Source organism: Erythrolamprus reginae, chromosome 1, assembly GCF_031021105.1.
Source record: "Erythrolamprus reginae isolate rEryReg1 chromosome 1, rEryReg1.hap1, whole genome shotgun sequence".
In the NCBI taxonomy this organism is placed as follows: domain Eukaryota; kingdom Metazoa; phylum Chordata; class Lepidosauria; order Squamata; family Dipsadidae; genus Erythrolamprus; species Erythrolamprus reginae.
The window spans coordinates 405052057-405157119 of NC_091950.1; the positions used below are offsets into that span (position 1 = coordinate 405052057).

The 105063-nt window shown below is 41.1% G+C and overlaps 2 protein-coding genes across 5 annotated transcripts; one reads left to right on the forward strand and one right to left on the reverse strand.

Annotated features, from left to right (window-relative positions):
* The first annotated feature begins 3863 nt into the window (after positions 1–3863).
* Positions 3864–13875, forward strand: CYB5D2 (cytochrome b5 domain containing 2). Of its 2 annotated transcripts, none has more exons than XM_070735213.1 (4): positions 3864–4137; positions 7018–7158; positions 8483–8669; positions 11519–13875. In XM_070735213.1, the coding sequence occupies exons 1-4, from the start codon at positions 3885–3887 to the stop codon at positions 11730–11732; spliced, it is 795 nt and encodes a 264-aa protein (XP_070591314.1). In that variant the 5' UTR covers positions 3864–3884; the 3' UTR covers positions 11733–13875. The 2 variants fall into 2 exon arrangements, with proteins under 2 accessions (XP_070591314.1, XP_070591316.1); XM_070735215.1 differs by having other exon boundaries at positions 7018–7137; positions 11519–12880.
* A 3726-nt stretch (positions 13876–17601) lies between these two features.
* Positions 17602–97517, reverse strand: ANKFY1 (ankyrin repeat and FYVE domain containing 1). Of its 3 annotated transcripts, none has more exons than XM_070735210.1 (25): positions 97414–97517; positions 84676–84868; positions 79400–79518; positions 70980–71115; positions 67102–67225; positions 65198–65347; positions 64049–64214; positions 57103–57307; positions 54651–54719; positions 53011–53210; positions 52801–52898; positions 49778–50003; positions 46801–46899; positions 45688–45841; positions 44137–44305; positions 42866–42984; positions 38241–38397; positions 36865–37065; positions 34200–34376; positions 31688–31835; positions 28581–28671; positions 27431–27555; positions 24698–24844; positions 22995–23085; positions 17602–20165 (listed from the first exon to the last, which is right to left on the reverse strand). In XM_070735210.1, exons 1-25 carry the CDS (start codon positions 97421–97423, stop codon positions 20033–20035), a joined length of 3507 nt encoding a protein of 1168 aa, XP_070591311.1. In that variant the 5' UTR covers positions 97424–97517; the 3' UTR covers positions 17602–20032. The 3 variants fall into 3 exon arrangements, with proteins under 3 accessions (XP_070591311.1, XP_070591309.1, XP_070591310.1); XM_070735208.1 differs by having other exon boundaries at positions 97134–97421; XM_070735209.1 differs by lacking the exon at positions 97414–97517 and adding an exon at positions 87172–87192.
* Between the last annotated feature and the right edge of the window lie 7546 nt (positions 97518–105063).

Sequence of the window (105063 nt, forward strand, 5' to 3'; positions counted from 1 at the left end):
TGAACAGTCATGTTTGGCCCAACTGCAGTTGCTGAGTCACAGTCCTATGCAATGTATTAAACATTGACAATGTTTAACATTGTTAAACAATGTTTAGCAAACCATCCAGTGTTTCTCAATCTTTAATAAACTGCCAAACGGGGCTGATATTTGCAAAATCTTCTGAAGGGCATTTGAGCACTGATAACATTTTTTTCTTTCATCGTTGTTATGTTTTTAAATTATGGATTTTAGGGGTGTTGAAGGAATATTTTATTGTTTGCAATGGTTGCACTTTGTAATAATCTCCTTAAGGGTTTTGTAATTGAGCAATGTACGCATTCTTGTAATAAATCACTAATAAAAAGCCACCTATTAAAGACCTAAGAACAGAATCTGATTGCTATTAATAATGAAACTGTAAGATTACTTATACCATTCATTATTCCATGGATCAACATTGATTTTTCCATCATGCCGTCTTTTATAATCAGGATTAATTATTTTGGTCCCTTTCCTTTTAGAGTCTGCTGTTTATCTTCATTCTGCATATTTTCTACATAGATTTGTTTTGGACTAATCAAAACATTCCGAGGATTTTTTCAGTTAAAAAGAACTTTAGGGATTTTTAAAAAAAAATTCAGGGTTTCATAAATATACTTCCCTAATTGGACTTGATGAAGTAACAGGCTCTTTTCCTTTTCTCAAACAGAAAATAATGAAAGATATATTTTGCAGTGTGTCTAAATTTAACAGGCTGCATATTTTTGGTTTGTTTGTTTGTTTATTAGATTTCTATGTCGCCCTTCTCTGCAGACTCGGGAAAATACAAAACACATAAGAAATCTAATACTGTATTAAAAATATACTCTAAAACCCCAATGCATTAAAACCAACCACCCACATTTCATTTCACCTTATCTTGTCATACATTATTATTATTATTATTATTATTATTATTATTATTATTATTATTATTATTATTATTATTAAGATTTGTATGCCGCCTCTCTCCGCAGACTTGGGGCGGCTCCCAACAGCAGTAAAGACAGTACACAGTAAACAAATATAATATTTACAAAATATCTAAAACCCCATTATTTTAAAACACACACAACACAAACATACCATGCATAAAACTATATAGCCTGGGAGAGATATCTGCAATTATGCATTCAATTGTCGGCCAGGACTGGATGTTAAAATTCAGTGGCCCCAGGCCTGTTGTCAAAAGTAAGTTTTTAAAACCTTGCAGAAGGCCAAGAGCGTGGGGTCAGTACGACAATCTCTGGGGGGAGTTGATTCCAGAGGGCCGGGGCCACCACAGAGAAGGCTCTTTCCCTGGGCCCCCGCACCAGATGACATTGCTTGGTTGACAAGACCTAGAGATTATCTTGCTTTCCAGACAATGGGCTGGATTTAAAGTTTGTCAAAGTTGTGCTGCTAAAATCAGTCAGATCTGTTAGATTCAGTCCTGTTGATTTCAAGGGGGCAAATCTACATTGCTCAAAAAAATAAAGGGAACACTCAAAGAACACATCCTAGATCTGAATGAATGAAATATTCCCATTGAATACTTTGTTCTGTACAAAGTTGAATGTGCACAACAGCATATGAAATTGATTGTCAATCAGTGTTGCTGTTGCTTCCTAAGTGGACAGTTTGATTTCACAGAAGTTTGATTTACTTGGAGTTGTATTCTGTTGTATATTCTGTTATTTTTTTTTAGCAGTATATTTTAAGGCCTATTCTAAACACAGTTGGGTTACTTCCAATGTCTGACTTCAGAAAGCAAAACACACACTATTAAACTGCTCAGAAGTGCTGAAGTCCTTAGTGGATAGGTAAATCACATTCAAAGAGCTACGGCTTCTAGGCACAAAATGACATAGCAGCTTTAGTGATTGGTTTGGTAGCTTCCTAGAGACATTGTGTGGCATGGATTTAGGTCACAAAGGTGGGTGAGCAGGTGATCTTTGATAGGAGGACAAGGGAAGCTGGTCATCACCTTGAGGATTCTGGTGGCTTTATGACATCATCCTTGCTGGATAAGGTGTCACTTACTGTCAGTTATCAGAGCAAAGATGCCTTCCCAGAGGTAGGTTATTCTTTAGTGGGGCTCCTGGACTGGGGAAGCTTCTCTCTTTTAGTAGTTTAGTTTAGTTTTATTGGATTTATATGCTACCCCTTTCCTAGGACTAGGGGCAGCTTACAACATATAAAAAGACAATGTACATCGAAATCCAATTGATTAAAATTAAAAATTAAATCTAAAAACTAAAGAACCAATTAAAATACACATACATGCATTCAATCAACAAACCCACTATACATTCATAGGCCAGGTTGGCCAAGATCTAATGAACCCAAGAATGGATATTTTATAGTATCTTTCCCCTGCCACATCCACCAAGTCACATCCACAGAACCAGTAGTAAAAAAAAATTGAATTCCACCAGTGGTTTAGGGTGCAGGTGAAGGTGAGGCAAAGGCTGAGAAGGAAAGTGAAGTTGAGAATCACAATCAAGACGGGCTGCCAAAAATTTTACTGCCACGCTATGGGTGTGGCTTGATGGTCATATGACCAGGTAGGGGTGGCTTGACAATCATGTGACCAGGAGTGGCTTAAAGGTCATGTGACTGGGTGGGGTTGGCTTACCAGTCAAGGTAAGTTTTCAAATAGGAGTTTGGACTCTTTTTCAGTTGATTGTCACATTATTTGAATAGCCACAAAAAGGACAAATGCTAGACAACCTTATTTGTTGAGGAGCACAGTAACCTTTTAAAGTTTTGTACTGAACCCACAAGGTTCGGTATGATAACAGATTAGGCAAGTAGCTCAATTTTCTTTCATTGCTATAAAAGTTCAGTTATAGATAATGATTAGAATGATTAAAGCGGTTATGGGTAAAAACATGCTATTTAATTATTTCCTATTTTAAAAGTAATTAGGGATCATACTAACATACTGGAGAAGGAAGGACAATAAAAAAACTATTAAGTATTCAATAAATAGGGGTTTTATATTTTTTCCCCTTTTAATATTAGATTTGTTCCACTGTAACATTGTTTTTATTATTGTTGTGAGCCGCCCCGAGTCTTTGGAGAGGGGCGGCATACAAATCTAATAAATTATTATTATTATTATTATTATTATTATTATTATTATTATTATTATTAAATGCATAAACTTACTACCCCACTGCATCCACCCCCATGGGGGCAGCAGCCCATTACTGGAGAGAAGGGAGAGCAGGCAGAAAGTAGGGGTTGGTGGAATTCTAATGCTTTTATGACTTCATCCAGGCAGTTTATGGTAGGTGAGGGAGAGGATGGGATGCTGGCAAGCAGTGGAACTGGAGGAAAGTGTTTTATGCCACAGAAACCATTTCCCTTTAGGACCAAAAAGAGATCACCATTTCCAAGCTCCAGGATTTTCCTTTTCAACTTTCCAGTTTATCCAATACAGTGGTTCCGTGATTTCCTGTTGGTCTCCCATCCAAATGCTAACCGGTCCTTCTGCTCCTGCAGAGTTTCCGCATTGGCTCAAGCACTTTCAGCTGCCGACGCGCGGGCGCCAGCAAATATGTTCAGGACAAAATCCTTACTGGTGTCAGTCAGCCTCTTCGCTTGCTTTCCACGGCTTACGTTTTTTCTTTCCCGAATCGGAAACTCAATTAGAAACCCTGAAGCTCGGAATTGGTGCTTCTCTGTTCTTTTTTGGTCTATATAGAAACACAAAGGAGCCTTTAACATAGCGGCGCAGCATAGCCAATCGGAGTCCTCCGAAACCAACAACCAATGAACGTGGCGGAAAATCGTGACGCGTGCCCCAGCGCGTTAACTCACCGGGGGCCATTTTGAGTGCTGGCTCCTGCCCTTCCTAGCCGTTCAGGGCCCGCCTCATGCTGCGGCCGGCGTTGGCGGCTCTGGCTCTGGGCTGGGCGGTGGCCTGGCTGGCGGCTCGCGGCTTCCCTCCTTGGTGGTGGCCGGGGCGGGACTGCAGCGGAGAGGCGGTCCTAAGCGCCGCCGAGCTGAGCCGCTACACGGGCACCGAGGGAAGCCCGGGACTTTACCTGGCCGTCTTGGGCCAGGTGTTCGACGTGCAACAGGGGCACAGGCATTACGGCCCCGGAGGCGCTTACGGCTTCTTCTCAGGTAACCCGCCTCGCCGCCCCGCTCGCCCACCCAGGCTCGGCTGAATGGGCGAGCCGTTCTCCCCGCTCGCGTGGGCGGTGCAGGGGGTGCAAATGGGTGTGATTTACACACCTATACAATGAGAAGACTTCGAAGAAGGCTTTATTGCCACTTCGAATGTACACTGATCAGCGTACACTAAAATGAAATTCCGTTGCATGCAGATCTCAGGGTCTCCACCTCCAATATGCACTCCATAAACATGACTAAATAAATCAATACAAATTAGAATAGAATAGAAGAATAGGGAAGGATAGAGTAGGACAGGAAGTATAGGATATAGGTAGAATAGAATAAATAGAATAGAAGGATAGGAATAGGGTAGAGTGGAGTAGAATAGGGTAGGATAGGGTACAGTAGAATAGAATTGAAGAACAGGGTAGAGTGGAGTAGAATAGGGTAGGATAGGGTACAGTAGAATAGAATTGAAGAACAGGGTAGAGTAGAATAGAATAATAGGGTAGGGCAGAGTAGAATAGGATAAAGGTAGGGTAGAATAGAATAGAATAATAGGTAGGATACAGTAGAATAGAATAATAGGATAGACTAGAATAATAGGTAGGATAGAGTAGAATAGAATAGAATAATAGGTAGGATAGAATAGAATAGAATAATAGGTAGGATAGAGTAGAATAGAATAATAGGTAGGATAGAATAGAATAGAATAATAGGTAGGATAGTGTAGACTAGAATAATAGGGTAGGGTAGAATAGAATAAAATAGAAGAATAGGTAGGATAGGGTAGAGTAGAATAGAATAGCAGCGTTGGAAGGGACCTTGAAGGTCTTCTAGTTCAATCACCTGCTCAGGCAGGAAACCCTATAGTATACCATTTGAGACAAATGGTTGTCCCCCTCGTATCCTGAACATAAATTGTTTCAACTCCTACCACATAAGACTAGACACGGGAACAGTTTTTTCCTAAATGCCAGCACTGCTAAACAAATATTTCCCTCACCACTGTCAAAGTATTCACTAAGGCTGCATTATTCTTACTATTGGTCTTCTCATCGTTCCTATCACCCATCTCCTCCCACTTATGACTGTATGACTGTTGCTTGTATCCTTACGATTTATATTATTGTTCCCTGATTGCTTATTTGTATCATATGACAATCATTAAGTGTTGTACCTCATGATTCTTAATAAATGTATCTTTATGTACACTGAGAGTGTATGCACCAAAGACAAATTCCTTGTTTGTCCAATCACACTTGGCCAATAAAGAATACTATTCTATTCTATTCCACTCCACCAAAGACAAATTCCTTGTTTGCCCAATCACACTTGGCCAATAAAGAATACTATTCTATTCTATTCTTCTATTCTACTCTACTCTACTTGAGAGAACCACCAGGTAAATGGTTATTTGGAGGACTGCCTTGATTACATCTGCCCCTCCCATTACATCTGCCATTAGATCTGTGCTGGTGAGATCAACTCTTAACCTTTTGATCCTGTGGTTGCTAAGTAGCTGGATTCACACAAAATGGTTCATCTGATTGCATTTAAAAAAAAAAGAAATGGGTTGTCAAACTTCAAGGTCCGCAAGCCAAATTCAACCCAAGGGGTGCTTAGATTTGGCCGCGGGACCCCCTGGAAACAGTGGCCCTCCCCAGATTTCTCCTGGCAGAGGGTTACAGGAGGCCATCCTAGCTGAAAATGGAGCTCAGAGTGCTCAGTCCACAGGTGACATAAAGCTGGCCATGCCCCCCCTGCCCCCAAGGTCAAACAAAACCCTGGTGTGGATCTCAAGGAAATCGAGTTTGACACCCTGACCTAGAGAGTCAAATTTTAATTTTGTATAGTTCTTGTTCTGCCAGCGTGTTTCAACCGCCCATAATTACAGAGTAATTATTCCAGGAAGACACACACCACACGATAAAAGGAAAACCCAAAAGTTTTTATAAACAGAAAAACAGAAACAGCTCCCTTTTTAAACGTCAAAGGGATTTTCTGGTACACACAAGGCACAGGTTAAATGCAATTCAATTACTCACCCAATAACTGGTAAATTGAGTCCAATTCTAAAGTCCAGAGAGTCCACACACAATCTTGAACAGCACAAAACCCACGATCTTGACGAAACAATGAATCAGATAAACTGCCATGAGGCTAAAACACCAGGTTGCACTTTTATCTGTAACACTAATTACAGCAGCCCCATCCAACCGTAGGTGGCCTCATTTTCTCTTGTAATAATCCTTCAGTTGTTGTCTCCTATGCATCACTCTACGCATGCGTGGATGTGTCATTAATTCTTGTTCAGAATTCAAGGATGATACAGATGATTGATCTCCTCTTGGGCTGTCTGCCAAACTCCCCTCTTCCCTGTCACTCACGCTTCCTTGGTTAGAGGAGGCTTCTTCGGCAGATTCCACTGGGAGCAAAACAGGCCTGCGGCATGTGGATGTTTCCCCCACATCCACCTGCATATTCCTTGGGGCAGGAGCTGGGCCAGAACTAACCACAACAGTTCTTATGGCTTAGATGTGTGCAAATCTAATCTATTTTATTAGATGATGTACAAGTATTCTATAATGTAACTGCAAGTTGTTGCTTTTATTCTTAAGATTTTTATTAATAATGATTGTTTCCTCTTTGCTTATTTGACCCCTATGACAATCATTAAGTGTTGTACCTCATGATTCTTGACAGATGTATCTTTTTCTTTTATGTACACTGAGAGCATAGGCACCAAGACAAATTCCTTGTGTGTTCAATCACACTTGGCCAATAAAGAATTCTATTCTATTCTTACCAGGGAAAAAAAGTATTGTACAAGGCCAAAAGTTGGGTTAATTGGGTGACAAAGCAGGCGTTTTCTGTTTCTTTGTCCAGGGAAAGATGCCTCCAGAGCTTTTGCCACAGGTGACTTCACCCCAGCTGGCCTGGTGGATGATGTTTCAGGATTGTTACCATCACAAATGCTGGCCATCCAGAACTGGCTTTCCTTCTACTGTAAGAATTATGTGCATATCGGTATGTAAAGATGCCTTGAAACTAGACACCAATCAATCTTGTTTGCACCAACGTTTCAGCCACATCTTAAGTGTAGTGTGCTGCTAACTCTATTGATGTGGATAGTTGCTGAGTTACGTTGAGATAAGGTGGATGGCCTATAAATTTTATAAATTTATAGTCTGCATTGGTTGCCGATCAGTCTCCAGTCACAATTCAAAGTGTTGGTTATGACCTTTAAAGCCCTACATGGCATTGGACCAGAATATCTCCGAGACCGCCTTCTGCCGCACGAATCCCAGCGACCCATTAGGTCCCACAGAGTGGGCCTTCTCCGGGTCCCGTCAACTAAACAATGTCAGTTGGCGGGCCCCAGGGGAAGAGCCTTCTCTGTGGCGGCCCCGACTCTCTGAAACCAGCTCCCCCCAGAGTTTAGGACTGCCCCTACTCTCCTTGCCTTTCGTAAGCTCCTTAAAATCCACCTTTGTCGTCAGGCATGGGGGAACTAAGACATCTCCCCCGGTTATACGTATACAATTTATGCATGGTATGTTTGTAGGTATGTTTGTTTAGTAAATGGTTTTTTAAAAATATTTTAAATTATAATTTAGATTTGTCATGAATTGTTTTGGTTTGCTGTGAGCTGCCCCGAGTCTGCGGAGAGGGGCGGCATACAAATCTAAATAATAAATAAATAAATATTTATCTTTTACTTGCCTATCTTGCTATGAACAATCAAAATGCAGAATTCCTATTGGAGTATGTAAGAATATCAGGTTTATTAAGAGAATGTAGTGTGTTTAAATACCTTAGAACAGTGTTTCCCAACCTTGGCAACTTGAAGATATCTAGACTTCAACTCCCAGAATTCCCCAGCCAGCATTTGCTGTCTGGGGAATTCTGGGATTTGAAGTCCAAATATCTTCAAGTTGCCAAGGTTGGGAAACACTGCCTTAGAACACTTAATGGACTTTGCCTTAACTGATCAATTATTATTTTATCAATCCGAAGAAGCTTATAGTTTTACAGTATTTTTGCTTCCATCTCAAGTTGTTTTCACAATTCAGCAAAGCAAACGGATTTGATGTAAAATAGTAGTTAAGTAAACTTGCCAAATGCACCCAAGTTATATACTTTTAAAAAGAAATCAAACAGTGAAGAGCAAAAAACTATTAACCTAATCATTTTCCCATTAAAACTTGGTTTATTGTTCAGTGTATAACAAAAAATTAGAGTTAGCAAAACCATGATTAAGCCAAACATGGAATTGTTAAGTGTGGGCTGTGTGAGTCTCAGGGATGAGTGTACAGTGACATATGTTATCTATTACTTCATTTTACAAAAGGCAAAGTAGCTGGACGATTTTACCAAGAAAATGGGCAACCTACTAAGGTTTTGGAGGAGGCCCAAGCTCTCATAGAAGAAGGGGAGAAGCTGCAGGCCAAGGAGGCTGAGCGAAAGAACCAGTTTCCGCCTTGTAACTCTGAATGGAGCTCAGCTGGAGGAAGCAGGGTCTGGTGCTCCAAGCAGAGGTAGGATTTGCGGTTACAACGTTGAAGGAGGACAGGATGACAGTAAACCCACCAAGTTTAATTGTATGATGCAGACATGGGATCTATGCCTCATAGTCATACGCCTGAGATTCATCGGTAACTCTTTGTTGTGTCATTCTGAAGGTGGGTAGTGTGTTGGTGGTAGGGAGAAAGGAGTTCTTTTTGTCTTACCGCTTGTGGTAGTAAAGTTATTTTTAAAAATAAATATAAACTGGGCAGTGCTCTTTTAATGCTGCAGTAAGAGTGTGATGGCTCAGTGGTTAAAGATGCTGAGCTTTGTCGGCTGGAAAGGGGGACCACACAACAGGGTGAGCTCCCACTCCTGCTCCAGCCCATCTAGCAGTTCAAAAAATATGCAAGTAAATGAACAGGTGGCATTTTGGTGGGAGGCAACAGTGGTCCATGCCTTTGGCATATAGCCAAATAAAATGTCTTAGGACAGTGATGGCGAACCTTTTTCCCCCTGGGTGCCAAAAATGCATGGACATGCGCTATCACGTCTGCATGTGCCCACACCAATAATTCAGTGCTTCCCTGCGCCCTGATGTACTTGTGCATGTTCACACGAACCTTTCCCCCTTTTCCAAACTTCTGGTGGGCCCAGTAGGTCTGTTTTTCGCCCTCCCGAGGCTCCAGAGGCCTCCCTGGAGCTTGGAGAGGCTGAAAATGCCCTCCCCCTGCCAGAGGTCCTCCGGAGGCCGAAAACACCCTTCCGGAGGCTCTGCACAAGCCAAAAATCAGCTGGCTGGCATGCACATGTGCGCTGGAGCTGAGCTAGGGCAACAGCTTGCATGCCGGCAGATAGGGCTCTCCATGCCACAGTTTTGTTATCAAGGTCTTAGGACAGTGATGCTGAACCTTTTTCCCCTCGGGTGCTGAAAGTGCATGCGCGCATGCTATCGCACTTGTGTGAGTGCCCACACCATAATTCAATGTCTGGGGAGGGCGGAAATTGCATCCCCTGCTGCCCCCTGGATGCTCTCTGGAGGCCAGCAACAGCCTGTTTCCCAACTTCTGGTGGGCCTGGCAGGCCCGTTTTTCACCCACCCCAGGGTCCAGAGCCTTCCCTGGAGCCTGAGGAGGGCAAAAACGCTCTCTCCATCTCCCCAGAGGCTCTCCAGAAACTGAAAATGCCCTCCCAGAAAGTCCTTGCGAGCCAAAAATCAGCTGTCCAGGGCACCCATGCGTGCTGGAGCTGAGCTAGGGTTCATGGGCTGGCAGATATGATTCCATGTGCCATCTATTCGCCATCAGTCTCGGGACAACTTAACCCAACTCCCTTGGCCAAGAAATGGAATTCTGTGTTCTAGAATCAGACACAACTGGATGGAGAAAACTACCTTTTATTACATGTAAGTCCTTGTTTAACAGCAGTAATAGGAATTGCAGCACTAAACAACTTGGTCATAAAGTGCAACATTGTGCTTCAGATGAGCCCATGTTTTGCTTGATTAGCAACAGCAGTTCTGGCAGTCCCGTTACTATTACGCAAGGACCTCATGTGATCACAACTGCCTGTTTTCCCATTGGCTTTGCTTGTTGGAAGCCAGCAGGGAAGATTGGAAATTTCAGTCATGTGATTGCAGAATGCAACAGTGGTCATAAATAAGGGCTATATTACAGTGACAAGACTGAGAGGATGCTGTGATGGCTGGAACTTTGAAGGCCAGCCATAAGCATCATTCTTTCAGTGCTTAGAAACATAGAAGACTGATGACAGAAAAAGACCTCATGGTCCATCTAGTCTGCCCTTATACTATTTCCTGTATTTTATCTTACAATGGATATATGTTTATCCCAGGCATGTTTAAATTCAGTTACTGTGGATTTACCAACCACGTCTGCTGGAAGTTTGTTCCAAGGATCTACTACTCTTTCAGTAAAGTAATATTTTCTCATGTTGCCTTTGATCTTTCCCCCAACTAACTTCAGATTGTGTCCCCTTGTTCTTGTGTTCCCTTTCCTATTAAAAACACTTCCCCCCGAACCTTATTTAACCCTTTAAATATTTAAATGTTTAGATCATGTCCCCCCTTTTCCTTCTGTCCTCCAGACTATAAAGTTTTTTACAAAGCTTTTTTTACAAAGTTCGAGCAGTCACTGAACAAGTGGTCAATTAGCGTGCAATCTTAGGCGCAGTGCTTCTCAAATAGTGGGGTGGGCCACTCTGGTGGGGTGCAGAGTGATGCCGGGGGGGGGGGCACGTGACCCTGGGGAACATGGATTTTTTACTGCAGGGAGTAGGGTTTTTTTTTCACCAAACAATAGCACACAACACAGAGTAGGAAATATGAAGTATAGATAACAAACCCTTAAGGGACACCATGGAAAAATATTTAATAGGGATGAAAAGAAAGGAGACGGAGATGAGACAAACGTAAATCTACGTCTACAGAGAGGGGCGGCATACAAATCTAATAAATAAATAAATCTCCCAAAAGCTAAGATGAGGAAATATGACAACGCATATATAGCGCTTGGCTTCACTGTGACTATGGTGGGAGACAAGGAAAGACCGCTATGTTGACTATGTCTAAAAATGCTGGCAATGGACAGCATGAAGCGAAATAAATTAAGGCGTCACTTGTGTTTGTGGAAAAAAAACCATGCCAAATATTGCAGCGGAGAGTTAGAGGCCATGAAATGTTTACTTCTTCCTGGGGGGAGAGGGGCGTAACAGGAAATAATTGAGAGGCACTGTCTTAGGGTAACACACAGCTTCTTTTAAAAAATGCAGAAGTCTGTTGTATGCACCCACTACAACATTGCTGTTAAACAGGCCCATTCTTCCTGGTTCATTCATTTTTTTTTCTTTTTGTGGTTTTCAGCGGGGGCATCAGCCGAGAATGGTCCGGTGTACCTAGGAAACTCTATGAACCTGGGTCGAGTCGTAGCCATTGCGTTTGCATAAAGACCGAAGAGCTGTTTCCTGGGCAAGAGAAATCCACCTGGCTAAGCGACCAAGGAAAGTTGAGCAGTCCTAACCTTCAGGAATACAAAGGGTGTCACCCACTTTCTGAATGGTGTGCTGTGAAAGAATGAGTCAGCCGTACCTCACTGAAGATTAAAAGCTTCTACACAATCCAGGTTTTCAAGGAAGCCACTTTGAAGGAAACTTGTACTATGTATTTAGACACACAGCCCTAACCTAAAATTATAGCTTGCAAAATTTGAATTTGTAATTTAAAAAATCATTCTTTAAAAATACGGGTTTGTTAAACATAAGGTAAAAAACAGAAATGGAGAGAGCGCTTTAAACATTGTGTGTTTAAAACCAGGGAAGTTGATGACATGATTCTCTAAGCAGAGGAATCTAGCATTGGAGGAAGAGAGAGAGAGAGAGATTCATTGGCCCCGAAGAATGGAGGTGTAAAATGGGCTCCCTTTACCTGCTTCGTAGATCATTGGTATCAGCATTTGAACCAGTAGCGTATGGGTAGATTACGATTTGTGACTTGTTGCTTAGTTACAATGGACCTACCCTGGGGCTATGACAACTGAAATGCGGGCAATATGCAGTTGGGCAATATTTATGGCCATTAGCAGTATCCTGTGGTCATGTTTTTGCCAAAAACTGGCACTTCTGTTTTTCAGCAAAATGTACCCATAACAAACCATGGGCTTATTTGATGACTGCAGCAAAAATGTTATTTTATTTTATTTTAATTTATTAAATTTATAGGCCACCCAACCAGTGTTCCCTCTAATTTTTGGGGGGTGGGGGGTGGGCGGAAAAGTATAGTGTCTGAGCGGCAGTCCCTTTGGGACTGGGCGGCACAGAAATAATAAATAAATAAACAAACAAACAAATAAACAAATAAAAAACCCACCCTGTTTTGCCTCAGAGAATTTCAAAATAAAATACTGTACTGTGTGTCTATAACAGTGAGCTCATAATAGGGCAACTCTATCAATATCAAAATGCCACTTAAATAGTTGAGCTAGTTTCAAACTAGATTTGGATTTTCTTTCTCTCTTCCTTACTCCCATTCTTTTTCTTTCTCTTTTCCTTCCTCTCTTTTTTCTATCTGTTTCTCTCTCTTCCTCTCTCTCTCCTTCCCTCTCAGCTTCTGGGCAGGTTTGGAAAACCCTGAGTTGATGATGATTTTTAAGTGAGCGATTGCTCACTGCTCAGCTTAGAGGGAACTATGCACCCAACTCTTGGCGGGATATAAAAAATATAAAAAAAATTAAAGTAAAAAGGGATATAAAATCAGATCAGTCATGACACCAACCCATTTTATGACTGTCACAACTTATACCTTAATGGGCAGGCTCTATTACAGTTGTAAGTTGAGGACTATCTGTAACTGATTTTCTAACTCATATAAAATGGCAAAAATAAAGGTTTTCCCATCCAGTCGCACCCAATTTTAGGGGTTCTTAGCCAAAGGGAGCCAGCTTCTGTGGCCAGTGTGACTATATGTTGAGGCCATGAAACTCTGCGACCTTCCCATCAAAGTGATTCTTACCTATCTACCTGTAATTGCATTTGCATCCTTTCAAACTGCTAGATTGACAGGAGCTGATGAAGTAACAAGAGCTCATCCCTTTGGTGGAGCTTAACACATGAGTTCTAAACTGATTGTTTTATAAACCATATTTAAGTAATAACTGCATTCACTCGAAGGAGCCCGCAATGGCTCAGTGGTTAAAGGCGCTGAGCTTATTATTAGCTGGAAGGCTGACAGCCTGAGTTGAAGAACTGTGCACTGCATTAACAGGGCGAGCTCCCATTATTGTCCCAGCTCCTGCTCACCTAAGTTTGAAGCATGCAAACATTGAGTAGATAAACAGCATTCCGTGCCCCATAGCATGTAGGTTAGTCATGCTGGCCATATGACCACAGAAATTTCTTTGTACAAACCTGGCTCCCTTGGCTAAGTAACAGGCATGATGATTACTGCCCCTAGAGTAGGACACAATGGGACAGAGAAAACATTTACCTTTAAATTAACCCTGCTAAATTATGGTTTATTAGATAACTTAAAGAGTTTAATGCTCTTGCTGCTCTTTTGTTGTATTGTTACCCATCTGGCTTAATTTATTACTTCAGGTTATGATTTGTATTAACCATCAAATGAACCCATACTTATGATCTTGAGCAAATTGTAATAACAACACATCTGGAAAATAATACCAGCTTTGTGAAGTGAAAATTAAAAAAAAATTTTTTTGGATAAAATTGGGCATCCCTAGTGTCAATACAGTACTCAGTTTGCAGCAATATACAGTTCTTCTGCTAGACTTCTGAAACCATGAACTTACTGGTGTCCAATTCAGTTAAACTGCTTTATTAGAAGAAATTACAAGTTGGCATATAAATATTAGAAAAATACATTGCTTTACAGGGCTTTGGAAGGAAAGATTATAGAGTAATAGTTTAATAAACGATTAAGACTTTGTTCCTCAAACTAAGAACAAGTGAAAAACAGTCCATTTTACTTGCAGATGTTTAGTTTCCTACTATGAAAATGGTATTAGTGATCTGTTGGCTGCAGTAACCCCAGTCTGGTAGGGGTAAGACTAGAGTTTTGTACTGTCAATCCATAAGGAAAGCTATGCCTTTTTTTACAAAAAAGTACAGGCAAAACGTATTTAATGCAATACACACACACCAACTTTAAAACAAAGTTGCATGTTTGCAAATAGCTACTGTATATTGGACATCATAGGCTTAATTCTGTTACCTGATGTTATGATATCTAGGTTTAGTACCCGAGTTGCCGGGGAGGAGAATCAAAGGAGACATCCACCAATGTCCCCCTGACTTGAATACAAGATTTCATAAGCACTCTTTCATAAGCCAAGCAGTTATCCGTTCCCAAACACAGTTTAGTCCTTTTAGTAATCTGCACTGCAAACAGCTTAATGCTACTATAAAATTCATAGCTAGGCAGCTTCAGCGAAGACTGAGCTTAAGTCATGCTGAAATGAAATTTGGTTTTAAATTACAAACAAGCATAAACACCTAGAGCAGCAATGGTGAACCTTTTTTGGTTTCCGTGCAAAAAGGAAGTGTATATGTGGGCTAGCACATGGGCATGTGCCCACACCCATTCCCTTCCCCCAACACATGAACTCCACACTGCGCATGTGCACAACCCCCCTTCCCCCCCCCCCATGCATGCGCGCAGGCCTCACTGAAGCCTGGGACAGCGGAAAAACGGGCAAACAGGCAAACTGGAAGTGCGGAAAAACAGACTTTCAGTTTGCCCATTGTGCTGTTTTTTGTACTCTGGAGGCTTCAGGGAAGCTTCCTAAAGCCTTGGAGTGCAAAAAACAGCACAATGGGCAAACTGGAAGTTTGTTTTTCTGCATCTCTGTTTTGCCTGTTGGATGGATTTTTGCACTCTTGACGCCTCTACAGGGCGATTTGTCCTTCCCCGCAGCCAAAAATCAGCTGGCCAGCAGGCACATTCATGCTGGAGCTGACCTAGGGTAATGCAGCTGCGAGAGCAATCATGGGCTTTCCTAAATATGCCCATGTCACACCAACACGCCGCAGTCTGCATTGGTTGCCGATCAGTTTCCAGTCACAATTCAAAGTGTTGGTTATGACCTATAAAGCCCTTCTTGGCACCAGGCCAGATTATCTCAGGGACCGCCTTCTGCCGCACAAATCCCAGCGACCAGTTAGGTCCCACAGAGTGGGCCTCCTCCGGGTCCCGTCAACTAAACAATGTCGTTTGGCAGGGCCCAGGGGAAGAACCTTCTCTGTGGTGGCCCCGGCCCTCTGGAACCAACTCCCCCCAGAGATTAGAATAGCCCCCACCCTCCTTGCCTTTCGTAAGCTCCTCAAAACCCACCTCTGCCGTCAGGCATGGGGGAACTAAGATAATCTTTCCCCCTAGGCTTCTACAATTTATGCATGGTATCTTTGTATGTATGATTGGTTTTATAACAAGGGTTTTTAGCTGTCTTAGTATTGGATTTTTACACTCTGTTTTTATCACTGTTGTTAGCCGCCCCGAGTCCACGGAGAGGGGCGGCATACAAATTCAATAAATAAATAAACGCCTCACATGCCCCCTGATATTGCTCCGCATGCCATAGGTTCGCCAACACTGTCCTAGAGTGATCATGAGTTCCCTCTATAGATTGGTTCACACAACTGGTTTATTTTTAATATGCTAGGAAATGAACAAAGAAAAATTAATTTTTAGGATCTTAGGCTCAGAGCTATTCAAGAAATAGGTCAGTGCTCTCAGAACCCTGAAAAAGCAAACTCATTTGACAAAAATATAAGTTCCAGACTATACCCATATTCCACAGATTTAAATTATATCAAGTTGGGCTTACGTGTTTTCTAGCTAGAACAACCTTTTTGTGGCACTTAGTGACCATTTAGAAAAGGCCAGTGGAGGGGATGGCAAGCGGGTTGTAGTTTACAGAAGTCTGAGATAGGGTGAATTGGCTGCAGATAATGCTGAACAATGTCTACAAAACAACAGTAGATTTAGTGTCCAAAACTATTCACAGATGAAATGTCCTAAATTCTTTCCATGCTCACATACTGAATTATACAGTAAGTACTGTCACAAATTATAAGACTGGAGCACAACACTTTTGTTACCATCAGTTTCACAACCTAATGATGAAAAGGGAAGGGATTAATTGGATTCACAAGCTGAAGTCCTATTCCATGCCTGTGTTTGAAGGACCAAAGAAGCAGTATGGGGAAACTGACCAATGATTGAATTTGTACAGAAGCAAGGGATGGGAGAAAGGGAATCTAAATTTGGGCACTTCTCTTTTTATAACTGGAAAAGTTGATTTGCCACTGAGATTTAAGAATCTTAAACCTAAATCCGTGAAGAATCAGGTCACCTTTGAAGATGAGAAACCAAGGGCACATGACAACATGAAAATTAGCAATAGTCATGGTTGCTTCCAGACTTCTAAAAGGTTGCACTTTTGTAGACAAAGAAAGATCCCTGGCGAGTTTGATGCCATGGCCAAAATCAACATAGATAAAAGTATCTCTGTCAGTTGATTTACAGCTCCGTAACCATCTTTATAAATAGTGTTACAGCAGTTCAAGTTCTCATATTCTTGCAAAACATTTAGCCACTTTTCATCATGTAATTTGCGGATAAAAAATGTACCAAGAAGGAAATACAGTGTTCCCTCGATTTTTGCGGGGGATGCGTTCTGAGACCACCCGCAAAAGTCAAATTTCCGTGAAGTAGAGATGCGGAAGTAAATACACTATTTTTGGCTATGAACAGTATCACAAGCCTTCTCTTAACACTTTAAACCCCTAAATTACAATTTCCCATTCTCTTAGCAACCATTTAGATTATTACTCACCATGTTTATATATTAAAGTTTATTTTAAAAATATTTATTAAAGGCGGACGAAGGTTTGGTCATCAAGCGGGAAAAATTGTGGTATAGGGGGAAAAGCCGCTAAGTATTTTTTCATTAATATTTTTGAAAATCCGTGGTATAGGCTTTTCGCGAAGTTCGAACCCACGAAAATCGAGGGAACATTGTACTTCAGCACTGGTAACAAGTGGGCAAGCCACCACTCACAACACCACACTGAAGATGTCACTTAATAAATTAAGAAAATTCCAGGCAGTGTTCTCCCCATCTCCCCTGGTGTTTCATTCAACAGCAATTGCCATTGTTTAGGCCTGTAAATACAAGCCAGAAACGGATGAAATTTGCTGGCTCTCAAGACAATCAACTGAACTATCATTTTTTCTCTCTTAAGAAAATAAGTTTCAGATAGCAAATTCAGATCATTAGAACAAATTAACATTTCAGCCAATTTATAAACTACCATAGTACAGTATTGCACATGTCAGATCCTCAAGTGCTACACTTAAACATTGACTAGCAAGAAGCATTTTTCTTTAAAATAAAACAACACACTAATTTTGGGCCAGTCAGTCGAATAGGCTCAGATACAAGTGTTTTTATTAAAAGTGCTTTACAATTATTTCTTTTGTGCAATCCACCAAGTCCATTTCAAATTCAAGCACGCTCGCCCCCAGGAGAATCTCTTTATACTGGGAAATCTCATAGCTCAATTGATACTGAGAGAGGCCTGCTTAATTTTGGCATGTTAATTGATCTGTCGTATATACAATTTACAACCCGGAAGTGGTTACATCATGTTCGTAATGCCAGTGCAGAAATATGGTAATGTGTCTATGAAAAAATAACTCTTAAAAAAATACCAGAATCACTAAGGTAAACTGAAAAAGTAGCAATTTGTTCACCTTTCCACCTACATTTGCCCAGATGAAGTGTGATGAGTTACCAGGTGAACTATTGCATTTCCCATCTAGTTATCCAAAACAAGCTGCCTGCCTACAGCCTCACAAAGTAGCTTATTTCTTTGAGCAGGTAGAGCAGGGGTCCCCAAAGTTGGCAACTTTTAAGATTTGTGGATTTCAATTTTGTGGAGTTAAAGTCTACAAGTCTTAAAGTTGCCAACTTTGAAAACCTCTGGGGTAAAGATTGCACTGATTATAGGTTAAATGACTTCTGAAGCAAATAGATAAAAGCAAGAACTTTAGAAAAGGGCAAATAATTACTAAGGATCCCCTGATCATCCCTGAATGTCATTGAAGGCAGAATTCCAGTTTTTCACCCAACTGATCAGAAGGGCCGAGCAGCAAACTGGGATCCAATTTGAAATGTATTACTGACGTCTTCCCCTTAAGTCTCTTTCTACTCAATCCCCCCCCCCCCGAGATTTTGCTTAACATGTAAAGCTGTTTATGTCCCTCAAATCACAGAAATATATTTCAAAAAGTAACACTCTGTTTTGCGTATGTGTATACACTGACCCACGTGGTATTAGTATTCTAGAAAGGAGAGAATGCAATTTTTAGTTAGTTAATATTTTTTTTCTCTTCCCTTACATACATATAGACACTGAAAAGTAGCGGTTACTGAAGGGAAGAGTGACACATGTTTGAATTAACCCATTCATGATCCAGTGGAAGACTTGATTATCTTCCAGGGTTTGGTTCTGTTAATAAGATTGCACCAACCCACCCTAATCCTCTACATTTAAGTACATGGTGGTTTGAACCCAAGAAACCCATTTTTTCCCTGTGTTAAACATATGACCAAAAACATCCCTTGTATATATTCCCAAGATTTTAGAAGAGACCTGCTGTGACATCTGCTGACAACAATAAAATGTCTTTATCCAAGGAAAGATGCCCACAGGAGACAAAACCGCAAGCCAATTCTAGTTTATCTTGCTCAAGATAGGCTGCTTATTACACACGGACTTGATGTGAGCTGCAACAATCATCTTAATGCATAAGGGTTTTGTCACCTTGGGCTGTCTCAAGATTTACGGAAAAAGATGACCATCTCCAAGGGTCACTGTCTTGCTGTTGATTGCTCTACTGGCACTATTCTCCCTCTCCTGGTTATCCCTGTCTCACCATCCCAGCCTCTAGGCATCTTGTCCCATAGTAGCATCATCATTGCATGTGGAGTTAGCCCCATAGCATTAGACCTTCCTTCAACATCACTGTAAACATAGGACTATTTGCAATGTTTTTGATACGTTACTGAAAGACAGCTTGGATTATTCATTATTTCTTAAGAAAACCTGATTGGATTTGATAGCAAAGCTGGCCTCGTCGCTCCCCGGTTTAGACAACAGGAGAGCAAACAAGGGTTCTGAAAATCTAGGAGCTTTAGTCAGCCTCCTTTTCAACAGGAGAAGTGGTAAAGCTTTCATTATAAGGCCACACAAAATTTTCAGCAATGCATTAAACAAAAACTTAAACTTGCGGTCAATCTCTTTTTGGGGTAAAAGCAGTCACCATGCCTGGCACAGCTGCCCTTTGTAAAAATAATAATAATAATAATAATAATTAAAGGACACCAGAATGTTCTCTCGAGGAAGGTAACAAAAGGGGCAGATCAGCTCATACTTACCCAGAAATGTAAGTGCTAACAATATTTTTTCTCTTTAAAAAAGTGTGATAAGACTTTGCTAAGTCACAGTTTTATCACCAAGGAAGGCCTTTTTTGTTGCATGATCAGCAAGTACAAAAAACTTGGTTTGCCATGCTCTGAACGGGAAGAAGAGCAGCTCAACCAAATCGTATTGGTTTTCCCACAAAATCTCTGTAAGCATTCCCAGTTTGTTCCCAATTTAGTTTCTATCATTATTCATTAACATTAATATACCCCCCACAAAAAATTCATATATACTGGAATATAGCATTTGCATGGTCCCTTAAGTTGGTCAGAGTCCACTGTAACAGGAAGACATACTATGAGCTTCTCCATGAGACGAGTCTTGGGATAGGCCTGTTACAAGGTGGGAGGGGAGGCGTTCCCCTCCGCACAGCCAACTAGGAAACACCCCCAACAGTCAAGACGTCAAAGCAGGTGTTGCAAACGCGGACAGGCTTGTTCAATTCAAATTTGATGATAGGGATCTCCTTGGTTGAACACTTATGACAGAGCAGACGCCCACAGTGCCGGCTGCAAGTAACAAGGAAGGAAAGAGATGTGTTTACTTCATGCCCATGATCTGTTTTACTATAAAAAAATATCAAGGGACCTCTTTAGGAAGAGAAGGTTCAGGAAAGAAAAATATTAGAGGTTTCCACAATACTAAAAGTGGCTGGAATTTTTATGGCCAATCGTTAGGGCTAGGTGTCCATTTAAATTTAATAAATACAGTGGTACATCTACCTAAGAACACCTCTACTTAAGAACTTTTCTAGATAAGAACTGGGTGGGTTTTTTGCCTCTTCTTAAGAACCATTTTCTCCTTAAGAACCCGAGCCTGGAAAAATTTCCCAGGAAATTTGAGAGCAGCACGAAGGCCCAGACAGTTTCCTGCCATTCCCCCTTTAATCCCGGCCATCTCGGGCTTTTCTGGGCTGCCAGAGGAGCCTTTTGATGGCGTTTAAGGAGCTTTTGGCAGTCCAGAGCGAATAAAGCATTTTCCTTTCTCTGGGTGCTTGGAGAGGGAATAAACCTCTGCCAGCACCCAGAGAAAAGAAACGCTCCCTTCGCTCTGGGCAGCCCAGAGCGAATGGAGTGTTTTCCTTTCTCTTGGCACTTGGAGAGGGAATAAATCAGTTCGCTGTGGTGACTCCCTCGCGCTGCCTCCCATACACCCGGCGCAAGGTTGCTTCCCAGAGCATCTGGGCGGGGAAAGACAAAAGGGGGCGCTTCGCCTCGGCTGGATCAACTCAGTTTCAGCCAAACCGATGATTCGCCAGTGAAGGAAAGGCGCCGGCTACAAAGTGAGCGAGTGAGAGAAGAGGGGAGCCCTTCAGCATGGGAAGGAAGAGGAAGCAGGTAGCAGCAGCCGCCTTTCGGTCAAAGGAGCGGGAGGTTCCCCCCTCGCCCGCCTGGGTTTCTCTCTCTGGCACAGTGTATGGGAGGCAGCCTCGTGCTGGGTGTATGGGAGGCGCATGCTCCTCCTCGCCGCCTCAGAGTCCCTATTTTTTTTTTTTTGCCTTAAAGTTTTGGATTTTTTTGATTCCTCTCACCTCACCTTCTTCCTTCAGCAGCGACTGCCCTCCTCCTCATCTTCCTGCTCCCACCCAAATTCTGAGCTTTTCTTTCTTTCCTAATGGGTCTGCACACATTGATTCCTATGGGGAAAAATTGCTTCTACTTACAACCTTTTATACTTAAGAACCTGGTCACAGAACGAATTAAGTTCTTACGTAGAGGTACCACTGTAATAACTAATCAGGATGTCCAGGGGAAAAGCATTTTGAAATTTTCTGGTATTTCCTTGACATTTCCCTGCGATCTAGTTAAGGTGTGATCGTAGATGGTGTCATACCAAAATGGCTAAGCCGTGGAGAAATATTGGTAGCTGAGGAAGCAAGTTGTTGCCACAATTACGCTCATTTTTTGCTTGACTCTGCCAGGCAACGCAATCAATTTTTTAAACATGATTTCCTCAACTTTTAAACATTTAATACAGTTTGTTTCCCCCCTGATTTATTCAGGTTTTTTTCACGAATTCCACGATAGAAACATAGAAACATAGAAGACTGACGGCAGAAGAAGACCTCATGGTCCATCTAGTCTGCCCTTATACTATTTCCTGTATTTTATCTTACAATGGATATATGTTTATCCCAGGCATGTTTAAATTCAGTTACTGTGGATTTACCAACCACGTCTGCTGGAAGTTTGTTCCAAGGATCTACTACTCTTTCAGTAAAATAATATTTTCTCATGTTGCCTTTGATCTTCCCCCCAACTAACTTCAGATTGTGTCCCCTTGTTCTTGTGTTCACTTTCCTATTGAAAACACTTCCCTCCTGAACCTTATTTAACCCTTTAACATATTTAAATGTTTCAATCATGTCCCCCCTTTTCCTTCTGTCCTCCAGACTATACAGATTGAGTTCATTAAGTCTTTCCTGATACATTTTATACTTAAGACCTTCCACCATTCTTGGAGCCCGATAACTCCCTGATATTTCCCAACCGCCAATTTCCCCGATAATTTCCTGATTTTCCTGTTTTCCAGATTTGCTGGACACCCTGCATATGGTTTCTATTCAAAGCAGGATGGTTGACTCTGTAAAAACAGAGGCTGGAAGAAAACGAAGGATTAAAAAAACAAAAAAACAAAGTGTGGGTCAAAGTGAAGAAAATCTATATAGTTGCTACATAGTCAACATTGATTTCATGGAAGACTATCGGTCTGTCTAGCTATCTGCCTGTTTGCCTGCCTGCCTTCCTACCGAATTTCTATAGCGCTCATCATACAGACGGAATTTCATCTGGGTCTTTCTGTTTCTTTTCAACTGAAAGCAGTGTTTGCTTTCAGAAGCCAAGGTGAATTTGAAAAGAAACTGGAATCATTACTTGCAGCTGTCCTTTCTGGGATATTATATTTGATGCTGATCTCCATTTTGCCTGGATGACATTGTTATTTTTGTTTTGTATTTATTTTCCATTTTTAACCTGAATTTCCAAACTGAGATTTGTAAACCATCAGCATGGGGCTTCTGTAGAAAAGCCCCCCTTTCTTTCTTAAGAGCTAGCATCTCTGAAAGATGGGCAAGAGGAAAGGCCTCATTCTTGATCATAGGATTTGGACTAAATGAACAAGCAAAGTGAAAGGGCCAAATTTCAATAAATAGCACAATGAACTCTATTGGCAGCTTGCACTGTCCATCTCAAAAAAACAAGGTGGGACAGAAAGATGAAGAATGGCAGGTTACAAGTCCCTCACTGTATTTCTTTTCAAATAAATTTAAAAACCACTTTCATTTATGCAACAATCCATCATTTGATATTCTTAAAATATCAGCACTCGGGATAGATTACCAGTGATGCTTTCTCAAAGTGACACCAAACTTGGCACTGCATTCGTAACAATTGGAGCCGTCGCACCAGGGAGGTTCCTTGGACAACATGTCTGCAAAAGAAAGGGCAACAGTGGGCACCCACAATCACTGTCCATGCCGTCTAACCCATCCTGTTTAGGTAAGCTGAGCGGGGGCAAAGAAGATTTAAGTGAAGCTCTTGAGGGCTGTCTTAGTTGGCGAGATCCATACCAACTTCTTTAGCGTCTTGTCTCACCATACAGAGCAGACCTTGTAGAAGTGCCTACCTAAAGATCTTTCTCACTTTACTCTCTCTTTTTAAAAAAAATATACTTTATTAGTTTATAAAAAAAAGAAAACAGGGAAAAGGGGGATGGGAATACAAAAAAGAGAAGGGGAGAGGGAGGGGGTAAACAGTATTTTTATACAACGGCTTATATATATTATTGTATACACATTCCGAATATTTGTCTATATGTAAATATTTTGTATTCAATATTCTTATTTCGATAATCTTATAGCTGTAATATTTAATAGTCCAAGAATAACGTGGAAAGAGAAGGTGATTGGAGGTGGGATAGAAAAGGAAAGAGGGAAGAAAGAAAAGAAGAGAGAAGAGAGAGAAAAAGAGAGGAGGAGTAGTACCTGCAAACTAGCAGGCATTTGGATTGTGACGGCTTAGTTTGATTATGTTTGTTATTTTTGTTAGTGAGAAGTAATTGTAGGTTGTGATATTAGTAAGTAACTAGTAATTATCAAGTGGATTGAACTCAGACAGGGATTGTATTGATTTTGGTCCGAATTTCTATTGTGCATATCTTTATTTTGATTCATATTAAGAGATTTTAATTATTTTTTTCTTTATTGTCTTTAGAGTTAGATAACCATCTGAACCATTTCTCCCAGGCCTTGTAGAACCCTGAATCATTTTTGTTTTGAATTTCCATTGTTATTTTTGATAGTCCGGCACATTCCATAATTTTGCTAATGATGGTTAAATTTGTCGGAATGTCTCACTTTACTCTCTTAAAGGTCTGTCATAAAGGAGAGTTGTCATCACCATCCCATTAACAGATGACCAATAGGTAAAGAGAACTATGGAAAAAGTGATTATCTGCATGATAGAAGCCAACCTCTATCATACAGGCATAGAAGTCTAATTAATAAATAATAATAAATAAACTATAGTCTCCCAGACAGTTCTAAGCCCACTTTTTTCAGCTATACTGATTCTGAGAAGATACTGTAGGAGAGCCATGTTAGGCTACACAAAAACCAGGAAGAAGTCGGGTGGTACTTTTCCTGGTTAACAAGTTTTTATTGAAAGGGGTATATTTTTGTGAGCTGTGCCTTTTTATAACATCTGTCAGTCTGCCATGCTTCAATCTGCTTAACAATCTTCTTTACCTGTATTTTCTTTCAAGAAATATAAAATTCGAAACACATGATATGGAGGAAAGACTCGAGATCTATACCTCCCCCCCTTTACCTCACTTAGAATAATGAAAACAATTCAGAGAAATTTGATGGGCAAGCAGTGGCTATTTCTACCTTTTCCAGAGAGATGATTTTGGGTTAAAACAGCCTACAGTCTGCTTCTCTTTGTGGCAGAGAAATCTGGGGAAAAGTCCTGATCATGCGAAGTTGGTCATTTATAGCTGTTTACTCAGGACAGAGGACATGCAATTTTCCAAGATCCCTTACCTAGAAGCCGGAAGAGCAGCTGTTTAGTTGCTACTTGGTAGTTGAAGATATTGATCCCTTGGTTGTTGTTGATGCCCAAGCGCGCACCAGCTCTCACTATAGCCCGACACAGGTTGGCATTTCCCTTCGTGTAGGCCAAAAGGAGCACTTGGAAAGAAAAGGAAAAGGAAATATTTGGATCCTATCCCACCCAATTCAATTAAATCACCATCATCAGTACTTCACTAACTCTAGGAAGTTTCCCCAAAAAGTAATACGAAAACATAGAAACATAGAAGTCTGATGGCAGAAAAAGACCTCATGGTCCATCTAGTCTGCCCTTATACTATTTTCTGTATTTTATCTTAGGATGGATATATGTTTATCCCAGGCATGTTTAAATTCAGTTACTGTGGATTTATCTACCACGTCTGCTGGAAGTTTGTTCCAAGGATCTACTACTCTTTCAGTAAAATAATATTTTCTCATGTTGCTTTTGATCTTTCCCCCAACTAACTTCAGATTGTGTCTCCTTGTTCTTGTGTTCACTTTCCTATTAAAAACACTTTCCTCCTGGACCTTATTTAACCCTTTAACATATTTAAATGTTTCAATCATGTCCTTCTGTCCTCCAGACTATACAGATTGAGTTCATTAAGTCTTTCCTGATACGTTTTATGCTTAAGACCTTCCACCATTCTTGTAGCCCGTCTTTCGACCCGTTCAATTTTGTCAATATCTTTTTGTAGGTGAGGTCTCCAGAACTGAACACAGTATTCCAAATGTGGTCTCACCAGCATTCTATATAGCGGGATCATAATCTCCCTCTTCCTGCTTGTTATACTTCTAGCTATGCAGCCAAGCATCCTACTTGCTTTCCCTATCCTACAACAAATATATTTTTTTTCTTAATTGGAGAAAGAAAAGAAAGAAAGAAAGAAAGAAAGAAAGAAAGAAAGAAAGAAAGAAAGAAACCCACTAATCCAGCCCCACATGAAAGACAACTCTTAGTGTGTATTACTGGAAGTGATTGGGGCATTTACAATAGTTGATATCAGTGCCTATTTTTTCTATTCTGCCAAAAGATCTTTGACATGAGCCACTGGAGAGCTTAGCATACCTGCAAGTTGCACACTGTACTATATTATTATTATTATTATTTTATTATTTATTAGATTTGTATGCCGCCCCTCTCCGAAGACTTGGGGCGGCTCACAACAGTAATAAAAAACAGTATAACAATGGGACAAATCTAATAATAAAATACATAAAAACCCCAACAATTAAAAACCATACAGCACATACACACCAAACGTGAAATATAATAAGCCTGGGGGAGATGTCTTAGTTCCCCCATGCCTGGTGATATAGGTGGGTCTTAAGTAACTTGCGAAAGACAAGGAGGGTGGGGGCCGTTCTAATCTCCGGGGGTAGTTGATTCCAGAGGGCCGGGGCCGCCACAGAGAAGGCTCTTCCCCTGTGGCCCACCAAACGACATTGGTCGATGGGACTCGGAGAAGGCCAACTCTGTGGGACCTTATTGGCCGCTGGGATTCGTGCGGTAGAAGGCGGTTCCGGAGGTATTCTGGTCAAATGCCATGTAGGACTTTAAAGGTCGTTACCAATACTTTGAATTGTGACATATAGACTATACTATACTTCTGTCCCAAATAAAACTATCACAAACACTAAACACAAGAGGGAATCTGTTAAGTTCAGAGACATCGTTTCACCTCAAGAAATCTAATAAATTCCTTTGATTATGTTAAGCAAAGAAGATGGCTACTGTTTCTCCCCAACTGAAGGATACAGATACCATAAGCTACCATGTCTGTCTTTTGTCCTCCCTGTCTAAAGAATGCATCTTCCATAGCCACAGGAATCCTGTGAGATGCTAAGCTACACTTACCAAGTTTTATTTATGTAGAGTAGGGTAGAATTGAATAAAACAGAACAGAACAGCAGAGTTACAAAGGACCTTGGAGGTCTTCTAGTCCAACCCACATCTTAGGCAGGAAACCCTATGCCACTTCATGTTTATAGTGGCCTATGGTACATACAATTAGAGAGACGGAAGGGGACCTGAAGTCTGACACCTGTTTAGTCAAGAATCTGAATAAAAGGGTAGCTAATATTAAGGCTCGTCAATCTTTACAAGAAAAGATAGAAGCAGAACCAAATTGGAGCACTGAGCTAAACACTGCAGGTGTGTATATAGCAGAGATAAAATGTTTAAGGGGAAAACGTTTAGTAGCTCCCTGATCTTGCATGAGAAAGTGAGAAGCAAAAAATATTTTTAATAGAGTGAGAATTTTTATCATCTCATTGACATCTCATCCCTTTTGCCAAGTTGGCAGTTGCTCTGTTGGGCTGGGAAGAAGCTAAAACATGTTCTCCATCCTAGAGAATTCTGAGAGCTACAATCTGAACGTGTGGGGGGGAGAAGGGCAAATTTTGCTTTCAACAAATCTTATGAAAGGGCCAGAACAAACTCAATGCCTGTTGTGTCCTAAAGCGCCAACTTGCCCTCTTTTGTGAATGGGGATCCTTCGGCAACAATTAAATAGAAGAGGCTGAATCAAGGAAATGATTGGGCAACAGCAAAAAACAATGTTTTTAAAACGTGGCCTTTTAAGATGTATGAACTTTCTGAATTCCCCTAGCCAGCATGCTCACTGAGGAATTCTGGGAGTTGAAGTCCACACATTTCCAAGTTGTCGAGTTTCAAAAAACAACTGGAATAAAAGTTCTTACCCGTGTTTCCATCAGTATCTGTCTTGTCAAGTGGATATTCTGGCATACATTCCCGGAAAAAATCAAAGATAGTTGCTGCGTTCTCTTTCCCGTATTGCCCCAGGATGTGCATTGGGGACTGGCCTCTAGTAATGAGATGTAGATTGTGTTACATTCAGAGCAAATTCCGATGGCAATACAAGCAGCTTTCTCCTTTCCAAGTCAGAGTTCACTTTTTTAATACACATATATATATACACACATACGTCTTTAAAGGTAGTTGTTTAGATGTTATACACAAATCGCTTTTCAATGATGATTGCACACTAAGTGCCCATACTCAAAAAATTCTAAAGACCCAAGAAAAGAAGTAGACTTTTCATATCCCTGAATCAATTCTTTCTACCTTTCCTCCAGAGAAGCCTTACTAAGAAAGCTACTTTACCCAGTGGAATTGCATAACCCCGCTCTCTGAAACAGTCTGAAAATCCAAGGTCAGATAAATTGACAGATTTTGAGTGTAAACACATACAAACAGACTTATTAAGAGCATGAGTTCGGAAACCCTCCTCAATTTGAAACAACCCTACTGGATAAGGAAAAAAATACCATTTATTTATTTATTTATTTATTAGATTTGTATGCCGCCCCTCTCCGAAGACTCGGGATGGCTAACAACTATAAAAAGACAATGTAAACAAATCTAATATTAAAAATAATCTAAAAAACCCCAATTTAAAGAACCACTCATACATACAAGCATACCATGTATAAATTCTATAAGCCTAGGGGGAAGTGAAATTTCAATTCCCCCATGCCTGACAACAGAGGTGGGTTTTAAGGAGCTTGCGAAAGGCAAGGAGGGTGGGGGCAACTCTGATATCTGGGGGGAGCTGGTTCCAGAGGGTCGGGGCCGCCACAGAGAAGGCTCTTCTCCTGGGTCCCGCCAAACGACATTGCTTAGTCGACGGGACCCGGAGAAGGCCAACTCTGTGGGACCTAACTGGTCGCTGGGATTCGTGCGGCAGAAGGCGATCTTACCATCCATGAAGAGACATTTGTTTAGCGTTGCTTTCGAAGCAAGGAGAAAATCAACCCACTCTAGGATAGTTTTCAGGACTGGAAAAAAATCCCCAGCTAATACAAAGATTAAAAAAGGTGTTCTTCTTACCTGGCATTAATGGCTTCTGCATCTATATTACATTCTGTCAGAAGGACCCGAATGTTTGACAGGCGTCCATGCATGACTGCCAAATGGAGAGCTAAATTTTGACAAGAAAAAGAAGGCAGGATTCAAACAGAACCTAAAAAAAGATCTGTGCAAGTTTACATTCCATATTATTATTGCTATTTATTTAATATACAAACTTATATGGCCATCTTTCTTATATCTGTTGTGAGTGGTCCACCACCAGCTCTGTCACAGATTCTGAGGAGGATGAACTGGGTCCATCTTGGTACCCTAGGCCAATGTTCTTGACAGATGAGTCAGAGTGAGAGTGAGGGAGAATTGAAATCTAGGAAACCACCAGAGACTGTAGAAACCCCAATTATGGTAATGTCTGACTCAGAGGAGGAGGGAGACATTGGGGACCAGGAGCCCCTATTAGATGCCAGGGTTAGAAGGTCACGAAGCAGACAGGAATATCTTTATGGGAAAAGTTCTAGGTGGTGACTCTATGGAAGAATGTCTAGACAGTGATTATCTCTAGGAAACAGTTGACCACACCTAGACAGTATATAAGTGAGGATTTGTGGGTAAAGAGGCATGGAGTTTCAGTGTTTGTAATAATGGAGGTTCCAAGATGCTAGATCCGGGGTTCCAGAAATGCTTTGCTGGCAAACTGCTGTTATCCCTTTAAGTTCATCATGCAAAGATGCAGCTGTCTGAGGAACATCTGAAGATTTGCGAGTGTGTTAGACATTAGAGCAGCTGAAGAATGTCTAAATTGGATTTGGCTCCCATCCACAGCCACTATTAGCCAATCTGACTGGGAACGCTGCAAACATGGACAAAAATACTGACCTTGTTTTATCTATCTATCTATCTATCTATCTATCTATCTATCTATCTATCTATCTATAATCTACCTATCTACCTATCTACCTACCTACCTACCTACCTACCTACCTACCTACCTACCTACCTACCTACCTACCTATCTATCTATCTATCTATCTATCTATCTATCTATCTATCTATCAGATTTGTATGCCGCCCCTCTCCGTAGACTCGGGGTGGCTAACAATAATAACAAGACAATGTAAACAAATCTAATATTTAAGTTAATTTAAAAAGCCCAAATCATTTGTGCAAATCATTCTTACATATAGTTTTGTTTTTGGTTTGAATTTTACGCGAGTGGGTGCTTCTTTGTTCTGAACCAAGTAGGCCCAAACAGAACAATATCAAACCCTAGGAAACTTTTTTCCCTTGGGAAGCTGCTTTTTCCCCAACTTACAAGGACTACAGACGCACAGTGGCAATTCTGGGGTGCTTCTCCTCTGCTTGGCATCAAAATCTTTATTGTTGTTTGAGGGGGGAATATATAAAACAATGCTGGTAAAATTAGTTTTAGTTATTAGATTAAAGAGGAGCTCTATGGATTCAAAAAAATTGCTCAGGAGCTGCAAAGCTATACACTACAAATAATTCCCTTCATTGCTGCAAGAAGCAATGCCAGACGTAAAATGTTTAAATGACAGGTTTTATTGCAGTTGCCATACTGGCTTGGATCCCACAAGGTATACAGGTAGTCCTTGTTTTACAACCGTTCACTTAGCAACGGTTCAAAGTTATAATGACTTGTAACTGGTCCTCGCACTTACAACCATTGCAGCATCCTCATGGTCATGTGGTCAATATTTGGGCATTTGGTAACCAGCATTTTTTTTTACAAAGGTTGCAGCACGTGATACCATCAGAGACCTTCCCAGCAGGCTTCCAACAAGCGAAGTCAATGGGGAAAGCAGGATTCATTTAGCAAATGCCTGATTCACTTAACAATTGTGCCAAAAAAAAAAAGAGTTCTAAAATCAACCACAACTCATTTAACCGCCTTGCTTAGCAATAGAAATCGTGGTCTCAATTGTAGTCATAACTCAAGGACTATCTATAGTCAAAATGTGTTTGCAGAGTACCACTTTCGGGAAGCCTAATTGGAAAAAAGGCAAACAATTCAAACAATTGTGTTTTTAGTACTTTGGACTATTAAGAATCATTTGTATTAAGACTCAACCACTCCAACTGAGAAAGGTGGCAAACAATACTCCCTCTTCCTCCGGAGATTCGTACCACCCCACCCTCCTGGCCTTCTGGAAGGTTTTGAAAACCTACCTTTGCCAGCAGGCCTGGGGCCACTGAACTTTAACATCTAGCCCCAGCCTTTAGTAAGACTGTGGTGTGAGTGAATAGGGCTGTATGATTTAAAATTTGGGGTTTTTAGATAGAAACATAGAAGATTGGTGGCAGAAAAAGACCTCATGGTCCAGCTAGTCTGTCCTTATACTATTTCCTGTATTTTATCTTAGGGTAGATATGGATGGATATCCCAGGCATGTTTAAATTCAGTTACTGTAGCTTTACTATGTCTGCTGGAAGTTTGTTCCAAGCATCTACTACTCTTTCAGTGAAATAATATTTTCTCACGTTGCTTCTGATCTTTCCCCCAACTAACTTCAGATTGTGTCCCCTTGTTCTTGTGTTCACTTTCCCATTAAAAAACACTTCCCTCCTGAACCTTATTTAACCCTTTGACATATTTAAATGTTTCAATCATGTCCCCACTTTCCCTTCTGTCCTCCAGACTATACAGATTGAGTTCATCAAGTCTTTCCTGATAAATTAGATAAGATTGTTTTAAATATTGGGCTTCTGAACTGGTTTTTGTATTTTTATATGTTTATATGTATTTTTATATGTTGTGAGCCTCCCTGAGTCCTCGGAGAATGGTGGCATATAAGTCCAATCAATCAACCAATCAATATTCCACAACAGCTCTGTAAGGTGGACTGGGCTGAGAGTGAGTGACCCTTTTATATCTAAGGTGGGATTACAACTCAAGTTTAATGGTTTCTAGCCTGATGCCTTAACCACCAAACCAAACTAGTTCCAAGACTGCTAAAAGTGGCAGAAATATAACCATGAGCCCAAAAGGAGAACTGGGCCACAAGAGAAGAAAAATGGCTTCTCAATCCAAGGAAATGCTCTGCTTAAGAAAAGCAGAGAGAAGTGAGCTCGCATAATGCGGATTGAAGCTTGGAGTTCACAAGACGTACCGTTGTTTTTGTTTTCATCCACAGCAGCGAAGTCAATGCCATTCTCCAGAAGGACTGAGCATATTGTGGGCAAGTCTTGTTGGGCTGCAAGATGGAGGGCGGTCTGGCGATGCTTGTTCAACTCATTGACTCTGGCACCTGCCAGCAGCTATAAGGAAAGGAACACATGAGAAAAGGGGGGGGGGGGACTGTTCCAGGAGCAATAAAATGTAGGTAGCAGATCGTCTAGAAGAAAATCCATCTACTCCATTATTAATAATTCAATTTGATGTTTACTATTAATAGGATACCAAGGCTGGCTATAGTGCATTAAAGAAATAAAAAGCTCACATGGCTACAGGAAAGATCAATTGGTAGGTACTGCAACCTGCTGAGATGGTTTTAAAAATTAAAGGCTGCACAGTTAACTTTGAAGGAATACACTATTTCCATTTCACAGTGGCTACAGCTTAAGTAGATTTTTCTGCATGGCAGGGGGAGAGAAGGCTGGAGGGGGTCCTTTTCTAGCATTTATTATTTACAAGCTAGATGAGGACTTCGTGAAAATGTTGATTGAACATGGGTGTCAAACTCACGGCACGTGGGCCAGATGTGTCAAGTCCTGGCCCTGCCCCCAACAGATTTAGCAAAGGAGGGGAAAGTCTCAAAACATCACATGACACCGCCATGATTATGCGAGTTTGACACACACCCTATGATGATGATGATGATGATGATGATGATGATGATAATAATAATAATTATTATTATTATTATTTATTGGATTTGTATGCCGCCCCTCTCCGCAGACTCGGGGCAGCTAACAACAATAATAAACACAACATGTACAATCCAATAATAAAAAACAACTAAAAACCCCTATTATAAAACCAAATATACACACAAACATACCATGCATAACTTGTAATGGCCTAGGGGGAAGAGCTATCTCAACTCCCCCATGCCTGGCGGTACAAATGAGTCTTGAGTAGTTTACGAAAGACAGGGAGGGTGGGGGCAGTTCTAATCTCCGTGGGGAGTTGGTTCCAGAGGGCCAGGGCCACCACAGAGAAGGCTCTTCCCCTGGGGCCCGCCAAACAACATTGTTTAGTCGACGGGACCTGGAGAAGGCCAACTCTGTGGGACCTTATCGGTTGCTGGGATTCATGCGGTAGCAGGTGGTTCCGGAGGTAATCTGGTCCAATGCCATGTAGTGCTTTAAAGGTCATGACCAACACTTTGAATTGTGACTGGAAACTGATCGGCAGTCAATAGAGCTTCCTTATCAACAACACAGAAATGGTTTCTCTTTTCTTGCCTCTAGGCGGTGGTATGGTTCAATGCTTTCTTGGTGCTTTCTAAACCAAACACTAACCAGATTTTGAAGTCAACTAATGTTGGTTAGTTGCTCAGTAATAGATTTCTGAAGTGCATCTGGCAAATCTTATGGAGTACATAAGATCACTGTGGAATCTTGTCTTCCTTGAAGTGAAGTAGCCTGATCATTTCTGAGCTTCAAATGATCCTTTAAGACAGTGGTTCTCAACCTTGCTAATGCCATGAGCGAAATCGCAGCATTGCAAAAACACGGAAGTCCGAAGGTGGTGTTTCAAGGACTTCCGTGTTTTTGCGATGCTGTGATTTCGCTGAGGCTCCCCTCGCTGGGAAACCCCACTTCCGGACTTCCGTTGCCAGCGAAGCGCCCGTTTTTGCAATGCAGGGATTCCCCTGCAGCATTGCAAAAACACGGAAGTCCGGAGGTCGGGTTTCCCATGGAGGGGAGCCTCAGGGGAATCCCAACAGCGCAAAAACGGGCGCTTCGTTGGCAATGGAAGTCCGGAGGCGGGGCATCCCAGTGGCGGCAGCTGGGTTCGTAAGGTGAAAATAGTTCGGAAGAAGAGGCAAAAAAATCTTAAACCCCGGGTTCGTATCTCAAAAAGTTCGTATGACAAGGTATCACTGTGTTTACTATTTTACTATATTTTTGGAATATAAGACGCACCTTTCTCCTCCCTAAAAGAGGCTGATAATTTGGGTGCGGCTTATACTCTGAATGTAACCCCCCCCCCAGTCCTAACTAGCTGCTAACGATCTTCCCAGCTCTTACCTTGCAGGCTCTTTCACTGTTACTGTCTGCGAATAATGTTTTTCAAGCCCTAAGTCTTTGCAGGGTTTTTTTTCCCATTGCTCTACTTGCTTCGAATGTTTTTTTCCAGGTGTTAATGATGTTCTCAGCTCTACTGGCTTGCAAGCTCTCTCATTGTTACTCTTTCCAAATAAGGGTTTTTTTAAACCCTAACCAGGGGATAAAATAATGTGCTGAAGCTGACCAGACTAAGGATGCTAGCCAGATGATTACCTGGTAAGCAGATTCTTTTCCCTATTTTCCTCCCCAAAAACTAAGATGCACCTTATACTCTGAAAAATATGGTATCTTCTTCCTTCAAAAATGTCTCTATGACCAAAAAAAAAAAGAAAAGAAAGAGGCTCTTCCCCCCCACCAAAATTTGAAAATGAGGTTTGCACAACATACCAGATTGCGCACAATAATTTCGGAGCCAGCTTGAACAGCAAGGTGCAGAGGTGTCAGCTTGGAAGTGTCCTGGACTCTGGAATTCACATCTGCTTGGACACTGATCAGGAAGAGGACACTTTCAATGTCTGAATTCTGAACAGCCAGATGGAGGAAATTCCGACCTTTATTGTCCACCTAAGCAAACAAAATACCATTTTAAGTCAACTGAAATACTTTAATCCTTCTTCAGACACGATTATCCAAGCTGTGAAGGCTAGAGCTTTATTAATTTTATTTATTTATTTATTTATTTATTTATTTGATTTGATTTGATTTGTATGCTGCCCCTCTCCGTAGACTCGGGGCAGCTAACAACAATAATGAAACAACATACAGTGGAACCTCGACATACGAGCAGCTCTACTTACGAGCTACTCGAGATAAGAGCTGGGAGGGGAGCGACATTTTTGTTCGCCTCCCGAGCTCACATTCGGGATATGAGCGCCAAGGAGCTGTCTCCTGAAGCCGAACGCTAACTTCCGCGTTCGGCTTCAGGAGACAGCTCCTTGGCGCTCGTATCCCGCGTGTTTTAAAAGGTTGCAGCCGGCCTGGGGGGCTCGGGGGGGTGCTGGCAAGCCCCCCAGGCCGGCTGCCACGTTTTAAAACACGCGCGCCGCTTCGCAGCTGTCTCCTGAAGCCGAACGCTAACTTCCGCGTTCGGCGGCAGCGGTTTTTGTTGTTGTTGCACGGATTAATTGACTTTACATTGTTTCATATGGGAAACAATGTTTCGTCATACGAGCGTTCCGACTTACGAGCCTCCTTCCGGAACCAATTAGTCTCGTAAGTCGGGGTTCTACTGTATAACAAATCTAATATTTAAAATAATTTTAAAAACCCTTATTTAAAAAACCAAACATACACACAAGCATATCATGCATAAATTGTATAGGCCTAGGGGGAAGGGAATATCTCAGTTCCCCCATGCCTATGTTCATTCCCTATGTTTTCAATGCAAAACTCAACTTAACCTGCAAGCAGTTTTCATAGTCCATAAATATTCAAACTGGTGAAAAAATCTGGTACTACAAAGCAAAATGACTGCTTTCTTAGATGCAAAAGAATTAAAAAGGGATGGAGAGAAAAGAACCAGAAAGAACTGGGATCCAAAAACAGGAATTTACTGTCTGCTATGATTCTTTTGCTTTTGGCTCCTGGTGGTTTTTTAAATACAGTGATCCCCCGAGTTTCGCGATCCCGATCATTGCGAATCGCTATATCGCGATTTTTCCACCCGATGACGTCACTCACTTCCTTTCTCATCTTTCTTTCTCTCTCTCTTTCTCTATCTTGCTTCTTCCTCTCTCACACTCTCTTCCTCCCTCTCTCATCTCTTTCTTTCCTTCTCTCTCTTTCTCTATCTCTCCCCCTCTTGCTCTCGAGCGGCAAGCGAGCAGCCGGGCGAGCGGGTGACGGGCAAGCGGCAAGCGATCTTGGGGTTTCCCCTTTGCCTGGGCGGCGGGAAGACCCAGGGAAGGTTCCTTCGGCCGCCCACCAGCTGATCTGCTCGGCAGCGCAGCAGCAGCGAGGAGCCGAAGATGGGGTTTCCCCGTTGCCTGGGCAACGGGGAAACCCCATCTTCGGCTCCTCGCCTCAGCCGCGCTGCAAGCGAGCAGCCGGGTGGGCGGGCGAACGGGCAAGCGGCAAGCGATTGGGGTTTCCCCTTTGCCTGGGCGGCGGGAAGACCCAGGGAAGGTTCCTTCGGCCGCCCAACAGCTGATCTGCTCCGCAGCGCAGCGGCAGCGAGGAGCCGAAGATGGGGCCACCATCTGCGCATGTGCGGCCATGGAAAAAGGGGTGCGCATGCGCAGATGGTGTTTTTACTTCTGCACCACATCCCGAAATATCGATTATTGCGAGGGGTCTTGGAACGGAACCCTTGCGATAATCGGGGGATCACTGTATACCATTTTACTCACAACATCTCAGAAACCAATTAGGTTTTTTTTAACATAGCCCTTTTGCTGAGCAACAATTAATTAAGCACTTCTAGAGAAAAAAGCTGAGATTTCTGAAATATCTGATGTGTATCCTGTATTTCAGCCTGCTTTAGGCACCCCCACAGATAAACTAAATCTCTTAGCAAACCTAGAAAATTGCTACTTGAGTAAAGGATGGGATTTTTGTTTCTTGCAACAGCTAATTTCACAATCAAAGTGACAATTGGGGTTTTTATGGTAAAAGAAAACAAAATTGTTTTACTCAGTGTCTATTGAGATTCCCAATCATCCAAGTTATGGTTTTATTTATTTAATCTAATTTAATTTAAAGGCTTCCAGATTCTGGGCAGAAAGTGCTTTTTCAAAAATCAACTGGACTTTGTTTTTTTTCCTTGAAGACATTTCGCTTCTCACCCGAAAAGCTTTGGTCAGAAGCTTAGGTCAGGGCTGAAGAATCTTCTAAGTTGAAAAGCAAAACAACTTCAAGGAAAAAGTCCAATTGACTTTTGAAAAAAGCAGTTTTGGGATAGTTTCACTCAGTTTTTTTTATTTCCTAAATGAGTCACTTACGTACATACTAAATACTATCAAACTGTGGAATTAACACTGGCATATTGATGCATCTCTGCAATGGGTAGACTGCATAAAAGTGCTTAAACAGGGAATATTTGGGTCTCCTCTACCTGCTCAGCAGCTCCGGGCTCCCGCTTGAGAATTGCTTCTGCTGCCTTGTTGTTCTTATACGTCATAGCACAGGCAAAAGGGGTCAACCCTTGTCGGTCCCTTAAGTTGAGTTGGATGGCAGAGTGTGAGATCATCATTTGGATAATGGTGTTGTGCTGATTGATGATAGCAACGTGGATTGGAGTTTTTCCTTCTGCATCCTGCAAATATAGTTTAGTCAGTGGTGCAAAATAAATAACCAGTGCCCACAGGGTCTGCCTTATGGACAGATTGGCTAGATTTGTTATGAATACTGACAATGTATAGAGTAATAATAGTACAGAGCAGGAGTCTCTAACCTTGGCAACTTTCAGCCTGGCGGACTTCAACTCCCAGAATTCCCCAGCCAGCAAAGCAAAGCTGGCTGGGGAATTCTGGGAATTGAAGTCCACCAGGCTTAAAGTTGCTAAGGTTGGAGACCCCTGGTACAGAGGCTCTGAATATGAAAGGACAGATGGGCAACTTGAGGAACTAAATCCATTTGGACTCCAGTCCCCAAAGCCCACAGACCAACTTAATCCTTCACAAGGTTGCTCCCATTTTGAGGTGGGAAGCACCTCTAAAAGAGACTTAACATCATTTTCAAAGTGCTAAACAAACAAACAAACAAACAAACAGCATTCTCTTCTAAAATCCAAAGAAAAGAACTAGAAAAACTTAGCTTCCCACTACCATGCTCATTGTTTCCATCCAATCCAGAATCAAACCCAACTTTGTATTTCTTATGTAACTTGAAACAAACAAACATGCATCAATGAAGTAACAGAAACTGTAGTCTGTAAATATGGTTATTTATTCTACAATTATACATCGGTGTGTGTGTGTGTGTGTCACATATCCAAAAATGTACCCAGGAGAGTGAGACAAATGATTCAAACTAACCTGTAGCATCACCTACTTTAAAGAATAGAAAGGATTTAGCTACTTTCCAACCAAAGGACAGATCTGATAAGCAAACAAGGATGGATTTATAGAAATTATATATTTAAAATATAAATTGACAGAAATTATAAACCTGAGCACAATGTAGAACCAGAATGTTTCTGTAGCAATTGTCCATAAGGAAAGATTCAGAGATGAGGGTGGGTTGTGTTACATACGGAGCAAAACACCCTCATTTTGATGGAGGGGTCTGAATGAATGTTGTTGGGTTGTGGGAGCAGGCATCACTATGCACTGTGTTTTATGTAGTGTGTACCTGTTACTATTAAAAAATTAATTAAAAATATTTTTTTTAAAGGAAAGATTCAAAGAGTAGATGCACAGAAATTAGCACACCACCAGTGAAGAAAGGGCTGCTAGCAGAAGCTGAACTATTATAACTTTTCTTACATACCTGTGCATTAACATTGGCACCAAACTCCAGAAGGCATTGTACTGTTTCTTCCAGTCCCCAGCAAGCTGCCAAGTGCAATGGTGTCTGTCTATCATGGGCCTCCTCATCACCCTCTCCATTGGCACCTGGCTGCCTTGGGCTATTCACATCACAGCCACTGGGAAGAAAGCAGCATTAAACGATCAGCCTGAAGCATTCAAAATTCCAGAATGTAAGAAAAATTGAACTTATTCCATATGGAGGAAAATTAAAATGATACCCACCAGTCCTCAAATGGGAAGAGAATTAAATCTGCATAAAATGTCATGCCCTTATTAGTGATCTCTATCCTATTTTTGTATCACGCCAACAAATTAGAAAGTACAGGGATCTTTTAAGGATAGAGAGATTGGCTTCTCATCCTTCCAACCAAGGTTCACCAGCTATGAGGAGGCCCTCCAGCAATAACTCTCCTTAACTAGGGCAGTGCCATAGCTGGGGGGAAGGACATACATTCTGACACTCAGCTAGAGCATTTTCTTCATCATGAGTGCTTTTTGAAGATGTCTTCAAAGGGAATCAGGTGATATTGCTTTGTTTGGTTTGTGTTTAACATTATTCTGGAATAGTCTTAAACTTCCTTCCAAAACACAACTGGTCAACAGATCATTATTGCATTTTTCAGAGTATAAGACACACCGGAGTATAATATGCACCTTAGTTTTGGGGGAGGAAAACAGGGGGGGGGGGAATCTGCCTACCAGGTATTCATCTGGATAGTGTCCTTAGTCTGGTCAGCTTCAGTACATTATTTTATCCCCTGGTTAAGGCTTTTAAAAACCTTCTTTGGAGAGAGTAACAATGAAAAAGCCTGCAAGCCGGTAAGATCTGGTACAATCATTACCACTTCCTTAGGGCTGGGGAAGAAAAGCTTCAAAAAGCCACATTCAGAGTATAAGACACACCCAAATTTTCAGCCTCTTTTAGGGAGGAAAGAGGTGCGTCTTATACTCCAAAAATATGGTATGTTCTTTTTGAATGTGAGTTTAATGCTATTTCAGAAAAGGACAAAATCTGTACAGTGGTACCTCATCTAACGAACTTTTCAAGATACGAACCCGGTGTTTAAGATTTTTTTGCCTCTTCTTCCGGACTATTTTCACCTTACAAACCCAAGCTGCTGCTGCTGGGATGAAGGGGTTTCTTTTTTTCCCCTTTTTTGAAGAAAGAAAAGGGAGGGGCGGCTTGGAGGGGGAAAGACTTTGCATTAACAAAAGTAGGAGAACAACGTGCTTGCAGGCACTGAAAGGGTGTCTTTTGAAGAAAGAAAAGGGAGGGGTGGCTTGGAGGGGAAAAGACTTTGCAGAGAACAGCGTGCTTGCAGAGGCGCTGAAAGAGTGTCTTTTGAAGAAAGAAAAGGGAGGGGCGGTTTGGAGGGGGAAAGACTTTGCAGAGAACAGCGTGCTTGCAGAGGCGCTGAAAGGGTGTCTTTTGAAGAAAGAAAAGGGAGGGGCGGCTTGGAGGGGGAAAGACTTTGCATTAACAAAAGTGGGAGAAAACCGTGCTTGCAGGCACTGAAAGGGTGTCTTTTGAAGAAAGAAAAGGGAGGGGTGGCTTGGAGGGGAAAAGACTTTGCAGAGAACAGCGTGCTTGCAGAGGCGCTGAAAGAGTGTCTTTTGAAGAAAGAAAAGGGAGGGGCGGCTTGGAGGGGGAAAGACTTTGCAGAGAACAGCGTGCTTGCAGAGGCACTGAAAGAGTGTCTTTTGAAGAAAGAAAAGGGAGGGGCGGCTTGGAGGGGGAAAGACTTTGCAGAGAACAGCGTGCTTGCAGAGGCGCTGAAAGGGTGTCTTTTGAAGAAAGAAAAGGGAGGGGTGGCTTGGAGGGGAAAAGACTGCAGAGAACAGCGTGCTTGCAGAGGCGCTGAAAGAGTGTCTTTTGAAGAAAGAAAAGGGAGGGGCGGCTTGGAGGGGGAAAGACTTTGCAGAGAACAGCGTGCTTGCAGAGGCACTGAAAGAGTGTCTTTTGAAGAAAGAAAAGGGAGGGGCGGCTTGGAGGGGGAAAGACTTTGCATTAACAAAAGTGGGAGAAAACCGTGCTTGCAGGCACTGAAAGGGTGTCTTTTGAAGAAAGAAAAGGGAGGGGTGGCTTGGAGGGGAAAAGACTTTGCAGAGAACAGCGTGCTTGCAGAGGCGCTGAAAGAGTGTCTTTTGAAGAAAGAAAAGGGAGGGGCGGCTTGGAGGGGGAAAGACTTTGCAGAGAACAGCGTGCTTGCAGAGGCACTGAAAGAGTGTCTTTTGAAGAAAGAAAAGGGAGGGGCGGCTTGGAGGGGGAAAGACTTTGCATTAACAAAAGTAGGAGAAAACCGTGCTTGCAGGCACTGAAAGAGTGTCTTTTGAAGAAAGAAAAGGGAGGGGCGGCTTGGAGGGGGAAAGACTTTGCAGAGAACAGCGTGCTTGCAGAGGCACTGAAAGAGTGTCTTTTGAAGAAAGAAAAGGGAGGGGCGGCTTGGAGGGGGAAAGACTTTGCATTAACAAAAGTGGGAGAAAACCGTGCTTGCAGGCACTGAAAGGGTGTCTTTTGAAGAAAGAAAAGGGAGGGGTGGCTTGGAGGGGAAAAGACTGCAGAGAACAGCGTACTTGCAGAGGCGCTGAAAGAGTGTCTTTTGAAGAAAGAAAAGGGAGGGGCGGCTTGGAGGGGGAAAGACTTTGCAGAGAACAGCGTGCTTGCAGAGGCACTGAAAGAGTGTCTTTTGAAGAAAGAAAAGGGAGGGGCGGCTTGGAGGGGGAAAGACTTTGCATTAACAAAAGTAGGAGAAAACCGTGCTTGCAGGCACTGAAAGAGTGTCTTTTGAAGAAAGAAAAGGGAGGGGCGGCTTGGAGGGGGAAAGACTTTGCAGAGAACAGCGTGCTTGCAGAGGCACTGAAAGAGTGTCTTTTGAAGAAAGAAAAGGGAGGGGCGGCTTGGAGGGGGAAAGAGTTTGAAGAGAACAGCGTGCTTGCAGAGGCACTGAAAGGGTGTCTTTTGAAGAAAGAAAAGGGAGGGGCGCCCCCTTGCCTTTCTTCCTTCCCACTCACCCTTTAGCCTAGCCTTGCTTCTTCCACCCGCCTCCTTTAGCTGCTCCTCCCTGCCCTCTGTTCACCTCCCTTCTAAAGTTTGGGATTTTCCTGAAGAATTTGCACGCATTATTTGCTTTTACATTGATTCCTATAGGAAACATTGTTTCGTCTTACGAACTTTTCACCTTACGAACCTCCTCCTGGAACCAATTAAGTTCGTATCATGAGGTACCACTGTATTTAAAAAACTGGCCTGATGGGCATTAAGAGCTGTGTTGTGAAACAGGAGAGAGGTGGCTTTCTCTCTCTTAATACACTGAGTAACCTACTCTCTTGCAGCGCTATAATCAGCTGCTGTTCAGGCCGAGCCAAGTTTCCAAGCTGGGGATCTACTCAAAAGCCATGGAGTGAGCTGTTTGAAAGCCTTGGATTCTACTACTGCCAAAGCAGAATGGCCCTGCAAAATTGTGTCCATATTAGTCTAACGTGGCTAACAGAGGTAATCCACATCTTGTGACTGTTCAATGTTGTCTAGCAATACTTATGACCAAGCTCTAAAGTTCCAACAGTCACCCCGCCACTTGACTGCATGGAAAGTGCTTGGCAACTGGCCACCATTTACAGCAGTTCGCAAGTACCTTAGGGTCACACAATCGTGGGTTTTTTTTAATATTTTTTTTTAATTGGTTTATTTACTAAATTAACAACAAACCAAAAATACTTTAAAAAAACGTGCCCAACACCAATAAAAAACCCCACCACCATTTAGGGGGTTATATTATTTACAATAAGTTTCAATTTCTTCCTTAGCTCCGGTTTACATTTCTTTACATACAAAAAGTGATTGGAATTTATTTTTCACATTGTCGTCATAAATTCTACTTAAGATATAATTTTTCACCTTATTCCATCGTGCCATCAGCTTCTCCAATTTATTTTTATCAAAGTTATTTAATCTTATTTCCATAATTTCGAAGTGGATGTGGTCCACCATCTACCAGTACCAATTCTGGATTGTCCATTTATTGCTATCTTTCCACCCTAATACCACTACTGCTTGAGCGCTTTCCAAAGCTGCTGTTTTGATTTCTTTAAATTCTCGCAATTCCCCATATTTACCTAGTATTGCTAATTCTTTTGTAATTATCCAATTAATGTTTAGCATATTATTTATTTCATTCTGTACTTCCTTCCAAAATTTTTGAACTTCAACACATTCCCAGAAAAATTCCTTTAATTTGGCAACCATGCCAGCAATTTCCTTTCCCTTTCCTCTGGAAGTGTGCTAGTTTTACTGGCGTGAAATACCATTTATGTAAAATTTTCCTTCTCATCTCTCTAATTCTTGTATTCTTTATCTTATGTATGTTTTCTACTACTTCTTCCATCTCGCTTTCATTAATCCGTAATTCATTTTGCCGGTCACACAATCGTGTTTACGACAGTTTTGCTGAAAACCAGCATTTGCTTTGGTTTTCAGCAAAACCAGCTCATAGCGAACCAAGAATGGCTGGATTTATACAATAATTATATAAATCACAGCCAGAAAATGCTGCAAACGTTTGTACTATAGCTTTTTCTCCCCCTGACCTGCGGATCAAGAAGCAGGCAATCGGTTCACTGTTCTCATCAATGGCTCGGTGCAGCAATGTCTGTAAACAACCACTTGGTCCTGGGCCCCAGCACGTTGCATCACAGCCGTGCCTTACCTGCAAGCAAGAGATAAAGAGACTCACTTCATGCATGGAAATGTACGAGTAAAAAAAAAAGTGTTAAACATGGAGATGTGACTCTTGGAATAAAAAACAGACATCTTTATACCATAATCTGCCTTTCTTATGTGTATATACAGACAAAGAGTATGCATGCTGTTCAATCTGAAAAACTGCATTTATTTATTTGGTGTGTAATAAAATGTACTTTCCTGAACTTAGGCAGGAAAAAAAAAATCAAATGCACAAGTATAAAATAGATGGTACCTGGCTCAACAGTAGTAACTGTGAGATGGATCTAGGTGTCCTAATGGATCACCACTTAAGTACTGTGTTTTCCCGAAAATAAGACCCTGCCTTATTTTTTTTTTTGAGCCCTGAAATAAGCTCTTGGCCTTATTGCCATGCACTCAAAAGCCCAATTGGGCTTATTATCAGGGGGTGTCTTATTTTGGGGAAAACAGGGTAAGTGGAACCAACTTCAGCTGCCAAAAAAGCCAATACAATCAGGCTGCATCAACAGAGGGATAGTATCAAGATCACGAGAAATGATCATTATTACTTTATACCTCACTAGTGAGGCTACATTTAGAATACTGTGTACAGTTCTAGTCATGATGCAATAAAGATGCTGAGAGCCTAGATCGCATACAAAGAAAAGCAACCAAGATAACAGTCTGGTATGGTGAACAGGTGAGAGAGCTAGGTATGTCTAGACTATCGGAAGGGTTAGAGGGAACATGATAATGGTCTTCTAGTACAGTGTTTCCCAACCGTGGCAACTTGAAGATATCTGGACTTCAACTCCCAGAATTCCCCAGCCAGCATTCGCTGGCTGGGGAATTCTGGGAGTTGAAGTCCAAATATCTTCAAGTTGCCAAGGTTGGGAAACACTGTTCTAGTACATGAGAGGCTATCACAGAGAAGAGGGTATTGACTTATTCTCCGAAGGACAAGAGAAAAAGGGCTGGAAGCTTGTTAAAAAGAGATCCAACCTAGAAGTAAGGAGAAATTATCTGAAATGAGAAAAATTAAACAGTGGGATAGCCTGCCTCCCAGAGTTGTGCATGCTCCATTGTTGGAGGTTTTTCAAAATACTTAAGACTGTGACACTTACTCTTAACTTTTATCAATTCTATTCCCTCTTACCAGTGTTGAAGCAATATCTTCCAGGTTATTTTCAAGGGCCAGCCAGAGGGGAGGGTTCCCCTTCTCATCCGGCACAGACATGTCTGCTCCTCTCGTGCAGATTGCATCAACTACCAAGGGCAGTTGGTTTTTGATGGCTAGTTGAAGAGCTGTCTCTCCGTCTTGAGTCCTGCAATAAAGACAATGCCCAGTCTATTTCTTAGATTGTTACATCTGGCAGGGAATCTATCTATCTATCTATCTATCTATCTATCTATCTATCTATCTATCTATCTATCTATCTATCTATCTATCTATTAGATTTTTATGCTGCCCTTCTCCTTAGACTCAGGGCGGCTTACAACATGTTAGCAATAGCACTTTTTAACAGAGCTAGGCTATTGCCCCCACAATCCGGGTCCTCATTTTACCCACCTCGGAAGGATGGAGGGCTGAGTCAACCTTGAGCCGGTGATGAGATTTGAACCGCTGACCTTCAGATCTATAGTCAGCTTCAGTGGCCTGCAGTACAGTACTTTACCTACTGCGCCACCCCGAATCCTTACTACCTGATACCTGGTTAATGTAATCACCATTCCACCCCTTAATTGGCTTTCCTACTGGGATCACAAACAAGAGTTTATCAAAACATGAAGAACAACTGCAGTCTGTAGTGACACAGAAGTGGGAAATTGCTCCTAAGACAGGTTAGGAGCAAGGAGAAATCATATTAAATAACCCCTTAAATTAGATCTTATCCTTTTATTGGGAGGTAGCTCTCAAAACCTTTCAAATACCCTGTAAATATTTTGCTCTTCTGCCAAAGTTAATTACAGGAGGGAAGAAAGGGTGTGGTCCTATTACGCATGCAATGACTAAATTGAGCGGCATTACATAAAAGCAAACATCTCTTCAATGGGGATTTTACACTCTGATGAAGTCAGTAGAGGACTGACAAAAGCTTAGTAGATTTTTAGTAGTTTTAAATAAATTTTAAACGTTCAGGAGATTGTGATGGCTACTATCTCTTCATTTATAACTATACCTGGAACTCGCATTTTTAGGACAATTCTTAATATGTATGTATGTATGTAAATAAGTTGGAGAACTATTGTACATTTCCTGTTCCTGAAAATGAAAGGTCCATCTGCCCACACTAGCTGCTCTATAAAAAATGAGTTGTGCTCCAAGATTTCATACATGTTCCTGGGCCATCCACCTCCTGTTACTCCAGGCCTTTTCCACAGACAATGCCAGAGGTTAAAAATAGAGCTTTCTTCATGTAAAACAAGTGCTAACCCTAACCTTTAGTAATTCTTTATTTTATACTGAAATTCTAATTACATTTTTCGGTATCTCTTGCCAGAGCAGGAGACCTGGATCCCTGGTCCTGGCCTCTGGCTGTTTGTCTCTTAGCATGTAAGAACAAATTCTCAATAATGCAAACATTCCTACAATTTTCAATGGGAGACAAAAGAAACAGCAAATCCATTCCACTACCATAATATACCTAATTACATTTTTTAAAAAAACAATTCTGTCAAAAAGCTGCCTCTACCTGCTTCTTATTACCTGACACTGATATCAGCTTGATGCTCTAGGAGGAACAAGGCACCCTTGCTATCCTGTCTCTGTATCGCCATGTGTAGCAGAGTCTGTCCATCTGACATCGTGTCATTGATGGAGGCTCCAGAGCCCAGGAGTTGAGCTGCGATTGTATGCATACCTGATGAGAAAAAAAGACAAGGAATTCATTTATGGTATTTTTAATCTTGTTCCTTTCTTCTAAGGATCTCAGGACAGGCACAGGATTTAGGTTGCACATGCCAAAAAATCCCATCCGCTGCCACCACTGTCAGTCTGCAAAACCAAAAAGGTTGGGGCCCCCTACTTTAGCTGCTCCTAAAAGCTGCCACTAAATTTTAATTTTTAAGGTGGGGAGTATGTATAAAATCACGAACTATATTTAATTGAAATTTTAATAGAAACATAGAAGACTGACAGCAGAAAAAGACCTCATGGTCCATCTAGTCTGCCCTTATACTATTTCCTGTATTTTATCTTACAATGGATATATGTTTATCCCAGGCATGTTCAAATTCAGTTACTGTGGATTTACCAACCACGTCTGCTGGAAGTTTGTTCCAAGGATCCACTACTCTTTCAGTGAAACAGTATTTTCTCACGTTGCTTTTGATCTTTCCCCCAACTAACTTCAGATTGTGTCCCCTTGTTCTTGTGTTCACTTTCCTATTAAAAACACTTCCCTCCTGAACCTTATTTAACCCTTTAACATATTTAAATGACATTTAAATGAAACCAAAAAATTTTCTGTCCTGGCAAGCCTCCTTTTTTTGGCCCTGACCACATCGGCTTTTTAGGATGTACACTCTGCCCACAAGTGCCTTGGCTTGCAAAAACTAACAGTTTCAGGGAACACACTAGTAAACATGTGCTGCTGAGCCACCACTTGTAAAGAATAAAGGGAGGGTATGAAATAACTAAACCTCCACTGCATTTAAAAACAGGATTCAAAAGTATCAGGCTGGATAGTGCTTTAAACTCCCATTAACTTCAACTGAGAAAGAAAAGGTTATATCCTTAATTTCTAAAATAAATGCTTTCTTTTATTTTCCAAAATAAAACCTCCTCAATCTATTGTACCATGCTTATTTTGATCCTTACCTGTCCACAACGCTAATCCCAGCACAGTTTGATCTCTAGAGTCCTTGAGACTGAAGTCTGGAATGATTTGCAAGTTGTTGGTCGCATGGAGAGCGTTAGCTAAAAAAACCCAAAAAATAAAAATCAGATCTCTTTAAACATGCTAATTAAACATTCTAAAGTGTGTTGTGGGTAGAATTTCCAAAACCCTTAGCCATAACCTATAGCCCTTGCTCAACCTGGAATCCTCCGGATATACTAGTCTTTAATTTTCACAATCTATTATTCAAGCATCATAAAAGTCATCATGATTGAGAATTCGGAGTTTTGCAGTCCCAATCTGTTCTGCCTGACTGGCTCAGGCAATGCGTAATAGTCCAAGGAAAAGAAATCAAACACACATGTGCTCTGCTAATTAACAAACTTATATTAAATAAACCAAAAGGGTTACTCAAAACAGTTCTTAGTGTCCAAAAACAATGATAGTGCAAGGCTTACTTCAGTCGCATACAAAAACCCAGGAAAAAACAAACAAAGACAACCTGGAATGAGCAAAGACGTTTCAGGAGTCCTTTTGAATCTTTGAAGCAAACAGCAAGTCCCAGAGTTTCCACTTCCCACTTGTCTGAAAAAGCTGGGTTGAAAACTCCAACGGCACGGAACAGAAACTTCAGAGCAGGAACCACAAAATAACATAAACAGCCACAGTTTGCCTTGGGCCGTTGTTCCCTTTTATACCTTTAGCCCTCATTAAGGGAACCACACCCAGCCCTCAGTATAAGAACCACACCCAGCCCAGGTGCTCCTATAATGACTTGTAATACTCCTTAAAGCGATCCCTTCTTTGCATAGCTCTTCGGCTATGCAGATCAATATTGATCTGCAGAAGAATCCAGAGAAGAAAGACTATCTGAGGGACTGTATGTCAAATCCCCTGATCTGTCTGCTGACTCCTGCGTACCAGTGGCCTCGTCCTCCTGGCTGTCTGCCACATCTTCCTGGCTGTCTGCCACATCTTCCTGGCTGTCAGCCAGGCTTTCGCATTCAGTGTGTGCCGCGTCTCCCATCTGTGGGAGCAACGGCTGGCCCAGGCCCAAACACAACACAATCTATCTGTTTGGAGCCAGGCTGAGAAAAGCTAAAGAAGTTCCTTTTGCTTTAAATGATCAGCTTGAGGCATCCTTCCTTTTGAAGGGTAGCTTCCGTTTTATATTCACAGCTTGGAATTCTAGAACTTATAGGTGGTCCTTGACTTGCAAATACAATTGGAACCAGAATTTCCATTTCTAAACAAGGGGTGGTGAGATCAACCATATGGTTCATTTAAGAACTGCTTAGCTGTGGCATAAAACTGGGCATGTCTCACTTAACAGCCATCTTCCTTAGCAACAGAGATCCTCATCCCAATTACAGTCATAAGTAGAGTACTACCTCTGTGATCTTTTCTCTTCACAAAAAGGTATTGAAAATACTCTCTCTGCCATAAAGGTTGTTCACCTCTGCTATAAATTCTTCGAGATCTTGAAGGGCCCCCAAAGTCTCTAAAAGAGAATCTTTGGGGGCCCTCCAGAGAGAAGTATAAATTCCCAGTCTCCAGTCTTAGAAACATAGAAACATAGAAGTCTGACGGCAGAAAAAGACCTCATGGTCCATCTAGTCTGCCCTTATACTATTTTCTGTATTTTATCTTAGGATGGATATATGTTTATCCCAGGCATGTTTAAATTCAGTTACTGTGGATTTATCTACCACGTCTGCTGGAAGTTTGTTCCAAGGATCTACTACTTTTTCAGTAAAATAATATTTTCTCATGTTGCTTTTGATCTTTCCCCCAACTAACCTCCGATTGTGTCCCCTTGTTCTTGTGTTCACTTTCCTATTAAAAATACTTCCCTCCTGGACCTTATTTAACCCTTTAATATATTTAAATGTTTCGATCATGTCCCCCCTTTTCCTTCTGTCCTCCAGACTATACAGATTGAGTTCATTAAGTCTTTCCTGATACGATTTATGCTTAAGACCTTCCACCATTCTTGTAGCCCGTCTTTGGACCCGTTCAATTTTGTCAATATCTTTTTGTAGGTGAGATCTCCAGAACTGAACACAGTATTCCAAATGTGGTCTCACCAGCATTCTATATAGCGGGATCATAATCTCCCTCTTCCTGCTTGTTATACCTCTAGCTATGCAGCCAAGCATCCTACTTGCTTTCCCTACCGCCTGACTGCACTGTTCACCCATTTTGAGACTGTCAGAAATCACTACCCCTAAATCCTTTTCTTCTGAAGTATTTGCTAACACAGAACCACCAATACAATACTCAGATTGAGGATTCCTTTTCCCCAAGTGCATTATTTTACATTTGGAAACATTAAACTGCAGTTTCCATTGCTTTGACCATTTATCTAGTAAAGCTAAATCATTTACCATATTACAGACGCCTCCAGGAATATCAACCCTATTGCACACTAGAGTCATCAGCAAATAGGCAAACCTTCCCTACCAAACCTTCCCCTATGTCACTCACAAACATATTAAAAAGAATAGGACCCAGAACAGACCCTTGTGGCACACCGCTTGTAACCTGACTTTGCTCAGAATACTCGCCATTAACAATAACTCTCTGATGTCTACGCTTCAGCCAGCTGCAAATCCATTGAACTATCCAGGGATTAAGTCCAATCTTCACTAATTTATCTATCAGCTCTTTATGTGGAACCGTATCAAAGGCTTTGCTGAACTCTAGGTAGGCAATATCCACGGCACCACCTTCAAGAAGACTTGGGATAGAAGACTTCCAAGGCCACAGGTTCGCCATCACTGGTATAGGGTTTCCTGCTTCAGCAGGGGTTTGGGCTAGAAGACCTCCAAGGTCCCTTCAAAGAAGTGGGTTAACCTCTTCCAGGTGATCCTTTTGTCCTACTCCTTGGTCTTACTCATTCTATTCTGATGCGTTCTAGTGAGCAACTCCTTATCTAAAGTTCACTGAACATCTTACCTTTCTGCTCCAGTATGACCGATACCACATCTGGATGGTTATAGGCTATTGCCATATGAAGAGGAGTTTGCAAACTAACACTATCCGCAGTGCCAGGCATGACAGTCCCCTTTGGGGCAGGTGCTGCTTTGTCCGTCTGGATATTTGGGTTAGCTCCTTGTTGCAGCAACTCAGCTGTGAGATTGGCTAGGCCGTGCTGGCAGGCTGTGTGCAGCGATGTTTCACCCTTGAAAAGAAGTAGTGGTAGAGAAATGAAAGGCATCTGCTGGGAGAATTTGGGGGGGGGGGGGGGGAGGCTCATGAAAAAGACATTCCAGAGCTAAGCAGCCCAGACGTTAAGTGCCACGTGCTGACATGAACTTAGCTATCATCAATCCATGAATTGCTTCTGAAGGCAGATATGAGTTCAACTGATTGTATGGTCTTCTATATCACTCTCCCCAATCTCCTCCAAAAAATCTCCAAAACCTGCCATACTGGGCTTCATACCAGAGAAAGAGAATAACCGTTATAATCGTATGTATGTATGTATGTATGTATGTATGTATGTATGTATGTATTGAGATTTATAGGCCGTCCAACTCCTTATGGACTCTGGGCGGCAAGCAACAATATAAAACAAAATAAAAACAATTCTAAAACCCTTAATATTAAAACATTCACATCCATTCAGCCAGGACAAGATGGGATTGTTCACCGGCTCCAGGCCTGCTGTCAAAGCCAAGTTTTCACAGCCTTTCGGAAGGCCAGGAGGGTGGGGATTGTGAGAGCAATCATGGGCTTCCCTCCTCGCCTTTCGTAAGCTCCTTAAAACCCACCTCTGTCGTCAGGCATGGGAGAATTGAGATATTCCTTTCCCCCTAGGCCTATACAATTTATGCATGGTATGTTTGTGTGTATGTTTGGTTTTTAATAAGGGAGGGTTTTTTAATTATTTTAAATATTAGATTTGTCATATGCTGTTTTATTATTGTTGTTAGCCGCCCTGAATCTACGGAGAGGGGCGGCATACAAATCTAATAAATAAATAAAAAATAAATAAATAAATAAATAATAAATAAATATGGTTTTATAATACATGTGATTTTAGTAATGTTTTTATTGGTTTTTTATTTATATTGTATCTATACTTGTTGGCTGCTCAGAGTCCGTCTGGTGTGAGCGGCATATAAATGTAATAAATAAATAAATAAATTTCCCCGGGATCAAGGATTATTATTATTATTATTATTATTATTATTATTATTATTATTATTATTATTATTAATTAGATTTGTATGCCATCCCTCTCCGAAGAGTCGGGGCGGCTTACAACAACAAAACAGTACAAATCCAATAATTAAAACAATTTAAAACCCTTAATATAAAAAACAATCATACATCTCATACAAACCATACATAAAATGAAAACGGCCCAGGGGAATCTATTTCCCCATGCCTGACGACAGAGATGGGTTTTAAGGAGTTTATAAAAGGCAAGGAGGGTGGGGGCAATCCTAATCTCCGGGGGGAGTTGATTCCAGAGGGTTGGGGCTGCTACAGAGAAGGCTCTTCCCCTGGGTCCCGCCAGAAGACATTGTTTTGTCGACAGGACCCAGAGAAGGCCAACTCTGTGGGACCTAACCGGTCGCTGGGATTCGTGCAGCAGAAGGCGGTCCCGAAGATATTCTGGTCCGATGCCATGAAGGGCTTTATAGATCATAACCAACACTTTGAATTGTGACCGGAAACTGATCAGCAACCAATGCAGACTGCGGAGTGTTGGTGTAACATGGGCAAACCTGGGGAAGCCCATGATTGCTCTCACAGCTGCATTCTGCACGATCTGAAGTTTCCAAACACTCATGGATGGAATCTCACAGAGAGCGCCTCGGATTTCCTGAGGTCCTTGGTACAGCCTAGTTAGGTCTTAAGAGCTCTTCGTACATACATCCAGCGTATAGATTAGATTTATTGGATTTATATGCCACCCCTCTCCGCAAACTCGGGGCGGCTCACAACAATAATAAAAACAGTACATAGTAACAAATCCAATGCCCAGCAATCTAATTACAATTTTAAGTTAAAAAATTCATAAAACAATCCCAATATATATAAAAACAGGCACACAGTCAATCAATCAATCAAACGGCAAAACAACATGGGCAAGGGGGAGATGTTTTAGTTCCCCCATGCCTGACGACAGAGGTGGGTTTTAAGGAGTTTACGAAAGGCAAGGAGGGTGGGGGCAATCCTAATCTCAGGGGGGAGCTGGCTCCAGAGGGTCGGAGCCCCCACAGAGAAGGCTCTTCCCCTGGGTCCCACCAGACGACATTGTTTAGTCGATGGGACCCGAAGAAGGCCGACTCTGTGGGACCTAACCGGTCGCTGGGATTCGTGCGGCAGGAGGCGGTCCTGAAGATATTCTGGTCCGGTGCCATGAAGGGTTTTATAGGTAATAACCAACACTTTGAATTGTGACCGGAAACTGATCGGCAGCCAATGCAGACTGCGGAGTGTTGGAGTAATATGGGCATACTTAGAGAAGCCCATGACTGCTCTTGAAGCTGCATTCTGCACGACCTTAAGTTTCTGAACACTTTTCAAAGGTAGCCCCATGTAGAGAGCATTACAGTAGTCGAGCCTCGAGGTGATGAGGGCATGAGTGACTGTGAGTAATGACTCCCGGTCCAAATAGGGCCGCAACTGGCGCACCAGGCGACCCTGGGCAAACGCCCCCCTCGCCACAGCTGAAAGGTGTTTCTCTAATGTGAGCTGTGGATCGAGGAGGACACCCAAGTTGCGGACCCTCTCTGAGGGGGTCAATAATCCCCCCCCGGGTAATGGACGGACAGATAGAATTGTCCTTGGGAGGCAAAACCCACAGCCACTCCGTCTTGTCTGGGTTGAGTTTGAGTTTGTATGCCAATGTTGTTTGGAAGGGTGGGTTGGATGGGCACAGAAGGAAGGAAGGATGAGTTCCTGTGATCGATGGAACCACAATCACAATCATTTGCATTCAATATTCCTTTCTCCAGACCTACCCATTTATTCCTGTGATTGACTGTGGCCCCATGTGTGGCTAGGAAGAGTGCTGCAGCTTCGTTTTCGGCCCCCGCAGCTCTCTGTAACAAGCAGCTTCCTAAAAGCAACCGCCAACAGAGAAAATTAGAGAGAGCAGTAAGTACAAATTCAACCAGCCCTCCCACCTAAGCCTCACTCTTTAATTTCTTGCCAGCCTCACCCTCTCTCACCTGTCACTGTATCTGGAGCATCAGTATTGCTCCCTCGTTGGATGAGTCTAGCGGCAAAGCTGTTCTCATCAAAGGAATTGCCGTTCAGCACAGGGGCATCCTCAAAGGGGTTGACAGATGGGTCAGAAGACATGGTAATATATTGAGCTGCAAGCCATAGGGCGGTACTTCCTTCGTGGTCCTTCAGTTCCAGATCAAGTCTAAGAAGAAGCACAAAGTCTTATTTTCCATTTCCAACAATCGAGTTATCGAAGCGTGGAACTCATTGCCGGACTCAATTGTGGCAACCCCTAACCCCCAACATTTCTCCCTTAGACTCTCCACGATTGATCTCTCCAGGTTCCTAAGAGGTCAGTAAGGGGCGTACATAAGCGCACTGGTGTGCCTAACGTCCCCTGTCCAATTGTCTTTCCTTTCTCTCACTTATCATATATATTCTCTTTCTTTCATATATCCTCTCCTCTAAGTTCACTTTACCCTTATATATATTACTACATGTCTATTTTTCTTCCTATGTATTTGTGTATTGGACAAATGAATAAATAAATAAATAAATAAATTGTGCTGGAGAGATGGCCTTTGTTCCAACATAGTGAGAATCAGGACTGTCCAGAACTATTGGGGGAATGTTTGTCCCCGAATCTCACTTACCACTCCCTACTTACTAGGCTACTTGCTTTTCAATGGCTACATTTTGAATTTTTTGCCTTCCTCAAAAATTACAATAAATGTTTAATTTTTTTAAAAAATATCTTTATTACTTATTTACATTTAAAACAACAAAAAGAAAACATAAACACACAGAGAGGAAAAAAAGCTGAAGATATACAAACAAACAACATAACATAATAAAGCATACTGCTTTATAGTATAATTTACAGTGGTATCAGAAATGTTTACATTTTTTAACGCAAAATTACTGACTTATAAGATTAACTGTTACAGTGGTACCTCTACTTACGAACTTAATTCGTTCCGTGACCAGGTTCTTAAGTAGAAAAGTTTGTAAGAAGAAATTTTTCCCATAGGAATCAATGTAAAAGCAAATAATAGAATATAATTCTATTGGCCAAGTGTGATTGGACACGTAAGGAATTTGTCTTGGTGCTCTCAGCGTACATAAAAGAAAAAGATACATTTGTCAATGTACAACACTTAATGTGTGTGATTGGGGAAACCACAGGGAGTGGGAGGCCCTGTTTCCTTCCAGGAGATTCCTAGAGAGGCCCCATGGAGGCTTCTCCCTGCCCTTTCCGGCCCTGTTTCCTCCCAGGAGATCTCTAGAGAGGTCCCACATTTTCCAGCCCTGTTTCCTCCCAGGAGATTCCTAGAGGCCCCACAGAGGCTTCTTCCTGCCTTTTCCAGTTACAATTTTGGAGGCTCAGGTTTGTAAGTGGAAAATGGTTCTTGAGAAGAGGCAAACAAATCTCGAACACCCGGTTCTTATCTAGAAAAGTTCGTAAGTAGAGGTGTTTGTAGGTAGAGGTATCATTGTATTACGATTTCTGATAAATGCAAGTAATTCTTCCAGGCTGTAACCTAATGTGACAACTGGTTCCTAACGACATTATTTAAAATAGCAGTCTAAGAGATGAACCTTCCTCAACTTATCCATATTTTGTTGGCTTCCACAAACTTACTGTTTGCACTGCAGCAGCTGACTGAATACTTGATCGTTTCTCACAAGAATAGATGAGTGCAATGGAGTTCTAAGGACGGAAGGAAGGAAAAGTTATTTCAAATGCAAGGTCATTGGTTGCCGATCAGTTTCCGGTCACAATTCAAAGTGTTGGTTATGACCTACAAAGCCCTTCATGGCACCGGACCAGAATATCTCCGGGACCGCCTTCTGCCGCACGAATCCCAGCGACCAGTTAGGTCTCACAGAGTTGGCCTTCTCCGGGTCCCGTCAACTAAACAATGTTGTTTGGCGGGACCCAGGAGAAGAGCCTTCTCTGTGGCGGCCCCGACCCTTTGGAACCAACTCCCCCCAGATATCAGAGTTGCCCCCACCCTCCTTTTATTATTATTATTATTATTATTTGGATTTGTATGCCGCCCCTCTCCGAAGACTCGGGGCGGCTCACAACAAATAGTACAAATCATAAATAATCCAATCAATTAAAATATTAAAGCTTTAAAAACCCCATGTACTAACAGACACACACACAATCATACCATATATAAATTAAACATGCCCAGGGGGAGATATTTCAATTCCCCCATGCCTGACGGCAAAGGTGGGTTTTAAGGAGTTTACGGAAGGCAGGAAGAGTAGGGGCAGTTCTAATCTCCGGGGGGAGTTGGTTCCAGAGGGCCGGTGCCACCACAGAGAAGGCTCTTCCCCTGGGGCCCGCCAACCGACATTGTTTAGTTGACGGGACCCGGAGAAGGCCCACTCTGTGGGACCTAATCGGTCGCTGGGATTCGTGCGGCAGGAGGCGGTCTCGGAGATATTCTGGTCCAATGCCATGAAGGGCTTTAAAGGTCATAACCAACACTTTGAATTGTGACCGGAAACTGATCGGCAGCCAATGCAGACTGCGGAGTGATGGTGAAACATGGGCATACCTAGGTAAGCCCATGACTGCTCTCGCAGCTGCATTCTGCACGATCTGAAGTTTCCGAACACTTTTCAGAGGTAGCCCCATGTAGAGAGCATTACAGTAATCGAACCTCGAGGTGATGAGGGCATGAGTGACTGTGAGCAATGAGTCCCGGTCCAGATAGGGCCGCAACTGGTGCACCAGGCGAACGCCCCCCTCGCCACAGCTGAGAGATGTTGTTCTAATGTGAGCTGTGGATCGAGGAGGACGCCCAAGTTGCGGACCCTCTCTGAGGGGGTCAATAATTCCCCCCCCAGGGTAATGGACTGACAGATGGAATTGTCCTTGGGAGGCAAAACCCACAGCCACTCCGTCTTATCCGGGTTGAGTTTGAGTCTGTTGACACCCATCCAGGCCCCAACAGCCTCCAGGCACCGGCACATCACTTCCACCGCTTCGTTGACTGGGCATGGGGTGGAGATGTAAAGCTGGGTATCATCTGCATATTGATGATACCTCACCCCATGTCCTTGGATGATCTCGCCCAGCGGTTTCATGTAGATGTTAAATAGCAGGGGGGAGAGGACCGACCCCTGAGGCACCCCACAAGGGAGAGACCTAGGAGTCGACCTCTGACCCCCCACTAACACCAACTGCGACCGGCCAGAGAGGTAGGAGGAGAACCACTGGAGAACAGTGCCTCCCACCCCCAACCCCTCCAGCCGGTGCAGAAGGATACCATGGTCGATGGTATCGAAAGCCGCTGAGAGGTCAAGGAGCACCAGGACAGAAGATAAACCCCTGTCCCGGGCCCGCCAGAGATCATCCATCAACGCAACCAAAGCGGTTTCCGTGCTGTAACCGGGCCTGAAACCCGACTGTTGGGGACCTAGATAATCGGCTTCTTCCAAGGACCGCTGGAGCTGGAGTGCCACCACCTTCTCAACAACCTTCCCCATAAAGGGAAGGTTGGAGACTGGACGATAGTTATTAAGGACAGCTGGGTCCAGGGAGGGCTTCTTGAGGAGGGGGCGCACGAGCGCTTCTTTATAGAGTGATGGAAAAACTCCCCTCCCCAAAGAAGCGTTGGTAATCTCCTGGGCCCAGCTCCGTGTCACCTCCCTGCTGGCCGAAACCAACCAGGAGGGACACGGATCCAGTAAACAGGTGGCGGAACTCACAGCTCCAATGGCCTTGTCCACTTCATCAGGTGTCCTTGCCTTTCGTAAGCTCCTTAAAACCCACCTCTGTCGTCAGGCATGGGGGAATTGAGACTTTCCCTTTCCCCTAGGCTTATAAAATTTATGCATGGTATGTCTGTATGTATGATTGGTTTCTTAAATTGGGGTTTTTAAATTAACTTAAATATTAGATTTGTTTATATTGTCTTATTATTGTTGTTAGCCGCCCCGAGTCTACGGAGAGGGGCGGCATACAAATCTGATAAATAAATAAAAAAAACCCAACTGTTTGCAGAGAATCTTAACACATCAACCTCATGAGTAACGGTCGCGCATACAAAAACAACAGGCTACCCAATAGTCACCTTCCTTGGCTGTCTTGCATGTTGGGATTGGCTCCTGCCTTTAGGAGGGACTCCGCAATCTGCGCCATCTCCGACATTACTTCTGGTTTGTGCTTCTTGGAGTTGTAGGATGCCACAAGATGCAGGGGCGTCTCTTGATCTCCCACTGTTGCGGCATTCACCCGGGCACCATTTTTAATCAGGAAATTAGCAGCAAATTTATCTCCTGTTGAGTAGGAGGAAAATAACAACGAATATCTCAACATGTGAAGTAAAACTCACTGTCTCTGCCCATCTTTCCCTCACGTTCAGAACCAAGCCCTGAAAGTAATTAATTGCCTCAAAATCTAGTAATTCAGCAGTTTCTCTTTCTGATCGCTCAGATCAAGAATTCCATGGTTCAGAAGAACTTTCTGCAAACTAAGAAATTAGCAAGGCACAGATAGTTTAATTTGCTAATAAAGGAAAGCTCTTCCATATGACTCATAGTAAATATATATACTGTATATTCCCATATATTGTTGTGAGCCGCCCCGAGTCTGCGGAGAGGGGCGGCATACAAATCAAATAAATAAATAAATGAATGAATGAATGAATAAACAAACAAACAAACATAACCTAGTGAGAGATAAAAGAAGTTACAAAAAAAGAGTAAATTATCTTGACTACTGGAATTCCTTTGAAGCAGATCTTTTAGATAGAAAGGGAGATTATACTTTAGGTTACTTAAATTATACTGTACTTTAGGCTTCTTAGAACTATGTCCTGGGTGCCACATTACATCACGGTAGACTATCCAACATTTCAGTGACCAGGATCTGCCTTCAATAGCATTGTTTGTATGTGTTATATATCTATACTAAGCTTATATTAAGGATTTTACTTCATATTTTTGAAAATATTGCCAATTTTCAACAATCAATATTATTAAAATATGAGAGTGGTTGAAGAGATTTGAAAATTTACCCCTACAGTAAGCCATAGTTTTTCAACCATGATTTATTGACTATTATACAAGTGACTGGGTTCTTACATTGAACCAAGGACAATGAGCTACCTTATAGTTTATCCATAACCCAGTCTATATGTTAACTTTCCAGTAAAGGCAGATTAACTCAGCAAGAGTCTGATTATCGTTTTTTTAAAAAAAAGTTTGTTTGTTTGTTTATATTTCTATGCCGCCCAACTCCCCAGGGACTCAGTTTTATGATCATGATGCCAGCTCTACCTACTATAAACGCTGAAAGAGACAGAAATCACACACAGAGAGAAAGAGGAACTGCTGAATGTATCAATGAATCCATTATTAACTTGCTTCCCTTTTGGCAACTACTTTTTTCTAGACTTAGGCAGTGGGACAGCATGGATAAAATAGCAGCATTATGCAAGGTAAGACTGACAGTAGAGGGCACAAACGAACCAACAAAAGACAATTCCCCTGTGTTTGTGTATATACTGTTTCTTCTGTCCCTTATAGCTTTCTCAGCCTGCCAAAGGGAGAATCTTTCACACTGGCAGAACACCAGAGCGATGCGTAAAGCATGGGCAAACTCTCAAAAACAGGCTTTCCTAAAGATTTTAATGAAGTCAGGCTAGGAAAATCTGGACCAGAGATGTCTTAGATGGAGACAGCTGGGAGCCAGGAACAGCAGCAGAATAATATTTTAAAGGGGGGGAGAGAGAGAGAAAAGGATCTCTGCAAGTTTTCAATTTTCACTCATCCACAGCTTAACGAACAAGTAGTATGTAAAGCAACCACTAGAAATGGCTATCCAGAATAAGACATTTGGGGAGGGCGGAGGGCATATTTCTGCCATGAATCAGGTACAGTTTGTGCAAGTTCTCCAAACAGCAAAAGTCCTTGGCTTGGCCAAGACAACACTGGAGAAAATAGAGCAAGAGAACAGCACGTAGACAATCAGGACGTGAGATGTACCGAGTTCCCAAGCAAACCCTCACCTTCTTTCTCTTGGGGTCCTGCCCATAACTGGAAACGGAGATTCCCTTTCATTTAAGCAGGAAGGACAAAACGGTTGAACTAATAGGTTTATCACTGTGAAAAATAAAGTGGGAACAAGATTCCTTTGCTCTTCCCTCCACTGACTGCATTCAAGAACTGAAAAACAAATTATGCCCCGAGTCTTCGGAGAAGGGCAGCATACAAGTCTAATTAATAATAATAATAATAATAATAATAATAATAATAATAATAATAATAATAATAATAATAAAAATCCAGTCTGTATCCTAGTCTTTCATTTCAGCGTGGCCAAAATGGCTGCCACCCATTGATATTTTAGAGCCACAAAGGGATCCAATGGACTTCAACCGGACAGCGGAAGCTGCTTCGGGAACCTCAGTGTAGTAAGAAAAAAATCTCGTCCCAGCAGTCAGTGGAGGGAAGAACAAAGGGATCTTATACCCAGTTCCACAATTTCAAACTCCAGCACTGATACCACAGCCAAAATATTGACAAAATTGAACGTGTCCAAAGACGGGCTACAAGAATGGTGGAAGGTCTTAAGCATAAAACGTATCAGGAAAGACTTAATGAACTCAATCTGTATAGTCTAGAGGACAGAAGGAAAAGGGGGGACATGATCGAAACATTTAAATATGTTAAAGGGTTAAATAAGGTTCAGGAGGGAAGTGTTTTTAACAGGAAAGTGAACACAAGAACAAGGGGACACAATCTGAAGTTAGTTGGGGGAAAGATCAAAAGCAACGTGAGAAAATATTATTTCACTGAAAGAGTAGTAGATCCTTGGAACAAACTTCCAGCAGACGTGGTTGGTAAATCCAGAGTAACTGAATTTAAACATGCCTGGGATAAACATATATCCATTGTAAGATAAAATACAGGAAATAGTATAAGGGCAGACTAAATGGACCATGAGGTCTTTTTCTGCCGTCAGTCTTCTATGTTTCTACTACTACTACTACTACTACTACTACTACTACTAATAATAATAATAATAATAATAATGAAAATTCAGTCTAGCCTCTGTATCCCAGTCCTTCATTTCAGCATGGCCAAAATGGCTGCTGCCCATTGTTATTTAGAGCCACAAAGGGATCCAATGGACTTCCACCGGACAGCGGAAGCTGCTTCAGGAACCTCAGTGTAGTAAGAAAAAAGGCCCGTCCCTGCAGTCAGTGGAGGGAAGAGCAAAGGGATCTTATACCCAGTTCCACAATTTCAAACTCCAGCACTGATACCGCAGCCAAAATCTTAACCCTCTGATGAGGAGCACAAACTCCAGTGAACTACTAAGCCAAAATGAAACAACACTCAATGCGGGCTACATTTGATACGTATGCATGCTCCTAACGGGCAAGCATTTTGTACTATACATTAAATAGAGAAGGGCAATTTTCTTACCAAAGAAGGTAAATGTATGTGTTCCAGGATAATGTTTGCAGGATCCAATCTGAGCCAGTCAACGAGACTAAAGGTTTATTCTTCCAAAGTTTTGGTGTGGAGGGCTGGTTATAACCGCATTTTTCGGTGTATAAGACGCACCTTTTTCCTTTCTAAAAGGAGCTGATAATTTGGGTGCGTCTTACACTCTGAATGTAGTCCCCCCCCCCCCACCAACTAGCTGCTAATGATCTTCCCAGCTCTTACCTTGCAGGCTCTTTCATTGCTTCTCTCTGCAAAGAATGTTTTCCAAGCCCTAAGTCTTTGCAGGGTTTTTTAATTGCTCTAACCTGCTCTGAGTAAGTTTCTTTCCAGCCCTAACCAGGTGCTAACAATGTTCCTAGCTCTTACTGGTTTGCAAGCTCTTTCATTGTTACATTCTGTGAAGAATGTTTTCCAAACCCTGTCTTTGACTTTTTTTTTTCATTCTCTATTTGCTCCAAATGTTTCTTTCCTAACCAGGTGCTAACAATGTTCCCAGCTTTTACCAGCTTGCAAGCTCTTTCATTGGTACTCTCTGCCAAGAATGTATTCCAAACCCTGTCTTTTTAGGGGTTTTTTCCATTGCTTTACTTGCTTCAGATATTTCTTTCCAGCCCTAACCAGGTGCTATGAATGTACCCATTGTTACTCTTTGTGAAGAATGTTTTCCAAGCCCTAAATCTTTGCAGGATTTGTTTCATTACTCTAACTTGCTCTGAGTAAGTTTCTTTCCTAACCCTTCCCAGCTTTTACCGGCTTGCAAATTCTTTCATTGTTACTCTCTCAGAATAAAAAAATAAATTAAGCCCTTAACCAGAAGATAAAACAATGTGCTGATGCTGATCTGACTAAGGAGGCTAGCTAGATGAATACCTGGTAAGCAGATTCTTTTCCCTATTTTCCTCCCCCAAAACTAACCTGCATCTTATATTCCAGTGTGTCTTATACTCTGAAAAATACGCAAGTCACTGATTATTGTTTCTTTGTTTTGTTGTGCCATAAGCACCTGATAGGCTGGTAGTAAATTAGCCCTCCTATTGATTGACATGAGGCCCATTTCCCAGGCTTCAATCATTTTTCTGACTGTTTTTATCTCTTACTTGGCCAACAATCATACCCTGTTTCCCCGATAGTAAGACACCCACGATTGTAAGACGTATCGGGGGTTTCAGGGGGGTCGGCTAATATAAGCCGTACCCCGAAAGTAAGACATATGTCTTACTTTCGGGGAAACACGGGGGGTATTGCCGCCTCCCTCTCATCTAGCTGCGCGCCGCCTCCTGCCCACGTCCGCACCGTCCCCCTCTCCATACGTCGCCGCGCCGTCCCCTGCACTTGTCAGGGCACGTCCCTACTCCAAAGAACCCCCCCCCGCCCGTCACAGAAGGTAAAATGCATATACAGTACACTAAAAAAACACATTTTACACAGTTTTTTTAGCTGTCAGTGCCCCTTTAACAATATAAGACATACCCTGAAAGTAAGACATAGTGGGGCTTTTGGGGATAAAAAGAAAGTAAGACACTGTCTTACTTTCGGGGAAACACGGTAGTAGCTGAGAAATTGAATGTGCATCCTTATTCAATGCAATGTCAGGCTACCAATGAGTTCTGGTCTCAAAACAACAACTACTACCACTACTACTAAAAGCTACATACCATCAGCAACCATATAAATACAATGTGTAGAACAAACCGGTACACATATTTTGGGCTCCAGCATGAGCTTGGAAGAATAAATCTTTGATCTCAGTGACAGACTCAGATTGCATTCAGCAATTTCCCCTTTTTACATCTAAACAAGCATGTTTTATTTTTTTCGCTTGTAAAGGCAGGGGTGGTATTTTTCAGCCCTTGAGGTTGGGGATATGAACCAAATTCATTCCATTGGCAGTCTGACATACTTCTTTAGAGTTTCTTGAACAACAACAAAAAGAATAAAAATAATAGAAACAAGGACTGCCAACAATAAGACACTTTGCTGCTGATGCTTGACAGTCTGTTCACAGTGTACACACAGAACTACTGTATGATTCAGATGCTTTTCATTTTCCATAGGCATTTAGCTCAGGGGCAGAACAGAAGATGCTTCCCCACTGTCAGAAAACGATGTAACTCAAGATGTTCCTGCTCTGTTCTCTTGCTCTCAGTGTCATGGCAACCAATTCCTATCTGACCATACTGGTTCTCAAGACAGTTTTCCTCTTGCACGCTAAAAACTTAGAATATACAAACACCATACCTTGTGCAAAACTCCGGGGAGATGTTTGTTTTTCGGTTTATAAAACACCCTCTTAAAATAAAGTGCAATATAACATCTGGCATTAGCCCAGGGATGTATCATGGTCACAACAAGAGATCTTAAATTACAGCAGCTTTCCAAGCTCTACAATGGGCACAGCTATGGAGACCCTCCCTGGGTTGAAGTTCACTGTCAGCAATATATACACTTCTGTATGCAAAACAATGGAGGACGAAGGTCCACTGGAGAACAGGCACAGCAAGAATAAGAAGGAAAGCAGCAAAAAGAGAGGACTACTATGTTGGCCATTTTCCCTACAAATGAACCTCAGGTTTGGGGAGGTTAGAAGTGTTGGTGACTTCAACAAAATGTGTGCAGTCATGAAAACTCCCTCATTCTTCACTGTACCCCACCAGAAGGACATTGCCCCCAATTCTAAAACATCCTAGGTTATCCAGAGCCTTCTCTGTGGTGGCCCCGGCCCTCTGGAACCAACTCCCCCCAGAGATTAGAATAGCCCCCACCCTTCTTGCCTTTCGTAAGCTTCTTAAAACCCACCTCTGTCCTCAGGCATGGGGGAACTAAGATATTCTTTCCCCCTAGGCTTCTACAATTGATGTATGGTATGTTTGTATGTATGATTGGTTTTAAAATAAAGGTTTTTAGCTGTCTTAGTATTGGATTGTCGCATGTTGTTTTTACCACTGTTGTTAGCCGCCCCGAGTCTACGGAGAGGGGTGGCATACAAATCAAATCAAATCAATAAATAAATAAATACTTCACATATTTGTAAATTGCATTGATTCAAGTTCAAACTTCAGTCAAGTCCAAGTCAGATGCCACTGTGTTGTGTTTATAAAAGTTCCAAAGCATCTCCAAAACTCCTGGCTCAAAATCATGATTGGCTATTTTATATTCAAGGTATTCAATCTGAGGACCTAGACACACAAGCACATGTCCCCCCAGGCCATACAAAAGTTACCCAAAACTCCCTTAACAGCTGTCTCATTCAACAACATAAATTTTGGGCTCACTTGTGGTTCTAAGTCAAGGACTATCTGTACTAAAACCAAATTCTGTCCTAATGACTTGAAGTTATATTAAGCCAAAATGCAATCATATGAACGTAACATGGCTTTTGGCCTTGCATGATATATGAAAACAGCCAATGGTTGCTTCTGCAACAAATCATAGTTAAGCAAAATATCACCTTATTGAACGCAGCAATAGTTACTCTGCACTCCTAGTGATTTGTCTGTTGAGAAATTTGAAAGCCCGTGACTATTAAATGCAGCCCATCCTGATCTGTATAAACATCTTTACCCCTTTGAATTGCTTTGTGCAGCAAACTCCAGCCTTTCTTGTCCATCATATCCACATCTGCTTTGTGATTCACCAAAGTAGTTGCAATGCTTTCCAGCTTTCGACAAAGTGCTAAGTCTAAAGCAAGGTCTCCATTGTGATCCAGTTCATTTAGCTTTCCAGGCAGCTGCAGGAACAGAAACAGTGGACAGATGTCAGCCAGTGTAATAATACAACAGAAGCAGTTACCAGTATGTTAATCCAGGATATAAATATGCTAGATATATGCCAATTTTAGGAGATGGGGGAAGCCACAGCTTAATGAAGAAACATATTCCATTTGGCAGAAGATCTACAATTCAGCTACAGTTCAGAATCACTGATGATTAAAAGGAAAGAGAAACTGTCTACATAGATCATTGCCCTCAATTTACAGCACAGCTTCATACAGAGCCATGGTGGTGCAGGGGTTACAATACAGTATTGCAGCCTATTTCTGCTAACTGCTGATTGCCAGCAGTTCAACAGTTGGAGTCTTATCTGCTCAAGGTTGACTCAGCCTTCCATCCTTCTGAGGTTGGTAAAATGGGCACCCAGATTGCTGGGTGCAATATGTTGACTCTATAAACTGCTTAGAAGCACTATGGAATGGTATATAAGTCTAAGTGCTATTGCTAATGATAAAAGTTCAACTAGATCAGTGTTTGCTAACCTTAGAGATTTTAAGATGTGTGGACTTCAACTTTCAGAATACCCCCGTTAGCGCTGAAATCCACACATCTTAAAATGGTCAAGTAAACACTGAATTTGATGCATTACAAATAAATATAGCAAAAGCTATTTGTTTTATCCTTTAATTTCTTCACTTTTTATTTGCATCAGTTGCTAGCAATTGTTCCTTTAAAAAAAAAAAAGTCCATGTGTCTTAGAAATATTCCAAAATGTCATGTCCTATAGATTGCAGAGCATTTCATCCTCATCCAGGCTAGAGAAACCGTCTCATCCCAGTGGGATTGGCCCAGCCACCCATCACAAAAGGCATATTATGCTGCAGATCCCATCAATCAAGGAATCCTGGCTGATGAGGTCCAGAAGACCTCATGGCTGCTGCCCTTTGTGCTAGAGTTCCCTCTAGGTAAGATGGGCAGCATATTAATTAATTAATCCTACCTGTGAATCCATTTCAATAAGATATAGAAAAACAACATCTTCTCTCTCCACTTTAATAGCTTTGTGCAAGGGGAAATCCGTTTTAGATTTGATCATTTTATACAAGAGCTGAGCACTCATACTATTGAAGTCTTCCTTCCTCAAATCATCCTGCAAAGCATTAAGAGAGAAAAAAAAAGATATAATTCTATATATAAAACAAGCATTAGCTTAGTCTTCCAAATCATGCTATAAATGAGAATGGCCACTGAGCAATTTTGACTGTGAATTCAGAGGGGTCTTATTATTATTTATTTATTTTATTTATTTATTACTTAGATTTGTATGCCGCCCCTCTCCGAAGACTCGGGGCGGCTCACAACACGTGGAAACAAATCATAAATAATCTGACAATTTAAAATATTTAAAGATTTAAGAAAGACCCCATATACTAAGAGACATACACACAAGCATACCATATATAAATTAAACATGCCCAGGGGGAGATGTTTCAGTTCCCCCATGCCTGACGGCAAAGGTGGGTTTTAAGGAGTTTACGGAAGGCAGGAAGAGTAGGGGCAGTTCTAATCTCCGGGGGGAGTTGATTCCAGAGGGCCGGTGCCGCCACAGAGAAGGCTCTTCCCCTGGGGCCCGCCAACCGGCATTGTTTAGTTGACGGGACCCGGAGAAGGCCCACTCTGTGGGACCTAATCGGTCGCTGGGATTCGTGCGGCAGGAAAGTTTAAAAGTTTAGCGAGATTCACTAAAATGTCAAGAAACAATTCTAAGCTTCTGTTTATCTGAGAAAACAGAAATATCTATTCTTTTAAGAAACATGTCTCAACCTGGAAGAAGACGGATGAGGATATCTAGATTTCTCAGTTTTACAAATGACATTTAGTTAGATCAGCCTATGAACTCAAAAAGAATGTGATCCAGGGGATTATATTATGCTTTCAATAAATATACAACATGACAAAGTAATGGCATTAATTAAGAACTTCCGTGTTATGTGATGTGGTGTAAGAAAATATTAAGACTAAGTACATACTAGCCAGTTTCAATTAGATACCTTGAAGATTACCTATGCATCCTATTTATAAAAAGTACTGTACTTTAGCTTCTGCCTATTAGAACCAGACCTTGCAGGAGGGGAAAAATGCCTAAAATGTCTTGCTTTAAAGAGAGGAAAAAAACAAACCCCTCCTTTGATTCACTAAAATTTCCCTCCTGAAGAATAAGTGTTGTCATTCCGTACACAACTGTTTCCCTAGGGCTTGGATCACAGTTCTAAGAACATCTGTCTATATTTCATCATCCCAAACTACTAGCATATTTATCTGAAGACAGCGTGCAGGCTGATGTTCTTCAATGAGGCATTTTCTCCATGCCACAAAATGTTTTCAGAGGAGAAAAGTTTTGAACTAAGCTGCAATTCAGTAATACAGGCCAGAACGTCATGTTTTTGATGCAAACAGCACTTCTGCTGCTAATGCTAAGACATCGTATTTTAAGTAGCCAATCACCACTGATGTAAGGAAAAGACTGCTTTGTTTCTTTGTGTAAAAATAAAACTTCTCAGGACATGAAAATTTAGAACATCATGGAAGAGGTTAAGCCAAACAATCCCTCGCTAACATGTTGGCTTCTTCAATACAAGGAGGTTCTCTCTTTTTGTTTTTATCCACAAGAGCATTCGTGTAGTAAGATCTTTGTTCTGAATAGAACTATTGGCACAAAGCAAGGTTCACAAAAATATGTTGTGTAACAACAAATAAAGCATAACAATATCTTAGCATAACCTCAAAGTTTACACAGAACTTGCATAGATAACATAGATAACAGCTACATTTTCAGTGATTAGAAGCAAAAAATAAGGATGGAAACCCTCAAATATCTTTTTGAAGAGATCTCTTAATGCTTACCCAATGATTAGCAATTATCTCAGCACAGTAGTTCATTAAAGTGCTGGCATTCAGCTCTTCTGCTGTTTGATAGAAGCGGATACAATTTCTTACATTTACAAGTGACATGACTCCTTTTTCACACCTATCAAGCAGTAAACACAAGAGGATCAGCAAGGACTAGTCACAGAGGGGGAAAAGCAAACAGAGAGGACTTCATGGTATGAAACCAGCAGGAAGAACAATTTAATATTGTATTATTACAGTTGAATCCAAATTCTTTTTTGGCTTAGATCAGTTATTATTTTTCCAGGGCATTATGGAAGCCAGATTTAAAAATAAAACAGAGTCCAAAACCAATTCCAAATGATGTTTTCAAAATTGTTTTGAACACAAGAAAATAACAGCAGTTAATTAATTCAGAAACATTTACATTGTGGCATGCAAAGAAGGAAAAAGGATAAAAGAATCTGGGAGCAACTTTTTTGACTAACAGACTTTATTAAAAGATACAAGATTTTGCGAATGGCAGCTTATTTCATCAGATGCAAAAAAAAAAAATGCCTAGACTAGGGGTCTCCAACCTTGGCTACTTTAAGACTTGTGGATTTCAACTCCTAGAATTCCTCATCCAGCAAAGCTTAAAGTGGCCAAGATAGGGGACCCCTGGCCTAGATCAATATAGGATTTAAATTGGAGTAAGATAAAAGGAAGGGGACATCAGATGTGGGTTATATCTGAGCAAGATTTAAAACACCTTAACAGATGTAATGTGTTAAAAAACCTACCCCAGCTCAGCCAATGGGGAAAGTGTTGCGAAATGTGATGCGGCGAGTTTGTCACCTGTGATGTACAGGCTGTTTCGTTGCAAAATAATTCTTACAGTCATGAAATTACTCCTTAGTTCAGAACATCCAACTCACAACAATTCTGGGCACTTTACACCACGAGTCTCAAACTCACCACGTCACATTTCGCAACTTTTTTCCCATTCGCTGAACTGGGGTAGGCGTAACGCATCCGGTCTATAGGCCACTAGTTTGACACCCTTTCTAACAAGGCTAGAACAACGGCAAAAAACCTCTCAAGGAATGTGTGTCCAGAAAAAGTAAAAACTTACAAATAGAACAAAAATAATAAAAGAGCTCGCCAGTAACCATTCTGCAAAGCTTGGGAAAATATATACTGCTCAAAAAAATAAAGGGAACACTCAAAGAACACATCCTAGATCTGAATGAATGAAATATTCTCATTGAATACTTTGTTCTGTACAAAGTTGAATGTGCACAACAGCATGTGAAATTGATTGTCAATCAGTGTTGCTTCCTAAGTGGACAGTTTGATTTCACATAATTGATTTACTTGGAGTTATATTGTGTTGTTTAAGTGTTCCCTTTATTTTTTTGAGCAGTGTATTTTTAATGTCTTTCTGAAGTTTCCGAAAGATGCTCTAATTAATTCATGAGGCACGACCCAAAGTTCAAAGGAAATCCAGTCATTTATTAGGAGCGACATTCCGGCAATTACTCCGATGGAGTCAGGTATGGGAACGAATCTCATGCACTTTACATGCCCCCATGACCATGTCTTCCCACTCCTCCCTGGGCATGTCATAAATCACATTTTCCAATGGACCACATTGGAGGGCTATAAAAGCCCCACCTCTCCTGCTGACTCAGGCAATCTAGGATAATACCTGGAGAAAGACATGTGAGGAATGTCTTTTCAGTTGGGACAGCCCAGCAGCTCCATCAGATCTCCTCCCCCCCTCCCCCGGTTATGGCAACTTGAAATATTTGTAAGTTGATAGTCTTCAAGAATGTCATCTTGTTACAGCAATGTATCAAGCACATTTCCTAGATCCTACTAGATGGCATTTTTTAATTGAAAGGAGTGCACCTATTCTGCCAGATTCTATTAGACAGGAAGAAACTATAGGAGATACCTGGTCCTGCAAATAACCAGGTGATTTTATAGATTGTAATCAGCATCTTAAAATGCATTCAGAAGCCATCAGGCCACCAGTTCCTCTCCCAGAACAGAGGTGTTATAGCATTTAGTTATATATAGCATTTAGACTTCACAATGCTTTACAGCCCACTCTAAGTTGTTTACAGAGAGTAAGCATATTGCCCCCAACAATATGGGTCCTTATTTTACCGACCTTGGAAGAATGGAAGGCTGAGTCAACCTTGAGCCTACTGAGATTCGATCTGCCAAACTGCTGGCAGCCAGTGATCAGCAGAAGTATCTTGCAGTATTGCACTCTAACCACTGCACCACTGAGGCTCTTTTTACATGGACATATAGTGGCATGTCTTATTATTGCTTGTGCTGCCATATTCAGGAGGAACTGTAATTATTTTTTTTGGGGGGGGGCTTTCAAATGCAGCCCACATAAGAGCACATTGACATTCTTCATTCCTGAACTAAGGAGTAATTTCCTGACTGTAAGAATTATTTTGCAGTGGAACAGCCTGCTTTTTCCATCCCTGGAAGTTTTCAAACCAAGGTTGGATAACTATTTGTCTGGGATGATCTGAGGATTTCTGCTCTGAACAGGGGATTGGACCAGATGATCTTTAAGATTCCTTCCTTTATGATTCTATAATACATGAAATATAGACTAAAAATGGTCAGCGGATCAAACAATCTAGATTATAAACCATAGTAAGCTAAGAACTTATTTGGTTATTGTGAGAGGCCTTTGGGTCTAATTGGTGAAATGTTATTGGCACCAGGTGTAGAATATGTGTAGATGTGCAATTAATTTTTAATGGAATAATAGTTTTCTTTATAATTTATTGGGTTATTGCTGCTGTTCTCTGTGCACTGTCTAGAACAGTGATGGCAAATCTTTTTTCCCTCGGGTGCCGAAAGAGCATGCGTGTCCACTATCGTGCATACGCGAGTGCCCACGCCCATAATTCAATGCCTGGGGAGGGTGAAAACAGCTTCCCCCGCCCAACGGAGGCCCTCTGGAGGTCAGAAACAACCTGTTTCCCAAATTCTGATGGGCCCAGTAGGCTCGGGTTTTGTCCTCTCCAGGCTCCAAAGGCTTCCCTGGAGGTGGGGGAGGGTAAAAACGCCCTCACCCATCCCCCAAGAGGCTCTCTGGAAGCCAAAAAGTGCCCTTCCAGGGCCTCTGTTTGAGCAAAAATCACACACATGCAGATTGGAGCTGAGCTAGGGCAACGGCTTGCGTGCCAGCTCGCCATCACTGGTCTAGAGATTCTTTTAAAGATTGAGCAAGATTTAACCCCCCACCCCCCAATTATCCTTTAAGATAATTTCACAAACCAAACCAAACCACATCTGAGGAAAATCATAAAAATACTATTCCAAATCCAAGAATTGTAGGAAGGCAATTGTAGCAAGATGGGGGGTTGAGCTTCAAGGATTGTTGACATGTAACCAATCAGCTCTTTTTTAATAATCTCCAGCAAGGAGGACTCCACCACTGTTAAGATAGAAATCAGAAAATTCCTTCTAATATCCATCTTGAATATCCTTTCTTTTCCTTCTATTGCATCAGTTCTCATCCTGCTAACAGCTTCAAGAGAGACCTAAACTACCCTGTTAACGTAGATATATTCCTAACCTCATCCACAAAATCTGGACTCATATAATCAGCCAAATGATCAGTACATCAGCTCCACAACTCAATAGCTTGTTGGAAAACTCCCGCTTGCTTGCCCTGACACCCTGGCGCCTGTTAGTAAAAATAGGTCAGTATGCTATGACGATATTGAACTAGTGATGGGGAGACCCATGTTCTAGTCTGCTGTCAGTTACCAGAGGAGCTGGCAAAATAATACAGTAATAATAATTGACATTGGGTAAAATAGCCATGCCATGCTAATTAAAACAGAGGCACCGCCACTCATTTAAAAGCTTGCCTTTCCCTGAGGAGTTGCAGCTGAAACCTGTTTGCTACTTTCATCAGCTCTGTCAGGAATACATCGTCTTCTCGCAGCTCCAGCTCATCTGTGTAAATCCAATGCAGCATTGCCATGGCCACCTCGGGATCAGCGTCTGGTGGAAGAGCATCAATTGTTATATTCCTATGGGGAGAAACACTGTGTTGCTTGGCAAGAGAGTTGCTTTAATACCCATCAATAAGGAAACAATAAGTAAAATTCAGACCTCTGGTCAGTGCCAATCAGCACACAACCAACTCGAGGAGGAAACACTGGCATAGACACAGATCAGACTGTAGCCAAGTGTGGTATTTTTTGGCTTTGGCAACTCTATGATTTCAAGCAATTCCAAGCTTACTGAGAAAAACGATAAGTTAAAAAAAGTTTTTGGCTTAGCACAGCAGGTAAACCCAACCAATGTCAACACAAATGGACTTATCAACAGGTGATTAGGAAAGATAAGAGATTGATTAATTAATTAATTTATTAATTGGGACTTTTATGCTGCCCCTCTCCAAGGACTCGGGGCAAATAAAACAATGTACTGTATAACATTTTAGATCCAATTAATTAAATATAGAATCTAAAAAACCCAAGCCATAAATCAACTTTCTCTCAGCACATTCATCAGCCAGGCAAGAATCTAATAGCCTCAAGGCTAGCGGCACAAGTGAGTCTTAAGACTCTTGCGAAAGGCAAGGAGGGTGGGGGCAATACGAATCTCCAGGGGGGGAACTGATTCCAGAGGGCTGGGGCCCCCACAGAGAAGGCTCTTCCCCTAGGGCCCGCCAACTGACATTGACTAGTTGATGGGACCTGGAGAAGGCCAACTTCTCTGTAAGAGAAGATCTACTACAGCTAGGTCTCTATTATTGAAGATAATGAATCTCAAGAACTGATCGAATTGCAGGTAGTCCTCAACTTACAACAGTTCATTTAGTGACCGTTCAAATTTACAGCGTTGAAAAAAGTGACATGACCATTTTTCACACCTACAACTGTTGCAGCATCCTCATCGTCCTAATTCAGATGCCTGACATCTGGTTCATATTTATGATGGCTGCAGTGTCCCGGGGTCATGTCTGTCCCTTTTGCGACCTTCTGACAAGCAAGGTCATTGGGGAAGCCAGATTCAATTAACAACCATGTTACTAACTTAACAAATGTAATCAATCATTTAACAACGTGGCAAAAAAAGTTGTAAAACGAAGGGCAAAACTCACTTAGTAAACGTTTCACTTTGCAACATAAATTTTGGGCTCAATTGTGGTCGTACCTCGAGGACCCCTTGTATTCAATGTTTTATGTAAAATGTGGTAATCAGTTCCAATCCGGAAGCACCTAATGGTCCGACTCCCTGACCCTCAGCATTTCCCTGGGCTGAAGTTTTCCCTGAAACTGGCATTTTAATTATTTTATTTTATTATTTTATTATTTTATTTTATTTATAGGCCGCCCTTCATCAAGTGGACTCGTGGTGGCTTACAGGAATAAAAGTCTATGGAGAGGGGCAGCATACAAATCTAATAAATAATAAATCTAATTAATAATAATAATAATAATAATAATAATAATAATAATAATAATAAAGACACAAATAAATACAGTTATAAAAATACAATATAAAACCCCCAATAATAAATATTCATACTTCATGCATTCATAGCTACTGGCCACAGCAGAATGTAACACTCAATAGCCCCAACCCTGCCAGCAGAACCATATTTTTAAGGCCTTTCAAAAGGCCATGAGTGTGGGGGCTATACGAATCTCTGGGGGAAGTTCAGTCCATAGGACTGGAGCCACCACAGAGAAGGCCCTTCCCCCCAGCCCCACCAGGCAACATTGCTTGGCTGATGGAACCTGGAGAAGGTCGTCTCTGTGGGCTCTTATCAACCGCTGGGAAGAATCAGGCAGAAGATGGTCCCACAGGTTTAACTATGCAAGGGAGTCTACGGAGAGGGACGGCATACAAATCTAATAAATAATAATAATAATAATAATAATAATAATAATAATAATAATAAAGAAAAGACCAGCAGGCAGGGGGAAGCCTTGGGAGGCCACCAGGGGGCTGGATGGAAAGTAGGCCTTAGCCTACAAGTCAGTAACTGCACTTCATGTCCCAGTAGATTCTTTAATGAGTGGCCAGCTTCAGAACAGGCTGAGGCTTATGGGAGTCAGTGGAATAGGAGGGGGAGATAGATCAGGGGCATTGTAGCATCCCAGTGGTCCATCCTAAGAGTGAACAATGGCATGGGTACTGCAGTGGCCATAAGCTTGAAACCGGGTCGTAAATATCATGTTTCCCTGAATATACGATCTACCCCAAAAGTAAGTCCTAGATTTTTTAGATAAGCCCTTCCCCCAAAATAAGACCTAATTAAGACCCTGTCTATTCCAGGGTGCATTGGTAAAAATTAAGCTAGGGTGGGGATGGGTGGTGGTGGAGCTGCCCTACTTCTTACCTTTGGACAGTTGCAGCCAGACCTCGCACACTTCGACATCTGCCTTGCCGGTCCATTTCTTCTGCAGCTGGCAAGGCTTTCCTGAAGGACTCTGTACCCATTAACAGAGCTCAGGATCGATTCGGAGCTCTGTTATCGACTGCAGAGGCCTTCAGGAAAGCCTTGCCAGCCGCAGAAGTTCCTGGATGCTTCTAAAAGCGAAAAGGAGGCTGGGGATGACACACGCAAGTGAGGTGAGTCAGTGGAAGACACACACACCCCAAAATAAAACCTGGTGCCTTCTTTGTGGGGGGGGAAATATAAGACAGGGTCTTATTTTGGGGAAAATACTATACCTTTAGAGGGGAGCGGTTTGTTGTAACTTTGAACAATTGCTAAGCGACCAGTCACAAGTCAAGGATTATCTGTAGCCTATTTTGTTGTGGGAATTCAGCCGCAGAAAAAGATTATAAAAATATAATAAAAATAAGGATGTTCTATTCTTATCAAGATGCAGCTAAGAAAAACCTAAACAATAATCTAATTCTATAGCCTGTTCAGTTATGGAATCTCTTCTCAGTGTCTCTTACCAATGACATTATTATTTGATTAATCTTTTTATAGCTAAGGAAAAAAATATAACCTTTGGCTACAATAACATTACACATATTTGCTATCAAAATTTAAAACACACGCCTTTCTCTTTTTTACTTCCCATCCCTTTTTTCCATGTTATATCATTTTTTTTCAAATTGTCAAGTTGAAATGAAGTTTGCCCTTTTTTGATGGATCTATAAATAATCTTGGACCATCTCAGTCTGAAAAGTGGGGGGCATTAATAAATAAAAATAATGCTGTCAGGAAAGTTCTATTTTTAAAATATTGATTTGTTATTTCAAGGTATTCCCTTTGGCCAATGTTGTACAAATTCCCAGAGCCTATGGATCCTATTATAAACATTAACAGAATGTGTGACAAAATGTTGATTTAATATTGCTTTAACTTAACATCTGTTAAAATGAGTTCATCTGCAAAGCAGTAAGGCATCAGTAGCATAGTACTATTTTATGAATTGATAAGTGCCCTTTATTCCTTACCATTATTGCTTTTTGTCAGATTTTTAAGCTGCAAGATTTATTAACTATAAGGTAAACATACCTGATCTACTACCATGTCTACTAAATATACATTTAGAAATGCCCAAAAGGAATATGTAGATTCTCATCGCTTATGTCCCCACAGCTATTCTTTTAAGGCCAAGATATTAATGATGTAATGATTTAAATTAACAGAGCTGTTGGCATTTACTTTGCAGGGGTGAAAAGCAGTGTATGATAACACTGCTTGCTGTGAACTTTCAGAAATTAACACGAGGTGGGGCCAACCCATGAACCTGAGAAATTAGTAATAGCAATACTATTAGTGATATTTATAACTGTTGCAAGATGAACACTGGCTGTGTGCCCACCTTCTAAAAAGCAGAGCAGGCTGGCTGAAGTACTAATATTAGAAGGGGTCTTACAGCCAGGGGCATGTGGGACAAGACAGCCATAAAAATGTGCTACCTTTTTATGAGGTTTAATAAGCAGTCCTTGTTCTAATACCTCAAAGGCATTACAATCCCTGAAATTATTTGACTAGTTCCCTTCAACTCTCTCTCCATTTATTTCAACATCAGAAACAGGCTATAAGCAAGTGATATTGATATGAAAATACTTCAAAATCCTCTTTTTATGGGGATTAGACTAGCAAATAGATGGGTGAGATCATCCAAGGGCATGGGGTGAGGTATCATCAATACGCCGATGATACCCAGCTATACATCTCCACCCCATGTCCAGTCAACGAAGCAGTGGAAGTGATGTGCCAGTGCCTGGAGGCTGTTGGGGCCTGGATGAGTGTCAACAAACTCAAAACTCAACCCAGACAAGATGGAGTGGCTGTGGGTCTTGCCTCCCAAGGACAATTCCATCTGTCCGTCCATTACCCTGGGGGGAGAACTATTGACCCCCTCAGCGAGGGTCCGCAACTTGGGTGTCCTCCTCGATCCACAGCTGACATTGGAACATCATCTTTCGGCTGTGGTGAGGAAGGCATTTGCCCAGGTTCGCCTGGTGCACCAGTTGCGGCCCTATTTGGACAGGGAGTCATTGCTCAGTCACTCATGCCCTCATCACCTCGAGGTTCGATTACTGCAACGCTCTCTGCATGGGGCTACCTTTGAAAAGTGTTCGGAAACTTCAGATCGTGCAGAATGCGGCCGCGAGAGCCATCGTGGGGCTTCCTAGATTCGCCCACGTTTCTGCAACATTCCGCGGCCTGCACTGGCTGCCGATCGGTTTCCGGTCACAATTCAAAGTGTTGGTAATGACCTTTAAAGCCCTACATGGCATTGGGCCAGAATACATCTGGAACCGCCTTCTACCGCACGAATCCCAGCAGCCAATAAGGTCCCACAGAGTTGGCCTTCTCCGGGTCCCGTCGACCAAACAATGTCGTTTGGTGGGGCCCAGGGGAAGAGCCTTCTCTGTGGCGGCCCCAGCCCTCTGGAATCAACTCCCCCCAGAGATTAGAACGGCCCCCACCCTCCTTGTCTTTCGCAAATTACTCAAGACCCACCTTTGTCGCCAGGCATGGGGGAGTTAGGATATTCCTTCCCCATGGCCATTACAAGTTATGTATGGTATGTTTGTGTGTATGTTTGGTTTTTATAATAAGGGTTTTTAGTTGTTTTATTAAATTGGATTGTTACGTCATGTTGTTGTTTTTATCATTGTTGTTAGCCGCCCCGAGTCTGCGGAGAGGGGCGGCATACAAATCCAATAAATAATTTAATTTAATTTAATTTAAATAGGGGCAGCAGATCCTATCAGAAAATAAGACAGGACCTAATTAAAATCCACAATTGTCTATATAAGTGGGGGCCCCTTTTGGACATCATTTGCTCTCGGCCCAATATATATTGTGAAGTTGTTTAAAAACATTGGTTGAGGAAAAAATTATTAATTCTACCAGTAAATCGTTTCAAGGAAGGAAAACAGGTATTGCGTAATCAGCTCGCAATAGGTATTTATAACAATGTTTACTCTAATTAAAAAGGATTAAAGGGATACAGTTAACCCACAAAACCACATAAAATTATGAAAGAGCCATAAACAAGAGGGGCCACTCAGGAGCAATTACATGCAATGCCCTTATCATCGCTGACTTCCAGAGCTTGGTTAGGTATGTGGCAGAACTGCTTTTCAAACTATTAGGAAGACACCAAAATGCCTGCTGCATATCAGTCAGATCCTAACTGCTGCCTCCATTTCAGAAGTCATGCGGTAGATACCAACAAGTTGGATGGTAATGAGGAAGACACAACTTTGAAAAAAGACATACCGTATTACAGCGTCCTCTACCTTCATTATCCATTTGATCTAACATAAAGACCAGATCTATCAAATTTATTTATTTAATTGGATTTGTATGCCGCCCCTCTCCGAGGACTCGGGGCAGCTCACAGCATATACAAAAACACAATAGTTAATCCAATTAATATACATAAAAATAATCTTTAAAAATTCTAACTTTAAAAACTTTCATCAACATTCATTCAATAAATCATACTAAAAGCATTTGTTGGTCAGGGGGAAGATCTAATAACCCCAGACCTGGCGACAAAGATGAGTTTTTAAACTCTTTCGGAAGACAAGGAGGGTGGGGGCAGTGCGAATCTCCGGGGGGAGCTGATTCCAGAGGGCCAGGGCCCCCACAGAGAAGGCTCTTCTAGCCGACATTGTTTGGTCGAGGGGACCCTAAGGAGAACAACTCTGTGGGACCTCACTGGTCTCTGGGATTCGTGCAGCAGAAGGCGGTCTCGGAGATAAGTCTGGTCCCATGCCATGCAGGGCTTTGTAGGTCATAACCAAGAGTTAAATGTGGATTTGGGTTATGATCCCAGCCACTGCGATCTGTAGATTGCAGCTTAGTGTTGTGTGAACAAATGTGGGTGGGTGGGTGGGTGGGTGGGTTATTTATTTATTCCAACAAACAGTACAATCTACAAATCCAATATTAAAAAAAACCAGAACACATTAAGAAACCCTTATTAAAAACAATCACACAGTTCAACAAACCATACATAGCATGGGACAGCTGGGGGAATCAATTTCCCCATGCCTGGCGACATAGATGGGTTTGCAATAGAACTGTAACTCAATCAGTATAAATAATAATAATAATAATAATAATAATAATAATAATAATAATAATAATAATAATTTATTAGATTTGTATGCCGCCCCTCTCCGAAGACTTTCAGAATATCAGGGTTATATTAAAACAGCCCTCACTGCACCTCAACAGTGGCTTTTCCTGAAATAAATTACAAAATGCTGTGGTCAGTGAATCCAGTAAAATCCCATATCTACTTATTCAGAAGTACATACTAGGGAAATCAACAAGACTAACTTTTGGATGAATCTATATACAGCCTTTTTGTGCTTTAGAAGGCGCACTCAAATTGAGAATCTGATTTGGCAATTATATCTGTGAACATTTCACAACCCAATAATTTTAATATTATACCCTTTCTTTCCATGGTGGGTTCCTACCGGTGCGGTCTGGTGCGCCGCTCCAGTAGCGGCCCGCCAATTGGGCAATTCTGGCGCAACAACTCTGGTCTGTCTTTGCCGGTTCGTGCAGACACCATCTTATTAAAATAATTTTTCACAATTTACGGTTCTCTGAGCATGTGCAGAAGAAAAATTGTCCCTCTGCGCATGCATAGAAGCAAAATCGCACTGGGGACCTGCATATCCTAAGGCAGTGATGGTAAACCTATGGCATAGGTGCCATGGGTAGCACGCGGAGCCATATCTGCTGGCATGCGAGACATTCTCCTAGCTCAGCTCCAAAGTGCATGTGTGTGCAAACCAGCTGATTTTTGGCTCGCCCGGAGGCTCTGGGAGGGCATTTTTGGCTTCTGGAAAGTCTCCGGGGGGATGGCGTTTCTGCCTCTGCAGCCTGGGGAGGGCGAAAAACAGGCCTACAGGGCCCACCAGGCTTTGGGAAACAGGCTGTTTGAGGCCCCCAGAGGGCCTCCGGGGGAGGGGGGCATGGGAGGTAATTTCCGCCGTCCCCAGGCATTGAATTATGGGTGTGGGCACTTGCACATGCGCAATAGCACACAGACATGCACTTTCGGCACCCAAGGGAAAAAAGGTTCGCCATCACTTCTCCTAAGGTGTTTTAAGATGACTTATTCCATAGCATAAATCCCAGGAGGTCTATTTATCTCATTTAAATGTCAGTTAAGAACATGTCTCTTGGACAGAAGCCTCATCCCAGAATCTAGCTTTTAGGAAAGAGTCATGAATTTTTGACAAGGTTCTCAATCAGGGAGGGAAAAAAATCAAACGAAACAGAAAAGTGGCCAAGTACCTAACTACCGTTTCCTAAAATAAAAATGCTGGAATTGTAATGGCTGCCTTACAGCAGTGTTTCCCAACCTTGGCAACTGGAAGATATTTGGACTTCAACTCCCAGAATTCCCCAGCCAGCGAATGAAGTCCAAATATCTTCCAGTTGCCAAGGTTGGGAAACACTGCCTTACAGAATAGGCATTGGGGCTTTCTGAAAGCAATTGTGAAAACCAAAGGAATCATCAGTTACCTTCAACAGCTTGATTTTCTTGATGTCTCGGAGACTATTTAATGAGATGAAAAAGACCACCATAACTAACACCCGTGTCATTAAAATTAAAGAGGTATAAGCTTCCAATTTAGCATGATTGAAAGACAAATGCTTCATAATTAGAAGATTGAGTACAGGTTTTGCAAGCTGAGCACCTCCTCTTGAAGGATAAAAATGTAACCTCTTCTCCCCAAAGGCATTTTATGTTTTTATTAATCTTCCCAAGGCAAGTGAATCTCTCTCCAATCTCTCTCACTCACACACTGCACTAACCTGACAGATCTAGCTCAGCTGTCGACACTAAGTTGGCCAGACTCCAAGCCTCACTCCGGGCTGCCAATACAAATTTGTGAGCGTTGATGTACCTGTCTCCCACCTTGATCTTCAGGTCACTGAAGGAATAGAAGAAACATAACTTTGCATTAGATGACTTGGTATTCTGTTAACCACATCAAATTGGAAGAAATCAGATGAGCCGCAGTGGAGATACAGTAAAATATGAGTGCTTTCCATGTACAGTGGTACCTCGGTTAACAACCACAATCCATTCCGGAAGGTTGGTTGTTAACCGAAATGGTTGTTATCCGAAACAATTTTCCCCATAGGAAATAATGGAAATGGATTTAATTGGTTCCCAGCCTTTATTTCTTATGGGGAAAATTGAAAATTGAGGATTTTTTTCTGCCCCTCCCCCCCAAACCCATTGTCCCTCACTCTCGCCCCTCTCCTTACCTCTTTACCTCTTGCCTCTCTGCCTTCGTCCCCTGGCCAGGGGATCAGCAAAGCATCGCTTCGGGTATGACGAGGCAGGCACTGAGTTTGCTGGTCCTGGTAGTGGCTTCTCTTTGGGGACACCGGCGGCGGCTTTTTTTCGGGGACAGCGGTGGCAGCGGCAGCGGGGGCCTAGGCATGGACGTGAGGTTCCCAGCGCTGCTGTCCCTGAAAAGAAGCCACCACCACCGCCGGTGTCCTCAAAGAGAAGCCGCCGCTGGGACCAGCAAACTCAGTGCCTGTCTTGTCATAGCCGAAGCGACGCTTTGCTGATCCCCTGACGAGGGCAGAGAGGCAAGAGGTAACGAGAGGGGTGGCATACAAATCCAATAAACAAACAAACAAACAAATAAAAATAAGGGAGGGGTGAGGGACAATGGGTGTAACATTTTGAATAATAACCAAAAAATTCTGTTTGGGATCCGAATTTTTGTTCGGTATCCAAAGCAAATTTTTGCCGAAATTTTTGGTTGTTATCCGAAAAGTACGCTAACCAAGGCGTTCGTTAACCGAGGTGCCACTGTACTTTCACCCAGTTTTCAGGTCTTTATAATGCCTGAGAACCCTAAAACAATTTCTTCTTGCAGCATTTCTGGAAAACATCTGCTCAGAGATTGACAAGAAAATGTAGACAAGCAAAAGAAAAAGGGATGAAAACTGAGATAATATTTCTCATTGCTTATTATTTGCAAGCACAAAACTAAGGGCTAAGCCAGCCATATAGAAGAAAAAGATTGGGAAGATGGGTAAAACCCTCTTCTTTATTCAGGAAAAAAATATTTTAGAGAGCTGCATCTTCAGCTAATTCGGGCTATTTTTATTTGTTTGTAAATCTTAAAATAACAATGTGATAACAATGAGAGTAATTGTAAGTCATCACATATTTTAAAGTAAAAATACTCTGAATTCACACACACACACACACAGAAAAAGAGAGAGAGTTCTCTAAGCACCTATTACATATGCCATCCAATTTCAGCAGCAAGCCTTAAGCTTTTCATTTTTAAATTTTTTTTATAAAGTTTATTTGACATACCAACATACAAACAACATATAAACAACGTTAAACATTTACCATTCCCTATATACATGAAAATTAATCTTTTACAATTCTATTTACAATACATTATATTCCTTTACTGCTAGTTTCCCTTTTTTTTCTCAATCCAATTGTACAATTTGTCCCACACTCTGTATTTTGTTGATTTTGTATTTCATACATTAATTTACTTAATTTGGCGCAGTCTAACATTTTTTTAATCACCATCTCTTCATTTGGAGACTCCAAATGAAGAGCAAGCCTTAAGCTTTTCAGTGGCACAATATTTCCACCTTTCTGGCCAAACGTGACAGTTCCAAAACTATTAAGCATTTTCAATAACTTTATTATCATAGCAATTGCACTTAGACTTATAAACTGCTTCATAGTGATTTACAACCCTCTCTAGCCAATTTACAGTTTAAGCATATTTCCCCCAACAATGTGGGCCCTTATTTTACTTGAAAAGGATGGAAGGCTCAGCTCTTCGGGATTGAACTCCTGGCAAAGGGCAGAGTTAGCCTGCAATACTATATATTAACCACTGAGCCACTATGGCTACTTACCATGCACTGTTAAAATTAAAATTAATTAAAAATAGATCTCCCATTAATTTGGACAGATATTTTATATGACATAAAAATGCTGAAAACTTACACAATAAAAACTCACCATTGTGAATTTGAACAGCAAAAAGGATTTGCACACCAAAAGGATAAGTCACTCACAATAAATATTTAATTCAAAATATTTTAATCAGCAAAACAAAATACATCTACTTGGTTCAGCATTAAGGCAATACACACATATCCTACATTCCTCTATTAAGATTGTAATTGTAATTTAAAAACAGCATTTACTGCCTCAGAGCTATGGCCTTCAGACTAATTTAATAATATTCAATTTGCTTCAAAATGTATATGTCTTATGCAAGAGGTGGATTCAGAGCTTTCATTACTCTGCAGTTTCTTTGGGGGGGGGGGAAGAGACCCGTTATTACAGGAAAAATAGAATTACACCCACCATTTTGCTTAATTTAACCCAGGAAATGTTTCTAACAGTATTTCCTGTCCAGCCATTGTTTTTACATGACCCACTAGTTATGAACCAATTACAGCAAGATGGCCTTGCCATTAATCCCTGACTCTGCTCATTCTCATGTTTATTGTAAGTCGTCCAGAGTCCTTGTGGAGTTGGGTGGTGTAGAAATCAAATCAAATCAAATCAAATAATCAATCAATAAATGTGTGGAGTTCATTTTCGAGAATGCATCCCTCAAGAAAATACACCAAAATAATGCTTATAACAGCTTGCTAAAAGGATAGGCCTAAATCTTTTGAAAATATAGTTTGGATTTAATTCCACATCTTGAAACTCTAATGCAGAAAAGCAATGTAGTTCTTATGTATTTAGATCTAATTTATAAATTATATTCAAATAATACATTTAAATGTACATCCTCCTTCACAGTTATATTTTATTAGTTGTTCTCCCTGTGCTTAATCTGGTTCCTTTGTGGTGTTCTAAGAAAGAGTACACTATTAAATAGGGAGGAAAAATGATTATTCATTATTTTCCCAAAAAAAGGCAGCTAGAAGCCCATAGTTGGCAATGTATACTTCATTAAAAGCTAAAACGGAGAAACTCTGCAAATGTAAATGTCAATGAGGACTAGAAATGGTAAAGTTTAAAATTTATATCATGGAGCCAAGTCATATTAATTTGAGCGTTGATTAACATTCAGAATCAATCAATGAAACTTCTATTTAATAAATTGGTAAATCATAATGTACAATGGCTGTGTTTGTAGATAGTTAAAATACCTAGCAAATAAATTCACAAAAAATTCTAAGCTTAGTTAGTGATATCCTAATTAATAGCAATAGCACTTAGTCTTATATATGGCTTTACAGTGCTTTACACCCCTCTCTAAGCGGTTTACAGAGTCAGCCTATTGCCCCCAATAATGGAAGGCTGAATCAACCTTGAGCCGGTGGTGAGATCTGAACTGCTGAACTATAGCTAGTACAAATTAAGAAGCAATGCAGTTGTTAAATGAGCCATGCCCGATTTTATAACCCTTTTTGGCATGGTTATAGTTTAATGAGTAAACATGGAAATTGGGCAATTTCATTAAAAAATATTAAGCATGTTGAATGCAGCCAATGTGCTTATGAGATTCAGAGGGAAGCAAAGAGCCTCAAACTAGATTACAGAATCTCCTTAACAACAATTGGGACCAGAATTTTTGATACTAAGCAAGGCAATTGTTAAACGAGTCATGCCTAATTTTATGGCATGGCAGTTAAGTGACTCATTGAAGTCATTATATGAAACATGAGATACTTAAGCAAATACAGCTTTCTCCATTGACTTTGATTGGCTGGGAAGGTCACAAATGGGGATCGCATGGATTCTGGGATGCTTCAACCATTGTAAATTCATAAAAGTTGCCAAATACCTGACTTGAACACAGAAACATAGAAGATGGACGGCAGAAAAAGACCTCATGGTCCATCTAGGCTGCCCTTATACTATTGCCTGTATTTTATCTTAGGATGGATACATGTTTATCCCTGGCATGTTTAAATTCAGTTACTGTGGATTTACCAACTATGTCTGCTGGAAGGAAGTTTGTTCCAAGGATCTACTACTCTTTCAGTCAAATAATATTTTCTCATGTTGCTTCTGATCTTTCCCCCAACTAACCTCAGATTGTGCCCCCTTGTTCTTGTGTTCACTTTCCTATTAAAAACACTCCCCTCCTGAACATTATTTAACCTTTAACATATTTAAATGTTTCGATCATGTCCCCCCTTTTCCTTCTGTCCTCCAGACTTTACAGATTGAGTTCATTATTTCTTTCCTGATAAGTTTTATGCTTAAGACCTTCCACCATTTTTTGTAGCCCGTCTTTGGACTCATTCAATTTCATCAATATGTTTTTGTAGGTGAGGTCTCCAGAACTGAACACAGTATTCCAAACATGGTCTCACCAGCGCTCTATACAGCGGGATCACAATCTCCCTCTTCCTGCTTGTTATACCTCTAGCTATGCAGCCAAGCACTGTACTCTTCGGAGAGGGGTGGCATACAAATCTAATAAATTATTATTATTATTATTATTACTTGCTTTCCCTACTGCCTGACCACACTGTTAACCCATTTTGAGACTGTCATGGTTTGCTGCAATGGTCACAAGTGTGAGGAACAGTTCTAACTCACTTTTTTGAGTACTACCGTAACTTCAAAGAGTTGCTAAACGAATTGCAAAAGTTGAGAACAATCTGTAGCTTATCACAATAACAATTGCTTCTCCTATTGAGAAAGAAATGGCTCTTAGTCTGTTACAATATATGGGCAAGAGAATGAGAAACAAAATTTGAATCTTTGGCATGCTGCAGCAGGCTTTCTGAATAGAAATAGGAATTAGAAATTAAGAGGATAGGATGGGATGGGGACAGACAGGATTCTTTACTGGCTAAGGTGTGTTTGGACACACAAGGAATTTGTCCCCAGTGCATAAGCTCCAGAGATAAACCATGTGCCTAAAGCTCATTTAAAAGCTTCTCTGCTACCTGTAATAAAAGCATCTTATCAGATCTGCACCTTGATTTTTTTGTTGCATGATTTGTAATTTGAGTACTGGTTGTAGCAAACCCTGATTGTACTATTAATAATAATGTTACATCATAGGAACCACCCATAATTTCTCTACCATTTTGGAGGAATCTCTTACCTATATTGCTCCTGCTCATACAATTCTGCAACAATGGTAAGCAGTCGACTGATGAAAGAGTCATTGGCATTCTCTTTGTTTGACTGAGCAGCTAGGAGGGTACATTTTCTCTCTGTTTCTGTCAGTTTTTTCTGCAATTTGACATATTCCTGACGGAGAAGCATCAAGTGTTTTTCCAGTTTTGCCACCTCCTCTGCAAAAATAAGCACACAAAAACAAAGAACCATAACTGAATGGTACAACACATGACACAGGCTAGAACAAGACCCCAGTTTAATAGCTAGATTGTTCTCCACTAGGACCAGTGAAAGGTAGACAATACTAGCAAGGCACATGCAAACTACAATAGCCATGATGATCCATGGGGGCGGGGGACAATCAACATTCACTATATGGCACTGCCATTTTTAGGACTGACCGAAATGATTCCAAAGATCATTGAAGTCCAACAATCCTTTGACATTCAGGTAACATGTTATAAAGAGAGAAATAAATGTTTCCAACTTAAACAATTTTTTTCAACTATGAAGTGTCTGGCCTGTACAGATTGCATAGTATCAGGTTACATTGTCATTGTTGATCATGTAGTCAGCTAGATGTTTAGATTGGATCAAGTCCTTCCCAATGACCTAGGATAGGCAGATGTCGTGTTTAGTAATATTAAAGATGTTAATGAAGGATGTAAGCTGTTCCAAGTAAAACTGTCTTTTGCAAACTAAGGATAATTTTATCAATTTTGACAGATTTCAAGAAATACTTCAGATGTTCTGGATTGTACCCCTTTAACAATTATTATTGTTACTTCTCAGCTTTCTACTGATGGCAGCAAAAATATCCAATTCTCCTGCTTCCTGTTTTCCCCACAATAACAACCCTGTGAGTTGGGTTGGACTGACAAGAAGTAACTGGTCCAAAGTCACTCAGTCAGCTTTCATGCCAAAAGGAGGCCTAGAACCCACAATCCCCTGGTTTCTAGATCAGCGCTGTTATAATATTAAATTTAGTAACTGGAACAGTAAATTGTACAGTAGGCCACAAAGTTGTAGTTGAGGAACCCTGGCCTAAACAGACAAAATTGAGTGAATTCTGTAGATCTGTTCCTATGGGTTTAAAGCTGTTAATTTGCAACATTTCATTGTCATTCTAATCATCCTTGATTTGAGTAAATTCTATTGACTACAATGGGATTTTCCTCTCAATAAGCACCAAAAGGATTACACTGTTAAATATTTCACAACGTAATCTCCTCTTCTTTTCCTAACTAGTACCATGTCTCCAGATTATCAGTCAACTCTAAAAATTAAGAATTTTTAAACCAAGAAATCAAGTAAAGATAATTCAAGGTTTCTGGAGACTCCTCTCTGATGATGATGATGATAATAATAATAATAATAATAATAATAATTAATACTACTACCACTACTACTACTACTAACAACATTAACATTTATTTATAATGCCCTTTTAGCGAAAGGCATAACAGGCCAAATGTATATTTTATTTTATGTACGTTGAGAGCATATGCACCAAGACAAATTCCTTGTGTGTCCAATCACACTTGGCCAATAAAAATTCTAGTCTATTCTATTCTAAAGATGGACAGTATCACTTATTAGGTAATACAGTGTTCCCTCGTTTTTTGCGGGGGATGCGTTCCAAGACCACCCGCGAAAGTCGAATTTCCACGAAGTAGAGATATGGAAGTAAAAACACTATTTTTGGCTATGAACAGTATCACAAGCTTTCCCTTAACACTTTAAACCCCTAAATTGCAATTTTCCATTCCCTTAGCAACCATTTAGATTATTACTCACCATGTTTATTTATTAAAGTTTATTTTAAATTTTGTTTTATTAAAGGCAGATGAAAGTTTGGCGATGACATATGACGTCATCGGGCAGGAAAGACCGTGGTATGGGGGGGGAAACCGTGAAGTATTTTTTAATTAATATTTTTGAAAAACCATGGTATAGACATTTCGCGAAGTTCGAACTCGCGAAAATCGAGGGAACACTGTACATACACTTAGCAAATTTTATTTAAACCAATGAATAATATCCCACCACAGTCACACTCACTAACTATCATGATACATATGTTTAACAAACCACACTCCACCCCCACTCCTGCCCCTCCAATAAAATGACTTTAATAGTTTAACTAAAGAAGGTCCGGATTTTAAAAATATATTGCCCAGTCCACTCCAATACTGCCATGAATTGTTCTCTCTCTTGCAAATGGAAACCAGTAAAATTCTAAGTTAGATGGTGTTCTGTCTGGGTTCCCCCAGACCTCAACACCAACTGGAAAAAACAGCCAGACACTCTGGTAAAAGCCAAAAGTATTTTATAACTGGAAAAAATAAGCACAGAGGAAAACCTGTTCTTCCCAACAGACAGGATATAATACGGTACAGCAGGGTCCTGATGTCCAGTCAATACAGCAAGCTTCTTGCTGGCACCCCCCCCCAAGGTTTCAATAGTCAAAGGCACAAACCAGGATTCCAAGACACCAAAGTTCACAGTCAGGTCCCACGACTCTCAAAGATAAAACTCCACAAGCCAGGAAGGGTGGGTCTGCCTTTTAGCCTTTCCCAAGAGCACCACACCCAAGCCCAGCTGCTGCCACTTTAATGCTGAAAGTATTTAGCCAATTGACTCCGTCTCTGATTAGCTCTTCGTTGTCGCAGATCAATTATGGCTTGTGCACTTTCCTCTAAGGAATCCAGGCTGCTTGCTGAGGAGAGCTCCCCCTGGTGGGACTCTGGCTGTCCTCCCTCTTCTTCAGCCTGGGATTCCTCCTCGTCTGTCTGCACCTCCTGTTCCTCAGCCTCTCCCTCTGAGCTGGAAACCGACAGAAGGTCAGCCGTTCCCGGAGGGGCCTCAGACGGAACCACAACAGATGGTAAGTTAACAGTCTTTCTAGTGAGGTCTATTTGGGGTGGTGGTGGTTATAATTAAAATATCTGATAATTAGGAAACCCACTTCCTGTCAGATCAATGGCAAGACTTAAATTAAGGACCTTCCATATGTACTAAGCTTGTAGAAGACTCATAGTTCCAGGGAAGAACATTGCTAGTTACAAAAGTAAAAAGCGGAACTGGATTTCTATTGTAATTTCTCCCAATCTGGGACTATCTGAATATGTTAACAGTATAATTCCAACAATTCCAATTCAGCAAGTTTCACATGTACTTCCAGTACTTCTTTTAAAAAAGTATTATATAATAAAATAATAAAGCAATCACCTTTCCTAGGACAAAAGAGTATATCATTTGGAACTTTTATGCTACGAGCTATAGCATGTCATGAAGATATGAACAGAAATTATTTTTCCACACTCCCATGTTCAAAATCAGGATCACTCACTGAAATTAAATGTGCTGGGATTCTAGACGAAGAAAGGAATATTTTCCTTTATAATATAAAAAATCCACTCTTCTGCTATTCAATATAATGATGGCCCGCAATTTCAAAAGTTTTAAAGAAGGACTAAAGCAAATTCATATAAGGTTCAGTTTAGCAACAATAACTAATCTAAAGGGGTATATACCAGAGGTGGGATTCAGCAGGTTCCAACAGGTTTTGGAGAACCACTGGTGGAAATTTTGAGTAGTTTGGAAAACTGGTAAATACCACCTTTGACTGGCCCTGCCCCACCTATTCTTTTCCTCCCAAGTCCCAGCTGATGGGGAGGAAATGGAGATTTTGCAGTAACCGTCCCCTGCAATGGGGAGGAATGGAGATTTTACTGTATCCTTCCCCTGCCATGCCCACCCAGCCAAGCCACACCCACAGAACCGGTAGTTTAAAAAAAATTGAATCCCACCACTACTCTTATATTTCATATCTTAAATAGTTTCTGTGAAGTGATAGGGAAGGGTAGTTATCTTTCTCATATCCGATCCTGCAACTTTTCACAATGAATTATATTTTGACAGAGAATGTTGGACTCAATGGATCTTTGGCCAGATTCTGTAATGCTCTTACTACTGCTGGCAGAAAAGCTGGGAAAATTTTATTTATTTATTTATTTATTTATTTATTAATTATTTAGATTTGTATGCCGCCCTTCATAACAAATCTAAATTGTAGTTTAAAATATTTAAAAACCCCATTTACTAAACAAACATACATACAAACATACCATTCATAAATTGTATATGCCCGGGGGAGATGTCTCAGTTCCCCCATGCCTGACGACAAAGGTGGGTTTTAAGGAGCTTACGAAAGGCAAGGAGAGTAGGGGCAGTGCTAATCTCTGGAGGGAGTTGGTTCCAGAGGGCCGGGGCCGCCACAGAGAAGGCTCTTCCTCTGGGGCCCGCCAACCGACATTGTTTAGTTGACGGGACCTGGAGAAGGCCCACTCTGTGGGACCTAATCGGTTGCTGGGATTCGTGCGGCAGAAGGCGGTCTCGGAGATATTCTGGTCCAATGCCATGAAGGGCTTTAAAGGTCATAACCAACACTTTGAATTGTGACCGGAAATTGATCGGCAACCAATGCAGACAATGTACTTGCTGCCTTTCAGAATGCCAAAGAAAAATATCAAACTTGAGAATCTTTTCAAAGGAGGTGTGCCTTCTGGATCTTGATGCATTGGCCTAGCAAATATAGAGTTCTGCATACAATTTCGGCCAACTGTTCAGCACACCAACCATATGTGAGGGCAGCCTAGTCAGGCTGCTCAGTTACTGAACCAATTTGCAGTATGTCAGGATGGTAAAGCAATTTTACTCTTATAAAACAGCATTAACCTTTTGTTTTCTATCAAGCCACAGCAAGATTTTCTTTTAAAAAAAGAATCACAGATATAACATTAACTGTGTTTTGATGCAATGCGCTAAAGATTGGGAAAACAGAGAATATTTATTTTATGGTTTTTACATCAGTAATATAAAAACTATCAATATATATAAAATCCTTTTACATAAAGAAAGAAAAATTGCCTTACAACATTAATTAAGAGACTAAACTCTAGTACTGTATTAGAAAATCTATATATGGCTCCAAAACCTCTCTAGGCCAATTCTTTCCTTTTTAAATGTTATTTCTGAATTGCTCAGTAGGGTAAAGACCAAGGTCAACCAGTACAATGAGGATAATGTGTAATACACTAAGTTGTTGCAAAAATTAGAGGGGGTTGTTTCATAGTAGCAACTTGTTTCCAATGTGTTCATTCAATCTGAATAAGATATGCGCTCCAACATTGTTACTCAGTTTTCAGATTAAATTTCAAGTAAGAAAGGGGAGGGGGAGGAATGCAATAAGACCTTTGATGAAAAGGGCCAGCTCCAAGGAGAAAACCCTACAATAAAACTTAATAAATAAGAATGTCACACTTAGTGGATTCTATGTTCAACGTTCATTAACAACTTTATTTCACCTTAAATAAAATATTTCCCAATAACCCATGGCCCAAAGAGCTGTGGGTTGTTGATCCCTGTCCTAACACATCAATTCCAGAAAAGTTTTCTTTCTCCTTTGATGATAGCCATAACTGCCCTTTTTGTTAGAGTTGTTTTCCTAATATTCACCTGTAATCTGCCTGCATAGCTTATATGGGACACAATCTGAAGTTAGTTGGGGGAAAGATCAAAAGCAACGTGAGAAAATATTATTTCACTGAAAGAGTAGTAGATCCTTGGAACAAACTTCCAGAAGACGTGGTTGGTAAATCCACAGTAACTGAATTTAAACATGCCTGGGATAAACATATATCCATTGTAAGATAAAATACAGGAAATAGTATAAGGGCAGACTAGATGGACCATGAGGTCTTTTTCTGCCGTCAGTCTTCTATGTTTCTATATTCAGCACTCACAAATACTGTACTAGATAATAGAACTTAGTCTTTTTCTACCTAACATTTGTTTAGGTATTTTAAAAATGCCACTGTGAGGAAAAACAACTGTTATCATTCTTCTCACATATGCCTAATTGTCTCAATATTTTCTTGTTCCCAGTTACCCATCATATTATTCCTGTGTCTTTCTTTGCATTTGCTCTGGTTTGCCTAAATCCTTCTTAACACAATTACTCAACCTGAGATTAGATCAACAGACAATAAAAATATCAAGCAGAAATATTTTTCTTCTAGCAAGGCTGGATGGACTTCAACTACATGATTCTTACAAACATTTCAAATTAAACAGATACCCACATTCTTACAAATGCAACAAGAACCAAATTCCTATCTGGGTGAAAGAAGGGGTGGAAAAATCAATTATGCTTCTGAAGCAAAATATTAATTAAATTTTTTAGACTGACATGCTGCTAAAACAGCCAGGACCTCTGGGAAAAAATCAAGTTTCTTTCTTCAAATAGTAAAGGTTACAGTATTTATCAGAGAACTTTTACTGAATAATGTGTTAGCTTTACTTTTAATACTTTTATCTGTACAATCCCTTGATCCAACTGCAAAGGACATTCAGTCTGCTTATTCAAGCTTTTAAGGAACAGATGAAGTTAATTCAACTGACTGCAATTCCATATTTTAAGCTCCCTGGCTTTCCCCAAAATCAGACCACATGTATTGTATTGTGTAAGCATCCCCTAAATTCCCACCCCATCCTGAAAAAAAATACTAAGAGGACAATCTTACACTTATTTATTTTTAAAGGTTTATCTCTAGGAGTTTCAAATGGCCGTGCAAAAAAAAAAACCTTTCCAATTTACCACACAACAGAAAATATATGGGCAAGATAAAAATCATAAGTGAATAATAATCTAAATTTTTAAGCAACCAATTAAAATAAAAACAGTTTATTCAAATTACAAATTGAATGGCTCCCTAATGAGGTAGGGGGAAGGAAAGTGCAGTTGCTTGGGGTAGCCCTACAAAACAATATTTCTCTGTTCCTCTGCACATTGTTCACTAACAAGCTGAAAAAGCATAAAGACCCAAATTCATTGGAGAAAGGGTAGGAGAAGTTTATCAGTTACTACTTATTTACGTAAACTACTGCTGAAATAAGTTACAACTAGAAAATACAAAAAAAGCCTGTGGATTTTCAGAAAATGAGTTTTCATTTATGTAAAACCATCTTTCCCAGTTTGGTATCTTCCAGATGTGCTTAAACTACAACTTTGAGACTATCCCTAAACTTTGGCCCTGCTAGCTGGGGAATTTCTCAGGCTGCAGCCCCAATACAACTTGTCCTACATTTAACTCAGCATTGTCTAAGAAACTTTGTTAAAAAGAAAAACAGATGTTACAGTTTTTTAAAACTTTATTAACTTTATTATTTACTGTGTAAGCCTCTTATTTTTAAAATTCCTACCTTCAGAACCCCTTATTATTTTGGAATATAATTAACTTCCTTTTTATCATTTGTAAACACTTTCAGGTATTCTACTTGTTGTTTGCCATATACACTGTCCGAATTTTTAAAAAGGGTTGTATACATACATTTATGGACATCTGCAGATAGACACAAACTATTTCTTAGGAAAAACAGACTAAATCAGATTTTAAAATCTCAATAATACCTTTTAAAGTAAGGCATCGTTGATGGCAATTATTAGTTTTATACTGTGCACAGTATCTGTCTTAAATTTTCTTTTAGGAATCCAGTGCAATCATTTCTAGATGAATTAAGCCTGGATTATCTGCCAAAAATGACAGAATTTAACTACCGTATTCTTCAGCTACAGAGACATATTTAATATTCAACAGCTACTGTTTAGAAAGTACACGTAAGTTGTGCACAATGATATACTATTATTCTCCTAGTTAATCAAATGTGTGCTTAATTGAGTGGCTGAACTCTGAAGCCATATTTTTCATATCATTTCTTTCAAAAACTGCCAGGAGCTTATTCTTTACAGAGGCATTGCCCTTAATTGCATAATAGGAAATGCCTTTTCTAAGATGATGACATGCATACTGCATATTATTTAAAGTTAAACCACATATACTTCATAATTTTTATTTATTGATAAAATAAACACAAATTATTTAAGAAAATATAACAGAGCTTTAGTTGTTGTAGTATGATTTTTAAATGATGGGGTTTTTTAGCTGTTTTTTAATATTATTTATTTATTTATTTATTATTTAGATTTGTATGCCGCCCCTCTCCGCGGACTGGGGGCGGCTCACAACAAGGCATAAACAAATCGTAACAAATCCAAATAAATTTAAATATTTAAAAAAGTTTAAAAAGAACCCCAATATACTAACAAGCACACACACAAACATACCATACATAAATTGTATTAGATTTGTTTCCATTGTAACATTGTTATTATTGTTGTTGTGAGCTGCCCCGAGTCTTCGGAGAGGGGCGGCATACAAATCTAATAAATAATAATAATAATAATAATAATAATAATAATAATAATAATTATTATTATTATTATTATTATTATTATTATTATAACCATACCTCAGAGAATTAAGTTTCATTTTATTTTGCAAAACCTCCCCTACAGTAACATTTCTGCTGTGCTCTCTATCTACCAAACTTTGCACAGGAAACAAACACACTGCAAAGTAATGAAGAAAGGGGGAAACAATCTGAACAAGTTGGTCATCTTCCAGTGAAATTCTAGAATTCTTCTTTTCCTCTAACAGTGCTTTCTTAAAAAGAAAAATAGAGAACACAGACTTCTGGCAGGAGGAGGAAGTAAAAATCTGCAAAATCATCAACCTACTGACAACTGCTTCTTTACTGTTTTCACATTTGCTTTCAAAAATGCTTAAGATTTCAGTAAAATGGACCATAATTATTTTAAATTAGTAGAGTTTCCTATATAAAAACATAAACAACTAGAATAACATTTTATCTCCAATTTAAAGGTTATAAAATACATTCAACCTATTCTAAACCATCTTGTGTTTATTTCTGTATCTTCTTTTGACATGGAAGTTACACTTAGAGTGGGCAAAATGAACGAGTCAAAATTTATTGAGAATGGACTATAGCATGGCATTATAAGTGGTTTTCAAATAGATCAGAATTACAATAATTTTGTCCCAGGACTGAATCTATTAAGAATATACATTGTAAAGAGACCAATTACTTTTCAGTATCCTCTCTTATTCAGAATCAGGGTAATCAAGAACCAATGTAGAATAATTACACGCACGAATCCCAGCGACCAGTTAGGTTCCACAGAGTGGGCCTTCTCCGGATCCCGTCAACTAAACAATGTCGGTTGGCGGGGTCCAGGGGAAGAGCCTTCTCTGTGGCAGCCCCGACCCTCTGGAACCAACTCCCCCCAGAGATTAGAATAGTCCCCACCCTCCTTGCCTTTCGTAAGCTCTTCAAAACCCACCTCTGCCGTCAGGCATGGGGGAATTAAGATAATCTTTCCCCCTAGGCTTCTACAATTTATGCATGGTATGTTTGTATGTATGATTGGTTTTATAACAAGGGTTTTTTAACCGCTGCAGTATTGGATTTTTACATTCTGTTTTTTGTTACTGTTGTTAGCCACCCCGAGTCTACGGAGAGGGGCGGCATACAAATCCAATAAAATGAAAATGAAATGAAATTAATTCAAATTCTTACTCATTGAGGAAACCTTTTCACTTATCTAGCCCCAAACTCTTTCAGCTTGAATTAACCAACAGGAGATGGGCACAAAGGTGCAATTTCTGTATCGTGGTAGGAAGTAAAAGCAATCACATTAAGCCAAATACTTTATTGGTCTGGGCATTCATGTTATGTGAATTTATTAACTGTATTTTATTAACCTGGATTTAAGCATCTTGGCTGGCTCCCTAAGCCAAGAAATTGAGATGAGCACTATGCCCTAGATATAACTGACAGGAAAATCTATGCCTTTTTATAATAATCATAGGTGCTTTTTTAGGCAAACAACTTTTATTGCTTCTTTCATCGATATTATACACCAGTAATGGCGAATCTATGGCACGGGTGCCACAGGTGGCACACGAAGCCATATTTGCTGGCACGCGAGCTGTTGCCCTAGCCCAGCTCCAACCTATATGTGTGTGCTGGTCAGCTGATTTTTTGGCTCACAGAGGCTCTGGGAGGGTGTTTTTTGCTTCCAGAGAGCCTGGGGGTGGGCGTTTTTACTTTCTCCCTGAGAATCTTTTGGAGCCTGGAGAGGGCAAAACATGAGCCTACTGGGCCCACCAGAAGTTGGGAAACAGGACGTTTCTGGTCTCCAGGAGGCAGGGGAAGCTATTTTCGCCCTCCCAACGCATTTAATTATGTGTGTGGGCACTAGCGCATGCGCGATAGTGCACACCCACGCTTTTCCGGTGCCCGAAGGCAAAAAGGTTCGCCATCAGTTATACACTAATTAGGTTCAACACCTGGTTAGTCTGATTTTAGCTTAAAATATGGTTTCTAAATTGTGAATTAGGCTTATTCAGATGAGTCTGGCCACTTGTTGAACAAACTTTAATTTAAACTGTGATACAGCATAACATAGGAGCCATGACATAATGTGACATGTGAATTCAGCCTACTGCCAATGCTGCATAACCATTTAAAACAACCTTGGGTTTTGAAATTCCATCATCAGCCTATCCTTTGGGGGACTTCAGAGAAGAAACAATAATCATATAGCAAGAACTATAAAAGGATGAAAGCTTCACAACCTTTGCTGCTTCATAGACTAGAGTGGGATCTGAAACATGTATAAATATGTGAGATCACTGATATGAGATAAGGGGGAAAGTTTTTGCCTGCAGGGAGGGTCAGTCAGTCAGTCAGTTAGTCAGTCATCTATCTATCTATCTATCTATCTATCTATCTATCTATCTATCTATCTATCTATCTATCTATTCAATTTTTATGCCGCCCTTCTCCTTAGACTCAAAGCAGCTTACAACATGTTAGCAATAGCACTTTTTAATAGAGCTGGCATATTGCCCCCACAATCCGGGTCCTCATTTTACCCACCTCGGAAGGATGGAAGGCTGAGTCAACCTTGAGCCAGTGATGACATTTGAACCGCTGACCTGTAGATCTAATAGTCAGCTTCAGTGGCCAGCACTCTACCTGCTGCACCACCCCGGTTAAGTAAGGTTATCATCAGTAGAAAGCTCATATTTAATCCCCAATAATTTCAGGCAAAACCAGGAAAAAGTTCTTGGGGACACTGATGACCAATAGACCACCACTGAACATTAGGAGTGAGAAATCTATGGGTTCTCAGATATTGTCGGATTAATCTCTGACTTCAGAGTAAGTCCTGGGTTTAGATAAAATTCCTGGCAGTGGCACTTTAGGTCAAAGATAATGGGAAAGAAAGCAGAGAAACTTAAGGGCATTTCAATTCAATTCAATCAAACTTGAGCTAAACATAGCAACAGTCTGGATTACTTTTGAACAGTTTCTTTAGAGAAAGGCTCTCCTTACAAAAAAAATATGCTCTCCATTCTTTCAATATCAGAGCCAGTTTGATGTGGTGGTTAAAGTATCAGGTTAGAACCTGGAGGACACTAAATTCAATCCCACCTAGACACAAAGCCAACCAAGTGACCTTGGGCTGGTCACTCACTCTTACAGCCCTAGGAAACAGGCAATGCCAATCCACTTCTGAAATAAACCTTGCCAAGGAAATCATAACTAGGAGTGAAAAACTGATTCTAAGGCACCCAACACTCACCGCCCCCAAATTCCTCTCTCTGATAGAAATTTTAAAATTCAACAGATCACTGCCAGCCAATACTCGTAGAAACAGAGACATAGAAGATTGACGGCAGAAAAAGACCTCTTGGTCCATCTAGTCTGCCCTTATACTATTTCCCTGTATTTTACCTTAGGATGGATATATGTTTATCCCCGGCATGTTTAAATTCAGTTCCTGTGGATTTACCAACCACGTCTGCTGGAAGTTTGTTCCAAGCATCTACTACTCTCCCAGTAAAATGTTTTCTCACTTTCTGATCTTTCCCCCAACTAACCTCAGATTGTGCCCCCTTGTTCTTGTGTTCACTTTCCTATTAAAAACACTTTCCTCCTGAACCTTATTTAACCCTTTAACATATTTAAATGTTTCGATCATGTCCCTCCTTTCCCTTCTGTCCTCCAGACTATTAATACTCAGCTCCATTCGTTAATCACTGGAGTGAAATAAGAAGAATCTCTCCAGAAGACATTGCGCTGCCATTTCTCAGAAATGGTGTAGGTAGGGTCTCCTGCTTGAAGGGGAGGGGGTTGGACTAGATGACCTCCAAGGTCCCTTCCAACTCTGTTAATCTGTTCAAAGCAAATTAAAAGTGCCTTGAGCGGGCTGCAAAACATCAACAGGTCTTTCAGTCGAATGTAGGCAACACCCCACCCCCAGTTAAGGCAGAGGGGCTATAATCCAACCTGAGAGAAGCGAGGTGAGTTAAAGCATTTTAATTCAGAAAGAGGCAGAGTTCTTTTTTAAAAACGCCTCCTCTCTCCTCCCCGCTATCCACTCCCAGACAGAGACCCTCCCTCTTTAAGTCCAGGTTTTTCCAGCCTGCCGGCGGTTATATACTACACCTCTCATTTTCCTCCGCCGGGAAAGCCAAAGGGTTGCTTTAACTGACGAGCGATGGGAGTTGTAGTCCGACCGAGGCTGGGAAAGGTGGTTCGGTTCTCTTTCCCCTGCCAGGTAACGCCCCCTGGTTCTTCAGCCCCCCCTCCCCTCCTCTTCTCTTTCGGGTCTTTTCTCCACAGAGCCCGAAAAGAAACGCTCCACCTCCCATAGAAAACCGCCTCAGGGCGAATCCACTCTCGCGCTCAAGTTGCAGCTGCCGCTCGCCACCCGCATCCCGCTTACCTTCCGCCATGTTGGCCTCCGCCGTTTCTCGGACAGCGCTCTCGCGATATCTGAGCTTCAGGGCGGAGGGGCGTCGGTGGCCAAGGAGCCAAGCGATCGAGTGCGCAAGCGCATTCAGGGTCAACGGTCTACCGGCTGGAGAAGCCGTGGATGCTTGTATTTAACGGGGCTGCTTAGGTTTCTTTTTTAACCACCTGATTCCTAAGAGGTCGGTAAGGGACGTGCATGAGCGCACCAGCGTGCCTACTGTCCCTGTCCAATTGTCCCCTTTTATCAGTATCCGTCTTATGTATACATATAAACCATATTATATTGCTCTCCTATATCTCCTATACCTTTCTTCTATTCCTATATCTCTTCTTCTATTCTTTCATTGATATGTTCTATTACTATATCTTATTTTCTATTATTTCTTACACTATGAGCATCTCCTCTATAACCTTCATCATGTATTTTACTATGTGTATACTGTATAGATATACCCACTAAAACCCTCATTGTGTATTGGACAAAATAAATAAATAAATATATAAATATAAATATATATTTAAAAAAGGCACAGCATTTTTAAGCAAGCAGGATAATCAACTGCAGGGGGGGGGAAACAATTGCTGCCAACTTGCCTTCCATTGAGGACCTGTATACTGTACTGCAGAAGTCAAAAAGAGGGCGGTGAAAATACATTGCTCAAAATAAATAAATAAATAAATGGAACACTTAAACAACACAACTACAAGTAAATCAAACTTCTGTGGAATCAAACTGTCTGCTTAGCAAACAACACTGATTGACAATTTCACATGTTGTCAGCATATTCAACTTTGTACAGAACAAAGTATTCAATGAGAATACAGTAAGACCTCACCTATCGCGGGTGTTACGTTCCAGACCCGGCCGCGATAGGTGAAATCCGCGATGGGGAATTTATCGACTGATAGTACTTTAGGGGGGACGCTCCCTGCTCCCTTTCTCCTCCTTCCCACCAACTCCGGATGCCTGGAGGCGAGCAACGGCCGGCTAACCTTTTGCCCCCCCCCCACTACTACTTACTCTGCGCCTGAGGAAAAGAAGGGGAGGGGGGCAAAAGAATCGCGGCTCCCGAGCATTCCCGACCCACTGCTGTTCTTTGCAGCAGTTCGGCCAAACGTTGTCTTTTTTGCCTTGCCCCGGCTGGAAAGTCCCTGGTGAGCTGCCCCGTTTTCTCTCTCTCTCTCTTTTCTTTTCTTTTCCTCCTCCACCCGCCCAGCACTTCCTCTCCCGCCCTCGAGCCCAGTCTAGAAATCCCTGCCGCGTCGCGTTCCTTTCTTTGCTCGCGCTCGCTCATTCGCGCGCTGCCGGGAGTCTTTCTACAACCCCAAGCACACCGCCGCCGCCGCCAACAACTAAGCACGCCTCCAAAGACTGCCTTCTCGGCACTGGCGAGGCGGGTTGAACGAGGGGACATGCCTCCGCCGGTGCTCAGTCCCCGCCCCGCTCATCATTCGCCCAGCCACGGGCTGGTTGGCTTGTCCTGCCCTTCCAAACTTCTAAGCGCTGTATCTGTGCCAACGCTGACTTCAAAACCCGCAATGAAGTGAAGCCGTGGGAGGTGAAGCGCGATATAGCGAGGGACTACTGTACAATGATACCTCTACTTAAGAACTTAATTCGTTCTGTGACCAGGTTCTTAAGTAGAAAAGTTTGTAAATAGAAGCAAGTTTTTTAACTAATCAGCATACCTCAGTTAAATCAACAACCCCAGGTGTTACCCCACTGACTCACTAGGAAGTTTCTATACAGCAGACAATTGCTGAGCCATCAAACCACACCCAGCCACCAGTATTTATAGAAGGAAGGCAGCTCAGGTCTCCCTGTGTTCGCCCCAGAACAAGGACAGAAGCACCAGCCTGAAGATGACGAGTGGGACCTCGTCGAAACGTCACCAGAAATTTCTAAATCCTGCACGGGAAGAAACCCGAATATACCAAGACCGTCATATATATATGTTTTCGTAGATTTTCACGGGTACAGGTATGAAGGAAGGCAGCTCAGGTCTCCCTGTGTTCGCCTGAGAACAAGGACAGAAACACCAGCCTGAAGATGACGAGTGAGACCTCGTCAAAACGTCGCCAGAAATTTCCAAATCCTACACGGGAAGAAACCCAAATATACCAAGACTGTCATACTGTATATATATATATACACACACACACACACAAACACGTACACTGAGAGTGTATGTTTGTGTGTCCAATCACACTTGGACACTCCTTGTGTGTCCAATCACACTTGGCCAATAAAGAATTCTATTCAGCTTGCTAAATAAAATAGTTTAGAGGGGTTAGGTTAGGTCACAGGGGTAGCCAAAGTTGGCTGTTCTATGATTTGTGAACTTCAACTCCCCAAATTCCTGAGCTATCATGATTGGCTCAGGAATTCTGGGAGTTGAAGTCCACAAGTCATAGAACAGCCAACTTCGCCTACCCCTGGGTTAGGATTACCCTTTTTTTTTTTGAGCATGTGCTGAATTTTATTCCTTTTTTTCTTAAGCAGAACGAAGACTTTTAAGAACCTGAGCGATGGTGCTTCTGAGGCTTTTTCTAAGATCAACATAATTTAAGCCTCTCTTAGCATTTGTGGCATTTTTCTTTTTTGCCGTTACATTTTATTTTTATAAAAGACAATTGCAACAGTCCAACATTGTTTTTCCTAATGAGGTTGTAAAAGAGGGACAAGCATCTTTTAACAAATGGGGGTTTTTTCCCCATTTTCTACTTTTAGAATTTTTCTGAGGAATAATATTAAAATATTTTTAATTTGCATATTTTAAAATGTATTGGCAGCCCATCTTAACCGTAGAGATAAAACACTACAAAACCTGTAGATATAAATAAAATACTATAAACATCCAAATGGTAAAATATTTGCTTTTTGACAGAAAGCAACTTGAAAAAAAACCCTACAGAAACCTGCAAAACCTTTTCAGCTTGTGCAGAATATAAAGATTTATACTGTATGCAGTTTACTTTTTCTAGAATAATAACTTTACAACAAGTGGTTAAAATCCCATTTCAATTAAGCTAAGAAAATTTTCAGCCACTCGTAGCTATAACTCAGAGACTCAGGCCATTATATACTTTAGCATTGAATGGGTAGCATTCTACTCCTAACACATCTAGTTATTCTCATATACAAAGCTAATTAAGTGATGGATAGTTCTATATTTGGTTGGTTTAGCACAGCCTCAGTCTAGTGCCTATCACATAGTTTGGGATTCTTCTGAAATTTACAAGTTTCCTCTCCCTCCAATAATGAAATTAAAATTAATTGTATATCACACAACTCTTACTGAGCGAAATGGGGATGAAAAGGTGGGCTATAAATCTAAATAATTGTAAATATCAACTTCAGAGGATTGGAATATATTAAGACAACATGGTTTCAATTTGGGATGGGCATTATAAGGTCTTCTATCATAGGTGTTGAAACGTGGCATGGCCAACAGTAAAGGATGAAGGGAGCTATATAAATAAAAGGGAGGAAGCATATTATATTTGGGGTAAATGTACACTTTTAAATGAGTAAGCTCCCTTTATATTTCATGTGTTCACATACCATTCAATTCAATTCAATTCATTAGATTTGTAGACTCGAGGAGGCTCACAACAATAATAACACAATATATAACAAATCTAATAATTAAAAGTCATTAAAAACCCCTTATTAAAAAGAAAACATACACACAAACATACCATGCATAAACTGTATAGGCCCGGGGGAGAGGTGGGTTTTAAGAAGTTTACGAAAGACAAGGACAGTGGGGGCAATTCTAATCCCTGGGGGGAGCTGGTTCCAGAGGGTTGGGGCAGCCACAGAGAAGGCTCTTCCCCTGGGTCCTGCCAGACGACATTGTTTAATCGACGGGACCCGGAGAAGGCCAACTCTGTGGGACCTAACCGGTCACTGGGATTCGTGCGGCAGAAGGCGGTCTTGGAGATATTCTGGCCCGATGCCATGAAGGGCTTTATAGGTCATGACCAACACTTTGAATTGTGACCATACCAATCATAGAATAGTTTTTAATTTTATTATTTGATTTGACAAGTATTTATGCAATTTAACTCCCAACTGACTTTGGATAGCTTACAATTATTTGGCTTTACTCATACAAACTCAACTGTTATATGTCAAACAGTTTATGGCCTTATGTGATGTGAGATCTCAGCCAGTTATGATTCATTCAACAAGCATAGTTAAGGAAATAATTGTTTGGTGCAGGTGTAAACAATCCTCAGCTTTTTTTTTTTTTTTAAAGTAATTTTTCTGTATCATTTTGCAAAAGTCACCATTTTCAGAAGTGCACTTTTGTGTTGCTGGAACAAACTGAGTGCTTTAAGCTGTTGGGAAAAATAGGAGGAGGGAATGCTATTTATGCCACCATGAGTTCTTTAGTGAAACACCGTATAAATCACTGATTCCACCAACCACTTTTCTTACAGCCTTTGAAGGTCAAAAATAACAATAGTAATAAGTATGCTCTGAATTGAATGCAATATGTCAATTAAGACACTGGCCTGATTTATATATTGTATTATATTATGGACCACATGGTTTATTTAATATTGCACAATAAATAAGTTAAAATTCTTCATAGAGGGTTCACTTAACATACCAAGTTATTTTGATGCAGCGTTTTGGTGGCCAAGCTCCAGGATCAACACTGTCTAGCCTGATATTTTCTCTATTCTTTATTTATTTATTTATTAGATTTGTATGCCGCCCCTCTCCGTAGACTCAGGGTGGCTAACAACAATAATAAAAACAGCATATAACAAATCTAATATTTAAAATAACTAAAAACCCTTATTAAAAACCAAACATACACACAAACATACCATGCATAAATTGTATAGGCCTAGGGGGAAGGAATATCTCAATTCCCCCATGCCTGATGACAGAGGTGGGTTTTAAGGAGCTTACGAAAGGCGAGGAGGGTGGGGGCAATTCTGATCTCTGGGGGAGCTGGTTCCAGAGGGCCGGGACCGCCACAGAGAAGGCTCTTCCCCTGGGTCCTGCCAAACGACATTGTTTAGTTGACAGGACCCGGAGAAGGCCCACTCTGTGGGACCTAACTGGTCGCTGGGATTCGTGTCGCAGAAGGCAGTTCCGGAGATATCCCAGCATCCATGCAAGTTGTATTAATTTTGTTTAATTAAGATGCCATAAAAAGTTTGTGACAAATTGCATTGAGGCCAGAATATGTTTGTATATTTATAGTTAAAGAATGGCATATTGTAATTTACTATGAAGTCTGTATTAAAAGCCTGTTAAGGAAAAACACAACCATTTGACAGCCTCTGTAAGGTATAGTTGTTACAAATTCTGTAACATTTGGACACCCATGTATCTGGAGTATCTGTAGATTCTATCTTGTAAACATTAACTGACTTTGTCTACACAGGAACTGTTGAAAACTCTGTGATAAACTGAAAGCAACTTAACCTTATTTAACTAAATAAATGCCATTTTTTTACTTGATGGGATTATTATGTTGGGACACATCCTCTCAGCTGAAACAGTTAAAGCTGATCCAAAAATGATGAAATCTATTTTATAAGCCCAAAATAATAGAATCTCATTTGCTACATGTTTGCTACATGTTTAAGGCACATATTACAGCATGAAATTTATTAATTAAATTAATTATGCAGTTATTTTGGAAGCATAATGCCTGTGGAGTACAACATGAGTCCCTTGGCTCTTGTCTGAAGCAGATAACTACATTTCAGATGCAGAAGCATGAATTAGCTAAAAAAAAGCACCTTATCTTAATAAGATTATTATCTGAAGGCACCAACTTTTGTGGTGACTGATGCCAATTTTGTGGGATTTGGTATCGTCTTATACAGACTCAGAAAGGTGAATCACATAAGTTTGGTGTACATGCTTAGTTGTTTTATTTCTAGAGTAAAGGTACTCCCGAATTGAATGTATAACTTTGGGGGTTTTGTGAGCTACAGAATTATTATTATTATTATTATTATTTATTGGATTTGTATGCCGCCCCTCTCCGTAGACTTGGGGCGGCTAACAACAGTGACAAAAAACAGAATGTAAAAATCCAATACTACAACAGCTAAAAAACCCTTGTTATAAAACCAATCATACATACAAACATACCATGCATAAATTGTAGAAGCCTAGGGGGAAAGATTATGTTAATTCTCCCATGCATGATGGCAGAGGTGGGTTTTGAGGAGCTTACGAAACGTAAGGAGGGTGGGGGCTATTCTAATCTCTGGGGGGAGTTGGTTCCAGAGGGTCGGGGCCGCCACAGAGAAGGCTCTTCCCCTGGGCCCTGCCAACAGACATTGTTTAGTTGATGGGACCCGGAGAAGGCCCACTCTGTGGGACCTAACTGGTCGCTGGGATTCGTGCAGCAGAAGGCGGTCCCTGAGATGAAGGGCTTTATAGGTCATAACCAACACTTTGAATTGTGACCGGAAACTGATTGGCAACCAATGCAGACTGCGGAGTGTTGGTGTGATATGGGCATATTTAGGGAAGCCCATGATTGCTCTCGCAGCTGCATTCTGCACGATCTGAAGTTTCTGAACACTTTTCAAAGGTAGCCCCATGTAGAGAGCGTTACAGTAGTCGAGCCTCGAGGCGATGAGGGCATGAGTGACTGTGAGCAGTGACTCCCGGTCCAAATAGGACCGCAACTGGCGCACCAGGCGAACCTGGGCAAATGCCCCCCTCGCCATAGCTGAAAGTTGTTTCTCTAATGTGAGCTGTGGATCGAGGAGGACGCCCAAGTTGTGGACCCTTTCTGGGGGGGGGTCAATAACTCCCCCCCCAGGGTAATGGACGGATGGAATTGTCCTTGGGAGGCAAAACACACAGCCACTCCGTCTTATCAGGGTTGAGTTGATATTTTAATATCAGTAAGGATATTAAATTGTGTCATTCAAATATCACAAACTATTCATGCACATGCTTCAACTTCATGAACCACACTTTTGCATCTTCCATTCAGGGTGCTTGGAACTGTCGCCAAGTAGGAACATAGAATCATAGACTTCGGATGTCTTCTAATCCAACCTTCAAAATTACATCCCAAATTCTTGCAAATGGTCCAGTGGGGTACCATGATCGATGCAATCAAACACCAAGCTGACAAAAAAACCCAGGGAGGCAGAAGTGGAATCTATTTACCTTCCCTATCAGTTTGCATCGCAATGGAAGTGCACGTCCCCATGTGCAATTTTGCTTCGGCTCATGCTCAGTAGCTTAAAATCAGCCCGAAACTCATTACTCGTTATATTGCATTGTACCCATGTATGAAATCAGAAGGGTTCCTTCGTTTTTCATGCCCTGAGTAGTAAACAGTATGATTTGCTGAGTGAAAGTGTCTAATTTTGGTCTATTTGATACTGAAAAAAATCAAAAGTGTAGTTGACTGTAATTGTTATAAACAAAAGATTAGCTCATCCACAAAAGCATATTGTATATATTCTTGTAAATAAAACTATTTAAAAAATTAAAAAATAAATAAAAGGTATGTCTAATGCAATGTTTTTCAACCAGAGTTCCGTGGAACCCAAGGGGTCCGTGACTTAATAAGGCAAGGCAAGGCAAGGCAGGTCCCCACTTAAATCCTGCCTGCTT

What these genes read in the sequence shown, in the direction of transcription:
- CYB5D2 (XM_070735213.1), top strand. Translation starts at nt 3,885, where the DNA reads ATGCTGCGGCCGGCGTTGGCGGCTCTGGCTCTGGGCTGGGCGGTGGCC. An exon ending in TAAGAATTATGTGCATATCG is followed by an intron (nt 7,159 to 8,482) that starts GTATGTAAAGAT and finishes ATTTTACAAAAG; the next exon opens with GCAAAGTAGCTGGACGATTT. An exon ending in GTCTGGTGCTCCAAGCAGAG is followed by an intron (nt 8,670 to 11,518) that starts GTAGGATTTGCG and finishes TGTGGTTTTCAG; the next exon opens with CGGGGGCATCAGCCGAGAAT.
- ANKFY1 (XM_070735210.1), bottom strand. An exon ending in AAGATATTGCTTCAACACTG is followed by an intron (nt 42,985 to 44,136) that starts GTAAGAGGGAAT and finishes TCTTGCTTGCAG; the next exon opens with GTAAGGCACGGCTGTGATGC. An exon ending in GTGCCAATGTTAATGCACAG is followed by an intron (nt 37,066 to 38,240) that starts GTATGTAAGAAA and finishes CTATATTTGCAG; the next exon opens with GATGCAGAAGGAAAAACTCC.